A 144,179-nucleotide genomic window follows, 5' to 3' on the forward strand; every position below is an offset into this window, starting at 1 on the left:
GTGTCCAATAATGAGCGGACGAAAACCACGCATCACTGTCCAATACTGAGCGGACAAAAACCACGCAACAGTGTCCAATACTGTGCGGACAAAATATAAAGAAATAAAAGTAATTCCGATTCCATCAGAACTATGCTAAGCTGTATATAGAAATTAAGTGGGGGTTATATAACAAAAATCTTAACCTTATTATACATATCATCTCCAAATATTCTACAAATATTCTCCAATTGACCTAAATTATCTCCAAATATTCTCCAATTGACCTAAATTATCTCCAAATATTCTCCAATTGACCCAAATTTTCTACAAATATTCTCCAAATCTTTGTTTACAAAAATAAAACATATTAATCATATAAAAGTATTTACTATGTGACCTTAGAAAACATGCTATGTTAATTTCTAATAGAAGGATAACCATTTGACTCATGACTTTAACAGACGATAACCAAAACTTTGATATGACAAAATTAATTACAGTGGACGATAAAATGACGCTTGTACAATATGATGAAGACATAATCTTTCAATCAGTTTAATTGGGGTCTGGAGCTGGCATGTCAGTTAACTGCTTTATTTTCTTCTGTTACATTTTATGACATCAGACTCGGACTTCTCTTGAACTGATTTTTAACGTGGGTATTGTTATGGGTTTACTTTTTTACATTGGCTAGAGGTATAGGGGGAGGGTTGAGATCTCATAAACATGTTTTACCCTGCCGCAATTTTGCGCCTGTCCCAGGTGAGGAGCCTCTGGCCTTTGTTAGTCTTGTATTTTTTTTTTATTTTAGTTTCTTGTGTATAATTCGGAGTTAAGTATGACGTCCATTACCACTGTACTCGTATACATTTTATTTAAGGGGCCAACTATAGGACGCCTCCGGGTGCAGAAGTTTTTCGCTACATTGAAGACCCATTGGTGGCCTTCGGCTTTTGTCTGCTCTATGGTCGGGTTGTGGCTTTGACACATTCCCCATTTCCTTTCTCAATTTTATTATGAGTGTTTACGAATGGTACTATTCCATTTTCCTGTTCTCGATATTAAGTGACCCAGAGTTCAGTCAAGGGTGTATATATTGCACTTTTAATTCCTATATCAATGAGTTGTCCTGAATACTTCTATTCCGTTAGAAATTTTGAAGTTCTCCAAAATCCTCATCTGGTACTATTGTGCAAATGCGTCTTGCAAGACAGAAGGGAATATTGCGTTTCGTATGGTAAAATCCCGATATTGATGCGTGTCAGTTGTTTGGTAAAATATATCTGTTGAAATCTATTCTTTCACAAGTATATATAGAAATGATAGTATAGATACGTTGTGTTCTACAGTAAATTTGATGGATGGATGTATGCTGTTGAGAATAATATGAAATACATTTAAGGCTTCTAATGTTCTGTCCCGAATGACGGAGCAGTCATAGAAGAAGCGCTTCCTTTAGATGGAAAATGATGTATCAAATTTAATTTCCACCAATTTCCACCAGTTGATACATTTGCTTTTCAAGAAAGCCCATCACTTAAGTTGCGTATAAGTTGTGGCAAACCATCATTTGTACATATAAAAACTATAGTTAATATTCTTTACTAGAACGTTGAAATAATAGCCTTTTATCAAAGGGTAAATAAGTTTACATTTAAAACATTATCTTCGGAAAGTATCGTGTAATAACTGTTATTTTGTTATGATCGACTTATTAATTACCTAATGCAGAAATCATGATTTAAAAGATGCTTTATTAGTAAGGCTACCTTTTAACATTTTTAACATCACAGTTTAACAATACGTCAATTAGTGTTGTATAATTATATAAGTACTGCTAATATTACTAAAATAGTATCTTTAATTAAAGAGACCATACTTTCATAGATAGTCTCTATATATATCATAACAAAAACAAAGAAAAAGACTAGTATCTCAATTGTTTGTAAAACAATTGAAAGGTCTTTCCTGTAAAAGTGATGTTTTCGTAATGTACTTTGTATGACCTTTCGTTTGATATAAGGCAAGCATACCTTCTGAAACTATTCGCTTTTTACACTTAATGTACTCATCCACCTACATTTTCGAGATCGAAAGTATGATATATGTAAGATAGACTTGATGATCTTTCATTTGATATGTGACAACGCCATGTTCTAGAAAGTTTGATTTTTGCACTTAATAACCCCATCTAACTAATTTTGGAGGTCGGAAATATGATATTCGAAATGTACACATCATAACCTTTCATTTGATATACAACAACCCTATCTGAAAGAAAATTTATTTTCTGCACTCAATGACACCCCCCCCCCCCCCAGCCAAGTTTTTGGGGACGTCAATTAGAAATTTGAAATGTATGCTTGATGTTCTTTCATTTGATATGCGACAACCTTACCATCTGAGAAATTTAAATGTTTGCACTAAATGACCCCACCCTTCCACCTGGGAGGAAAAAGGGGTTTAAAATTTCCATTTTTAAGCAGAGTTTATTAAGACCTTCAATTTGATATATCAGATGACCCATTTTGACAAATAGCAAATAATGATGCAATATCAACTATATAAATAGAAGTTATGAAACTTAGAAAGTCAATGCAAAACTTGAAAATTTTAAATTGATTTTTTGGTGTTTTTTTCAATGGAAAGTTTTTGGTATTTGGTCAAACATATAACTATGTTAACTTCTTCAATTTCTAAAACATTTTAAGTGGTAAGCTGTTGTCAATTCTGAAATACATGCTCCCGCTCGCAAAATTTCAAACTGCATTATCTTCCAAACGACAATAGATATCTCAAATCTGTTAAATGATAAATGATCTACAGTTGAAGGACAACATTATAGAAAAGAATTGGGACAATTTAAAAGTTCACCAAGGTCACAATTAATCATCAAATATATGATGCAATACCAAACTTGAGAACCAGAAGTCGTAGAGACATGGGACTACCACCATTTAACTCAGGACCACTTGACCTTTCAAATATCACAAGGTCAAGGTCATAGTATACTTTGAAGGTCAAGGTGAAATTTAATCATGACCTTTCATTGATCTCAAATTGAAAGTCTTGACTTACTGATCATCTTTGCAGTTTATAGTACATTAAGATCTGTTACCTTTAAAAAGATATACACACAAACCTATACTTTTAAGAATCATCCCGTTGTAACTTTTAAACAGACGGTCGGACATTTTTGGGATTATTGTATAAAATGTAGAGCTCGTCGACAGAAACAATTTATACGCTGTATGTATGCAGCAAAGTCTAATCGTTTTCCTAATATGTAATCTTGAAATTACAGCATATTTTGTTTGCACTCAGTGACCTTTGACCTTGAGTGCAAATTAAAGGTCACATGAATTAAAGAATATTGGTGAAGGTCCCAAGTCTCTACGACTTCCGATTCTCGAAATAAAAAATTTCCAAAAATGTATATTTTTTCAAGGGGAATAACTCCTTATCAGGGTAAATAACCTACTAATCGTTTATGTTTATTAACATTGTCATCTGTTTCTGTACATGCTGCCATTTTCAATTCTATTCTATCTCTAATACTTTTTAAGAAAATTGCAAATAAAAAAATCCTTCAAGGGGATATAACTCTCAAAGGGGATGATGAAATCCTACACAGTCTCATCTGGTAATACGTCAGAATGAGATCTATATTTGGTCTTGATGACTTCAATAGAAACGGGGGGAGGGCATGTCAAAAAAAATATTGAAAGAAAAAAAAACATTAGAAAAACAATAAGGTATTTCCTCGCGGAGAGGAAAGACCTTAATAATGTTCAGCAAAGTATCAAAGGTACCAGGATTATAATTTAGTACGCCAGACAAACGTTTCGTCTACATAAGACTCATTAGTGACGTTCATATCAAAATATTTATTAAGCCAAACAAGTAAGATCTACAAATATACGACAACCTTACCATCTGAGAAATTTGAATTAATCATCAAATATATGATGCAATACCAAACTTGAGAACCGGAAGTCGTAGATACATGGGACTATCACCATTCAACTCAGGACCACTTGACCTTTCAATTATCACAAGGTCAAGGTCATAGTATAATGTGAAGGTCAAGTTGAAATGTCGACATGACCTTACATTGACCTCAAATTGAAGGTCTTGAACTACTGATCATCTTTGCAGTTTATAGTAGGTTGATATATGTTACCTTTAAAAAGATATACACAAAATACTAAACTTTTAAGAATCATCCCGTTGTAACTTTTGAACAGACGGTCGGACATTTTTGGGCTTATTATATAAAATATAGAGCTCGTCGAGAGGAACATTTTATACGCTGTATGTATGCAGCAAAGTCTTATCGTCCTAATATGTAAGCTTGAAATTGCGGCGTAATTTTATTTTGCACTCTGTGACCTTTAAACTTGGGTGCATATTAAAGGTCACATGAAATAAAGATTATTGGTGAAGGTCCCAAGACTTCCGGTTCTTGAAATACAATTTTTCTAAAATTGAACACATTTTTTCAAGGGGAATAACTCCTTATAAGGCTTAGTAACAAATTAATTGTTTATGTTAATAAACATTGCCATCTGTTCTTGTACATGCTGCATTTTCAAATCGATTCTATCTGGAATGATTTTTAAGAAAAATGCAAAAGAAAGAAATTGCTTCAAGGCGACATAACTCTCATAGGGAATGATGAAATCCTTAGCAGCCTCATATGGTAATACATCATGATGAGATCTAACTATTGTCCAAATAAGGTCATGATATCTTTTAAAACATTTAGGGGGGGGGGGGCATGTTGAAAAAAATCAATAAAAGGGAGATAACTTCTAAAGGGGATGATGAAATCCTACAAAAGTTCATCTGGTAAAAGTTCATGATGAGGTCTATCGATGGTTCAAATTTGGTATTGATAATTCTAATAGAAGCGGTAGGAGGGCGTGCCAAACAAATGCTGGAAGGAAAAAAAAAAGAAAAAAAAACATTAGAAAAACAATAAGGTCTTTCCTCGCAGAGAGGAAAGACCTTAAAAAAGTCCCGACCACTAAATGATATCTGTTAAAGAGATTTTTACACTTATTGAAACGAGTTTTAATAAGAAAATTGATATGATAATTGAAATAATTAGGCCCTATGTCATAACCATTTGACAATTAAGAACAAAAGATACACTAAGCATGGAAAGGGAGCTGAACACGATAACTATTTGATTAGGGTTTTTTTCTATCTTAAGAATGTTTTAGAAATAACATAATGATTAATAAGTCGTAAGAGTAGAGGAACACAACTGCAAACCTAGTAACGTTACTTCTGTTGATGTCTACATATTTGTCTCATATGAAAATACTTTTGAATAATTGTAAAGTGTTTGTATTTCAAGGATGATTCAACCGCATTGCATCTTGCTGCAAATAATGGGAACATAAAAATTGTCGATCTGCTTATTGGTAAAAGGATTGCAATTAATTCACAAGACAAGGTAAGTTGAAGTTATAATATATATCAAACTAAAACTAAAGTGACTTAAATGATCGGTCACATTTCGAATTCTTTCGGTGCAAATATTCAAGTCTTCATCAAACAACAACCTCGGCCTCTGCTAAATTCGACAGGGGAAAACATGTTGTACGCGTTTTATTTTAGATTCTGAAATTAAAAGTAAAAAAATTACCCTATTGTATCTCCTTTATATTCATTAATAGAACACATCTAAATGTCACATTACAATGTTTAAACTCTTCATTTTTTATGATCTTGCTGATTCTCTTAGTTAGTTAATTTAACACATTCATAATTCCAATATTTCCACTATTAATTATGTTAATGCTATTTCGTTTTCATTTTAAATTTTATTTGGTGTAAAGCAGACATTTTGATATTGACAAATTACTTGATAACTTATTGTTTATTGTTGATTAACGCCAGATTGACATGATATCAATAGTTGTAAATGACACCATTGAACAATTGACCCTTTACCAAAATGTTATAACTTATGCATTGTGGCATAGAAAATTTATAAGAAACCGCTTTGATTTAAAAGGCGTTTATTACTCACGTATAAGATAGCTCAAATCAGATTTCAAATAAAGCATATACTACATGTCAAAAGACAAAAGAAAATATTGTCGTTTAAACGTATACAGTATATCCTTTTGCCATTATCATATATATTAAATAGACCTTGGTCATTCCTAACATATGATGAATGTATTTATGATAAATGTTTGTGATTTATTGCTATTAAGTGTACCAAAAAACCATTAGTGTAGTATGTACTAATGATAACGTCTTATTGGCTGAATACAAGCTCAGTGCGACACTAAGTTCTTCCTTTGATGGTAAAGATTGCTTACTTTATAATATCATTCAATGTTTTATTGATATTTGTATGTGTTTTTTTCTCACCAGCATGGTAATTCTGCACTTCACCATGCTACATGGAACGGACATACACAAATCGTCAAATCTCTTATAGACGGTAAAATTGATGTCAACTTACAGGACAAGGTAAACAAAAGATAACTCATATTGAAATTTGTTTATCACATCTGTCAAAGTCGGACACGATTAATATCTATTTTATTGTATCCGATTACTAGTACGATCATTAAAATTTTTTAAGTTTATGAAAAAAAGTGTACTGTATTTACGAAAGGAAAAATTCACTAAGCAAAACGAAATGACTGACAAATACCATTTTTATCGCACCAGATGTGCATTTTGAAAACGAATATCTCTTCAGTGATGCTCGACTCAAACACATTATACACAATCTGAAGAGAAGTTACAATTACCAACAGCTGGATAAGGTAACAGAGCTTTGCATTAGGGAAATTTGAAAATTGTTTCCGAAATTTCAAAACACAAAAGAAGACGAAAACACAAAAATAAAAGATAAATTAACATTTCCTTGAGTCTGCTATATTTTCCTATGTTTAATAAAATTGCATCCGATCACACACTTCTATTCATTCCTTGTTCCCACTGACTTCTACGTTAGTAGATTTTTTGAATCAATATTTGCACAATGTAAACGTTTCCTTTTCATTAACAACACAAAAGTAATAACTACTAGGTTTGCCATTGCAAGCAATAGCGGATGGCACCCTTTCCCCATTGCCAGGCCAGCGGCAGCCATTTAGAATTTTTTTGCTGTTTCCGTGGCAACGGCGGCCATTTTGAAAATTCGAAACTCAAAAGTTAAGTCTACATAAGCTAGGCAACATTTGTTATAAGTTTCATTTAATTTAAAGCATTTTGAAGTTTTTCATAATTTTGCTGTTCCCATGGTAACCATGGTAACGGCGGCCATTTTGAATATTCCAAAGTCAAACCCCCGCTGCAATTTTTTCCCTCCATAATCATATATACCATCATATACCATTTAATGTCTCTAGAATAAATTTAACATTGATGTTCTGGAATGTTCTGTGAAAATTCAAAGTTTTGACCTTTTTGCATTGTTTCCATGGTAACAACAGATATTTTGTAAATTCCAACGCCAAATTTCACATTTTCCAATGTTGCTCATCGTTACTGTGAAGTTTATTAAGTTTTGAGCATTTTGATATTTTTGAAATGTTTGGTGTAGTTTCCATGGCAACACAGTAGTTCCAATGAGTGTCAAAATCATCCAATACCTGTATATAGTGGGCACCTTCATTGTATTAAAATATAATGTGTCTGAGTTCAAGTCTATCCAAACAGTTCGAGAAAACAAAAAACTGGATTTTTTCACATTTGTTTCGTTTCTATGGCAACGGCAGCCATCTTGATGGTGCCATACCCCACTGCACTATTTAATGTGGTGGTCTACATTATAAGTTATGTACGTTCATATCCGTATATATGGATATTTTAACACCCTGAAGTAGCCCAGTACACCATGAGGCGTAGCCGAAGGGTGTACAGGGTACTGAAGGGTGTTAAAATATTCATATCTACGGATATGAACGTAGATAACGAATTTATCCCCGGTCTTAGTCCGAATCGGGCAAGTTTTATGGAAATTTGGGTACAAAGTGTAACGTGAAAACAACGGTTTTTTTTCATTATCTAAATTTTTTTTATTGAAATTTGGAAATTTTACATATTTTTTACGGGCTGTAGGGTACTACCTTTGGTAGAATCCTACAGGTAGTCAAATATAAGACGTTTTTAATACGGAGACAGAGAAACTGGATTGAGTCAAATTTAGCGCTCAATGTTGTGAGAGTTACGTCATAGATGGTGTGACGTCAATGTGGGTCAATTGCATAGCTAGGTCAGTAGTCCCATTCCTTGACAATGTGGCAGTCAAGTGATGCAGTTAACGAAATGAGTGTAAATGATCGGCATAATAGGACAAAATCGTTAATGAATTAAATATTTAATTACAAACATCATGGATAATCTACAGAATTCAATATTTCACAAGGAGCAATCATGGAACTAAGGAAAACTTGCGTGAAGTTCCCCGGGATAATGGTTAGCAACGTCCGGGGATATGGATTAGCAACACCCAGGGGCTATGGGTTTTGTAACGACGTGCGTTAACCAATCAAAATCCTAGATATATACTAAGCCGGGGATAATATGGTATAGTTCCATCAATATTGTTCAAGCCAATTCTGAGAAATAGTATGGACAAAAAAGTGTGGAAGAATAAATATAATAAGACAAAAAGAAACGAACAATAACAATATATCAACCCAACTCCGTTGAGGGTGCCATAATAATGACATGCCAGTCGTAATTAACACACTACCACCGACACTCACGCACTCATGTATATACATACACACATATTTTCCCCTTTTATTAAGGTATACCAAAGTTTTATATTTCCTTATTTAGAATTATTGTAATTACATGCTTAAGTTTACTATACTTGAATCCCTTATGTATAATGGTATACATACGTCATAGCTAAAATGTTATTGTTCTAAGGAAAACGTCATCATTGTCCTTTGTGTAGCTACCATAATGTTGAGCTCCAGACTGCAATATATATGTGAATATTTCTTTGAAAATTGAGTACATGTCTGCATATAAACTTGCTAACATGAAGGTAAATGGATGAAATCATATTCCAAAATCGGAGCAAAGTCTGCAAAGAGATCATTGCGTCGGCAGAAATCATGCATGCATCACTAAGTGTGTAAATGCAGTTATAAGCTTTTTTAAATTTTATTGTATTGATCAAGAAGCTACTTTGTTTCTATCATCAAAACAAGAAGAAGAAAATATGGGTTTCCTAGAAGCATATGCAGGTATTGCCGTTTTTAAAAAATGTACAGTTATCCGAAGAGTGTTTACATTTGTAATAGATTTATTATACACAAGGGGTTTTCCAAGAAGCAGTTTTTTTGTAAGAAATGCGTAGTAAACTAGGTTTGAAACTAACATCTTGGTCTTAATTGTTTTTTTACAGATTGATCAATAAATTATCAGGTCATGATCGGTCAATTATATTAAAATATTAACATCTATTTTTATTTATTGTCTGTTTTTTCAAGGATGGAAATACTGCGCTGCATATAGCTTCTAGTGAATCTCGTCCTGAGTCGAGGTTTAAGCTAGTCACATATTTCTTCAACGGAAAATGTGATCCAAGCATACTAAATAATAAAGTAAGTACCAGTGTATCGTTTTATAAGGATATCACATAAAACTAATTTGTGCAATGATGCTTCAAGTAAAATTCCTCTCTGTATTATTTTCATATGGTTTAATATGCTGGTTCTAATAGTTTTAATATGTTAAATGATAAAACAAAAGGCCTTATCACTAATTTTATTTAGGGAAAACACATGACAGCCATGAACCAACACACACCACTGAATTAAAGGGATTGTCTTTTAAAAAATAATAGCCTAAATATCCGAACATGTTGAACTGTGGTTTTTATCATAACTTAAAAATTGCAATTTTCTACAAATGTTTCGATCAAGGGTAACCATGGTAACACTTTATACCACCTTTACCCAGTGACAGGGGCATATACAAATAAATCCCACTGTCTTTCATACTTTCTTTATATCTTAGCCTTTATATCAATTTTGCTGTAAACTATATCATTTCGGGAATACTGTTTATACTCAAATATAAAGCATATAAATATGCCAAAAAGATGTCAATTTGTACCTTGATGCAATATCTATTTCTATGTCACTGGCAATGGGGGCATGAAGTGTAACACTTGAACGTCCTATTGTCCGTCCCATTTTCGTTTCCCCTCTTACTGAAGTTTTCCTCGTCCATATTTTATGAAATTCATACACAATGCGAAGAACTACAACACCGTTACACACACACACAGATCAAAGTTAGGCAGCGAGTCATTTATCTTTTTGGAGTTATTAGATAGATAAAGGCAGATGTGGTGTGAGTGCCAATGAGACAACTCTCAATCCAAATAACAATTTAAAAAAGTAAACCATTATAGGTTAAAGTACGGCCTTCAACATGCTCCTTTTTGAATGTGAAAATTGCAAAGCTCGAGTTTTGAGATTATTTTATAATAAGTCATAATTTATCTCATGTGCACTATTAAAGAGTTTTTGTATGACTTTCAATGAGACTATCTTCCACACTGATCATTTACTAGCTATTCAACAGATTGATGTAAAGTTCAACTTAACTTAAAATTCATATATTTCAAAAATATATCAAGAATTAGGTGTGACGCTAAGTTCTTCAATAAAATTGTTTCTAATAGAGCCTTTGTAATTTGGATAAACGTTTTAGTATGTTATCGAGGAATAGCGAGAATATCAATCCTCTTGATTTAAAACTCATTAGATCGATACAAAGAAATTAATCTAAAAAAACAGTCCGGACGTGGTAGGATAGTTATACATACCCACAACAAAATATATTAGAGTACTTGCAGTTACTGACAGCTAGTTCAAAGCTAATAACAACTTATAAAAATATCATGCATCTTAGACTTAAATATCAATACCAAAGCTTTTTTAAAAATATGAAGAGCTTTTTATAAAACCCCCAAAAAATATATAGTTGGGCATGAAATCACAGTTTTGCATGAGGGAGATTTATATTCCTAAATTTATAATAATATCCAAAATTTTGTAACAGCAAATTTTAACAACACATGCCTGAACCGAAGTAATGGTTTCTGGGCTGGCACTACCCTCGGGGATTAACACTTCACTAGCAGAGGTGTACCAACCTAATGGTAGGAATAACATACACATTAGGTCAATAAGTTAAATAAACTGTTGAGCTTTGTGTTTGGTTAAATGGATACAACTGTATTCATTTGTGCTTTTATCTATTTGTAAAATGAATAAATTTTTCGGTCTGTAATTCAAATAGTTCTTCAAATAGATAATACACGGAAAATGAAAGCATAAATCAATATATTCCCATATATTTTACAAATACACATTTGTTGTGATTCAGGGAAAGAAGCCAATAGATGTAACCAGGGATGAGACAGTTAAACAGTTATTAAAGGTAATTTAAAAATATTCCTTCTATTAACTGGTTGCGAATATAAGAAATACAGATTAATAAATCATTTTTAACAAGTAAAACGATATCTTATTTAAATGAAATTATATTAAAAGATAGACGAAGTCAACTGTAAGACCGTTTTAGTTTCTTTAATGCTATGTTCATATTTAAGTTTGTTTTATAATTGTTGATAGATTAATAACAGACATTCATGTCTGAATTCTGTTTTACAGAATTATGAAAACAACACTCTTTTACATGGTGAGTAATTTTTAACTAAAGCTTAATAAATCTTATGAGATGATACGCGGAACTGAATATCGCGAATAAAAGCACATCATAAACAAGTCGCCCGCGAGATTATTGATACATTACTGATGTATCTGACCTACCTCACATATATTTATTGCGTTTGCATGGTTAAGTTATATGTTATGTGATTGATATTTTCTTGGAAAATGGAATGCAGAATATGTCCATTAGCCCATAACACGTGCATTTTAAGTCCGATACCTAAATAGATTGTTTTTAAATTGAGAGATAAAGTCAGCTGATAAAACTTTTTTTAGAAATATTTGTTCTCTAAGGCATAACAATTTTAGGGGGTTAAAGGTTGTCTTCTTTGAAGATACCACGATTTCTTTAGAACAAAATGCCCTTTAATAACACAATTTATTATATCAGAGCGTTCGATGCCAATTGTTTATCAATTTTTGTCCGATAAATCGTGATGACAAATACCCCTACTCTGACGTCTAACACTAATCTTAACGAGTACGACATTGGCTCTATTGTCCATTTTTAACATGCCAAATGTGATCTATCGTTTAGAATTATACGTTATATGAAAGGCATTTGTTGGATTTCAGTTCCAAACTCTCGAATGGCGCGAGTTTTTTAATAGTGTAGAGAAATAAGTTTTCAAATAATATTGGTCATTTTGTCCCTTTTCACGACAAACATCTTTCATAATAGTGTAATGTTTTTGGTAAATAAAAAGCAATTGGGTACAATTGATAACAACAAAAAAATTACCCAAGTTTAAACGTGAAATGGTCCATTTTTGTTAAATATATTATTAATAGTATTGTCTCGAACTGATATTGTTCGAAGAGACCAAACATTCATAAATCATTACCGCAAGTCTATAGATATTAAAAAAAGGCAACAGAAGACCAGCGATTTGCAAATATCGTAAATTGATTTAGGAAGAAACAAAGCTAACAAACAATAACTGTTAAATCGCATGAACTCCAAAAGGAGCTCGAGAGAGTGCGACGAAAGGGTAAATAAACAAATCAAAAGCTAATTTAGGTTAAAAAGGCCAATTAAAGAACGAAGTTGCAGAGCAATGAGTTCCTAAAATTCCATAAGTCTACGACTACTAATATGTATGTTGATAAGATTAAAAATCGACAATATTCTATAATCCCTAAAGATGAATACTTGTACCCTAATTGAAAGCACTATAAGTCTACAGTAACTAATAAATATGTTGATTATGGTTTCTTTTTTTCTTATTAATAATCCTACTGACCTGATAATTGAGTACTTTGTAAATTTCCTGATGAATTGTTAGGCATAATAGTGAAGATATTTAAATTTAAGATTGCAAAATTTGTTGACGCATAAAAAAAAGTGCCTATATTTTCCATTTTGTTAGCAAATTATACGAAGACATTAAACTTCTGTTATTTCGACCCCTAAGGATGAACCGTTTTACAGAAATTGAGTGCTCTATAAGCATGATAAGTCTACAGTAACTTATATTTATGTGGATATAATAATAAAAAGTGACAATGTTTCTTTTTTTCAATAATCTTGTACTAGCCTTATAACTAGGTACTGTTTATACCTCAGGATGATTTTTTGACATAGAAGTGAAGAAATTTAAGTTTAAAATTTCAAAATTTGTTGTCGCATTAAAAAAAGGTGTCAATATTTTCCAGTTTGTTGATTATTATTAAACAGCATTAAAATTAGTTTAGTTTTGTGCCTATGGATAAATAGATTTACACACATTGAGAGCTCTATTAGTCTACAGTTACTTATATTTATGTCGATAACAATGAAAAGTGACAATATTTCTTTTTTTTTTATTAATATTCTTGTACTGGCCTAATTGTTGAGTACTTTTTATACCTCGGGATTAATTGTCCGACATTAAAGTGAAGAATGTTAAGTTTGAAACTGCAAAATTTGTTGTAAAAACAAAAAATAATGCCATTTTTCCCCATTTTGCTAGATAATTATACAACGCCATTAAATTTCTGTTCATTTTGGTCCCTAAAGATGAATAGTTTAACACAAATTGAGAGTTCTATAAGTCTATGGTTACTATTTTATTTTCATTTTAACTGTTTATATAACTATCCTTTTAACTGATATTACAACAGCCTCAATAAAGTAAAGAAAGATTTACAGATTTTTACATCCATATAGATATATAGATAATCTAAACCTATCATTCAAAACATTTAACAAATCCGAAATCAAAAAACCTAATAATGATATAGATTGAAGTACTGTCGATAAATCGCTTACTGTGGATTCATTTATTCTTCGTTGGTATCAATTTTCGTGGATTAAGGAACTATTGTATTTTCGTGTATATTAAATTCCTGGTTTCACCAAAGTATGCATACAAGACTAAATAAAATAATTATATACTCCGTTGAACATTTAAATTCGTGGTTCCCCTTTACCCACGAAATCCACAAAAATTCGTATCCAACGAATAATAATGAATCCATATTACTCTTTTATTTACGTTTGGTTGCCTCTGTAGTTTGCTACTGTAGGGGGAATCATTTTGTGTTTTGTTCAGCAGAGCGGTGCTGATCACGCAAAAGATCTTCCATAACAGTTCGAAAAATCGGAAAACTGATAGCAGGAGAGATATGTAATGTCTTTCTCCTTTCTTTTTTTTTTATGAGAATGACGACTTTAATACTTTTATTTTATATAATTTGCATGGCTAATTCCTGCTTTAGTTGACCCATGTGTCGTCAATTGGTAGTACCGGGAGTGTAAGCTATAGTCTGTGTCATCAATTGGCATGCAAAATACAGAACGTAATGAAAAATAAGCATACTTCTAATTCGTCTATTTTCTTCAAAATTAGGAAAATAAATAAATAAATTGAGACTGTTGATCTCAACCAATAGATTAAAGTGGTACAAAAATAATTGTTTCAAAGAAACAATAAATATATTTAACAGTTTATTAAGGATGCAATCTTGGAAATTGACATTACGGCAGAAGTAGCGTCGTTGACGTTTTGGCCCTATCTATTTTAAATATATAAAAGGGATTCAATTAATTTAAACTTTTCATAATTTGCTTTTAGCATCAGAATTAATTGCCAATATTTTCTTGTTCACTAAAATATTGCGTACTGGCATTAACATTCTATTTATTTGGTACATCAGGATGAGAGTTATTTAAATCTTGCACTATTGAAACGTAAATCGACAACAATAAAACGTGCCAATAAATCGTCTTTCTTGCTATACTAATGTGTTTGTATCTCAATAAAGTACTTTTTACACCTCACTCTGTTTTTTTTACATAAAGTGGAAGCAATTTCAAGATGAAATTCTCAAACTTGTTGTCTGTCTCTTAATAAAGTGCGAACATTTTCTTTTTTTTCTTCAATATTACGATATAATTCATTCATCATAGAAACCAGGCTTAAAATAGTGTACGCCAGACTTATCAGTGACGCTCGAATCAAAAAAGGTAAAAGGCCACATAAACTAAGAAGATGAACAGAATTGTGGAACCGAAATTCCGAGATGTTTTGGAAAATACATCTACGGTAATCTATTCCTGGGATAGAAAATCCTTAGTTTTTCGAAAAAAACAGTTACCTTTCTAGTTATGGCCATCAATGATAATTCATGGATTGAGTTATACAAATTGAGAGCATTAACAGTCTACAGTTAGTTAAACTAATGTCGACAAGGATGAAAAGTGCAAATATGCCTTATTTAAAAAAATATATATCATGATCTGATCTGACACCAATACAAAATATTTTTTCTGTTTATGATATCCATGTACTGGATTGACAATTGAGTACTTTTTTTTATTCTTAAGATGGGTGGTATGACAAAAAAAAAGAGAAGCGGTTAAATTTTGTCGGTATCTTATTAAGATGGCTGTATTATTCATTGTACTTTAATATTATGAACCTGTATCAAAAATCAGTAATTTTGCTTCCTACGGATGCATTGTTTAAAAAAATTGAGAGCTATAGTGTTCAGTTAATTAAAATTATAACAATCATCAAAAGTGCAAATAGTTCTTTTTTTATGATATTTAATGTTTTGACCTGATAATTTAGTATTTGGCATACCTATGAATAGAATGACATGACAGGAAATCGATTTTAGTCTAAAATTGCAAAATATGTTGTCACCATAATAGTTCCATTATTTCCTAGGTTTTTTTTATAATATTTCTTGACGGCATTAACATTCTATTCTGTTGGTATAATGATGGATAATCTTACAAGAATTCAGAGCTAGTAAAGTCTATGGTTACTTAAATGTATGTCGAAATAATAAAAATAGACAATATGTCTTTAGTTTGACCGCGTTACCGTAATTTCCGTTAACGCGCGTTTAATAGAAAACTAGCAAGTTGGAGTAAACATACGAAGTTGACTTAACTTGTGTTGAGTTAATGTAGTGCATGGTCTTTACCAACAAACTGTATGTAAGCAAGTAATACGCTGCTCGTTCTCGAAAAAAAATTACGATTAAAATTCTTCGTATATGAAATATGACACGCAAATGTTCATGACTACCAATACTTTTTACCTTTAAGATTGTTTGTCTAAACGATTTCAGGGTTATTGTTGTCTTCCTTTTCAATTGTTTTAACGCTGCAAAACAAATAAAAACGGATATTTTCTATATAGTGGCATGGTCGTTAAATGTTATTTCCATAAAACATCATCAGAAGATACCAATATCTTGTTTATAAATTTTCTTCACAAATATTACACGATGGTCTTGAAGTATATATTCTAGATACTGACGTTATTTATCATCTTAATTACGTGTTACAGTGTTCTTTTATTTGTCTTTGTAAATTATTACTTTTACTCATGTTACTGTTTAGTCTATTTTTGGTAATATCTATTTGACATTGCTCGGTACTTATACAAGCCGTCATTGTTATACGACCGCAAACATTTTAATTTTTTGGTCGTATATTGCTATCACGTCGTCGTCGTCGTCGTCGTCGTCGTCGTCCGAATACTTTTAGTTTTCGCACTCTTACTTTAGTAAAAGTGAATAGAAATCAATGAAATTTTAACACAAGGTTTATGACCACAAAAGGAAGGTTGGGATTGATTTTGTGAGTTTTGGTCCCAACATTTTAGGAATTAGGGGCCAAAAAGGGCCCAAATAAGCATTTTCTTGGTTTTCGCACTATAACTTTAGTTTAAGTGAATAGAAATCTATGAAATTTAAACACAAGGTTTATGACCATAAAAGGAAGGTTGGGTTTGATTTTTGGAGTTTTGGTCCTAACAGTTTAGGAATAAGGGGCCCAAAGGGTCCAAAATTGAACTTTGTGTGATTTCATCAAAAATTGAATAATTGGGGTTCTTTGATATGCCGAATCTAACTATGTATGTAGATTCTTAATTTTTGGTCCCGTTTTCAAATTGGTCTACATTAAGGTCCAAAGGGTCCAAAATTAAACTTAGTTTGATTTTAACAAAAATTGAATCCTTGGGGTTCTTTGGTATGCTGAATTTAAAAATGTACTTAGATTTTTAATTATTGGCCTAGTTTTCAAGTTGGTCCAAATGGGGGTCCAAAATTAAACTTTGTTTGATTTCATCAAAAATTGAATAAATGGGTTCTTTGATATGCCAAATCTAACTGTGTATGTAGATTCTTAATTTTTGGTCCAGTTTTCAAATTGGTCTACATTAAGGTCCAAAGGGTCCAAAATTAAACTAAGTTTGATTTTAACAAAAATTAAATTCTTGGGCTTATTTGATATGCTTTATCTAAATATGTACTTTGATTTTTGATTATGGGCCCAGTTTTCAAGTTGGTCCAAATCAGGATTCCATATCAAGTATTGTGCAATAGCAAGAAATTTTCAATTGCACAGTATTGCACAATAGCAAGAAATATCTAATTGCACAATATTGTGCAATAGCAATTAATTTTCAATTGGAGTTATCTTTCTTTGTATAGAATAGTAGTTGATAATATATGTTGGAAATTTGCCAGACATGACTATGATGTCATTTTCTATTTTTATTTGCCAATAACTTTATGTAAATAACTTCATTGGAAATTTGCCAATATAAAATGTTGCTGATGAAGGTTTTTTTCCTTATCTTATCTAAAATGTTTTTAGATAATGTATGTTGGACATTTGCCAGACATGACTATGATATCATTTTCTATTTTTATTTGCCAATAACTTTATGTAAATAACTTCATTGGAAATTTGCCAATATAAAATGTTGCTGATGAAGTTTTTTTTTATTGTTTTATACAATAAACAATGTATATTCACTTTTACTACCAACCAATCTTTACCATTCAGTGATAACAAGCACTTTATTTTACATTTTAATATTTTATGATGTATTTAAAAGAGTAGTTATTGTTGCAAACTCCATTAGAAATTTGAATTGATATCAGTTTTGGAAAAAGGGAAACGGGGATGTGAAAAAAAGGGGGGGGGTTTAAATTTTTCTCATTTCAGATTTCATAAATAAAAAGAAAATTTCTTCAAACATTTTTTTGAGAGGATTAATATTCAACAGCATAGTGAATTGCTCAAAGGCAAAAAGAAACTTTTAAGTTCATTCGACCACATTCATTCTGTGTCAGAAACCTATGCTGTGTCAACTATTTAATTTTAGATTTAAAAAAGTTTGAAGAAGAAATCTTTAATTGATTTGTAAAATCTTGACATTTGTTTTGTGTAAAAAAAAAAACATGTAATGTCAAAAATTTGATCACAATCCAAATTCAGAGCTGTATCACGCTTGAATGTTTTGTCCATACTTGCCCAAACTGTTCAGGGTTCGACCTCTGCGGTCGTATAGAGCTGCGCCCTGCGGAGCACCTGGTGGTATTGTGCTATAGTAAATTTTGGTATTCTTGTCTTTCGTTTTTGCCAAGGTGCTTTGTCTATATGCCTTTTTGTTTTTCTTTGTTGACATATTTGTTTGTTTTTATAGTGATTAAGATTATAACACGATGTTGACTGCTGTACCCCTATTTTGACATTTTTACCTTTTATGTCTGTTTGTTTTGTTCACACATTGTTGTCAATAAAGTGGAATTTAATGCTACCGTCATACAAGTGAGAGGATTAGCTAGCTATAAAACCAGGTTTAATCCACCATTTTCTACATCAGAAAATGCATGTACCAAGTCAAGAATATGACAGTTGTTATCCATTCGTTTGATGTGTTTGAGCTCTTGATTTTGCAATTTGATAATGGACTTCCCGTTTTGAATTTTCCTTGGGGTTCGGTATTTTTGTTATTTTACTTTTTTCTTTTATCCCACCGATTATTTATGTATATTCTGTAATTACGATCACTGACAGAGTTACTAAAACTTTGATTGAATCCATTCATCGATATTATATGTCAACTTATTAAACAGATAATTAACGATGTTGTGGCTTTGCACTAAACACGTTTTAAGTTAATTTGTTGGAGTTCCTGTAATATAATACGTCCATGTTTTTGTATTATATAACATAATATAATTATATATGAAACTGCATCATCCGTTATCAAAAGGAAAATCGCTAACAATTCTGCATTCCGTAAATTTTATGGACACCATCACGAATTGGTGGATCCATACGATGTGTGTTTAACCAAACTAGCTAAGGACATTTTTACCACATGGTAGATTGTGGTTTGTCATTATGTCGTCTAATCTTTTAATTACCAAACGTGACTTATTCCCGATTGTGACTGTTTTGCTGAGTGTGAATTCGCATTACTATAAGACGTGTTACGGTACTTGTCTATCCCAAATTCATGTATTTAGTTTAAATGTTTAATGTTATATTTGTAATTCTCATCGGATTTTGTCAAATGTGTTGACGTCTTTTCTATTATATTTATGTGTTATGGAAACAAAAATTAATCACCGCCGTCATTTATTAGATTTAATTTTGGTCAACATAATCTGTACGATAATTTACGTTTGAAGTTGGATTCATAACAAACTGCACATATATATATTATAGTTAATTGCTATTAATAAGTATTGCAATATGCATTGTGTTTAAATGCAATATCAGTATTTAGTTCTATTTTAATCATTAATCAATCCTAATTCTATCTTACTTTTGAGATATAGTTTTTCATATGTGACGTAATTTTTTCTGCTGTTTCAGAAATTTCATATATTCAAATGTGACGTAATTCTTAATGCCTTTTCACCATCGTATGTGACGTAATTTTTAATGCCTTTTCACCATCGTATGTGACGTAATTTTCATAATTTACTGCGTTGAGGCCTGGACTGAGTCGGGTGTGTCTATTCTGTGTTGGTCATTCATTATGTATTCGTGTTTGTTTTATGTTTCAGTTTCATTATGTATATCTGTTATATTCATTTGATAAAATTTACTGTTTGCAATAGCATTAATTGTCCTTTATTTAGAGTATTCATTTTAAGCACGTGCTCGAATCTAATGAATGTTCTTGTCTCTCTTTCGCCGTAATGTACATGCATTGTTTTTCCTAAGAGAAACTGCAATTGTAGCAATTCAAATTTGTAATAAATAAAATGTATACAGTTTAAAATATTGCAGTTTGCAATTGCAAAACTCTTTGTTAATATATTCAAATAAAGTCGATGATAAATAATAATACAAATTAATTGATACAGAACATTATGACAATACTCATGATTTAAAATTTCATTTCGTAACAATCTTCAACACAATTACGTTTCGTCTGCAAAAGACTCATCAGTGACGGTCGAATAAGATTTAGAATAAAGTAGGTGGTTGAAGAGCATCGAGGACCCAACAATCAAACAAAATAAATGTGTACTATTTTAAATCTCAAACTAACCTTCTGATATTCGAAATTTAGGTCTTCCATTTGAAGTAAAAAAATTAGATAAGAAATCAGCGAAAGTGTTCTCTAAAATATTGGAAGAAGAAAGCTATCCCCACTTTGAGTCAAGAGTCATGTTAGCTGGCGAACAAGGTACAGGGAAGACAACCATAGCACGATATCTTGTTGGAAAACAGCCCACAAGATATAGGGTGTCAACCGATGGGATAGAGTTATATAGTGGTCTTTCGTATATGGACCGTGAAAAGAATGTATGGCTAGGCGGTAGGCAAGGTAAGACTTTTATCCAACCGAGTTAAAGAAATGTTACACGTCAGTCGCTGTTCCATTTCCTATTTACCTATGCAATTATTAATTCTCGGAAAATGACAATAATGTAACTATGTAAAAATATTAACTGTCCGTTACGTTGAATAAAATCTGTAAGACTGTAAGGTTTTTGTAGCAAACAGACAAGGTTAGATCCATTCACTACCACTATGATGAATAAGATCATTTTCTAGCAAAACAAATCGTTCCTGAAGGTTTTGTGCATTTTCAGTGATTAGTGGGTTATGCATGTGGATATGTCAATTCAGCATCGCCGTCTCCAAAATAATAATGTATACTATTTTTTTTCAACTAGAATTATTAGGAAAAACATATTTACACACGTGTACAATTTCAATAAATCTTGTAAAAACTTTGTATCTAAATCAGACAATACATTACACAATATCAGGCGATATATATATATATATATATATATATATATATATATGTATATAAACCAGAAGATATGATATGAATTTTAACGAGACAACACTGAACTAGATGCATTTTTTAATTTATTTTTTTTTAATTTTATTGAATCCAAAACAAAAGATTCATAAGACAATCAACAAAAGCAAATAGATACACTTCTTGCAATCCGTGTTCTTAAAATAAAAATGCCTTGGTCTTAATTTTTAATATCTCGTGAAACAATTTCTAATGTATTGGAAGATACAAGTCGGTTTGCAGGCGGTCCGACAAATTAGAAAATTGCCAAAACAGAACACGGTACCAGATAGTTTTCATGAATTCATATTTTTCATCTCCGTTATACATGTTATAACAAGTACGTTTTTCATAGCGCGGCTTTCGCCACAAATACTGATTATTATTTTGGCTGTTTATCAAAGAATATTAAAATAACAATTTAAAAATAGGTAAAATACACATTTTGGACCTCTGCAATTTCACGAAGTCTCCATTATGCATTTTACTTATTAAACTCAGTATATTAAGTAGTCGTAGCTTTAAGAAAATAATCAATGTACGAAAAACCTAAGGATGTCCAATGAGGAGAAAACTGAAATAATGTTGAATTGAAATATAGTTGTTACAAACTTTCTTCTATTCGGTCTTCTGAATTAGTTTGTAATGTTTATGTAAGCTAGCTTGGGTTTCGAATATACATATACGTCAATGTGACAGCTGTTAATGAAAATATCTTATTAGAACATGTCTCACAGTATATCATTATTATGAGGTAAACATATAGTTTGTAATAAACATTTTTAACTTTAAAGCAATGCACCAATAAAGCACTAAATCATCAGTAGTAAAACAAGTTAATATGTACATGAATACTCATTTCTTTTTTGTTTTTGTTGAAAAGATAAATGTATATTACTAGTACATTTGATCACGCGTCTTATGTATTTGGAAATCTTATCAAATATTCTCGTATAATAGATTTTTCCCTGGATGAAATCATCATTAGTAGATCTCTTCAACAAGAAGACAAAATAAAGAAAATTGTTATATCAAATGCAACACCAATCGATCAAGATGTATTAAACACACCAGAAGACGTGTCATTGTCAGTCGACAGAAGTAATCTTAAACATGAATCAATTGAACCGTCATCGTTTGATGTGACACCAGAAGGTTTGGACTCAGATGGAGTATTATTTACTGAAAGCGTCATGACAAAATATGAAAATGTTCATGGATTTGAAACCGCACCAGTTTATGATGGTAACTTGTCAGAACATTTGATCAAAAGACTACCAGATCATGTATCTAAACAGAAAACGAAAACACAAGACAAAGATGACAATTATCAGACAGGCTTACAAGACAAAATATCTAGTTTTGAAAGTCGACCAGGAAGATTAGTTTCTGACGGAAAGAGTTCAGATGACTTGATCAATTTGAATAAAAAAGTCGTACAAGATTATAACACTGGAAAAGAAAGTAATGAATCTTCAAATGACATAAAAATACGTGAAAGAGAAAAACAAATGAAAAAAACAGATGGTGCTTGTTTTGAGCCAGATTCCCCTGGTAACATTCACATACAAAATGTCACTAAACCTGGAGTTATCAGAAAACTAAAAAACTTTTTTGGGATTACCAAAAAAGTCAAAGAAGTCAAAGTGTCAATTACAAAAGAAACATTATTACAGAAGACATCTGAAGTTGGAAGGAAGAAGCTGCATGATAAAAACGTAGCACCTATAATCATCTGGGATTTTGGAGGACAGGATGTGTTCTATTCAACCCATCAGACATTTTTAACATATAGAGCTATTTACATAATTGTCTTGGATGGAAGTCGAAATCTTGATCATGTTGATGATCGTTTGTATATTGGAAATTACCTTCCAGGAAAGACGGGACAGAAAACAGCAAGAGGCATGTATATTCATACATTCATTTTCAATAGAAATGTGTAAAATATATTTTATAAATACAACATGTAAATGTATAGACCATCAAAGTTATGTATTTTATTAAAAGATTCGTTAATTATAATAACGACATTCCTAGTACATTTCTCTTCAATTAGTTACGCTGTAGGCATTATCGATTTTTATTACGTTTATTTTAACAGATTATCTGCTATTCTGGATTAACACAATTGTAACATACTGCAAAGGAAGTATTCATGGTTTTCCTAAAATTATGGTTGTTCTAACGCACAAAGACAAGGTTCCAGCTGTAAGTATATCATAGTGAAACAAATATCTTTTGCAATTTAAATGGTAACTATTTGGATTCGTAACAAAATGGCAGTGACTTAAACGAAAAAAAAAGAATAAAATTTGCTATTCACTTTCGATGCAAAAAGTTTTTGTTATTATCTAAATATTAATATCATTACTTACTATAGTAAAATGTAAATCTCGCTTTTGTTTTAAGTAATAACAAGTAGGATGTCTTCAGTGAGTTTACACTTTATATCGCGTATATCTCATTCTGCACAAACACTTGACATATGTCGTGAAAACACAACACAAGTACATGCACTATTGTCTACATCAGTGTGTGGCTTCAATATGTGTATCTGGCAAATGTAATTCTAGCTCGAAATTATACATACATATGTATGTGGGATGTAAATGATTACATTTCAATATTGTATTTATAGTTCAAAGCATTAAAACCTAATGAATCTGAACTTCTTATTAATGAAGGAACCATTGTATATTATTACGTATGTGTTATAGATCATGCATTTTTTAGAGTTTTTCTTGTCGTATAACATACTAAAAGGTTCGTTTATCTTCCGGAGCACCTGAAATCACCCCCAGTTTTTTTGTGGGGTTCGTGTTGCTCAATCTTTGTTTTCTATGTTGTGTCTTGTGTAGTACTGTTTGTTTGTTGGTCTTTTTTTTTCTTTTTTAGTAATGGCTTTGTCAATTAATTTTTTACCTATGAGTTTGAATGTCACTTTGGTATCTTTCGCCTCTCTTTTACAACCAGTGGACATCATCCGCTCAGTAGTTTAATATGAATGAATTTACGAAGATCGAAAAGGAAACTACCTCGGACGTCGCCCAGTATAAAAAGGTCCAAAACAGACATGACACATTCAGATCATCATACTTACGACAACAGCAATAATCTACGTATGCAGTGTTGAGTTCTTCTACAAAACATTTTTGAATTGTAATGGCTCTACACAACAATGTCACATTTTGAAATGTATAACCAAAAACTTCAAAATCTATAAAATGTTAATGACAATATTGCAAAATTCACTGAAACTAAACAGTCTTCTTTTACCAGAAGCTTCGAAGATCAGAATTGTAAATCAATAAATGTCGTCTACGGATTAAAGTGTAACCTTTGAGGATTGATATATGCAGGTGAAATGAAAAGAAGGCAAAATAAACGTATGTGCGGTCATATATATACCAGTGCTGAAAAACAATGCAAGCGACATTGTTTTTTAGCATTTTAACCAGTGTGATCATTCAATCCTTTCTATGCAAGTTTGTATCATCAAACATTTTTTTTACACAGGACTAACAATACTCATCTTGCAAAATATCTCCGTAGACTATTATATACGACAATTTGGAACTGTGATACCATATGGTTATAAATAATAAATAAATTTGGTGTATTTACTGTCTTCTGATTGGTTAAAAGTATTAGTTTTATTTTCAATGTTGTAAATTTTTATGGCGACACGCTCACTCTGACGTTGTGTATTCATACGCCACCATGTGTGTACGTTGTTTTTTTAAATATAAATAATATAGAAAGTTCTTTGAGCCTTTTTTTATAGAAATTTATTTATAATGAATGGCAATAATTTATTTTAAATTTATTGAGCCATAAAATTAATTTTTGACTCTCCACATTTTACATAATCCGCTTCGCGGATTATTCAATGTGAAGTGTCAAAAATTAATTTTATGGTTCAATAAATTCAAAATAAATAATAGCCATTCATTAAGCAATGACAAAATTGATGGTATAGGTTATATATCTAGTCCGTCCTGTAGCTCTGTGATATTTTTATCTCTACTCCTCGACGTAGACGCAGTCGTGGTCATCGTCATTATACCTCACCTACTCTCCATGATGTCTATTTTATTATTATTAGTTTCTTATTTATTATTTATAACTGTTGATGTTAATGTCTTTTGTTTTTACGAGTCTTTGTTTACTCCTTGGTTTTGATTATTATCGTCTTAATGACCTGCTGCCATTTATACAGAGGCGTTTAGGTATTCACTACATTCGCACGAAACTGTATTCATTAGCCCTTTCAAAACATCATTTTCTATACAACCTATATTTGGAAACCACTGTTACAAACCACCGCTCAAACTAATAGTAAGTCACAGACTTTTAAAACCTGTTTGCATTGGAAATGATGAAAAGGGGAAAAGCTCCTTTATTATTCGTTCCATTGCCATAAATGGGCAATGTTTTCATCATAAATCAGTTCACTCGAAAATACTTGCCTATTTTAAAGATCGGTCTGTATCTATCATGTCATATACCTATACCAAACCAATTGCAAATAAAATTTCAATTACAAATACGTGTTGCAGGATTTCAATATTGACGACTGCAAGTCTAAACCTCCTGTTTGCACCTGTGCTAGTTCACTATTCATAAAATAAACTAGCTGGCCACGTAATTACTAGTGACATAAACATTGTCACACACTCTTCTCTACAAAATATGTTATCCAAAGTCCTGAAGTATCATGAGCTTAAATCCATCAATTTTAAATACAACATCAAAATACAGATGGATTCAATCGAGGATAATTTCAGGCAATTGGTTAAACGCGAGTAAGAAGTTGTAGATACTCTTTCCGAATTGACTAAGGCTGTTTGGTCGTTGATACAAATCAGAAATGAATGTGTCTTTGAAGACCCATGCTACATCAATCTTCGAAGATCTTAATGTAACAGTTGCAAAACATCTTTACTACCTTCTTGACAGAAATGTCGTTGTCCCCGCAGATAAAGCCCTAAACAACATCGTTTTTGTGTGTAAATCACAATTCCCTTGGAAACTAATTATATAACCCAACAGCACTTACCAAGGAGAAAGTCCTGGATAGTAATAGGTCTGTTCCATGTTCCTTTGGAATTTCATCAAAGGATAAATAACTGGATCTTCCATCACAGTTTACGTGTTGGATACCCAAACTTCCCTAAGTATCCCTACAAACAACGGTATATTGATTGGTCTTCCAAGTGCTCCGCGAAACCTCTTTCTAACTTATCTACATAATTTTTTTCAAAGTCAATTTTCAAAGTTATCGTGAAACTACCTATTCTAGAGATGGCGTGAATCAGATGTGGATACTAAAAAAAACAATCTTTCACTATGCAAAAGTATTAAAACATTTGACTTTTCGACACTTTAAACAAGTATCCCCTATTATTTCCAAATTTAAAGACAAATATGAGGAGATTGTCCTTCTTTGTTTCATAAAAAAGAGAGCCAATGTAGATACAAGAATCTTGTCTTAGTGAGGGATAAATCGTACTTTGTAAAATAATCACTCTGATGCAAACAATAAATTCTCTGACACTAACATTATCAAGATGTTTGATTTCTTGATGGTTACGTTTGAAGGGTGTGTTTTTTCAACAAATAATCCACATTTTCATGGGAACCAACTGTGGTCCTATTTTGCCGATTTGTTCCATTGTTCATATGAGGCTGACTTCATACAGGAATTTCTTAGAAATAAACAAAAGAAGTTAGCAGTATCCTTTAACTCTACTTTCCGCTATATATATGATGTTCTCTCACTATATAACTCAACTCTTGGTGACTATGTTGAAAGCATCTATCTCATCCAACTTGAGATAAGGGATACAACATATACAGTTAAGTCTGCTTCATATCTTGACTTCTAGAAATAGACAAAGAGGTTCGATTGAAAACAAAACTTTACGACAAAAAGGGTGATTGCAGCTTACCAATTGTTAAACTTTCCATTTCTATGTAGCAACACTCTAGCAGGATTTGCATACATAGTAAACATCTCTTAGTTGATACGATATTCTAGTGCTGGTATTTCATATCATGATTTCCGTCCTCCTTTTCCCTAATGTGACCTACCGAATTAGACTTATAGCCGGGTTTGTACTAATATGACCAACTCGGTGGGTGCCACATGTGGAGCAGGATCTGCTTATCCTTCCTGACCACATAAAATCACCCCCAGTGTTTGGTGGGGTTCGTGTTGCTCAGTCTTATGTTTTCTATGTTGTGCTTTGTGCACTGTTGTTTTGTCTGTTGGTCTTTTCTTTTTTAGCCATGTCGTTGTCAGTTTATTTTTGACTAATGAGTTTGAATGTCCTATTGGTAGCTTTCTCCATTCTTTTAACATATGCCTTATCTGAATTATATACCGTTATAAATATTATTTTCTGCAAAGATTCGTAGGAAATTGGATGCCATTTTACTGATAAAAATAAAGTGGGATATTCTATTCTATTTCGATTAGATATAAGCACGCCCTACTGCTCAACTATAAGGTAAAATAATAATCATTTAACTGGATATAAACGTGAGTCATCACTGTCCCCTTACATTAAGTACTGCTACTGTAAATGCATAAGGCAACAAATGAATTGTTACGGTGATGTCATTAAAAATACAAGTCACTTGGTAAGTAATCTATTATGCTAACTTAAAAGTTTATAAAAGGGGTGCTATGTTTTTTTCTCTTGTTTTATGACCTTTTAACGAGAGAACAGTGGATTATTGTTTAACAATTTTATACGAATTATTCAGAATAATTGCTCTCTCCCTTTTGTCTGGTAATAGTATTTTTTTCTTAAGATATTGAGAATCAGGACAAAATAGTATATCTAACCCTTCAAATTAGATTATGAGACTGTTTGTCTTTAAACATGAAAATATTTGGTAATTTGGAAGTGTAAAAGAATAAGGTATGAAATGTTTCCGCCTAAAACCTTTAAAGACTAATAAAGATGGAAAACTAAATGGATTATGTATTTTGTTTTTTTTCCATGGATTTATGAGTTTTGAACAGCGGTATACTACTGTTGCCTTTATTTAACAAACTTCCGTTTGCATTTTAATCCGGGAAAAAAGTTACATTACACAGGTCATTACTTTATGCCTTGAAGCAGATTTCATCGAAACTATGTATCGTCCAGGTTGATTCAAAGAATGGCATATCGTTCTGAGAGAATCAAGTCTGTATTGGTATATAATGATATATCAACTATTCTGAAGTAAAAACTTCATGAGACTTGATATTTGTAAAGGCCAGACATGTGTGTTTGTCTAGAATAAGACTTGCTAGTGTGAACACAAGTGTTGTGTGTTTAAATAAAGAAACTCACTATCGTTAAATAATCCAATGATTCGTTACTGGTTTGGATCAAATGATATGTTCATGTAAATTTCAGTTAATTAATTATCTAACTGTTCTTTAACTTCGGTTGTAACTGCCTTCTGTCAAAACCTTACTTAGGCTTCGACTGTTCTTTTAATATATATGCTCTCAAACATTTTATAGTTTTGGGTATCCGAACACTTATCCCTCCAGAAACATATGTCATGAGATTGATAAGCGGAAACCTTCGGTATTTATTATTTTCCTCAACTCAGTGTTGGTCTTTATTTAATGTGTCTATATGATAATATTGGTATCATTTTCAACTGATACTTTTACTACTTTTATTTCAATACATTTAGTAATTTAAATTTTGATATTGGTGCAGTTTGATATGTTCTTACATGTTTATCATACAAGATTATTGGTTCATACTTTAAAATCAGAAATAGCAAGTTGGTGTTAAAAAATAGCATTATGCATCCTGATTACTGAATGATTATTCACACTTTATTATTGTTCCTTTACACATATTTTAGATATCATAAAGGCCTCCTTTTTGTTGTTTGATATTCCCATACACCTAATCGCTATTTATTCCATTCCGGATAAGTTCTAAAATTACACAACTTTTTAATCCAGTTGAAGCTATCTGGGACCCTGTTTAAACAATTCACCATGCATGATACTTTTTAAAGAGACCTGTTTAAACTACCGTAAATACTTCAAACAAAATATTTTTTTACTTCAATTTTAATTTCGAAAAAAGTGGATCATACTATATCAAAGTTTCTTGATGATCACTTTCTAAAGTTTTTTCTCCCTCAGCTCACTACTGATGACCTCCATTTTTCGGCCGGTGACCCAAACAGGAAGTTGTATAAATGACTGTTTTTCCCGGAATGGACTAAATAGCGATAAGGTGTAGTAGATACCTGTAACAGAGAGAAAAACAACAATAATAGTGAATGTAACAAAACATGTAACCCATACCGTGCTTACAAATATTGATCCCAGTTATCCCTTCTGGTCTGACAAATATCATTTACAGCAAATTAAAGGACGAAATTATGAACATCCCACAAGTTTTAGAGGTTTATTTTGGTGCCTTAACCCGTCAAATAATATCTTTACAAAACATTAAATACTAAAAAGCATGATACACCATTTATCGAGAAGGATGGTTCTCTATGGTAGCTGCATTGTACATGTTGTAAACATTTCGAGATTTACACATTAAAAAAGTCAAATGCAATTTACCTAGAATGCCTACACATATCTAATAATCTAATATCATCACGCTATTGTTTTTTAAGAATGAGGTTGACAGCAAAAGACAAGGACTTTTCGCAGAAATCAGTCAGATGTTTGCACAAACGCCATTAATGCAACATTTGGTGATTGATGATCAGATATTTGTAAACGCGAAAGATGAACATGACCCAGATATGGTAAAGATAAAAGATGTTATCATGAGTGAATCAAAAAAGCAGCCAACATGGGGTGAATCTCTACCGAAGTGTTTTATCCCTCTAGAATTGGAATTCGCATCGCTGATCCGACGCAACATTCCTCTGATTACTATAGAGCATCTAAAGAAAATAAACTCCAAGCAACCTATTAGATCTCTTTCGGAAACTGAGTTAAAGGTTTTTCTGAAATTTCAGCACTCAATTGGCAAGATTTTGTACTTTGATGAACACAAATTGGACAAACATATAATTTTGTCCCCCAAACTTCTCATTGATGCCTTTAAATCTATTGTTACTGATAGAAGCTTCTGTCAAGGAGACAAAGACAGAGAAGAGTTGTGGGATGATATGAACACGCAAGGAGTGGTATCAAAAAATGATATCCAAACAGTTTGGAAGAAAAATACTTTTTACAACGACAAAGATTATTTACTGGAAGTTATGACCCATCTGGATATATTGGTAGAACCAAAGAGATACGATTCAGACCAGAAACGTATACCTGTTGGTTTCTACTATATTCCAAGTATGGTACAAACCGAAGATGATTCTGGATACCTTCAGTCAGCTGGTTTCAAAAACCGGAGTATTGCCATAGCCTTTCGATCTTCATCAATAATGATACCTCCTGCATTATCCTTTAGATTTATTAGTTACTGTCTATATGTCTGGGCTGTGAAGACATACGGACAGACCAATAAGGAAATGCTGTTTCATAGGTCAGGGGTTTTCACTATTGACTCTTCATTGGATATGTGCATTACCTGCGAAGATAAGATGATTATTGCCCGTCTTGTTCATGCAAAATCAAACACACTTATTCTGAGGGATGTGGCTTCCAGCATCTATGAATGTCTATCATCAGCCTTAGAGAAAATAAGTAAGCTGTATATAAGAACAAGTAGCGACCAGACTCAAACCGGTGATGCATCCTTTATGACCAGGATATGTTGTAACTCACCAAATAACCCATGTGGCTTCCATGCCAATGTAGCTAACCAAGACATAGTTTGGATATGTCCTTCACATGGCATCGAACACAGCATACACACAATAACATCATGGATTGCAGGAAAGGTAAAAATATATGTTTCCTTTCAGTGTGGAATAGAGACAAATTACTAAATTAGATATATGCATTGTTCATTTCCACGTTAATTTTTACATCGGTAAACTGTCTTGTCCCTTAACATTGTATCAAATTGACTATACAGAACCGTCAAAAATGTACTGCCAGAGATGCAGTGATATTTTTTTCTAGTAAAAAATTGTAATAATAAATAATGCTGATGATTAACCTATGCATGTTTGATTCTTGTAAAATGTAAGTTTTTGTGTTATTCCTGTGTTCCATTATCTGTCACGCGGTTCAATAGCTACACATTTGAAAATGAAAAATTACAATGCATTTATGATATCAGATAGTGTAAAACAAAATTAAAAAAAAGATGTCAGAACGTATAAAAGTAGTAAAAAGGGAGAATTCGTCATTCAAAGTCGGTATTAAGGCTATTACAAAAACGGTTTTAAGATATTTTTTACATTCAATCCCAATAATTTGGCATTATAGCGACTGATAAGGTAAACTAAATTGATAGACACAAGGCAATAATTAATTTTCAATGTTATTTAGAATTAATTTTTTCTTTTCTCAGGATGAAGAAAAATGTAACCCAGGGTGCCCAGGTATAGTATTTCGATTTTTGAATTATGTATAATGCCATTTCTCGTTTTATCTCCTAGTCTCTTGTTTTAAATGAATATTAACTTATATATATAATATGATGAGAACCGCGTTCCTCTAATTATTTATATATTATTTTTTTTTTAGAATTAACACAACAAGTTAAATGCAACTACTATTTGTTGATGTACTGGAATGATGATTATTTAGCAATTAAAACACATCGATTCGTGCTGTTTTATGTGATAGCCTGAGAACCGCTCAACGAATCATTTTCAAATGTTAGAATTTTGTTTTTAATGACAAGAATAATCACACTTTTAATGTCGAGGAGCCTCACTTTAATTGTCTCAGGAGTATCTGCTTCGGTACTGCCACAACCCTGTCTTATATTCGCAGTAAATGCATTCAGTTATTCAGTTGAAATAAATTAAGGTTTCAAGGTCTTAACCCCGCCACATTCCATATGTATATTGAAAATGGAAATGGGAAATGTGTCAAATGACACAACCCGACCTAAGATCAGAAAACAGCCAAAGTCCACCATGGGTCTTCAACACAGCGAGAAAATCCCGCACCCGGATCCGGGCTTCAGCAGGTTCCTAAACTAAAATGTGTACTTGTTCAATGAAAATGGACGTCACACAATACTCCAAAACATATAAATGAACTAAATTTAGAAAACATACAAAACTAACAAGGCCAGAGGCTCCTTACTTGGGACAGGCGGAAAACTTCGACGGGGTTAATGTTCTGTGAGATACTAACCCTCCCCCTATACCTCTTTTCAATGTAGAATAAACAGACCCAGGGCAGTACGCACGGTAAAACTCCCAGTCCGATGTCAGAATAGGTAACAAAAGCAAAATGACAATGATACACAAATAGTAAAGGACTATTAGCATTTCCTGGCATGCCAGCTCAAGACCTCTGTCCCAAGTCAGTAGCATGTAGTGCAGTGGTTGTCGTTGGTTCATGTCTATCATATTTGTTGTTCGTAAAAAAATATTTTATTTTATTTATTTATCCTTTTTGTTACCATGGTATGTCATTTGTTCGGATACTCATGCATCCTTGGCCTGCAAATTCTTCAGTTTCAGTGTTTATAATGAAGGTAAATCTGACGCAGCAAATTTATCAGCTGTTTTAATGACTTTGGTTGTTCAGCAGGAGTTGTGTTCTTGGTTGGTTAAAACAAAATATGCTATATGTCGTCTTCATGTGATGTTTTATCAAGTACTTTTGACTAGAAACTAGAACTATAAACAACTGTTACACAAGTGGGAAGTTTAAGCTAGCTACAGACATAATTTAACCAACCATTTTCTTCGTAAAATGCCTGTACCCAGTCAGGAATATAAAGTTGTTTTTTCACTCGTACTGTTGGTTGATAACACATTATTGATCGAATTATGTGGTAAATCTTGAAAAGTATTATTCTCTCTCTCTCTCTCTCTCTCTCTCTCTCTCTCTCTCTCTCTCTCTCTCTCTCTCTCTCTCTCTTCTCTCTCTCTCTCTCTCTCTCTCTCTCTCTCTCTCTCTCTCTCTCTCTCTCTCTCTCTCTCTCTCTCTCTCTTTTTGCACAAAGGTGAACTGCACATTTCACTTGTCTTAGATAAACAACATAGCCAATGGTAAACGGCTAATGGCTAATGGACATCATTACATAATAAACTCGTTTATCCATGTTATCCATGAACATATGAGGCGTTACCTGAGGAGTGTTTAAAACATTACCGTAGACATATATTATATACTGCATACCTTTTTTTAATATCTGTTGGTCTTGATTTCTTACTTGTCGAAATTAATACTAAGAAATTTACGAAGCGCTTGTTTTTGCCTGAACGACATTGTCAAGAAACAAAAAAGGACATATATTGTACAAACAATGTTAAACATGTAAAACTGATAAATACAGCATTATTGCAAACTAAAACTAAATTTAAATGTTTTAGTTTTAGTTTGCAATAATGCTGTATTTATCAGTTTTACTTGTTTAACATTGTTTGTACAATATATGTCCTTGTTTGTTTCTTGACAATGTCGTTCGTATCACAGAAATATGTATATGATAATGCTTCAGAGAGTACTATTAAGATGTATCTCTTCTAACTGTTAAAATACTATTTTCATTTTATTTTAAATACAAATTATTTTGGTATTTGATACACGTGCAGTATTTTTGATACAGTTACTAACGAAGAGTTTCTGAAATTGACACCATCAGATCTACACCTACGTCGTCTGTCGTTATTGTACAGTACATTTGAAGCTAAAGAACTGGCAATAAACTTGGGATGGTCGAACAGGGCAGTTGATACCGTATTGGAAACTGAAGATCCACGGACATCAAGTTTTGAAATTTTGAGACAATGTCGGGATAGCAAGATGGTAAAATTTGAAGACATCAAAGAGGCATTGGAAAAAATTGGAAAAGAAAGTATCCACATACTTTGCAAGGTAAATGTATTTTGATGAATCACAACAAAAAGTAACACTGTTTGTTTAGTCTCTGCAGTTTTATTGTTTTCTGTTTTGTCTTCTTATTACATTTTTTACTAAACATATTCATTAACAACAAACACATCCACAAAAAAACTTGATATCACCTAAACCACGGGTAAACATGTAAATAAAATGAATGAAAGGTGAAAAAAACTATCGAAAAGCAACAACATGAAAGACGAATTATATTGTCAGAATAACATATATTGAATTCCTTAGGATAACTTGCATTTGAATTTCAATGTTGTTAGCCAATCAAATTGTTTATGTCAATTAACATGAAGTGTGTTTTCATAATACAAATAAAGACATTGCTAATTAATTAATACCATGAAAATTATCAAGAAATTTAAAGAATAGGACAAGCGTTTGTACTTATTCTCTTCCTTTTTCAGTTATATTTAGGCTTTCATATCAAACAAATTTTAACATTTGAATATTATGAGAACAGCTCTAGCACATGATAGCTAAAGGTAAATAGATATACACCAATGCATTGAAGATACGCATGGTGGTTAATAGCAACACATTACAGACCATACAAAAGCATAGAAATCGAAAACCTTATGTTGAAATTTTCTAAAGAACACATTCCTAAGAATTAAAAAAGCTATATCATTAATTAGACCAAACAATATAAATTGATAGGTAAATTGGCAAAAAATAATGTATGAATTGGAACACATCATTTTAAAGACATAATAACATTCATGAAAGCATACATAACAAAAGAAGGTGTTTATCTTTTTTTCCGACGAATGTGTCTTATTTGACTATTAATATGCTAATATCAAATTAAATTCGACTGTATTGTATATACATGTATATAAAGGGCTTAATCTTATGATGACGGCCGAGATTATAAATAATTAGTTTTTGATTTTTTTACAGCTTGTGAAAGGCAAATCTATTAGTTTTGGTAAGTAATGTGATTCTAGAGTTTTTTCTAGGCCTGTAGAAAACTCGCTTGAATAATTCCATAAGATATTTGTCTTCACATAAATTTAGCAATCGAATTATACCTCGCACTTTAATCAGTAATCCACTTACGTAGAAATTTCTGTTGTACAGTCTACATTCGAAAATTCATGCAATAAAGTTGGTTACCTGAACACTCCACATTATTATCAAGTAGTCAACAACAAACTTAACAAAGGCACACATACAGATAAAAGCAATCCTAAATTTTACAAAAATTAATTTGGAGCAGACTTGTTGACTTAAGAAAGAAAACAAGCAAGTTAATTTCATCGGTGGTATCCCAGACCTTGTTCTGCCTTTTTATGACTGCTGCAGACCTATTGACAAGTCTGCTCAATACTCAAGACTAGACCTGTGAACAAGTCTGATATTGACCAGTCCTGATGACATGTCTGCCCAACAGCAGACCTGTATAATTAATTATTTGAAGAAACGAAGATATTTAAAAATGTGTTATTAATCGATGTTGAGCGGTCCTGGTCATAAGTTAACTTAATGTTGAGCAGACCAGCCTGGTTTAATTTTAGATCAGGTTTGGTTCAATGGGAGTTGTCAAAATCGAGTTTTACCTATTCAAGGACTGGTTTAGAAGTTAACTTACGTAGCGGTCTTATCTTAAGTCAACTTTTTCTGCAGTCATGAAAACAATCATAGAACCAAGTCTGTGTTTCAAGTAAACTTGTTTGTGGTCCTAGGACTGATAAGAGCAGTCCTAGGACTGATAAGAGCAGTCCTAAAACATGTAAAACCTGAACACTGATTAATTTTGACTGTTAAGCAAGTTAACTTGATGTTCAGGTTAGTACTGAACACAACTGTGTGTCTTCGTGGTTTAATTGTTTGAATTTCAACGGTAATTCAAAGACAATAACTACTTTTGTAATGACATTGTAAGTTTATTTCGACTCATAAGTTTCGATATGTCTTTGGTATCTTTCGCCTGTCTTTTAATATGATATGTGAAGCATTTATGTGTCTTTTGCATCGATAAGAATTAAACATGAATCCATACCGGCCTCCGTTTTGACTGTGTTTGGATATGAAGTAAAAACAACAAAGACACCACACTTGCTTTTAATGGTCCATTTAATTATGTCGACAGTTAAGATTTTTCTACTCTCTACACTACATTTCCACACAATCTGATCAAGAAAAAGTTTAATTAAATGGTCTTTTGAAAAATCTCATTCAAATTGGAAATTTATTTGCTGTAACTCGTGTAAAGCCGTGTTCTATAACGAAAAGGAATTGTGCTAAATACATTTACTGATAGTGAAGATGTGATTGAAGCAGTTACTTTTCTCCTGGACAACATATATGTACGTTTCTGCGTTAAAGTATATCGACAGGTAGTAGGTATTCCTATTTGCACTTATTGCAACCCTTTCATAGCAGATTTATTCCTGTATTGCTGTTTATCACACTTTATGGCCAGAGACACGTCATTGTTGCGTTTCGTTGACACATTCAACAAAACTTAATGTTTTCTTGATGATATTTTTTCGTTATATAGAATTGTATAAATATACTACCAAATTTACCCAAAGGAAATAACTTTAGATAAATCTAACATTAACTGCAGCAGTTGTCCTTTACTAGATTTAGACATTTCAATTTCTAAAGGAAAACTCCATAATACAATTTACGACAAAAGAGACGATTTTCATTCCTTATTGTTCATTTTCTTTTTTTAGACGGCGATGTTCCTTTGGCTCCATCATACGGTGTTTATATATCCCAACTCGTTTGTTATGCCCGTGTGTGTAGTGCTGTCATATATTTTAACGAACGTAATCAATGCATCACTTATAAATTATTAAGTCAGGGATTCGTTACCATAAATCTATTAAAATATTTACTTAATTCTTTCATAGATACAAAGATTGGATAAGTGAATTTGTCTGTACCTGTAGAAAACTTATTAAAAACGGTATTTCACTAAATTTTACGATTATATTGTACTACAAGAGCGGAAATCACTATGTGTTCCTTGTAAACTCATCGACCCTTTAAACAAACTTATTAATAAAGGTTATCTTATTGATATTGTAATAAGATCTCTGAATATTGTTAACATTGACACTAACATTGATTTTGTCATCAACAAATTAAAGCATAACTAACTTTGTATTCTTTTCGAATGGTTGTTGGGATGTCTAAATACACATTCACGTTTATTTTCTATTTAGATATTGCTTTATCTATAAATTACATGATACATATTTGTTGTATGGTTATATCCTAATGATCCTTCTACCTTTTGATACTTTTATTTTGGCATTGCACAAGTCATGTCTTCTTTGACTGTCCATTGCGTTAAAACACTAAATCCGTGGGATGTGTTTTAATTGATTTTAGTCTCTGATGCTAGATTTTTTTTTATTGTTAATGGTATTTGGCTTTTAACTAGCTTTCAGTAGCTGCGAGTACTCTCAAATCGTACGTTCGCGTTAAGTTGACCTGTTGACACAATTTGTAATGCATTTCTTTAATTCAATGTTTACTTATTTTGTGTTATATCTCGTCTTACTATTTTTAATATGTACCACCTTTTATAAGTATTTAGTATGACGATAAATTTTCACTTCCGTACTAGCATCTTGAACAACAAATTTATTATTTTTGTAAAATATTTCGTACTCCTCACAACAAAATTATTATATTTAAATTTACCTGTGTACGTTGTTTTATTCAACGCCATTTTGTGCCAGGTTAGAATTGACTTATTGACGCTCTTACTGCATCTTTTTTTTTTTATTAATACCTGTAACATCTAAGTTATATAGGTAATTACGTTTTATTATAATGTATTCATATTGTGTAATAGATCAAACTTATTTGTTCAGTGTATGTTTACTTGTTTTTGTTTTAATGTCATTTTGATGAGTTAAGCCATTTCAATTGATATTTTTATGATGTTATGTTACACTACTCTCTCATGTATGAGTAAAAGTTTGCGCCTGCTAAAACCCGCTGCATTTTTATGCACCTGTCCTAAGTCAGGAGCCTGTTGTTCATTGGTTGTCGTTTGTTGGTGTGATTCATAGGTGTTTCTCGATTCCTCGTTTTTTATAAAGATTGGATCATTTGTTTTCATGTTTTAATTGTTTAACACTAGTCATTTTTGGGCCCTTTAAAGCTTGCTGTTCAATGTGAGCAAAGGTTCCGTCGTGTTGTAGACCGTAATTTGACCTATAATTATTGACTTTTTATACATTGTGACTTTGATGGCGAGTTGTCTCATTGTCACTCATACCACGTCTTCTTATTGATATTGATATAATTATTGCGATTCCCTAAATAAGATTGATACCCTATATATGTGTTAACTCTGATTATATTTTAAGAATTACAAAATTACGTTTTACTTTACTTTTTTGAATATCTCTACTTGTTGTATTTCCTATATATATTATCTTTGACAACACAGATATGGAACCTGAGAAATGGGACCTGGTACCTACAGAAGAACACATTGACAGATTGGCCCCATTGGTAGGAAAAAACTCCCTCCCGTTCCTGATCGAGCTTGACATGGATTTTCATACCTGGGAGCAGATAAGCCACAGGCAAAATGACAGAGATTTAGTAAGACTGAACAAGGATATTTTAGAAGAATGGAGATTCAAGTTTTGCAGAATGCACAGTCTGAAACCAACTTTACGAAAAATAGCACATGCTTTCAGTAACATTGGCAAAAATATAAAAATCGTTGACAACACATTATCAGATTTGTTTTAATTTTACTTAATTCAAGAATGAGTTTCTCTTGTACTCTTCGGGTGCAATTTCATTGCGATATTATATAGAAACCATTTGATAAAGGACAAGATGATACATGAAGACAATTCATAGAAATATAATGTATTAACACAGATATCTATTTACCTTTGAACGAGGAAGCCTACATTTAATCTTTGTTTTAGGTAGAACATATTATCAAAGTGTATAGCATGTTGAGGTATATTCATGAGTTACTTCTTGTTTCTTTTTCAAATATACTACTTAGTGTTTTAATTATCATCCAACAGGTATATTTGATTGTACACTTTGTTTTTCCGATTTTGGTGATACATTTGTAGTATTGCAAATTCATTAATTGTCTTCAAGTTATTCTGCAAATAATTGTTTATAATTAAAAAGGCCTGAAAATGTTATACATGATTTATTATTATAACCGAATGTGTTTTCCATTGAAGCCTGGTATAAGTATTTATATATATTTTTATAACAAATGGGATTATATATCAGCAATATTATATTATATGTTAATATTTAAAAGCTACCTGTATATAGAAAAAGCACTGTCCCACAAATATAAAATATAAATTGCTTTTGATACTGTGCACCAAGATCGCATGTGTTGCTTTGTATTGCCTCATTATATCAAATATAAACTGATTCAGATACTCTGCATCAAGATCGGATGTATTCCTGTGTACTGTCCCACAATATCAAATATACACTACTCCAGATACTCTCCACCAAGATCGTATGTATTGCTTTCTACTGTCCCACAATGTCAAAAATATTTATTTCTCCAGATACTTTGCACCAAGTTCGCATGTTTTGCTTTGTACTGTCCCTCAATATCAAATATATACTACTCCAGATACTCTGTTCCAAGATCGCATGTATTGCGTTGTACTGTCCCACAATGTCAAATATATATATTTCTCCAGATACTCTGCAGCAAAATCGCATGTATTGCTTTGTACTGTCCCACAATATCAAATATATACTACTCCAGATACTCTGCACCAACATCACATGTGTTGATTTGCACTCCCCCACAATATAAGATAAAAACTGCCTCCGATATTCTGCTACTGCGTGCATCAGACACCCTCTACTCGATCCGATACTCTGGTACAAAGACCGTATGTGTTGATTTGTACACTCAACGGATATATTTTTAATTAATAATACGTAAAGCACTGGGTCTGAATTAAAGATTTCGAATGTTTAGGACGCACTCAAATTATCAAGAACTTATTTCATTAAAAATTATATTCTCTTTTCTCAAACATGTAGTTTTAAAATTGTATTTTCTCATAAATTAATATTGATCTTTGTGCAGATGCTTTTTGTCATAAAATTGCTGCCAAATTGTATAACCGAGAGGCTAATGAAAAATGATACACACTTCTACTAACAATGTAAAATTGAGCATTTGAGAATATATTGTCTTAATAAGCTTAGACACTCATCACAGAGGACGAGAAGTACCGTATACTGCTAATATTCAAAGTTAGTAATTGATCTGTTTGGAATTATTAGTTTTTTTTCTATGCAGAAAATAGATGTCTGAAATAAATCTGATTAATACACGATTGTGCAAAAAAAAATGAATAATACACACCTGTTTTATTTACACTTTGTGTAATGCTGGTTTTATTGAGTACCTGAGGCAAAATATCTAATGTGAATAAGATTATATATGATTCAATATACATGCATTATCTGTTTAATCATTTTTGTAAAAGAAAACTGCCTTTTCTTGTAAAAATAACTTTTTATCTAACAATATGCATTGGAAAACATAATACGTTGAGATAAATTTGAATCAGATGATTGTAAACGTTATACATTGAATACAAAAAGATTTAAACAATTCTTTAACATTTTTTTTTAAATCACTTATTCTTCTGTGGAAATATCAAATAAAATAAGTATCGCTTTTACAAATAGTTAAAGAAATTAAAAAGGAGAAAACAATGTTAATAATTAGTTCTTCAAAACTTTGATCCAATGCAAGTTTCTTCTAAAGTAAATACAATAATTAAAACATATGCGAACATGTTTAGTTTACAACAATAGTATTTGTAAATAACAAGGCTACCAGAGGAGTTATCAGTATTATGTCATGACAACGCATCTGTCTCACTCCCGTGCGATTTCATACGATTTTCCCATTTTTTTCAATTTTTCAATTTTTGTTATCTTATTTGTCATGTTTGTCTATTTAAACGATTTATCAGATATGAGATCTTGATTTGGGCACCTTTAAAAATTTAAAATAATCCAGCAAAAAAATATAGAATTGTGATATAAATATACAAGCATAAACAATATCAAATGCATACCTTGTTGTTACAAACTATATACATGTATGTCCTTTACAAAAATAATATTTACCTAAGATGCGCAAATTATGAATATACAGATCAAACATGAAAGAATAGAAATATAATACTTCAGAAATAATAATCAACTGAAAAATAAACAGTGAAATATGAAAACTTGATTGGGCACAGCTTCCCACACATTGTTAACACCGTTGCAACAACAACAAAAAATACTTTCATTGACATTACATCACGTTCAACCAAATTATGAGAGCGATATGATACCCCTTTGATTCTTAAAATGAAAAACAAACATAATTGTACAGTAATACTCAAAACTGTGCCCAGTAATTTTAAGACGTACATTTAAACTTATCAACACCGTAGATGTGTACCGATGAGCAAATCATATGCTTCAAGAGAGCAGTTCTGTTGTTTAACAATAGATTACTATTGCATGCTATAAGATTTAATAACTATGTATTTATTATATCGGATTGGAGATCATGACTACACAATTTAGTATTAGATAAAATTATTCTATATATGTAGATTAGTTATTAGATAATTGTTAATCAATTGAAACATTTTTCATTGTATTATAGTGTATTTTGTAACCCATCGAATGATTAGGTTTTTTAAACTGCTTTTTTTCTGATTCTGTCGAAATATTCAGAAATTTAACCAATTACATTGATTGTTGAATTGTATCATTTGGATGGTTATATTGATATAGCTTTTGTGATATCTATCCATGCGTATATGCTTTCTAATAAACACATACAAAAAAATATTGGTATTGATTAGAATGTGTGACAGCATTCATTGGTTTTTCATTTTCCTTATTTTGAACGGAAATATCAGGGTTGTTTTGATAAGGCATAGGCACTCCACATAGCAAAAAGTCAATTGGAGGTGGCCGCCATATTTTCCAGACGTTAATAAACATGACGTCACCAGCTATGTGTCATTTTGACGAGTAAAATCGCGCCAAATACAAGCAAAAAAAGTTATTCCCGAACAGTTAGTTAATACGAGACCATCAATGAGGTCGGTAGTATAGAATATTATACCAAAAAAAAAAACTGCTAGTAGTCTGTTGTTATTTATGTATTATTGTCATTTTGTTTATTTTCTTTGGATACATCTTCTGACATCAGACTCGGACTTCTCTTGAACTGAATTTTAATGTGCGTATTGTTATGCGTTTACTTTTCTACAGTGGCTAGAGGTATAGGGGGAGAGTTGAGATCTCACAAACATGTTTAACCCCACCGCATTTTTGCGCCTGTCCCAAGTCAGGAGCCTCTGGCCTTTGTTAGTCTTGTATTATTTTAATTTTAGTTTCTTGTGTACAATTTGGAAATTAGTATGGCGTTCATTATCACTGAACTAGTATATATTTGTTTAGGGGCCAGTCGAAGGACGCCTCCGGGTGCGGAAATTTCTCGCTACATTGAAGAACTGTTGGTGACCTTCTGCTGTTGTTTTTTTCTATGGTCGGGTTGTTGTCTCTTTGGCACATTCCCCATTTCCATTCTCAATTTTAATATTACTAAATGATCAAAAATCTTACCCCTATATTCAGTTATATTATCTTTTCATGCTATCATCTCGTGGTACTGGTTTTCACATTTTATTTTTATCATTTCGAACTCCTCTCGAAGACATTTCATAAAGTCTGTGAACTGTGATTTTAATTCACTAACAAACTCTGTATATTTCTTTTCATCAACTGATTTTGTATTCTGTGATCTCTAACATATTCCGAAATCGTTAATTTCAGGTTTTCTAGTTGTCGATCTAGATTGTCAAATGAATTTTGAACTTCTTTTTCAAAAATAAAGTTACTGCTGTTAAATTGTAATGAGTAATGATTTTGTATTTGTGAGTTAAACTCGTCCCATTTTTTTTTTCTATGCCTGTGATATGGTGCCTGTGATTATGATCGATTATGTTATGTTACACGGTGGGTATGGTTGTCCTGCGAGAGAATGTTCTGTGCTGGTGATTCGGTCCTGACGGGTGCTGGTGATCAATGAAAAAATGTAAACAAAGACAAAAATGATGATTTTTGACGTTTTCACTCATAAAAAATAGAAGAAAACAGTTGAGATTTTTCAATTTTGTTTCTTATGGGTTCATATGTAAACCATTAAAAAGTTAACCCTCTAAACTGATTCAGTAAGCGTAACACAAAAATGCTCATTTTCAGAAAATCTCGAACTGAAAAAATAAAACAAAAATGCTCATAGAGTCCGCTTTCTATACCGCAATCCACACGACAAAACTATTTTGTGAAAAAACATTGCAATTTATTAAAATTTAGCATTTTTTCAATTTATTCATGTCCTGATACTGTGCAGGTGGGTCCTGTCATTGTGCTGGTGGGTCCTGATACGGTGCTGGTGATTTTGGATAAGAAGTTGCTCATATTTGAAACAAATGTTACAAAATCAATAAAATTGGGCAGATAATTATTGTCAATAGGATCTATGACTCCTATTTTAGCTCTTGTGCATCCATTTGGCTGTTAATATGTGTTTTCAAATGATCGTTACTTGTATTACACAATTACATAACAGGGCTCTTTCGTCCAATATCAGATAACAATATAAACTATCTGAAATAAAAATAGTTTTATTAAGATATTAAATGCCCCTTACATTGATGCTTCAACAATGATCAAAGCCCATGCTGCATAGACATGTTTGTTAGCGCTCTGCATACCCCTCCCCACTTACTCAACCAACCAACCCCCCACCCAACCCCCCCCCCCCCCCAACCCCCCAACCCCCCATTTCCTCCTTCATTGTTACAGTGGTGTAGCAACACAACAATTTATCACAAAAATAATAACACAAAGACACACATTATTGAACAACAAATGCTCACAGGTACTGAAAGCTAGTTCAAAGCCGCATTTTCAACTAACAGATAAACCATGTTCTCATATGCAAAAATCCCAATCGTGTCGATTAAAAAAGTCTCAAAACTTAAGTTCACATTTTAATGTTTGATTAAGCAGAACTTTAATTAAAAGTGTGCAGTGAATCTTGTGCTCACAATAGTTATTGTCATGATTATGTTTACATAAGACTTATAAAGGAATTAAGAAGGTACCAAGAAATATTTTACACTTCAATTTAATGATCATGAATGGAAGGAAATGGTACGGAAGTTTAGATAGGACAAAAAGAAATTGATAGTATTTTTTGGCGAAAGACTTAAACGCTTCTTTGCATTATATAGTAAAACTCTTCTTTAAAAGCATGCAAAAAATAACTTTGATTGACTTGCTTGCTATGTTTGCTCCAAAGATATTTTCAAACAATAGGTAGGCGGAGTTTCAATACATACTGGGATTTGATTGGACAAATACAAACTGACAGGAATTGAAGTTAATGTTTATTGTCCAAACAAATTCTAGTATATAGTAAACATACTTACCTGTCGTTTACAACCATCCAAACAATCATAGCAAGGAATTTAATCAAGGTTTGCTTTGCATGTATTTATAGAAGAGCTGTAAATTCTAAAAAAAAAATCTTGTTGTCGTAGATGGTTAAATCCTCAACAAAATATCATTAACTCTGTTGGAACGAATAAAGGTTTTATATCAAATTTTCGTGGACTTTTTAGCTTCCACCCTGACGAGGCATGTTAGCTGTTCGTATGTTGTTGCACCTGACGCACTGAAACTTTCACATTTCCATCTTCTTTTCTGAAATATTTTACCCTGCTCATACTTGACAGGATTTTTATTCTAGTAAAAGGTGTAACCAATGAATTGAACACAAGTTAAAAATTCCACAATACTATATAATTCATTTTATGTGTCAATTTGTTCGAAAAAAATCGAAAAGAAGAGAGTTTTTTAATGTCATGGTTATCTGTCGCTATCTAGATATATGCTTAGCATTTATTTCAGATGACATGGACTCCTCACCCAGGTGACCCTGCTGCCTTTCATAACTTTATCCGTATACAATTATTTTAAAATAGATAACCAAAGGCTGCAACTCGTATTTTTGTATTTAAATGATTCGTTGTAACGAGAATATTTGTGGTGAATGGAAACTGTGAGGGTCAAAATCTTAAATTGCTTATAAATGTTGCTGGAGCCAGATTCGTTATCTGATCTAAATTTTCTAAAATGTGCAAGGTAGATAGACATTTTGATTTTTTTTACTCGGTAAGTTTGCCCCAATCGCTTGAACTTTTGCAATATTACAGCCAATTTCAATGAGTGTGTAGACAAAGGGATTACTTTGGTTATCTTGCTTGCTGAACAGAAAAATCATTGTAAGTTATGTACACTACCCTACTTTAAGAGTAGACTAGTCCGACAAATGACACATCTTTCTGTCTGTAGGACCAGGCTACTTCGAAAGGAGGGTACTTTACCTTACCTAACAATGACCTCACGGTTTAGCTAACAAGCTATTTTGGAATTTTGAAATGAAAAAGCTAAGAAATCTTAGTTTTGTTAGTGTGTACTAGGTTTTCGAAAAAAAATACCTGATAACCCTTCAGACAAAACAAAATGTTGAAAATATCTTACAGATACAGCAAGTGATTCTTAATAGCTATAAGATACATTTTTCTTTTAAAATACAACTTTTAAATCTTACGGGAAACTATTCCAAGCTTAAAACTTTCACTGTAACCTCGCTTTAACTTATCCCCCATCCCCCCCCCCCCCCCCCCCGAAAAAAACCAAAACAAGCAAACCCGCAATACTATTGTCATTCTTATAGTCATCACTCAATTGTTCACAAATAAATGTGTTTAAAGCTGCTAAAGACATATGATTCAAACGCTCAGTAAGTCCTTTGTTCTATATTTTTGCTCTCCATTTTTATGCAAAACCTTTTACATTTTTATTTTATCGGTTATTGTTGAAGGTCGTACGATGACGTATGGTTGTTAACACATACTTTCTGTGTTTTTTTATGGAAATTTTTCCATTGACAACAAACATACCACATCATCTGCATTATATAAGTATTGTATAAATTACAACGTATTTTGGTAATCTTGCAAAATGATCGTAATCCCGTTAACATATTTTCAAGAAAGCAGACAACAGTTAATTAGTCAATAACAATGCAGCATCAATGATCTTGAATATATGCTTCTTTTAATCTTTTAACTAAAATATAAAGGCACAAAACCAGGACATTGGAGCACAGTACCAGGACCGTTTTTCTTATCACCAGGACAGCGTCAGGACAATTCCGTTTAACGAACTTGTACGACTTTTGCAATATAAAATTGTTGTAATATACTTTGCATAGTACTTATGACGCATCAGAGAAAAATTAAGCAACAAAACAGTCGTTTTATTGCCGTTCTGGTACAATGTAAACAAACCCACCAGCACAGAATCAGGACCCACCAGCACCTGACAGGACCAAATCACCAGCACAGTACGTTCTCTCGCAGGACAACCATACCCACCGTGTTTTATGTAAGATTCGGACGGAATGTCAGGTTGCCTAAATTTGTGGAACCTGTCCAAAATGTGATAAAATTTCATTCATGATCATTATGTGTAAAACATATTTGTCTAATTCTTCCCTGATTTATCATTTTTTTTACCTGTTCATTATTAAGTCTTTCCACTTTTCTGTGGAAAGACTTATTGTTTTTCTTCTGATTATTATTAATTTTTTTTCCGCCAAATTTTATTCTTGCGATAAATGTTTGTTTCGCAATATGTCGCTTAGATATTTCTCATATGGTATCGTATAAATAATGCGCTTTTAAATTTCACCCTGCTAAGGCGAACCATTTTCTTTGTTAGAGTTATCTTCCTATTCACTGTTTATCATCTGTGTGCATCTCCTTCGTAACAAAAAAAGATAGCGACAAAATTCTTTTTACAAATTGTTCGTTACATCCTAAGTAATTTTTGGCGTATTTGGATCGAAGCGATTCGATGAAATTTTATAGGAGTTATCTATCTTTACGGAATAAATTTGTCGGTATGTTTTTTTTAACTCCTAAACCGTTAACCGTATAACCCTGGAATGTTTTTAATTGAGTCCCCTAGGTCCTTACTTAGAAAATGAGGTCAAGGTCAAAGGTCAAGGTCAAGTTCTCAATTGTGACTTTTGCTTGTTTTTGCATTTTCTCTGACACTTTGAGAGATACATATTAAAGAACAAGTGCAAAATGTCAGCTTTATTGTATTGAAGATATGCTACATTTAGTCTTATACAATTAAATGGCATCTTATAGGAGTTGATGCCCCTGAAATGTCTTGATATGAGGTTATTTGATAATAACTTCAATTAAGTTCATTATAAAGACATTTGACCTTATACAAAAGGTTACGTGACAAATGACCTTGAAAAATGGCTACCGGAAGTGACCTTGGGAAAACCGGAAGTAGCTTTTTTTGCAATTTTTTCACATAAAAGTACTCAGAATCCATATATTTTGTCATAAAGATACATGAACAGATAACTGAAGACTAAAAATGACTTCCAACAAACCGGAAGTGGCCAATTATCTCCCATTCTACATTCAAAAGTATATATAAACTATATATTTTTGGAATCAGTGTGAAAGAAGCTATCATATGAGACCGGATGTGACATTCATTTCACCGGAAGTAGCATATTATCTCCCTTATATCACTGAAAAAGATAATCAAACCATTATTTATCGCATCAGTATGAAGAAACTACCTTCTTATTCAAATTTCTTTGGTGTGGAAAGACTTTCAATTGTTCTCTGAACAATTGGTTTTTAATTTTTATTATATCAGTTCTTTTTTGGTCGAAATTTGATTACTAGTATGACGTCAAATTTTCTTGTTTTCCACTGAAATTCCTATTGTGACGTCATGAAAAAAGGGCGACCATACCTAATGACGTCACATAGTAAGAACACATTTAAGCAGATCGATCGAAAAGAAGGATTACGTTTGTCTGAATGTCGTCCACAAAGTATTAGAGAAACAGATTCCACCACCAAACCTCGTGCAATACGATATATATCCACTCTCGACAGTTAAATTTCAAATTTTTAAAACGTGTTTTAAAATTTAGAATTTAACTGTCTCGAGTAGATAAATATTGTATCACACTCGATGCAGTGGAAGAATCAATATATGAGAATACAGGAAGTTGAAGAGCGACGGATAAGCATGCAAAAATAAAGAGACAACTATTCACCCGAGAACAACGTGTATGTAAGCAACTATATATCAACTATATGCCACCGTCCGTGCTTTTGTATTAAACAAAACCTATGAACAAAACCTATGAACAAAACCCATACCATATAGTCAAGGCAGTTGATATTTGTCCGGCCAATACAATGCGCATGTCTGTGTGCGTGAAATATTATCTTTAGCAGCACCAGAGGGTTGCAAATTACATATAGGGACAACTAAAAAGCAAGGTTTTGCAATCTTAAATTGTAAGGCCACCATCTTGTTACTGGTAATTGAAATTGTTGTTTTCTTCATATATAGTCCAATGTGGACAATGTATAATGTATAAACAAATTCATATATAGTCCATATTTATTTCTTTATCAATGGCTTCACATTGTAAGAAGAAGGAAGACATTATTTGTAAAACAAACTTGGGTCGTGATTGACTCGTGCATTCTAAGTTAACGTAATGATTTGGTCTAGTTGAAAAAGGTATAAAATTATTATAGATATGAGAAGATGAGACAACTCTCCATCCAAGTCACAAGTTGTAAAAGTAAACCATTATTAAAAGCACGGTCTTCAGCAGGTAGCCTTGGCTCACACCGAACAGCAAGCTATAAAGGGTCCCCAAAAATGACTAGTATTAAACCATTCAAACGGGAAAACCAACGGTCTAATCAGTATGAAAAACGAAAATTTATCACAAATATTGATATCGCCGTTTTCAGCCATGATCTCAAAGTTGAAAATCAGTGATAGGATTACAAGAGACCCCCTGGTGCTGCTGAAGATAATATTACACACACTTCCGTACGCAAATAAATTGACATGCGCATGGCAATGGTCCCAGCACTATTCGTCCGGTTAGCCGAATTGACCAAATTTTAACTATGTTGTTACGGCTTTTCTCATTGTTGAAGTCCGTACGGTGACCTATTGTTGTTAATATCGGTGTCATTTGGTTTCTCGTGGAGAGGAGTCTCATTCCACATCTTTCTGTCACCTCTGCGACTAAAACGACTTAAGACATAAAAAACGAGACAGCCATCCTATACATGATTGCGTCTTCGATGGCGGCGTCCACATATATTCACTCTGTGGTTAATTTTTTTGATATTGTTACCAAACTTGGATAGAAGCTGTAAAAATATTTCTTCATTTCCGTATATTGCTTATAAATGGACTTATAGTTTTCTTCCAGTTAACATAACAGTCTGCAGGTAAAGATTTTAAAACATCTATTGGATTCACAAAACATCCTGGATTTTTACCACACTTGGACATATTGTAAACCAAATTATTTTCGCGACTTTCGCGAGTAAAAAAATAACGCGAATTTAAATCGTCGCGAATATGTAAAGACAGGATATTTCCTTTTTAAACTTCATCAAGTCAATCAGAAAATCGCGAAATTAAATAGCCGCGAAGTTGTCATGAAAGGGTAAAACGCGAAAAAAAGTATCCGCGAAAATAATTGGTTTACAGTAATCAAAAGACAATAACAATCAAAACCAAGGAGTAGACAAAGACTCACAAAAACCAAAGGAAATTTACATCAACAGTTATAAATAATAATTAAGAAACAACACGAACTCCACTAAAAACTGGGAGTGAAATAATGTGCTCCGGAAGGGTACGCATTTCCCGCACCGTATACGGCACCCGTCGTGTTATTTCTTTGTTCAGTCCGGTAATGATGGAAGGTTATTATGACTGGGGAAGAATATCAGATATGATTTCTGATACACTTTTGTCATAATGGCCAACTTAGCAACTTTCAGAAAGCAGTATTCCTCGTTCAACAAAATCAGCGTACTTTGAGCTAGCTCTAGAGTAACGTATCAATTGAGACACATATACTCCATATGCTGGTGCCGCTGGGATGTTGCTACACAGAAATGGAAAATTGACTATAGGAAAATTAAAATCATCGCGTTTGTCATAAATTTTGGTATTCAACCTACCATCAGTAGTCATTTCGAGGAAAAAAAGGTCTAAATATTAAGCAGATTTATCTGTGTCGGTAGTATCTTTAATTTCAAGTTCACTTGGATATATTAAATGTAAGTGATCACTGAATCTACCATTATAAAGAAACAGTACATCATCAATATACCGAAAGGAGAAATTAAAAGACTTGGCTAAATCTGCAAGTAGAGGAGCGCAGTTGGTACCAATTGGGATTACAATAGTCTGTTGGAAGACCAAACCTCCAAATTTTACAAATATGTTGTCAATTAAAAAGTCCAGCATGGCAGTGATATCCTCGTCGGTATATTTGTTCCTTGACTCTGTATAATTTTTCACAAAACTAGATATTTAAAACGTCTAGTGCCCTTTTTGCTAAAGAAACATAATCTGACGAGTTCTTTCAGTCGAGCTTTAAGTTTAGTATGTGGAATAGTGGTATAAAGAGTTGAAAAATCAAAGCTTTAATGTTGGTACAATGTTTTAATGATTGAGATTGTAAATTCACCAATAAATCTTTTGAATTTTTCAGTATCCACATCTGATTAACACCACTTCTTGAATAAGCCTCTTTGGAATATTTCTAAAGTCCTTCTTTGACTGCAGTGAGTATGGCAGTAAAAACTTTAGAAAGGGGTTTAGTGGAACACTTGGAAGAACCTGCAATATACCTTTCCTTATAAGGATTCTTGTGAAGCTTAAGAATCCAATATAAGGATGGAAGATTGTGGTCTTCATCCTTTGGATTAACACCAAAGGAGATTAGAACCGATTTGTGGTTTTCCAGGATCTCCTGCTTCGTAAGCGTACTTAGTGTATATGTAGGATTTCTAAGTGTATTATTTATCCCCAGTTTCTTAATCAGGCAGTTAATGGAGGGTTTCTTGCAAACAAAAACAATATTGTTTGAGGCTTTGTCAGCTGGAACGACAACATATTTGTCATGGAGGCAAGATAACTCTTCTATGACCTGAGGGTCTTTAAAGACGGAAGGAGCTTTGGTGCTCATTGACCCTTTAAGCTTACTTACTCTTATCTGAATCAATGACCTCACTGATTTTACCCACTCCGAAAGAGTGTCAACCTCAACTTTTTCCCTTTTTGCCCAGTCTTTTGCATAACCCTCAACAGAATCCATTAGTAGTTTGAAGTTCTGCTTCCAATTGATTGGGTGTGGCTCTCTGTATTTCGAACCCTTCAACAAAAGTTGTCTGAACTTGTAGTTATTAACAATGTTTAGGTCTCCAGAAATTACATGGCCAGCAGGATTATACACGAAATGGGAATGTGAACAGGCACAATCAGGTGTTTTAGTTTTGAAGTCATCAATATTTAGATCCTGCAACACTTTTTTGTGATTAAATTTTTTAGATGCTACAGGGTTGGTGTAGGAATACGATACTATAGGAGAAGATTGATCCTTAAAGTAAGAAGGAATGTTGCTTTTTACTCTTTTATGGTAAAGAATATTACTTATATATATAGCATCAATACCCTTGTTTGTGAACTTCAAGTTGAAGAATGAACGTTTTTGTAGTTCCTCCGAATGTTCAAAAACGGGTCTGAATAATCTATGGTTAGCAATATCCATCACCATGATATGTTTATAGATTTCCTTACTTTTTTAGCTCTTTCGCCACACTTATGCAAATTTTCCATAAAGGTTAAACTGAATAAAACGGTGTTTTTAGGGGCAAACAATTTTTATATTTAACTTATATTGGCCGTTTCATTCATTTGAAGACATTGTCTTACTGATCGTTATTGTTCGTTTAGTGCATATTCAGAACTACAACATCTAAAAAATGTGATAAGAATATTAACCCTGCGTTGTACTAGACCGACACAGTGAGCCGTATTTGATGTACGTTTTGGTTCACAAGGTAGTAATTCGCAAGACGAAAAGTCGCCTTACCCGGACACATTATTCTTATTACGAGCCGACCAGTCTTTACACTTACTCATGAATGCCGCGTGCTTAGTATTGTAACAACAAATACTATTTGAACGTCTTTGTTTTTTATTCGATCGGGTTTCAAACCTACGACCTCTCGCACACGACGAGAACACGCTCTCACGAGACCACCAAGGGGGTCGATTGTATAGAATATCATATATATTTTCTATTATTAAATTATCAAAAATCTTACCCCTATGTTCAGTCATAATATCCTTCCATGCCATCATCTCGTGGTACTGGTTTTCACTTTTAGTTTTTATCATATCAAATTCTTCTCGAAGACCTTTTGAAAAGTCTGCGAATTGTGATTTCAAGTCACTTACAAACTCTGCATATTTCTTTTCATAAACAGATTTTGTAGTCTGAAGATCTCTAACATATTCCGAAAACATAGATAACTTCAAGTTTGCTAGCTGTTGGTCTACATTGTCGAAAGAACTTTGAACTTCCTTTTCAAACATATATTTACTGTTGTTTAATTGTAATGAGTAATTTTGAATTTGTAAGATCAATCCATCCTGTTTTTGTTCTATGCCTGTGATAATGTTATGCATTTGTTTATTATATATAGTCTTTGTCTCATTCAGATTCCTTTCATAATGACTCAACATCGACGTCTGCAACAGGTCTTGCTTTGAATCGACAACGTCTTCGATTTTGTGACTAAATGTATAGTTAATGCTGTCGTCGATATATTCCTTTAGTTGTTGGTTCATCGATGATACGTCTAAATCAGCAATCAACGGAGCCTTTAAGTTGTTGGACAAAAGCGGCATTCGAACTTCCAGACAGTTCTTCACTGAACATGATGGTCTAGCAGCTATAATATGTTGTATGGCAAACAAAATTGACAAGATATGGACTATTATAGAATACATACTGTTTCACTGTATACAATAGACTCAAGTGAAATTTTATTCCAACAGTTTAAGATAATTGCGATGATTCGTTATAGGGTGAAATGTGCATGAAAAAGTTTTGAGATTGTACCTATTATATGAGTAAAACATTATTAAAAAACAGTCATTATTCAAAGCTTTGGTAATGGTGCGATACATTAAGGGGAAAGTATGGCTGCACAATTGATATGTTTAATTTGGAATATACAAACATTCCCGTCGTGATTAATGAGAGAAAATCTTTGAAAACAAGATTTGGCAAGAATCATTGAACATCAATTCACTTAATTGCAAAACAAGTTAAGAATTCCAAACGTCTTTAAATACGTATTTTAGTTATAAGTAATACTAAATTATTTTTAAACAGAAAACATGAGGAAGGATAATTATTTGTTTCGTTCAAAATGTAATAAATTAACAATTTAGATTTGCTAAAACTCTTTTACTTCAAAATCCAGAATATGTTTCGTTATTTATTTAACACTAATAAATTGGATAACTTATAACAAGTGGCGCAATTCTCCACTATTTGAAAACACAACTGTGAGGAATGATAATTATTCGTTGCTTACAATGTGCAATATATCAAACGTATACATCAATAACAAGTTCTTCAAGATATTTTGCTTAAACAACATGAACAAGGAAAAAGAAAGAAGAAATCATTTTTGATTCGAGCATCACTAATGAGTCTATTGCAGACGAAACGCGTATATTTCAAATTTCAATCCTGGTATCTATGATGAGTTTATGTATACACCAAAAATATCAGACCTATATTAATAGCAATATTATCTTAGTCCTACTGACCAAATTTATCACAACATCTAGCCTATTTGTTGACTTATTTCATGTCAATCATTAAGGTCGGTGTTATCATTGTGAGATAAGGAAGTGTGAATGGAAAGACAATGTTTACTTTAATTAAAGCTCCTTTGATTGCACTATTTCTGGTAAATTATGGTAAGATGTTATTTTTTATACTGCCATTTTTTTCTCGCATATTCGGTTTTTACAGCAGCAATTTCAATGGATGAATTTGTCAATACAGACATGTATCGTCGATAAATCTTTAAACTCCGTCGATATCTTTGGTAAAATATTGAGACAGCTTAAATAGATACTTAAAGTGAGGTGTTTATCTTCAGTGAAAATGTTTGATGTATATATCGTCATGAATACGCATGAAATGGTTGGCACTTGACGTTAACATGGTTAAGTAAGAGACTGTTGAAAAATCAATGTATATATATACAAACATAAGCCAAAGATTTACAAACACTGAAGGAGGTGTTTTATATCTATATTTTTGCCCGACGATTGGCTCTCTCCACCCCAAGATTTAACTATTCCATAAGAATTATGAAGTAACTACATTTATTCTGCATTTTTATTTAGAATTAACTGTTGATGTATTTGACTAATCAACTAAAGAGCAGTTATATTGATATTTTTCTACTGAATGTGTGTGTCTTCGACAGAAGAGGACAACTAGAAGTTATAAGCAAACAATACTATCAACTGGCAGTAATAGGCGAACAACACTCTAAAAAGAAATTATAAGCAAATAACAACTATTAACTAAAAGTAAAAAGCAAACAACATTATCAACTAAAAGTTATAGGCAAACAACATCATCAATCGGCAGTTATAGGCAAATAACACTATCATCTAAAAAGTATAAGCAAACAACATAATGAACTGGCAGTGATAGGCAAACGACACTATCAAATTAAAGTCATAAGCAATAACAACTATTAACTAAAAGTCATAAGCAAGCAACACAACCAACTGGCAGTTATAGGAAAGCAACACAACCAACTGGCAGTTATAGGAAAGCAACACAACCAACTGGCAGTTATAGGAAAGCAACACAACCAACTGGCAGTTATAGGAAAGCAACACAACCAACTGGCAGTTATAGGAAAGCAACACAACCAACTGGCAGTTATAGGAAAGCAACACAACCAACTGGCAGTTATAGGAAAGCAATACAACCAACTGGCAGTTATAGGAAAGCAACGCAACCAACTGGCAGTTATAGGAAAGCAACACAATCAACTGGCAGTTATAGGAAAGCAACACAATCAACTGGCAGTTATCGGAAAACAACAACATCAACTGGCAGTTATAGGAAAACAACACCATCAACTGGCAGTTATCGGAAAACAACAACATCAACTGGCAGTTATAGGAAAGCAACACAATCAACTGGCAGTTATAGGAATGCAACACAATCAAATGGCAGTTATAGGAAAGCAACACAATCAACTGGCAGTTATCGGAAAACAACAACATCAACTGGCAGTTATAGGAAAACAACACCATCAACTGGCAGTTATAGGAAAACAACACCATCAACTGGCAGTTATAGGAAAATAACACCATCAACTGGCTGTTATCGGAAAATAACACCATCAACTGGCAGTTATAGGAAAGCAACACCATCAATTGGCAGTTATCGGAAAACAACAACATCAACTGGCAGTTATAGGAAAACAACACCATCAACTGGCAGTTATAGGAAAATAACACCATCAATTGTCAGTTATAGGAAAACAACAACATCAACTGGCAGTTATAGGAAAATAACACCATCAACTGGCAGTTATAGGAAAATAACACCATCAACTGGCAGTTATCGGAAAATAACACCATCAACTGGCAATAATAGGAAAACAACAACATCAACTGGCAGTTATAGGAAAACAACACAATCAACTGGCAGTTATAGGAAAACAACAACATCAACTGGCAGTTATAGGAAAACAACACCATCAACTGGCAGTTATAGGAAAATAACACCATCAACTGGCAGTTATAGGAAAATAACACCGTCAAGTAGTATTTTAAGCAAACAACACTCTCAATTTAAATGTACTGACAAACAACACTCTAAGTGAAAATTTAAAGGTACTGACAAACAACACTCTCAAATAGAAATTATAGTTATATTCTCCCTCACTACGTTCGTCCGAATATAAAGTAATTAATATTCTATGGCCTTAACAAAGAACAAACGACATAAAGTAGGTTTGCTACTCGCTATAACCTTTAATTCTATATAATACAACAATGTATGTACCACATACAAACATAATAACAATAATATCATAATTCCAATTACAAATTCACATTAAATCAACCGTGAATACACGTGTCTACTTTAGGCTATATCGAGAGTCGATGGTCAGAAAGATGACCGCACGGGTTTTAAGTGCGGACAAATGGTCACATGTCATGAATATTCATGAACTACTTACGTACGACGAACTAAATTTTATGTAAACAACACTAGGAACTTGAATGTATAAACATGCAACACTTATTTCATTAATTGTTCCATTATTGCTTTCGTCAGTTTGTTAATATATTTTTAGCATATTGTCTATGTCCAAATGGTTACCTGAAACATGACGAGTCTTGTTACAAAATGATAAGAACATTTGCGACATGGGCTGAAGCAACCGTGAGTAACGAATATATGAGTAACAAATATATGAGTAACTAAAATCTAATTTAAGCTGTAGAAACACCATATTCCATGTATAATTAGAGTGATAGAAGTTCAATTGATTTTTTTTACTAAGTTTGGAAAACAAGATGGACACACTTTTTTGCATTAACTTTTTTTAATAAAATGTTTATTTGATCAAGTGATAAGTAAACTTCTCTTTAAATTTAAATGCCGTTTGAGATCACGTACATCAACGTTTAATTAATGACAAGCGTAATATAATTGAGCGACTTACACTTTCAATACCCTAGAATTTATCATGTTTGTTTAAATTATAATAGATATATTGCCGAGCAATGGGATCAGAACTGGCGAATTTAGAGACAGCGGTAGAGGATCATTTCGTACATGGAATGTTACAAAACCTTGGAGGTAAGAAGATGCATTAAAACAAGCTGCCAAAAAAAAGGTGAAAGATACAAGAGTGATATAAAAACTCATAAGTCGAAAATAAACCATGGCTAAAAAAAAAAGACTGAGCGACACGGTCCCTCCCAAAAACTTGGATGATCTCAGGTGTTAAGGAATGGTAACGGTCACTGTGGTATTATGCTATAAAACCAAGTAGGTAGACACAAACATACCATCAGCATATGGAAACACACAGAAACCTTTGTAAAAATGTATCAATGTAAGCTGTTGAATATCCTGTCATTCCGTCCATGTTAAGAAATCAAAGAATTTAATAGAAAACTATCTAGATCATTCATGTAAAAAATAAACAAAAAGGATGATGATATCGCACATTGTTATAACTTGCAGGTAGTTATGATCCGCCGAAGTTTTGGCTTGGTGGAAACGATATAGTAACTGAGAGTGAATGGATGTGGGCTAAAACTCATACCAAATTTACCTACACAAACTGGGCACCAGGTCAACCTGACAAGGGACAAGGAGAAAATTGCTTAGAACTTTCCAAGAATGTGGGTTGGAACTGGAATGATGAAACCTGTGAACACAGAAAATATTTTATCTGTGAAAGACCGTAAGTACAAAACGGCTATATAGTATCAGTATCCATACATCAATTACATATAACGATAAGAAAACAATATATATTTCAAAAAGAAGGACTGGTGTGGTTCCAGCCATTCGAAGGAAAATGTGTAATATTCTCAAACTTTCTAAATTATTTATTCAATAAAATAACAATGCGTAGGTTGATATAATAAAAACACTATGATATCCAAAATATGTCCACATAGTTTTTGAAAACAATAGATATACGCCAAGGTGTTATCTTCATTTGAGACTTTTATAACACACTTACATTATTTTACTCACGTGTTTTAGTAGTATAGAAGTCGCAGTCTTGATATACTAAGTTCTAAGCTATGTGCAAGTATTGAAATTCTATGTTGACTTTAAACGTACACAAACTTTGAAGTTTCTGCTAATAAAATACTCTAGTTTGGAATCTGTAGGTGTTGAGCAGATAGGAATGCACTATTTATCAAACAACTAATTGCATCCAGTTCATTTGAACTTCGGTGGATAGCTGTATCACAGGCAACCATACCACATCTCCTTATATTTTTATTAGTAGTTTACCATAAAAGAGGGGCGAAAGATACCAAAGGGACAGTCAAACTCATAGATCGAAAATAAACTGACATCACCATGGCTAAAAACGAAAAAGACAAATAGACACATAATAGTACACAAGACACGACATATAAACTAAGCAGCACGAACCCCTCATAACTTCAAGGGACATTTCATGTTGCCTGTATTCAGGATTGGTCAAAGTTCAACAATTTTTCATTGATGGAAATCTAAAGAAACCCCAAATCATGATAGCATGCATATGATCATCGTTATTATATGTACTGAAACCATGTGTAATATTATGCATTTTTAAATTTAAAACTGAAAAAGGGGTACCCAATGTGGGATGGAAGGATAGATTCACAAATTGACAATTAGACGGTATGACTTCATACACCGTGCTTTTTTTTTTTTAATTGTGATGTCAATACCTTTAAGTTGAACGACATAAATTCTTGAACTATTTTTTTGTTTGCAGATCTGAAGAAATAGACGGTGGTGAAATCATTGGATAAATGACAAATTACATCAAATAACAAATACATCCTAAATAAATTTTCAGAACTGTGAACAGTTATATAATTTGTTCAAATGATTTTTATATTATATGTTATAGATCATGTTTTGTTATCTTTAATATTGTTATTTTTAGTAAGAGTTCTTTTATGCACTGGGTTTTATTTTATATAAATTAAGGAGATGGGGTAAGATTACGAATGAGACATTTAACATCTAAATATCAAATGACGTGAATGTAAGTAACAATAGGTCAACGTGTGGCCATGTTCTAATATGCACTTTTGTTTAAATGATACTTTGAATGGTTTCAAATATATAGAACCAATGAGTTTACTCAGCCCCATTTTCATGTACCTGTACCATGTCAGGAACTTCCTAAATAGTAGTTGTTCCGTTTCAGGAACTTCCTAAATAGTAGTTGTTCCGTTTCAGGAACTTCCTAAATAGTAGTTGTTCCGTTTCAGGAACTTCCTAAATATTATCTGTCCCAAGATTGAAACCTCCAAAATAGTATCTTTCACAAGTAAAGAACCTCGTAAATAGTGTCTGTCCCAAGTCATGAAACTTCTAAATAGTATCTGTCCCAAGTCAGAAACCTCCTAAATAGTATCTGTCTTAAGTTACGAAACTCCTAAATAGTATCTGTGCCAAGTCAGGAACCTCCTAAAAGGTACGTGTCCCAAGTCAGAAACCTCCTAAACAGTATCTGTCTTAAGTTACGAAACTCCTAAATAGAATCTGTGCCAAGTCAGGAACCTCCTAAAAGGTACGTGTCCCAAGTCAGAAACCTCCTAAACAGTATCTGTCTTAAGTTACGAAACTCCTAAATAGTATCTGTGCCAAGTCAGGAACCTCCTAAAAGGTACGTGTCCCAAGTCAGAAACCTCCTAAACAGTATCTGTCTTAAGTTACGAAACTCCTAAATAGTATCTGTGCCAAGTCAGGAACCTCCTAAAAGGTACGTGTCCCAAGTCAGAATCCTCCTAAACAGTATCTGTCTTAAGTTACGAAACTCCTAAATAGTATATGTGCCAAGTCAGGAACCTCCTAAAAGGTACGTGTCCCAAGTCAGAAACCTCCTAAACAGTATCTGTCTTAAGTTACGAAACTCCTAAATAGTATCTGTGTCAAGTCAGGAACCTCCTTAAAGGTACGTGTCCTAAGTCAGAAACCTCATAAACAGTATCTGTCTTAAGTTACGAAACTCCTAAATAGTATATGTGCCACGCTAGGAACATCGTAAATAGTATCAGTTCCATTTCAGCAACTTCAAGAAAAAGTCAAGACGAAAAACCCGCATCCTGACCTGGTAAAGGCATTTCCGTAAGTAGAAAATGGTGGATTAAACCTGGTTTTATAGCTACATGTAGCTAATCCTCTCACTTCTATCACAGTGGAATAAAATTCCATTATATGGACAACAATGTGTAAACAATTGAAATAAACAGACATAATAGTAAAGATGTCAAAAATAGGGGTACAGGAAGATCTTTGATGCCTTCTGTGAAATCTATTTATAACTTTTATAGACCAAAATCTGGTGTTCTAGACATTTCACATAAATACTCTGGTAACTTCTTACAATCCTTGGCTTTCAAATGTTCAGCTTTGAGCGTTCCTGGAGAAGGTAAATGCGCTTGGACAGTCGACCGCATAGAATTTATAATATGTTGTTGTTATCATTCAAATTTGTAAGTCTCGTGTAGAAATACATTGACCCCGATATATTATCTGATAGACATTTCACATTATAACCCTAGTAACGTAAAACCAAATAAAATTTTCAGTTCAACAAACTGTCTTCGACAAACGACATGCATGTGTCAATATATCATAATGATATTTTGATGAAAATTGCCTTGACATAAATTATACGGTTGGTTTTCTCGTTTGAATTGTTTAACATTGTAATTCCGGGGCCTTCTTTATAGCTGATTATGCGGTATGTGCTTTGTTCATTGTTGAAAGCCGTACGGTGACCTTTAGTTGTTAAATGTGTAATTTGGTCTCTTGTGGAGAGTTGTCTCATTGGCAATCATACCACATCTTCTTTTTTATTTTTAGTAAGAAAAAAGTTGTGAATCAATGAAATGCAAAAAGTTAAATCACAAAAATACTAAACTGAGGTAAATTCAAAACGGAAAATCCTAAATCAAATGGCAAAATTAAATGATAAAACACATCAAACGAATGAACAACTCACAACTGTCATATTCCTGACTTGGTATAGGCATTTTTAAATGTAGAAAATTGTGGATTGAACCTGGTTAAAAAAGTGTAAAATGAGACCAGCAATGATTGAGTTTTATGCTGATATGGGTTTTTTAAAAGAAAGAGGCATGACTACAAATACCATATAAACTTAATATTATCAACGAACCGATGAAATGAAGACAATGCACAATGAACCCTTTAGCTATCAAACAGACTTTATAAATTACAATAATTGTATATGAAGAAAAAAAAATGAGTTTTATAGTATCTAAAACAATCTTACTAATGAAATTAAGCATTGGTCAATAAAGCACGAGTTTTGCTAACTGAACCTTATTACTTTACGATGGAAATGAAGACAATACATTCTGTGTATGCCTGATCCAAGGCTGGTGCCTTCACAGTCTCCCATTGCACTGATCCGAAATTAATTTTAGGACGATAGACTTCAAACACAAGGCCTTACTACAAATATAAAGTGAATTTATTTACCATGGTCATGAAGACAAAACTTCTATGTGTTGTTGCACCACTGGCCCACGTTAATGTAAATTAAGGGAGACCAATAACAAGTTTAACCCCGCCATATTCTGTATGTGCATATCTCAAGTCGTGTTTGGCCTGTTGTAGGTCGCTATACGGTATGGTCTAACTAATTGTTAAAATGGTGGATTAAACCTGGTTTTATAGCTACATGTAGTTAATCCTCTCACTTCTATGACAGTCGAATAAAATTCCATTATATTGACAACTATGTGTAACCAATTGAAATAAACAGACATAATAGTAAAAATGTCAAAAATAGGGTTACAGGAAGATCTTTGATGTCTTTTGTGAAATCTGATTATAACTTTTATAGACCAAAGTGGTACAAATTGAAAAATTGTTAATCATATTTAATATATAGATTGATGTCTCCTGTAGACATACAATGACCAAGATCTGTTCTTCTAGACATTTCACATAAATACACTAGTAACTTCCTACAATCCTTGTCTTTCAAATGTTCAGCTTTGAGCGTTCTTGCAGAAGGTAAATGGGCTTCAGTCGACCGCATAAAATTTATAATGTGTTGTTATCATTCATATTTTGTAAGTCTCGTGTAGAAATACATTGACCCCGATATATTATCTTATTGACATTTCACATTATAACCCTAGTAACTTAAAACAAATACAATGTTCAGTTCAACATACTGTCTTCGACAAACGACATGCATGTGTCAATATATATCATATCATGATGAAAATTGCCTTTACATAAATTAGGCGGTTGGTTTTCTCGTTTGCATTATTTAACATTGTCATTCCGGGACCTTTTATAGCTGACTATGCGGTATGTGTTTTGTTCATTGTTGAAAGCCGTACGGTGACCTTTAGTTGTAAAATGTGTAATTTGGTCTCTTGTGAAGAGTTGTCTCATTGGCAATCATACCACATCTTCTTTTTATGTTTAGTGAATCAATGAAATGCAAAAAGTAAAATCACAAAGATACTGACCTGAGGTAAATTCAAAACGGAAAGTCATAAATCAAATGGCAAAATTAAATGATAAAACACATCAAACGAATGAACAACAACTGTTATATTTTCGACTTGGTATAGGCATTTTTAAATGTAGAAAATTGTGGATTGAACCTGGTTAAAAACGTGTAAAATGAGACCAGCAATGATTGAGTTTTATGCTGATATGTTTTTTTTAAAGAAAGAGGCATTACTACAAATACCATATAAACTTAATATTATCAACGAACCAATGAAATGAAGACAATGCACAATGAACCCTTTAGCTATCAAACAGACTTTATAAATTACAATAATTGTATATGAAGAAAAAAAATGAGCTTTATAGTATCTAAAACAATCTTACTAATGAAATTCAGCATTGGTCAATAAAGCACGAGTTTTGCTAACTGAACCTTATTACTTTACGATGGAAATGAAGACAATACATTCTGTGTATGCCTGATCCAAGGCTGGTGCCTTCACAGTCTCCCATTGCACTGATCCGAAATTAATTTTAGGACGATAGTCTTCAAACACAAGGCCTTAATACAAATATAAAGTGAATCTTATTTACCATGGTCATGAAGACAAAACTTCTATGTGTTGTTGCACCATTGGCCCACGTTAATGGAAATTAAGGGAGACCAATAACAAGTTTAACCCCGCCATATTCTGTATGTGCATATCTCAAGTCGTGTTTGGCCTGTTGTAGGTCGCTATACGGTATGGTCTCACTAATTGTTGAAAACAGTTGGGTGACCTTTAGTTTCTTACTTCAGCGTCATTTGGTGGACAGTTGTTTCATTCGCAGCGATACCGTTTATCTTTATTTTTTTCTAATTCTTTCGAGATTTTTAGCTTAAACTCGGTTCTTGCATGCACTATAAATTACAAAATTTGTTAAAACAAAAATTTTATAAAATCGCTGAGATGGAAAACAATATTGTGAAGTATCATTATCGCATATATTTGGAATATACCAGACTAATATAGTGATGAAGTCCTACTGACCAATTTAAACACAAAGTGAATCCAAAGTCTATTTTTTGACACAAATCAAGGTTGATCTTATCTCTCTGATGATCTAATAGTGTTGATGGAAGGACAATGTTAACTATAATTAAAGCTGCTTTGTTTGCACTGTTTCTGATTAATTATGGTAAGATTATATATTTTACAGACATTTTCTTATTTGAAAACACAATCTCCCTGAATACATATGTTGAAATCGTCAAACACATGATGTCGAATGTACACAAAGTGGGGTGAATATCTTCAAACTCTATATATTTATCTTTATGGATGTGCATGAAATGGATTTGCATGAAATAATTTCTACTGCAGTTGAGCAGTAAAAAATCAATTAATCAATGTACATAAAAATATTGTGCAAGTTTAAAACTCAGGTTGGACACTAAAGTGGGGCTTGAATATCGTTTTTATTTACTGGAAGCCTTATCGCTATGCCGACCGACAAACTAAATTAAATAATCTACACGACCTGTTTATACCAAAATCTGTGTACTTTTACTCTCTTATGCAGCTATAAAATAACACTTTGTAAAGTGTTTCGACTGATCCGATTAAGAGTTTCGGTTGATCCACTCAAAGTGTTTAACTAGCTTACCAATGTCTTTAGACTTATTTATTTAAGAGTTTGACTGATTCAATAATGTATGAACGATGCACTTAGTGTTTTGATTTATCTACGAAAAGGTTCTTTTCAAAAATAATGTCCCACGTGAATTATTCATGTCATTCTACCAAGCCAAGTAGGTTGTTAGCGTCCGTCAGTCTGTTACTCCTTTTCTCTGACTGACCATCTGTTCTAAAGTATATTAAAGTTTTGATTTAAGATTTTCTACATAGGTTGCAATGTGGTGATATTAACTTGAAATTTCGTGCACATTGTTGTACCAAAGAACGCTGCGCGTCTGTTTTAAAATATAAGTGAAATCTTGTCTTGATTGGAAGGCTAGTTTCGATGAAAATATTTGGAATAAGAAGTTATTAACAACACTATGTCATCTATTTTCCAGCATATTGCCTATGTCCGAATGGTTATGTGACAGCGGAAATTCACGTTTCACTTCTTGTTTCAGATTTTCATGTTTTATTGTATATATTTATATGTTTTAATAAAGATTCTTATTTTCATGATTTTTATAATAAAAGTTCATTTCTAAGTTTTATAACTTTACAGATATCTGATTTCACATGGAAAAATATAGTTTCGTAACTTTTAATCTTCATAGCATTGTTTGGTAAAATTAAGTTACATAAAGAATTTACAAGTCAATTAACAAAGACTTTTTCACAATAGATAGCAAATAAAGGATTACATAATTTAGTACAATTTCCTTCTCAATAATTTAGATAATCCGTCCCTTAGTGACATATGTGAGTCACATGATTCACAGCGTTACCTTAAGTAACCTTGAGGTACCCCACAGGATTATTTAATGTTTTTCCTTTGTTAATCAAAAGAAATTTCCCTAATTAACCTCGCCTGGAAACCAAGCTTGATACCTGGACAAACGTTTCTGGTCACTTGCATTCGTGACCAGCAAAGAATAAACATCTATTTTTATACAAGCTTGTTCTTATTCCAGTATCCTAAGTTCCAGTTCAGTGCAGTTCCAGCACACGTTCATACAAGCAGTACACGGTCACTCACACTACATAAACAAACACCAGCAAGTCCAGTAACTCTGTATTACCCTACCCAAACAAAGTTCACAGATTGGTGGAGCGTCAAAAGATAACGGTACCTATGCCAAAATCCGGACCAGAACAGAAAGGAGCCACTCCATTGAATTCCATCCATCCTGCTACAAGATCCTTCTCAAAACAGATAACAGAAGAAGAACCAATCCAAAATCTTATTCAACAAGATATAGGTTTGATACTGTTAGATAACAACAGTGATACAACAACCGTTTCATTTAACACTGATTCAGGCGAAGAATCAGACATTGAAGATAATATTTCAGAAATTTCCAACAATTCAATTTCTTTCAACTTAAATTTAGATTCAGAAATGGCTTCAGGTCCATCTTTACAAAAATTCAGTGATGAAAGCTGTTGTGTGCCAGCAATATGGTGGAATCTTTTCGAATCATATAGAGCGTTACATAATGTTGACAATAATAAGGCATTGTGGGTTTTGCCTTTACAACTTACAGGGCATGCCTCTCTGTGGTTTCATAACCTTGATGCAAACACTAAAGGCGATATTGGTAATTTGAAAGCAGCCTTTTTAGCCCGATTTTCAAACACAAAAACTAATCAACAGATCTACAAACTACAGCAGACAAATACAGAAAGTAGTCAAGCATATTTGGCTAGAGTTCAACAATTAGCCATGGGAGCTGAAAATTTAGGGGAAGCAGTAATTGTTGACATTGCCGTCAATGGTTTAAAACCTAGTTTAAAGCAAACCGTCATCCAAAAATCACCTAAGACTTTTGAACAATTGAGAAATTCTTTAGAAATAGCTACTAATGTGGCTGAATGTGCTAGTTCTAGCACACCATGTACATCACAAGACATTAATGCTATGTTTTCTTCTTTTTTAGAAACTATGAAATCTGCTGTAAAGCGGGAAGTGACTGAAGTGATGGCTGTCACGCCACATTCTATGCCAACTCAGAATTTTCGAGAAAGACAAGTTCCAACACAATACAGACAAGACTATGTGTGCTTTGGTTGTGGTAAGTCTTGCACTAATAGGAGATTATGTCCTGCTTTTAATGTTAAGTGCTTTAAATGTGACAGAGTAGGTCACTTCAAAGAGGTGTGTGGTTTAAACCTAAGAAGTTATCCTAGGAGCAACAATAGGCAACCCCATCCTTCTCAGAGTAGGAACTTTAATTCACGCCATCCTAACTCTACAGCATAGGGACACGGGCCTATCCAGTCCCTGGGTAGGCACTCTTCAAAGAGACAGAAGAGACAAGCCCAGACACCTCCTTCTTCTATAAAAACTTCTACTTCTTTTCGCAAAAACAAATATAAGCAGCAAAATAAAATTCCAGAAATTGCACAGTTAATGAATTTATCAGGGAACAAAATGCAAATTGAAGTTTGTGGCAAACATGTCACAAGTTTAGTTGACACAGGTGCGCAAATGAGTTGTTGTTCTGTACAATTGCTACAATTCTTAGGGATAAGTAAGGATAAAATAGAAATTTCAAAAATTAAAAGTGCTATGGGTGTTGGAGGTGAAGTTCATTCTGTACTTGGGTCAGTTTCTCTTCCTCTTATTTTAGGCAATGTTGCCATGAGGTATAATTTTCATGTTTTTGACAAATTACACCAGCAAATGATTCTTGGTTTTGACTTTCTTCATGATGTTAAGGCTCATATTATATGTGATAGTGAGACTATTTTCATTCCTGATTCATGTTCGAATACTCTAAATGCTTTAGAGTTGAATTCAGGTCTTGCTAGGACAATGAGTGGTACTTTCATTCCTCCTTTTCATCAGGCTAATATTCCAATTAGCGTTTCTTCTATCAAGAATCAGATTGCTTTACTAGAGCCTTTGCCATCTTTACCAAAACTGTCTCTTGCTGGTGCAAAATGTTGTGTTTCTTTAGATGATTCAAATCAGTCATGCTTAAGAATAATGAATCCGACTAAAGACAAAATTTTCCTTCCTGCAAATTATGTTGTTGCTGCAGTTACTCCTGTTAATTCAGAAGATATAATTTCAATGTCCGAGGACAATGATAAAGTCCAGAATTCTGACAATTCAAAGTCAAAAGTACACACTGAAAAAGACCAAAATGTCCTTCAATTTGACTTGAGCAATTCTGATCTTACTGATCAACAAAAAGACTTACTTACAGCATTTCTTCACAAAAATAGAAAAGTCTTTGCTGAAAACCTGAGTGAACTTGGACGCACTCACATGTATGAGCATGTAATTGAAACAGATGAAGCCCCTCCTGTTAGAAAGAGATTTTATAGGCAAACTCCTCAAGTTTTCGATGAAATGAACCGTCAAATCGAACAAATGCTGAAATATGACATTATTGAAGAGTCTAATAGTGAATGGCAAAGTCCAGTGGTTATGTGTAAGAAAAAATCAGGGGAGATGAGGTTTTGTGTAGACTATAGGTTATTGAACAAAGTTACACGTCCAAAATTTTTTCCTCTACCCAGGCTAGAAGATGTGTTCGATGCACTTGGTAAAGCCCAAGCTTCTATTTTCAGTACTTTAGATCTTCTATCTGGATATTGGCAGTGTGGCCTTGACCCCAAAACTGCACACAAAGCAGCTTTTGTAACTCCTAGTGGTGTCTACCAATGGAAGAGGTTACCATTTGGTTTGGCATCTGCACCTTCCTCTTTTCAGCATTTGCTTACACAAGTCCTCAGATCTCTGAATTACAAAATAGCTCTGGTTTATGTCGATGACATCCTTGTTTTCAGCAAATCCTTCGAAGAACATCTCAATCACCTTCAGTTAGTCTTTGACAAACTTATTTCTGCTGGGTTAACTTTGAAACCAGGAAAATGTCTTTTTGCTAGGAAGGAAGTGATTTATTTAGGTCATACAATTTCAAAAGAGGGTGTCAAGGTAGACACATCAAAGGTAGATGCTGTAAGTACTTTTCCTGTTCCTAAAAACCAAAAACAAATTCGTTCTTTTCTTGGTTTGACAAATTACTACAGAAAATTCATTGAAGGCTACAGTCACATCGCTACACCTCTCAACCACCTTCTGAAAAATGATGTTCCTTTTGAATGGTCAGAAAAGTGCCAAAAGGCATTTGATCTGCTCAAAAAGGCTCTTTGTTCTGCGCCTATTCTTGCTTATCCTAATATGTCCAAACCTTTCATTCTTACTACTGATGCCAGCGGCACAGCTATTGGGTACATATTAGGTCAGTTAGATTCTAAAGGTCAGGAAAAGGTCATTGCTTATGGAGGTCGGTCATTGACACAAGGTGAAAGAGCCTGGGGTGTCAGTGAATTGGAATGTCTTGCAGTTTTAGAAGGTATCAAGTCATATCATGTTTACTTAGCAAACAGTCATTTCAAGGTTTACACAGATCATCAAGCTCTTAAGTGGTTAACGAACATTAAGCAGTCCACAGGTCGTTTAGCAAGATGGTCAGTACTTCTTCAGGGATATAGTTTTGACATTTGTTTTCGTCCAGGGAAGAAAAATGGGAATGCTGATTGCCTCTCAAGAAGAGAGTATTCTGATTTTCAATCTAGTTCAGAACCTGAAGATGTCATTCCTTCTGTAAATCTTACTTCTATCAGTTCACAAGAAAGTTCAGAGCCTTTACAGGTAAATTTTGTTTACACTCCTTCAAATTCTTTCATTCCTTCTGTTATGGCAGTTGATGCTGAAGTTTCAGATAATCCAGTGATAGAAACAGACCCTAAGCCAACACAAATACAAGAAACTCACACTGAAGTTATGACAGAAAACATAGGTCCTTTGCAAAAAGAATGTTTTGACTTTAAACATATCTATGCGTACCTTGAAAATGGCACACTTCCTGATGAATCTAGACTGTCAAAGAAAATTTGTTTAGAAGCAAGTCAGTATGCATTGTTAGACGGGATCTTGTACCATTTTTATCAGCCAAGGACACGAGGTAGAAAGAAAGATCTTTTTGTAAAACAACTTGCTTGTCCACGTCAATTTCGAAATGACCTTCTCAGATCCTATCATGAAATAGGGCACTTTGGTTTTGACAGAACCTATCTAGCTATCAAAAATAAGTACTTCTTTCCTGGAATGTACCAAGCAGTGGCAGATTACATTAGAGGCTGTGATGCTTGTCAAAGAGCTAAACCACATGTTCATGCAAAAAGAGTTCCTTTAACTCCAATGCCTATTACAGACACTTTTGCAAGATGGCACATTGATCTCATAGGTCCTTTCAAGGAAACAAAATTAGGTTATCGTCATATTCTTATAGTAGTATGTGCATTCAGCAAATGGACAGAGGCTTTTCCAGTGAGATCTGAAACAGCTGCAGAAATTGCGGATGTTCTTCACAAAGAGGTATTCTCCCGTTACGGAAGTCCCACTAGCCTTGTTTCAGATCGTGGTCAAGGGTTTATGAGTAAGCTTGTTGCTGCTGTAACTCAGATTTATAATGTGAAACACTATTTCACAAGTTCCTACCATCCTCAGACTAATTCAGTTGCAGAGCGAACAAACAAGACTGTCATACAATGTCTGAGAACCATTGTAGATGAAAATCAATCAAATTGGGTAGAACTCCTTCCAGGTATACTTATGGCTTTTCGCATGTCTCCATCAGCATCTTCTGAGTTTTCTCCATATCATTTACTTTTTGGTAAAGAAATGAACCTTCCTGTTGACACCACTCTGCTTCCAAAAACAGACATTAACAAAAATCTGAAGGTTCATATTGAAAACATCATGGATTGTCTAAAAATAGCCAAAAGGTGTGCAACTGACAACTTGAAATATGCACAGGAAAAACAAAAGAAGCATTACGACAAAAATACTGCTTTGCCAAAATTCGAAATCCAAGATTTAGTTCTTATATATAATCCTAAAGTGCCAGTTGGGTTAGCTTCAAAATTACACAGAAAACAAGATGGTCCATTCTACATAGTTGCCAAAGGACTGAATCATACATACAAATTGAGAAGGTGTGAAAACAACAAGATGCTAAAAAGCATGATCAATGCAAACAGGTTGAAAATATACACTCCCCCAGATCATCGTCCAGATCAAAATGCACCTCCTCCTGATGTTCCACGTCCAGACCCAAGGAGGGAAGAACAACCAAATTTCCAAAATCCAGTCCCTCCACTGAATCCAGACAATGATGAAATTATTCCGAATCAAGATGCTGATACTTCAGATACTGATGAACCTATAGATGATGGTTCAAAACAATTTTATGATGTTGAAAAACTTGTCCAAAGTAAAAAGATCAATGGTGAACAACAATTTCTGGTAAAATGGGTCGGATACAGGGAAAAGACCTGGGAACCAGAACAAAATCTGCCAATTCAAATGGTGCGTCAATACCTTGCAACAAAAACACAAAAAGGGACCAAACGAAAGAAAAGAAAACGAAATGATATTTTTCATTAAGTTGCATAAATTAAGCATTTATGACTGATGCTTTTCATATTTTTCTATGCTTTCATATTTTTCATTGTTCTAGTATTTCATAGTGTCCTAGTATTTCATAGTGTCCTAGTATTTCCATTGTTCTGTACATTTGTATTTCATATTGTTCTAGTATTTCATAGTGTTCTAGTATTTCATAGTGTTCTAGTATTTCATAGTGTTCTAGTATTTCATATTGTCCTATTGTTTCAAATTCCATGCAATCATATTCTATTCAAAGGTTAGTGAAAATCAGTGTTCGCAGTTTCAGTTCTTTGTTCTATTCGAAAGGAGATTTCTAGTTCATTATTCCTTCCTTAATATATTGGTTCATTCGTAAGTTCAGTTCATTTAGTTCAAAATGTGTGCATGTTCATGTGCAGTACAAACACATTTTTTTTGACAAAGTGCTCAATAATAATTGTTTTACCTTGATCTTACATTCAGAATATTCATGTTGACTTTGGCAAAACATTGATGTCCAACTATGCTTAATTTCTTATAACTTTGTTTTCTGTGTATTGATGTCACAATTATGAGGAAACTCATGTTCATAGTGCTAAAAGGGAGTTATAAACCCTAAACCGACATTCAGTGCACACTCTAACACCTTCTACCTTTCTTTTCTCTAGGAACCTTAAGTTTTGCCACAGTCTTAGTATGGATGCTTCTGCTGAATGTTTTAGCTGTGAATGCAGAAAAGGAAAAACTTGTGCAACGCACAAATTATGGAGTTACTTTTGTCAAAGAGGCGGATATAGTCTTTGGAAGCGAACACTGGTTTCACACATTCGAGATTTCTATTCCACATAAGATTCATAAATTCTCCTATCCATCATGTGAAATTATTCATCAAAACTGCTTCATTCTCAATCAAGTTATTTCGCATTTGTCTGCATTGAAAACAGACGTTGCTTCAAATGTTAATAGTACTGTGGAGATAATTCATAAGCTTATTCCAAAAGCGTATTTCAAAATTAATACAACAAGTACACAAAGTAGGAGTAAAAGAGGATTATTCAATTTCATCGGATCCATTTCCAGATCTCTATTCGGCACAGCAACAGTGAAAGACGTTCAAAAGTTAGCCAGACATGTTAACATTCTGATAAACAGAAATAATAAATTTGCTAAAGCAATGACAGAACATGATCAGTTGCTGTCATCCTTCATGTCAAAAACTGATGAAAGATTTCAAAATATTGTTTTAGGTGTTCAGCAAAATCATGACATCATGGAGAACCTTACTTCAGAAACTTCAAAATTTGTTGCACACTTTGAAGAAGTCAGTGTAAAACTGTCAAATTTACTTATTGATCAGATGAATTTATCATCATCTGTTAACAAATATTTAGAAGAATTGAAAATAGGGATACATGAAATGGTAAAGGGAAATTTATCACCTTTTCTCATTTCTCCAAATATTTTGAAAAATACACTCAAGCATGTCCAGCTTATTCTAAATGAAAAGTTCAAAGGATTCTACTTGTTAAATACTGATCCTGCATATTATTATTCATCTTCACAATTGTTGTATGCCAGAAATCATTCTACTTTATATGTTACTTTGAAATTTCCAATTTCTACGTTTTCAACGCCTCTTGCATTATATAGAGTAAACTCATTTCCAGTACCTATCAATTCGTCAAGCAATCATGGCACCAAAATTATGGACCTTCCTGAATATTTCGTTGTTACAAGTAATAATCAATATTACAATCATATCTCTTATTCTAGAATCAGTTCTTGTACAGGAAAAACAACATTATATTGTTCCTATAGTTTACCACTTGTGTCAACAGTTTCAAAAACTTGCATTTCTTCTCTGTATTTTAATTCAAAACAAGATGTTCATGAACATTGTGATTTTAGATTCCTCATGAATGTTATCAAACCTACAGTTGAAGAAATTTATGACAATACTTTACTAGTGTATAAAATGAACACTCTTGCATTTGAGTGTCCAAGCAAACATAAAATAGTTGAAGGCTGCAATTTTTGTTTTATCCAAATACCTTGTATGTGTTCACTGTCCACAGATTCTTTGTATATTCCAAAGAAAATAGAAAAATGTACAAATTATAAAGACACAGTTACTGTTCTCCATCCAATTAACTTAGCATTAATTCAGCATTTCTTTGATTCTGACACTTATTCATCCATTCTAGGAGATACTACCTTCACCAAACAAATTAATATTCAAATACCTGCAATTAATATTTTTAACCATTCTTTTTCTAATATTATTGCACAAGACCATAACCTTCACCTAAGTTTAAAACGCATCGCACAAGCTACCCTTAAACAAAAAACTGTCTTCAAATCACTCTCTGAACCTCTAATTAATGGTGATATTTCTATGGATGACTCATGGCTTGATCTTAATACCATTCTAATTATTTCTTCTCTATGTGTGTCAGGTCTACTTGTCATTGCATGTATAGTACTTTTTAACAAAATTCGCATTCTAACAGCCACACTTCTATTGCTTCAAAAGATTCCTCGTTCACATAGTTTATCCAATCCTTCTCCCTTACCATCCTTTATTTACAAGCACCTTGCAACAACTACTGAATCCTCGCATGTTCAAAGCATTTTTAATACACAATGTAATCCTTGGCCTTTTGTTGCTCTGTCTTTTACCATGACTTTGGCCTTAGTTATTGTTTCGATTTATTTCTTCAAAAAGTTCAACAACAGAAACCATACAAAAGTAGTACTGGAGATCACAAATGGGTTATCATGTATAACAATACCCATCATTACCCTATCACTTTGTCCATCAGATTGGGATATTACTGCCCCAAACTGTATTCAAAATATGAGAATATCTGGAACATTTTGTACAAGACTACATGCAGATTTTGATAACTTTTCTATTGTTAATATAAATACTAAACATGAAATTCCCATTCCTGAAGATATTTCAGTAAATCCCTATACCGCCAGTAGACTTAAAAAGATGTTTGGTACTCCCTTCTTCTGCCATGTTTTAATCACACACCACAATTACTTTACAAGAATAAAGTAATAATTTATTCATATACTACTATATTTTTATTGATGGACATATTCTTATACTTGTGCATGACTTGGTACAATCTTAGTCTTCTTGTTTTTATTGTTGATCTTAGTCAAGAAATTCAAATTTTGCTTAATTGGACAAAACCATCCAAAATTTTTTTAAACTTTTCGAATAAATTTTCAGTTCAATATTCATGATGGTAAATTTCATTCTTTGCGGACAAAGAATTTTTCAGCGGTGAGGGAATATGTGACAGCGGAAATTCACGTTTCACTTCTTGTTTCAGATTTTCATGTTTTATTGTATATATTTATATGTTTTAATAAAGATTCTTATTTTCATGATTTTTATAATAAAAGTTCATTTCTAAGTTTTATAACTTTACAGATATCTGATTTCACATGGAAAAATATAGTTTCGTAACTTTTAATCTTCATAGCATTGTTTGGTAAAATTAAGTTACATAAAGAATTTACAAGTCAATTAACAAAGACTTTTTCACAATAGATAGCAAATAAAGGATTACATAATTTAGTACAATTTCCTTCTCAATAATTTAGATAATCCGTCCCTTAGTGACATATGTGAGTCACATGATTCACAGCGTTACCTTAAGTAACCTTGAGGTACCCCACAGGATTATTTAATGTTTTTCCTTTGTTAATCAAAAGAAATTTCCCTAATTAACCTCGCCTGGAAACCAAGCTTGATACCTGGACAAACGTTTCTGGTCACTTGCATTCGTGACCAGCAAAGAATAAACATCTATTTTTATACAAGCTTGTTCTTATTCCAGTATCCTAAGTTCCAGTTCAGTGCAGTTCCAGCACACGTTCATACAAGCAGTACACGGTCACTCACACTACATAAACAAACACCAGCAAGTCCAGTAACTCTGTATTACCCTACCCAAACAAAGTTCACAGTTATCTCAAACATGACCAGTCTTGTTACAAAATGATACGAACTTTAGCGACATGGGCTGAAGCAACCGTGAGTATTAATGCATATATGAGTTCCTAAATTATACCTTAAACTGATAATTAACACCGTCTTTCATTAATTTTAATAATAAAACAGGTTTAGATCAGGGAGAATTTTACAGCGAGGTAAAGTCTTGTGTTTGCATATAAACTCTCATCATATATACCAGTAGTGAAAGTTAATATTTGCGCCAGACGCGCGCGCTTCGTCTACAAAAAACTCATCAGTGACGTTTAAATCAATTTAAGAAAAAAAGTCAAGTGAAAGTAAGTCTTCTATACAAGCTGGACTGTGAAACTTTATTTGCATGCATAAAGTGTTGGTTTTGTAATGTGACATAACTCCTTTTTAAATTCAAATTACAATAGTGTTATATATGCAACAATCATAATAAACGTATTCAACAAAGTTGATGTCATGAATTGGCCGAAACTCTCATTTAATAAACATGCATGAATTTACACAAATTCTCAGGGGTGGATTCAGCTGATGGCGTGGCGGGCGTGTGGCCCTCTCAATTTAAAAAAGCATTCCTCAGCTTAATAAAGAATACTTCGATAATTTATACTTAAAAAAATTTAAGTTTGAGCTCCCCAAACCTAATATCCTGGATTCAGGGCCTACAAAAATATTGAGTATGAATACACGTTTATAGATTAACCTGCTGTGGTAGTATTTGTTCTCTATTCATTTATATTTTTGGCGCATTATGTATTCTTTTTATTTGAGCACTCCATTCTTCTCTTGGAATTTTTTTTTGGCCCATTTTTTTCTTTTCTTTAAATTTTTGCCGATTATTCTCTATCCTGTAAACCCCATTCAGATCCCTCATATTTTTCTGCTTGTTTTTATCATAGATATACTGTCGAGCAATGGGGTCACAACTGGCAAACTTAGAGACAGCGACAGAGGACCATTTCGTACATGGAATGATACAAAACCTGGGAGGTAAGAAGATTACATAAAACAAAAAGTGGTACTATGCTGTAAAACCAAGGAGTTTTAAAATACAATACTATCAGCATTAGATTAGTTTTGATTTTTAGTTTTGGTGTTTAACGCCACTTTTAGGCACCGCATTTAGGCTTTTACGTGGCGGTGAGTGTTTACTGGTGGTGGAAGCCGGAGTGCCCAGAGAAAACCTCCGACCTTTGATAGAAAAACTGACAATCTTAGTTAATTAATTCGAGTGCATCTGCATTAGTAATTGTTTTGTTAAAATGTAATATATATAAGCCGTTAAACAGCCCTGTCATTCATTCTATGCTAAGAACACAATAGGATTGAATGATACTTCAGCAAGATCATTTATGAAAATTCTAAACAAAAGAGATGACAATATCGATCCTTGTTATGAATTTCCAGGTAGTTATGATCCACCGAAGTTTTGGCTGGGTGGAAACGATATTGTAACTGAGGGTGAATGGATGTGGGCTAAAACTCATACCAAATTAACCTACACAAACTGGGGACCAGGTCAACCTGACAACAGTCATAAAGGACTTGGAGAAAACTGTTTGGAACTTTCAAAGAATCAGGCTTGGAACTGGAATGATGATTACTGTGAACACAGGATATATTTTATCTGTGAAAGACCGTAAGTATAAATGTTAAGCAGTGTCAGCAGCTACACATGAGTTGCATATAGCCATATGAAACTATAATTACTTGAATGCAAGTGCATAGTAAGAGCCATTATATGGACTCTAAAATTCATTGTCTTTTAATCCAATCGTATTTTAGCAGCTGTAGTGTCAAATGTGCTACAATTATGATAACACAGTATGCTGGAATACTGACAAACCATCATGTATCCAATGTGAGAGGGATGGATGAACAAATTGACAGACATAGGTATAAATCAATACACTCTAAACCTCATTGTTTTTGTTATGATTTCACAACCTATAAGTTGACCTACAAAGTGATGTACAAAATTATTTTTTTGCAGATCTGAAGAAGTGGATAGTGGAGAAATTGTTGGATAAATGAATAATCACAAATGATAAAAAAATAAATGGGTAAATACATGAACATTCAGGTTGAGCATTTTTACAGTTTAGATAAAATTTATTGTATTTTACATGGCCATATAAGCGGGATGTTTGGGTAGCTATCAAAACAGGTTCAACCTACCATTTTTCTTTAAACGTCCTGTACCAAGTCAGGAATCCAGTAGTTGTTATTTTGCAGTCTGTTTCTATGTATGTTGGCATTTGTTTTTGTTTTTGTTGTGTTTTTGTTGTTCACTTGTTTTCCTCTTATAGTTAATGTGATTGCATGAGTTTTATATAAAATAGAGGATGTGATATGATTGCCAATGAGACAACTCTCTACAAGAGACCAAATAATACAGAAATTAACTATAGGTCACTGTACGGCCTTCAACAATGAGCAAAGCCCATACTGCATAGTCAGCTATAAAATGCCCTGAAATGACCTTGTACGGATTAACAGGATTTTTGTTTTACAAAATTGACTACTGGATACTATCTTATAATCATTAACAAGATTCTGCCCAAGTTAGATATAAATCCAGGATAGTTTAAGAAAGTTATTAAAATATCAAAACTTTTACCACAGAGTGAATATTTGTGGACACTGCAGCCGCCGCTGATGGAATGTAGGATAACTTTGTAATGATTGTGTTGCAGGCCTGATAGAAAAAAATTAAGAATGAATCAGTTTGTAATTTATATATTTCACAATTAACAATAAATAATTTGTCTTCATATTAACATAATATACATATATAGCGTTGTGAAGCTAAACAATGATAACAATTATACACAACACTATCACAATAAAGGCTGCTGATATTTATTTATAAATTTGTAAATAAGTACATTTGCAGTGTTAAATGGGAAAACAGATTTGCAAATATAAAATTATATAAACTATTAACACAGAGATATGTCTCACCTTTTTGTTATTTTGATAGTAAAATGCAAATATTGCAAAAAAATCAATACTTGATTAACATTAAGTTATGCGAAATATGGAGTCAATGACTAAAGGTATAGGACCAAATAATCTCCATGGAAATGTGGTGTGCCAGTGGTAAGGCGCCTGCATATCAAATATTATTTATTTTGAACTCATATAAACTCAAACTAACATAAAGTTGATGCAGTCGTCGCTATAAACAGAATACCTATGTCTCACTTTTTTACTCTGTCACACAATACACCATATAAAAATTTAAAGCACTTAATGTATTACATGATATACTATATAGCTTGAGTGGGGTCTATTCATGCTAGTGCCTAATCTATTGGAGGGACATATCATTTTCTATCTTCATGATCTTGCATCATAAATTGATAAATTGACTTAGACAAAAAAGATTTTTTTCTAATTGAATATTTTTTTCTCAGAATACCTACATAATTTTTGAGGGGACAGTAGCATGTAAGGGTGAAATTACATAATCCACCAAACATTGAAATGAGATGTTTTTTATCCACCATAAAAAAAGTTTTTTTAATGAGTGGTTACAAATAGTTTAATTTTCTGTGTGCGTTCATGAAATGCATATATTTATTATAATTATGTCTTCATCCCTGTGCAATAAAAAGAATAAATAATATTTTGTATTTAAATACATGTATACAGATAATTGATTACTCTAAGAATTGTTTTTTTATACAGCAATCTCTTTTCTTAATTTAAATTTTCCAGGTTCTAAATTCAATTACATGATTTTTATCGTATTATATAAACCAATATTGTCCTAACTGATACGCCCGAAATGATATGTTTTATAAAGTTAAAAAGAATATTACCAAAACAGATTAACAATTACACATGGAAATTTACTAACGTTCCACAGCTGGGCCAAACCGGCCACAAAATAAAACAAAAAAAATATGGATGTTTTCAAATATTAGGTGCAAAACCCCACAATTTAGTAAATTGGTCCACTGGCTCATATTAATGTGGTTTACTGATTTTAATAAATACATTATAATTTAGCATTTTAAAAATAAAATGTCAAATTTAGACGATAGAAATGTTGTTAAAACATAGTGTGATTCCCCTCATTCCACCCAACATTTCTTTCTAAATTTCAAGTGTCATATACATGTACTGTAAATTTAGAAATCATTGCGATGTTTTTATTATTGCAAAAAAATGCAACAGGATTATAATAGCCATTATTTGAATTCTAATTTTTTTTTTTATATATATAAACAATATTTTCGCAATATCGGAAAAATAATAAACGTATTTCAGCCTAAAATGACAAAATCGCAATAATAAATGTGTGCAATAATATCTGATTATACCAGTAGTTTGGTAAGTTAACAGCTCAACCATATATCCAATAAAAATCAAAACAATTTTTTTATTTTTGGTGAATGATAATTCAATCAATAGAATCAAACTCAGAGTAACTGTAACATTGAAACGCACCTTATTCACTGGACTGTTGTTTATTCTGATGGACTTTATATACAAATAATTATAACGGGTCATGAACCCCATATGAAACTTACTAACCCCATACGGTCTCATAAGGGGTAATCATGTGACGACATTCAACCAATCACAACGTTATAATCATCTGTGGTCCGATAAATACAAATAATTAATGACAAAAAAACAACAGATCATATAATTCACAGTATAATGCCCTCTGATTATGTATATATGCTTTCAACTAAAAATCATCAATGTGTACTTTGCTAGTTTAAATAAGTGGCCCATCAATTCTTTACTTTTCATACTGAGAATCCCCTCCCCCTTCCCTGTTCACAGAATAATATGTCTATATGCTTCATTTCTTTACATCCCAAAAAATCATCCCACATTTTGTTCCATTGTTAAAAAAATGCATTACAATAAAATTTAAATACATGCAAAAGTGTTTAAAGTTACAGTACATTTGCCATCAATAAATAATTTTGCCAAACATTGAATTATGTATATTGTCAATGAGAATAAAAATCTAATTACTTTTATTACAATCATAAAAGTCTATTGAATATTATTCCGTCATACATTTCAAGGGCCCTGCAACCTTAAATTAGGGGGACAAATTAGATAAGACCTGGTTTGATGCAAATTAAAGTTTAAGCAAGAATAAGATGTTCAGGCATAATAATTGTTGCCTTGTTTCTTGAATATTCCTTATAAAGATTGTTTATCAAAATAAAGTTATCTGTTATCTTTATAAACTTGCAAGATATCTATCAAAAATATAAGCTTGTTGGTACAGTTACATGCATGTTCTTACTTCAACTGAATGTCCCACAAAAAAATGTCCTGTGAAATTTTATTCAAAACTAGTAAAAAATAATTAAAAAAACGGTCCATAAATGTGCAAAGACTGTCCAGAAACCTTTGCAAACTCTGACTAAACTCTGATTAGACCGTTGCTTTTCCCGTTTGAATGGTTTTACACTAGTAATTTTGGGGCCCTTTATAGCTTGTTGTTCGGTGTGAGCCAAGGCTCCGTGTTGAAGGGCGTACTTTAACCTATAATGGTTTACTTTTTAAATTGTTCTTTGGATGGAGAGTTGTCTCATTGGCACTCACACCACATCTTCCTATATCTATGTGCATTCTTTTCTACATTCTTAATATAATGCATGATATTCATCTTATAAATATTATGCCTTCTTAAAAACAAACTTCATAATAACAATTAAAGCCCAAAAATACATCTCCAAAGCACAATATTCTTATCACAAAATATGATAAAGTCTAAACATTTGATCAGAAAAATACAACAATTGCACACAAGCAAAAAGATATCTGTCATATTTCAAATGTTACTTTAAGTCCACATGCAAGCCTTTAGTAAATTCCTACTTTGGTGAACATTAATTTGGTTCACCTAAAACATACATAGTTTTACACTCAGTTAAAATCATATCAATATTCAAACACTTATAACCTGAAAAAGAGTTCAAATAGGACATTTTGTGCATAAAATCAAAAATGAGAGAAGTAGACAGGCAGTCGATTGCAATTTGATGATCCTAACATAATGTAAAGTGTACTTTATTGCAAAAGCCTCAAGAAATGAAAGAAATATATTGATACTGTATCACATACTACAAAAAATAATATAAAAAACATATAAATATTAATTATTTTTTCATCGTCCAAAGTGGATCTATTGAACTAAAGGGATCATCATTGTCCAAATTATCACTTAAACCTGAAGTTTTATCCAGAAAACTTGCTTTTGTTATTTTCTTCTTTCCTCCATCAGCTCCAAGTGTAAATGAACTTGGGTTCTGTAAATCCATCAATGACTGCATTTTCGGTGATCCCTCATGTGATCCATGTAGAGAACTTGGCTTCGGTGAACCATCTCTGGACCTTATCTTATGTATTGGTGAACCTGTTATCTTTTCTGATTCTGATCCAACACTTAAAAGTGATGCATTAGAGCCAGACAGGGACCCAGTCAACTTTTGGTCATTATCACCACTCTGTCTAGCCGCATCTGTTCGTTGAACAACATCAGGTAAACTGCTCATTAGAGTTCCTTCCATTTTATGATCTTCTGTCTTTGAAGGTAAAAAATGTTTCTGTTGTTTATCCACCTCCTCACTGGAGAGCTCCTGTTTGGGAATAACAGTTTTCTTTGGACTAGAATGTTTGTTTGATATTCCTAAATGTAATCCAAGTTTTTCTACATTGCTCTTAAGATCATTTATACTGCATGCTCCAAATATCACATCTTCTGCTGGTGTCCACTGGTACGACTTCTCTCCAGGGTGAGGAAGCTTGTCTCCAAAAGATGCTTTATGGACCAATATCCCCTCTGTAAAATAGATAAGAAAATAAAATCAATAAAATACATTTCAAATACTGTGAATTCATATAGTATGGAGGACAAATAATTCAACAACAAATTTCTTTCGTATCATACAATTTGATTGTTTCACATTTGTCATTTTTGTGCCTTTATAGCTTGTTTTTCAGTATGGGTTTGGTTCATTGTTGAAGGGCCACATTGTGATGTATAGTTGCAAATGTCTTAGTCATTTGGTCTCTGGTGAAGTTGTCTCATCAGCACTCATAAGACACCTTATTAATTTTATAACAACTAATTTCTTACAATTGCTCAACTTGAAGAGACGAAAGAGGGAGGCAGTGATTGTAAAATTACAGAATACTATAAATAAATTAAACATTGTTCAGGAGGACTTTGTATCAGTATGTATCGGTTTCTTTTCAACATGTTGCTTTTATCATCTAATATTTAAAAACAATTTTCTGTATTTATCTATAAAACAGAACAAGTAAATGGATTCTTCATTGTAAATTTACAGCTAGGGCTTAGGCTAGAGATTGGTCTAAGTGAGGTATGGGTTAAGAGTTAAGTTTATGATTAGAACTAGTTTGGTATGGCTATTAAACACCCTAAATCAAAAGGCTGAAACATGTTTTCTAAAATTTCCAACTCACGTTTTGCCAATATATCCTGTGCATGGTACAAGATAGCTCCGTAACAGAATTTGAGTTGACTTTTCTCTCTGATGACATATCTACGTTGTTGTAACATCTTTTTACCAACTGCTTGTACGTTGATGATACCATTACCATGATCTATCTCTTGCATTCCAGTATAAATCATTAAAAAGGTACCAGTTCTACCTATACCATTACTGAAATTGTAAATATTAATATTCAGTGTATACAATTCATAAAAGTTACTGTAAATTCAGAAACTATGTGTGGTTTTTTTTTTTAATCAAAAGTGAATAATGTGACTTGGTGAGTATTTAAATAATAACTAGCATTCTGATAACATAAAATTGGACCAGTGTGCACTTTTGTTTGCAAGAGTAATTATAAAACTCTCATATTTGTTCATTATTGATAAATGGCAATAATTCATTCTAGCATTATCTAATTATTATAAAGTATTATTGAGTCCTTTGTCAAATCTGTGATTGCTGCAGTCAGTGTAAAAGATTTATATTGACTGCCGAAAAATTCATAAAATCACCTTGATTTCATCAATGGTAACAAGCAAAGTACAGGTTATTATAAAGTTTTCTGATTTTTTTTAATTGCTACAAGACAGTTAATATTTTGAAAGAGACAACTGAATGTGACTTGGTAACAAGCAAAGGACAGGATATGTAACCTGAAGACATAAGATTTTGAAATGTTATATTAAGATATATTACAAAGGCAAGTAATCCTTATATAAAATGATAATCTCCCCCTATAAAACATTTTTTGTCTCAGGTTCAAGTTCAAAGTCCAAGTTTAAAAGCTTTATTTATAGACGAGATCATTATACAGAAAACATGTGCATACACTGACTTTTCCTTATTCTAATACCTGTATGCAGTATTTGACTGATTATTTTATTGCTGAAACAAGAATGTGTCCACAGTACACGGATGCCCCACTCGCACTATCATTTTCTATGTTTAGTGGACCGTGAAATTGGAATAAATTCTCTAATTTGGCATTAAAATTAGAATGATCTTATCAAAGGGAACATGCATACTAAGTTTCAAGTTGATTGGACTTCAACTTCATCAAAAACTACCTTGACCAAAAACTTTAACCTGAAGCGGGACAGACAGACAAACGAACAGACGGACGAACTAATAGACAGACAAATGGACACACAGACCAGAAAAACATAATGCCCCTCTACTATCGTAGGTGGGGCATAAAATTAATAATGAAGTAATTGTATGAAATTTCTAACCCTTATGCTTCAATGATTAGTAAATAATTATTTTTTTTATTTCTATATCTGCAGTGAGCCACGACAGGGTTTAGTATTCTATTTTTATTTCTATACCTGCAGTGAACCATGACAGGTTTTTGTAAACTTCTCTGCTGTCTGTAGAAGTTATGGACTTCATTGATGAACTGTAACACACTAGGGACCTTCTCTGGAAACCCACTGTAATTAAAAAAGGAAATGAAATAGTTTTTTAAAAGCCTTCGAATTACAAACCACAATAAACCTATAATTAAATTCAGTTGTTATAACTTCTATAGTCTACATGGTCCTTACACAATTGATAATTTTAATTTCAATGCAAAAATGTGCAGAAGAAATTGCAAACAGACTGTAAATATCCGCACAGCCAAACTTGTAAGGCTAGTTTTTGTAGTGTGCATGTAACATATCCCTACATCTTTTTGGAAGGTCAGTTTGTGTATTGAAGATGTTAACACATCCCCACCTGTAATACTAGTTTGTGTACATGATCATGTAACAGATTCACATCTGCATGGTCAGATACTGTATTGTAAATGTAACATACACAATGAAACATATATTCAAAGTTGAGAGAATAGTTAGTGTAGTGTACATGAAACATGATCATTGAAAGCCACTGATAGGCCAGTATACTGTAGATATCACATTTGTCATTGGTATACTGTAGATATCACATTTGTATACTGTAGATATCATATTTGCTTACCTGACAGGCCAGTTTTTTATACTCTAGATGTACCTAGTCCTGACCTGACAGGCCAGTTTTTATACTGTAGATGTACTATAGTCCCTACCTGACAGACCAGTTTTTATACTGTAGATGTACTCTAGTCCCTACCTGACAGGCCAGTTTTTATACTGTAGATGTACTATAGTCCCTACCTGACAGGCCATTTTTTATACTCTAGATATTACATTTGCCTACCTGACAGGCCAGTTTTTATACTGTTGATGTACTAAGACCTACCTGACAGACCAGTTTTTATACTGTAGATGTACTATAGTCCCTACCTGACAGACCAGTTTTTATACTGTAGATGTACTATAGTCCCTACCTGACAGGCCAGTTTTTATACTGTAGATGTACTATAGTCCCTACCTGACAGGCCAGTTTTTATACTGTAGATGTACTATAGTTCCTACCTGACAGGCCAGTTTTTATACTGTAGATGTACTATAGTCCCTACCTGACAGGCCAGTTTTTATACTGTAGATGTACTATAGTTCCTACCTGACAGGCCAGTTTTTATACTGTAGATGTACTATAGTCCCTACCTGACAGGCCAGTTTTTATACTGTAGATGTACTATAGTCCCTATCTGACAGGCCAGTTTTTATACTGTAGATGTACTATAGTCCTTACCTGACAGGCCAGTTTTTATACTGTAGATGTACTATAGTCCCTACCTGACAGGCCAGTTTTTATACTGTAGATGTACTATAGTCCCTACCTGACAGGCCAGTTTTTATACTGTAGATGTACTATAGTCCCTACCTGACAGGCCAGTTTTTATACTGTAGATGTACTATAGTTCCTACCTGACAGGCCAGTTTTTATACTGTAGATGTACTATAGTCCCTACCTGACAGGCCAGTTTTTATACTGTAGATGTACTATAGTCCCTACCTGACAGGCCAGTTTTTATACTGTAGATGTACTATAGTCCCTACCTGACAGGCCAGTTTTTATACTGTAGATGTACTATAGTCCCTACCTGACAGGCCAGTTTTTATACTGTAGATGTACTATAGTCCCTACCTGACAGGCCAGTTTTTATACTGTAGATGTACTATAGTCCCTACCTGACAGGCCAGTTTTTATACTGTAGATGTACTATAGTCCCTACCTGACAGGCCAGTTTTTATACTGTAAATGTACTATAGTCCCTACCTGACAGGCCAGTTTTTATACTGTAGATGTACTATAGTCCTTACCCGACAGGCCAGTTTTTATACTGTAGATGTACTATAGTCCCTATCTGACAGGCCAGTTTTTATACTGTAGATGTACTATAGTCCCTACCTGACAGGCCAGTTTTTATACTGTAGATGTACTATAGTCCCTACCTGACAGGCCAGTTTTTATACTGTAGATGTACTATAGTCCCTACCTGACAGGCCAGTTTTTATACTGTAGATGTACTATAGTCCCTACCTGACAGGCCAGTTTTTATACTGTTGATGTACTATAGTCCCTACCTGACAGGCCAGTTTTTATACTGTAGATGTACTATAGTTCTGCCAGTCTTTGTTTGTTGGTGTTGAAGGTAGATAATTCTCTCTGTCCACAGTTGTGTCTCCTTTAAGCTCTGTAGTGTTAATGTGATAGGACCATGGTGGGTTAATTTGCCTTTCTCTGGTGGCCAATATTCAGGAAATTTCTAAAACAATTCAATACATAAGATTTTTTATCTTGCACAGAAAAGAACAATTTTCTGCTGCTTAAATGAAAGACAATTGTGAGTTATAAAACATCTTTATATAAATGTAACACCATTAAATTGTGTTACAAATTATCAACCACCTCTTGATTAAGTTCTGGTGTTCTTAGGTTTATGTCTCTTCAACATATTCCCTTATACTCCTGAACACCCAAAATCACTCCTGATCTTAAATGGGGTTTTGTTGCCCTGTCTTTACTTTAAATGGTATTTTTTATAGACTTTTGTCATTTTTCATTTTTTTTCCATAGCCTTGTCAGGTTGTCATGTGTGTAGTCTTTTATTCAAAGTTAAATACCATAACAGATTTTGTTGGTCCCTTATGAGCAGTGTCAGAGAGAAATCGACTTCAGTATGAACATGTGTTCTATATTGATTGACTTTGGAATGTTCAAATACAAAATAAAAGATGAATTTTTGTCATCTTTGAAGGGCTCTTATATGTTATCTACTCAATTTCAAAACATTTACAGAATTTGCAAAGAAATTCTTTTCAACCTGATATAAGTTAACAGATGTAATGATATTCATTTTGCATATGGTAGCTGTCTTTTAATGCAGCTTGTATGTTTAATATGCTTTTAAAACAATTAAAGCAAGAAATTAGAAAACAAGTTAAATGTTTGTCGTTTTTTCTTTGTAAAACATCAATATCAGGAAATTACTTATTTCAGCTTATAAACCATTGGAAAAATATGCTTTTGTATTTTCTGATAAATGTCAATACTGTATTATATTCCTTTAAAAAGTATAAATCAATCAATAACATACCTTTGTGTCTTTATTTTCTGTTTCACTAGACAGCATAACAATAACCTCTGACCCTTGTTCATATACAATTAACCAGAAGTCAAACATAGTTGAGTGTAATGGAGCTTGCGTGGCTATAAATTTGGGACATGATTCTGCTAAATCCTGAAAATAAGCAAATTTTAGGCAGGGTATGAATTCTGAAAATAAAAGTATTCAATCATGAAACATGAACTAACAAAAATGTGTCCATAGTACACGGATGCCCCACTCGCACTATCATTTTACATGTTCAGTAGACTATGAAATTGGGGTCAATACTTGAATTTGAAAATTAGAAAGATCATATCATAGGGAACATGTGTACAAAGTTTCAAGTTGATTGGACTTCAACTTCATCAAAAACTACCTTGACCACGACTGGACGAACAGAGGCACAGACCAGAAAACATAACGCCCCTCTACTATCGTAGGTGGGGCATAAAAATAATATATTCTTTTCTTAAACCCAAACATCCTAGTCAGTTTTGCTCTTGGACCTGAGAGAGAGGGGTTTAAACTGTATGTTTGGGAATATTCTTTTTTACTTTCCTTTGCCTTCGCCATACCAACCACTCAGCTTGTTTAATTGGGCATTAGCTGTCTAATTCATGTTCATTTCATCTAAAGCATATTTTATTCTTTTAGAAATATTATCATTTTTAGTTTGAATATAACAAGTTCTTAAGACTATGACTTACATTTATCCAGCTAGCGTTTATATAATCATCTTTATGTGACGTCAGTAACACTCTGGATACATCATCTGGGGAAAATATTGTATGCTAAATTAACTTCTGTACAGCATTTCATTATACTGAATAGTACAGGAAAGATTGATGTAAAATATTGTAGCTAAAAGGTCTTTGTAAATTTTATGTTAATTGAATGATGCCAACTATGATTATAACTGTTTTGCAAATTTTGCAAAAAGTGGATTTGGTCATATCGATTATTTATTTATTTTTTTTTATCTCAGAGACATTTATTATTGAATTCTATATAGTGTTTTGAAGACTTAATAAATCATTACAAATAATGCCTTGAAAAGTTTACTGCACTTGTTTCAACAAAAATCTATATTCAGAGGGTATAATAAAACAATAAACAAGAATGTGTCTGTAATACACAGATGCCCCAATCGCACAATCATTTTTTATGTTCAGTGGACCATGAAATTGGGGTAAAATACATTCAAAAAGTTAGAACACTTACAAGGTAAAACATCCTGATCTCTGTTTTTCATTGGATAACATCGACCAATCGCCATTGAGTTCTTCTTACCATGGATATCATAGTCTTCTATCACCTCCTAAAACATATATTTTATATTCATAGTTTTATTAATTTCTTATTTCATTACTTTATCATAAAAAGAATATTCAAGAATATCAACACTGATTATTAAACTCATAATTTAACTGATACTTTTCTTTATATCCTGTTAGTCTGAACTTGATTTACAATATTTGCACTTCAGAATTTAATTTTTAAAAACAATCCCCAAAGACCCACTTCTTTTCCTCTAACAAATCCTGTCATTAGGAGAGAAGTTTGAGTTATAGCAGATTGCAATATAAAAGAAAGAAACTTTTATTATTCCCCCTTTAACAGGTAGGACAGGGATAACATTCTTTAATGACATGTTCATTTAGTGTTCTACAACTGTTTAAAATATCATCCATATCTGTTAAATCATTACCTTCCAAGCTATATCTAAATGTGAGGGTCCAGAACACGTAGCTTTATCTAAACTTTCAACAAACTTGGCCAATTTTTCAGTCTCTGCAACAAACTTGTCCATTTTAGATGAATCAGGATAAGGATCTTTAGAAAACTGTCTTCCCAGGGTTCCTTTCAAAATAGCATCCTCTTTCTGTTGTGCTATTTCCTGTGCTGTTAGAACCTTGGGTGTTAGAACTGAATCAGGTGGTTCATGGGTGGAGTCTACTGGACTTGATGATAATATGTCATCCAGAGATGAACCAATCGAAGAACAGGAATGTTTCCTTGAAGGCAACTTGAATTCTGATTGGCTGGTGTTAGAATTGGATCTGGAATGTGACTTTTCAGGCTACAATGATATATTCAAATTCATTTCAATGTTGAATCATACACCAATCATGGACAAATTACAGAAAAAAGTATTTTAACTGAAAACTAAGATCATAAAGATATTTTTTTCTAATTATAAAACAAATGAACCCACTCAATTTTTGTCAATGTGTGTAGGAACTAATAATTTGATATAATGAATGGGTTTAAAAAAAGTGCTGCTTTTCATAGATGTAGAATAAATTTGTGCAAATTTTTTTCCAACTGCATATGAAAATTTCCAAGGTATACCTACAGATAAAGTGCTTGTTATCTAAACAAACTGGTTTATTTTATCATTTCACTTCATGGCTTTACATATAGTATAAGGTATAGTAGTACACCTCTTACAAATAAATCTTAGACAAAATTTCCTGTTTCCACACAATATACCTGTTTTCTTTTTACTATTGGAGATTCTCTAGCTCTTGTATGAAATTCCATCTTTGATGTAGTTTCTAGTTCTGTGACATCTTGTATAGATGGCGTTTTTGACTCCATAGTAACTTCATGTAGGGATGACTGGATCTCTGTTACTGGTTTCATTGGGCTTGGTAGGATAGGTTGTGGTAGGATATCTGGTGGAGATAGTGGGTTCATTTGCTGTACTGTTGATGAATAACTAGGCTGTGGTGTAACTAAGATAAAGGAGAATTCATTTCAATGATAAAATTAAGATTATCAAAAAAAAATTAATGACATTTATGTATTAATTGAATACTTTTTTTGTACAAAATCAGTACTATAACATTTTTGTACTACACTACAAGAACATTTTAAACATTTTTAAACAAGCTGACAAACAACAATATTTTGTAAAATTGAATACTAGAATGAGTAGATATTACAACTGAAATTAAAACAATAGGCTCTAAAACATGTTAAAAGCCTGGATCACTCACTTACCTATATTTTGCTGTTTATAGTTTCTACCTTGTGTGGCATTTTTATTTTTTTTAATCAAGCAACACTTATGAAGCTTTTGCAGATAAATTGTCTATTTCTTGCACTCACCTTTCTGAGGTAATGGCTGTGACATTTGTGACTGTCCAGATAGAGGTCTCTACAATAAATCAAATAGATTTTAATATAACAGCTGCATGTAAATATCACTCACAAAGTCCAGAGATATTGTTTAATCAATAAGTTCAACAGTTTTATATTTTCAAAATGCATATCAAAAGAGCTATCTAGTTTTATTCACACTAAAGAGCAAAGTATCAAAGTATCACTCTTACAAAATCTGAAAATTTGCATAAATCTTGGATAGTTTGAAAAAAAGCTACGTGATCACTATTTTTTTTTTTATGTGTTAGGAAATGATAATTGACATAAACCTTTTTTTGACACGGAAAGCTGGGGTTTATTCATATATAAACCTGGTATAATTCCCATATTATAATAATAATGTCCCTGTACCAAGACAGGCTATATGGACAATGTGTAGTTCTTTCTTACTGTTAGATTTTTCGTAAATGTATATTTTTTTAGGATTTCTGATGTTGGTGGGTTGTATCTGGTGTTGCAATGTTTAAGTTTATTGCTATACTCTTATCTTTATAACATGTTACTGTGGATTCATTTATTTTTGTGGGTACTAATTTTTGTAATAAACAGCTGCGCCATGAGCGCATGATACGCCCGACATCTTGTGTGGAAGTTTTATGCAATAATCATAAATAGTTTCTGAGAAAGTTTTAAGCAATAACCATATATTGTTTTTGAGACACGGCGGGACATGTGAAACCCCCAACCCTGTTTTTTTTTTTCAAAAAACTAAATATCACTAAAATAACATTTTGAATCAAAACCAAAAAGTATACAGATCTTTAGATTAATATAACAAAGAAGAGTGTAAAGTTTTAAGCAATAATCATAAATTATTTTTGAGATACGGCGCGATATATAAAAAAAAACTCCCGTTTAACAAACTACTCAATAACTCCAAAATAAAGTTTTGAATCATCACCAAAAAGTATACAGATCTTGAGATTAATATAACAAAGAAGTGTGTAAAGTTTTAAGCAATAATCATAAATTGTTTTTGAGATACGGCACAACATGTAAAAAAAACCTCCCCCTCTTTAACAAAATACTCCAAACCTCAAAAATGAAATTATGAATCATCACCAAAAAGTATACAGATCTTCAGATTAATATAACAAAGACATGTGTAAAGTTTTAAGCAATAATCATAAATCGTTTTTGAGATATGGTGTGACATGTAAAAAAAACCTCCCCCCTTTTTACAAAATACTCAATAACTCAAAATTAAAATTTTGAATCATCACCAAAAAGTATACAGATATTAAGATTAATATAACTAAGAAGTGTTTAGAGTTTTAAGTCATAATCAAGAATCGTTTTTGAGATACAGTGCGACATGTGAAATAAAACACACCCCTGTTTTAGTTACAAAGTGCCGTAACTCAAAAAGTTTTAATCTTATTTTCAGCAAAAAGTATACAGATCATTTGACCATCATAAGAAACAACTATGTTAAGTTTCATGAAATTTGGATAAGTCGTTCTCAAGTTACGGTGCGACATGTTTACGCCGGACAGACATACAGACGGACGGACTGACGGACAGACGGATAGACAGACACCGGACATTTGTATACCATAATACGTCCCGTCAAAATTTTGACGGCGTATAAAAATAGTCTTTTCACATGTTTCATGTAAAGGAGTAGGTCCAGTAAGAGCCCTTTTTGGCCTCAAAATATAGCAGTTTTTCAAAATTGATAAAATGTAAACTTTTAGTTATTTATTAGAGTAGAGTGCTTCTGCTACATAAATATGGGCTATTGTTTACTATACAACGAACATATCTCGGGTACTGGCACCTTAAAGTCATGCTAAATTACTGAATTCTTCAAGATTCTAGCATTTTAGTTAAATTTTAGACGGTTTTCGTGTAAAACGAAAGTGGCCGCATTCGTGTTAATCCTTAATATTGAAATGGAAGTTTTATTTTATGATAATACATAACATATATAAAGTTTGAGGATGAACACTGATGCGGCCACTTTCATTTTTGACAAAAACCATCCAAAAAGTGTAATTTTTCGGCATATTTGGTTGACTTTTCATAGTTGACCTTGAATCGGATCGTTTTTAATCACTAAATCAGTTCAAATCTTTCACATAAACTAATTGATTCAAATGAAATAGACACTAAAGTGTTTAAAAAGTGGTCACAATCTTTTGTCAGATGAACCTGAAATTTGAGGCCAAAATCGGTCCTTACCGGACCTACTCCTTTGATTTCATGGTTTTGTAGAGTTTGTACACAATCCTATAGCAAATTTGTACTTTATAAATTTGTGGTTCAACTTTACTGACAAAATCCACTAAAAATTGGTATCTCATGAATAATAATGAATATGCATTGAAAGAGCAAACTCAGCATATTTAACTTTGATTTCAATAATGTATTTTAAATGTCTTTATATAAATACCTGTATCTGTTGATTATTTGTCTGTTGCTGTACTGTAGGGTAACCATGGTGCTGGGAAGTCATGGATACCGATGGCTGTACATTACTAGGCGGTGGCACTGGTGATTGATATCGTTGTTGTGGCACCTGTGTCTGTCCTTGTTGTTGGCTACTCCCAATAGGTGGTTGACCAGACTGTGCCACTGTTGGCATGGACTGACCTTGTTGCTGAACGCCTCCTTTATTTTGTGGCATCGTATTTGCCATTGTAGTCATATTTTGCACTTGTTGTACATATCCACCCTGTTGTGGCATTCCTGGTGGAATTGCCTGCATTTGTTGAGGGCCTTGTGGCAATGAACTTGATTGTTGGACCTGGGGCTGTTGGCCAAATCCAATAAAAGTTGATGAAGTCTGTGAGATTTGTGGCTGTGTACCATGCTGTAATTGTAGTCCAGGTTGTCTTGGTATTTGTTGTCCAGTTTGTGGAACTTGTTGTCCTGACAACTGATTTCCCTGTTGACTACCGAATCCTTGACCTGATGATGGCTGTTGTGTCTGTTGTCCTTGAACTGGCTGACCTTTTGAGTAACCTTGACTAGATTGATTGGATATATATGACATTTGACCTTGACCAGCCTGACTCATCTGTACAGGCCCATTACCAGATGTTGAAGTTTGCTGACTGCTCTGATGCTGACCACCATATCCATTATATGGTTGTTGCAAAGCCTGTTGTCTAAACTGTTGTGGTGTACTTTGTTGTTGGTTTGGTGGTTGTTGTCCAAACTGTTGTGGATTTCTTTGCTCCTGTGAGAACTGGGATGGCTGAGAAGATGATATCTTTGACTGTTGATGCGTTGTCTGAGAAGTTAATTGAGTATTTTGCCCTTGATTTTGTGGATACTGTGCTGAATGTTGTGGACCACCTTGACCTTGTTGATTACCAGGTTGCTGTCCATAATATTGAGGTTGCTGTTGACTTACATTTGGTTGTTGAATCGGCCTTGGTTGGGATGAATTCTGAGAGGTCAAGTGAGTATTTTGACCTTGATTTGGTGGATATTGCACTGAACTTTGAGGACCACCTTGACCTTGTTGATTATATGGTTGCTGTCCATAATATTGATTTTGATGTTGACTTACATTTGGTTGTTGAACCTGTGTCTGTGGGGATGGAGTCTGAGAGGTCACACGAATATTTTGCCCTTGATTACTTGGATATTGCACTGAACTTTGAGGACCACCTTGACCTTGTTGATTACCAGGTTGCTGGCCATAATATTGAGTTTGTTGTTGACTCACATTTGGTTGTTGAAATCTTTGTCCCTGTTGTTCTTGACTAATATTTGCTTGAGGAAACCTTTGGGGTGTCTGAAACGTTTGCTGTTGACCAACATTTGGCTGTTGAAATCTCTGTCCTGATGGCTGACCAGGGGTTTGTGGTTGACTAGCAATTGGCTGTTGAACTCTTTGATCCTGGGCTTGTTGAATAGGAGGTTGCTGTCCAGATTGGGTATATTGATTAGTTCCAGGAACTGCTGTTGGTAACCACTGTTGTTGACTCTGTTGATGTGGTAACTGACCTTGACTTTGAGGACTGAAACTACCTTGATAGTTTTGAGATTGCTGGTTTTGACCTTCACCCATCTGACCTTGCTGATACATTTGCCCTTGACTCTGACTTGGCTGAGAGTTCATTGTTTGTTGAGGCGTATACTTTGACTGTTCAGAAAGATTCTGTGGATTTGGTGAAATCCCACGTGTTGAATGAACTTCACCTTGTGATGACCTCTGTACAGAGGGTTGGTTGTATGTTGTTGTACTAGTCTAAAAATGTACAAGAAATATTTATGTGATAATTATCAAAATTTATCTCAAGTAACCTTTTTTTTTTATTTTCCTTTTTTATATGTTGCAGGTACATGTTGTATATACCTTTAATATGTTGTAAATGACTAAATTTTCAATATGAATTTGCCCTTATTACATGTACTTTTGTGCTTAACCTTTAGCATGACATAATTACACTAACACAAGTCATGTCTTTTTGTTTTCAGAGTCAAATCAGTATGAAATAAGATAATATTAACCAACTTATATATATATATCTTGCAAGAACTGCTGTTTACATATTTTTGAACTTTCAATCTTTTGTAGAAAATAACGATATTTTTTCAGGTTTAAAAAAACATATTCTAAGAAAATGGAGCATGAAAAAGTGGACATTTCAACCTCCATACAAAGAGTTAATAACTGAACCAAAACAATAACCAAAAGTTATAAGATATTAATGTATTTTTAAATTGTTTACCATGCCTCTCTAGCCATATGAAAATTATTCCTATGCCAAAAAAAAGAGGATAAAATTGGACAGAATGAAGAGTTGACAGATAGATGTCCCTTTCAATGTAATATATTGACAGTTTAAATTAATTTTTTGGAAATCAAAAACATACCTGTGCCATATAATTTTGTTGTGCAGATGATGGTATCTGATTCATTCTATCCTGCAATGCATTTCCATACCCTGGTGGAGCCATACCAGACTGTGCTGGGTGTCGTGAAGGAACATATTGTGCTCCTGGTGGGGGTGCACCACTAGTTGGGTCCTGCTGTCCTGTTGAAGACACCACATTTGTTTGAGGTACATGTTGACCTGTCTGAACCTGTCCCATATTTCCCATGGTATATCCCTGATTGGAAACTGCTTGCCCTTGTGCTTGTTGGTAGTTAGACTGGCTTGGTGCACCCTGACTAGAAAATGATTGATTTGAGCCTGGGGTCTGATGTCCTACTGATGTATTAGCTGGCATCTGGGGTAAATTATTAGTTAAAGGGTAACTGGCATTTGGACCAAAGCCACCTTGCATCTGTGGCATACCTGGTGGCATTCCTGATTGTGGCTGGCCCATATTATATCCTGCTGCAGACTGTGGCACATTTGGTTGGACCATTCTTTGTTGTGATTGTGGCATACCCTGAGGTCCAAGATTTTGCGTGTAACCAGATGGTTTGGTAGATCTATCAAATCTCACTGTACCAGTCATGCCGCCTTGTAAACTTGGAGATTGTGACGGTGATGGATAATTTACAGCTTGACCAGTTTCCCCTGCTGATGGATGCTGATAACCTTGGCCCCCTGGAGGCTGCTGGTATCCACCATTCCCATGTGGCTGTTGGTACCCACCAGCCCCTGGTGTCTGCTGGTACCCACCAACCCCTGATGGCTGCTGAGATGACCCAGTCACAGGAGGTAATGAATGAGCTCTTATCATAGCTAAAACTTTTGGGTCTGTGATTCCCAGTTTTCTAATATCTTCATCACTCATGCCATGTAATGGACTAGCTGGTAAACTATCTGGACCAGGAGGAAGATGAACTGGTGATGAAATTAAACTACTAGGCAGGGATCCAGTTGCCACTCTGCCTTTTCCAAATGTTTTAGGTTTCATAAAAGGGAGATAATCCTTTAATTTAGGTCCTTCAAAACCTGGCAGGGATGCATGCAAGTCTGGCATTGGGCCAATTGGACCAGATGGACTACCAGGCATGACTCCACCTGGACTATTCGAAAAGTTAGAAGGACCATATGGTAAGGCACTGCCTGGACCTTGGAGCATTGATGATGCATCTGCTGGTTTCTGAGTTACTGGTCTTACAGAAGGTTCTGAAAATATAATGATAACTATTGAATAGACTGTCTCTAATCATGATGATTTATATTAGGGTTTAACAAGAATGTGTCCTCAGTACACGAATGCCCCACTCGCACTTTCATTTTCTATGTTCAGTGGACCGTGACATTGGGATAAAGACTCTAATTTGGCATTAAAATTAGAAAGATCTTATCAAAGAGAACATGTATATTAAGTTTCAAGTTGATTGGACTTCAACTTCATCAAAAACTACCTTGACCAAAAACTTTAACCTGAAGCGGGACAGACCGACAAACTGACGGCAAACGAACGAACGGACGGACGAACGGACCCACAGACCAGAAAACATAAAACATTTCAATACACCTTTATGTATGCAGAGAAAAGTATTTTCTAATTAATTCTTGCATGAACTTTATATATCAATAATATCTGCTCATCTTGAAGAAATTTTTATACAAACAATATGAAGTTTACTCATTCCATTCCATTCCATTTGAATATTTAACAAGAGCCCTATACAAGTTTTACTCTTGGTTGAAGGTCCTACTGTGAGCCGAATTGTTCACTTCTTTATCTTCTAGTAGAATGGTAGACAGTTGCCTCATAAACTAAACATGTAGTGCATTCAAGCATAATCTAGTTACTGTAAATTCAGAAATTATTGCGAGGTTTTTATTATTGCGAAAAATGCGTCAGAGTTGTAAAGGCAATAATTTAAACTCTCATTTTGGATTGTTTTATATGAACTAAACAGGATTTTTCTCAAAATCGTTAAAATTAAAAATCGCATTTAAGTCTAAAAAAAATTGTAAGGGTTCCACGGAACCCAGTGTCTCGCCTACTATTGCTGTAAATCACAGGCTCAACAAAAATGAGGAAAATAATCAATAAAAATATTCCTCTTGATACTATCTTTTGATTGTAAGAAGCTTCTGTCCAAGTTTGGTAAAAATCTAGGATAGTTAATGAATCTAATAAATGTTTTGAAAACTTTAACTGCAGACTGTATGCAATGTTAACAGGAAGAAAATCTAAGTCCAAATTTACTTCTGGATACTATCTTATGATCATTATTAAGCTACTGTCCAAGTTTGGTACAAACCCAGGATAGTTTAAGAAAGTATACTTTAACCACAGAGTGAATGTAATGTTTCCCCGCAGAAAAACTAAGTCCATTTAAAAGTTAATACGGAAAAATGGATTTATTTTTTCACAAAATTTACTTCTGGATACTATCTTATGATCATAAGCAAGCTTCTGTCCAAGTTTTGTACAAACCCAGGATAGTTTAAGAAAGTTATCAAAATTCTTAAAACTTTAACCACAGAGTGAATGTAATGTTTCCCCGCAGAAAAAACTAAGTCCATTTATAAGTAAAATACGGAAAAAATGGAATTTCATTTTTTCAAAATTTACTTCTGGATACTATCTTATGATCATAAACAAGCTTCTGTCCAAGTTTGGTAGAAATCCAGTATAGTTTAAGAAAGTTATTAAAATTTCAAAAACTTTAACCACAGAGTGAATATTTGTGGACACCGCCGACGACGACAACGCCAACAACAGAAAGTAGGATCGCTTAGTCTCGCTTTTTCGACTAAAGTCAAAGGCTCGACAATGACAAAATCGCAATAATAAATGCACGCAATAATTTCTGAATTTACAGTACATGGTTTTAAGATTTCTCAAACATTGAATCTCCCTGGATGTCTGGGTTTTGACATATATCATGCAGATTAATATTTTTTTCTGATTCAACAATTTTTGTGCATTTACCACGAAATTAAATGTTTCATGAAGTTAAATTTTTTGTTGACTTGTATGGCAGATTTTTTCAACCTTTTCAATCAAATATCCATGAAAAACATGCTGCACATACTTATATACAAAGCATGAAAAAATGTATTATTTCTTACAGACAGAACTTTAAATTTTGTATCATATTTTTGGTAAAATCATAGATCCCATCCCTCACTATACATTGAAAACTGATTAAACCAAACCATGAATAAACTGGAAAACTCTCTAATCCAAACTTGTTCTGAGGACCAATCTTATCACATTTTATGCATTGTGAACCTGATGAAACCGAATACCTCCCAAAACCGAACAAAATCTCAAGTCCCGAAATGGTTCGGTTTTGTCAGGTTTTACTGTATAACATCATATTTATTTACCTTTAGGTTTGAGTCTGTCTATAACTTGTTGTCTTTCTTCTGATTGCTGTTTACAAATCCCTCTACATCGTTCTAGCAACCTGTTGATGTTGGTTTCAAGCTTCTTATAGAATTCCAAACCTTTCTGTGACTTAGCTAATAAATCTTCATAAACATCATATGAATTCTTTAGTCCCTCTATAGTGGCTTCTCTCCTGAAATAATTAATAGCTATTGTTTTATAATTTGGTACAAAAGTATAAGGAAAAGGACAAAAACTCACAAATAAAACAGAACACTTTCAAATTTTAACAATACTTTCTAGTGGTGTTCATGTCCTTATTTTGTCCTCTCATTTTCTTACTATGTACAATACACAAAAATATTATCTACAGACTTAAAATAAAATGGAGTTTTTAACCAATTTAAATAATTCAAACTCAATCTGTGTTTTTCCATAATAAGCATAGAGTATAAAAATGTATAAGTTTCATATAATGGTTGAGTCAAACTAAATAAGGGAATGGAAACCAACTTTGAGAGATACAGAATAGACACTGGTAAAATGTAATGCCCCCTCAGCCACAGAGGAGGCATAACCATCAAATCTAGCTAATACATTGTACACGTAGTTTTGTCTTTATTAGAATTGCTGCATGTATATTTAAGAATTGAATGCTTCTTTTTGTAACTTAATTGGGGTGTAAAAGGGTTGACCGAAGTACATTTTGTATGAAGTGCGGAAGCGCTTCATTCAAAAAATGTGTGCACGTTCAACGCTTTTACAACCCTATCAAGTTACAAAAAGAAGCATTCAATACTTATAATTACATTTTTTAGCTATGATCATGAAAAACATGAATTTTATAATTCATTTATTTAATTCACCTGTGCACTTTATTGTGGGACCACGTGTTATCATGAACGAAAAGTTTTATTGAGTGATGCAATTGCTTAAAGAAATAACATGTGATGTGCAGTTAGCCAATCAGAATAAAGAATGATAATGAAACATACATCTATTGTAATTATTTATTTATGTTATCTATAAACAAAAAGGACATCACATGTCAAAATTGTCATACCTGGTAATTGTATCTGCAGTGGCTCTCCTTGTTGTAGCATATCTAGCATTAACATCAGTCAAAGCTCTCAGTATGTTATCCTGGGCATCTAAGTTCTGATGGATGTAACCTATCTGTTTGTCATGTTTCTTAAGTTGTTCTTCGAACATTACCTTCAAATATGGAGAAAAAAAAATGGAAAAAATATACAACGCAAAATAATCATCAGTTTCAGTGTTTTATCTCCGGCAAATTCATGAATTAAATTTAGCATGGGGTAAAGCCATGTCCTTTTTCTTCTTAAAACTTGATGTCATGTGCCCTTTTGCAATATCAGGATCAATATCAGGTTGCGGTGTTGATTTTTGGCTGATCAAATCTTAACAAAGTTTTCAGAAATGTAAGTTATAGGTTGACACCTTGAAATTATGGCAAAAATTACAATGAACATTGATTAGAAAGTCTATTACGATGAAGTTCTAAAATTTACAGGAACTGACTACAATTTTTCAAGATAAAAAGAGAGATAACTCTTTTTTCTCCTTCATCCTTGAATTTCACATGACAAATTTTTGTTTCTTAACTAGTACTGTAATAATAAAAGCCACTATAGTAGTTACTATAATTGCAATTATTCCAGTATTTCAATCTGATTGGCTATTTCACCCATAAATTAAAGGGTCCCTGAAATGTACTAATGACTATTCACCATAGTATTACTTCCACCATCCTGTGCTACAATTTGATTGGTTATATCATCTTCTTTGACCTGTTTCCTAAACTGTTCCTCTAGCATGGCCCTCTGATTCTTCATTTCCTCCACTTTATCAAGTAATCTTTGTAGCTCTTTAACAACAGATTCTGATTCTGGATCTGTAATGAAATGTAACAAAAGATGTATATTACTGTGACCTTTTGCTTTCCACTTATTGCACTTCATTCAAATTTCTTACCCTATTGCAATTTGCTGTGGAATTTTACAGCAATTAGTTAAAATTCTAACCAGTCAAACAGTTAGGTAGATGAAATTAATTGCAATTTGGTCTGAATTTTAAATGAACAGCAAAAGGTTAAGAGCAACATTTACAGCCAAGTTGCAGCAACATTATATTATTTTCAAACTAAGGAAAACCTTCTCTTTTTTCAGTTCAAACATCAATAGTTTATAAATTAATAAACATATTTAGGTTATCTCTAGTAATCTTCATATGATAACATGCCACAAGCTAACATAACTATCTTGACCTACTAAAATGATTTAGATTTCAACTATTATATTATCTTAATTCAGAACTTTAAGAAAAGTTTTTCATTGATAAAATGTGACACCCAAAGGTTTCCCTGAAATGTTATTTGATAAATTCATATTGATCTACCCTTGTAGGCACCCTTTTCTGTCACTTTTACATGCATTTTTTTTTACTTCAGAATGTCAAAATAATTTGATATAGAAACAAACACAAGAAACAACAGACTGAGTATAAATATGAACTGCTATCCTGTCTTACCTCTGTCTCTTTCCAGTGATGGCAGGTGGTTCTTTATATCTTCTAAAGGACCAGCAAGAAGCTTTAGGTTGGTAATGTGTGTATTCATTGCTTTATGTAAATCAACATTGGACTGGTTCCCTTTTTTATGACCTTCCTGGAACCGGTCAGAGTCTTTCTTTATTTCAGGTAACATTGGGTTCTGGGATCTTTTTCCGAACTGTTTCTAAAAAGTAAAGATAATTGCAACTTAATAACATTTAACAAAATAATGTTAGCATTACAGTTGGGGATACAAACATTCAAAGAATGATGAAACTATAAAAACTGTGAGCAAAGCACTGATCCTTAACAAGTGGATAAACACACTACAAAACCCATTGAGATTATCACTATTTGGAATCCTGCAAAATATTTCATGACATTCAAACTAATGAAATCTTACAACATTCACTTTTACACTATGCTTTGACAGGCATTAGACATTTAATATTGTTACTGAACCTCTTTGATATACAGTTTAATAGAGCAGGAAAATAACTTTTAGTTTGCTGCATTAAACTCGTAAAATCTTTTTAAAATAAAATAGTGTCAACATTTTTGGCTTCAACATGTTCAATGTATATATATTTTGAATAAAATTGAATGAAATAAAAAAGGTCCCGTCTATCAAAAAGATTAGACTCTCATTCATATCCCTGAAACTCTTTATAATTTAAAATAGCCACTAATCATAATACCTGAAACTATTGGTATTATGAGACAGTCCCTTAATATGTTTGATTTATTGATTGATTTCTGTTTAACACTACTTTCATCACTATTGTTTTATTTCCTGACAGTCAGTTTTTATTGGTGGAGGGAGCCGGAGTGCAGAGAGAAATCCACTCACATTCAGTAGGAAAACAGACAATACCCTTTTAATTAAAACTTAAACTGATGTTATTTTGAGACAATCTAACTATGATACCAAAACCTTGAGGTATTTTGAGACAGCCCTTCTTAATATTACCTGAAACTCTTCATCTTCCTTTACATCATTTTCTATCAAATCATTAATTTCCTGTATGGCCAGCTCAACATCTGTAGCAGTGTTAGATACAGCTAAAATTAAAATATGTAAATTGATTACTGTGGATACATTTATTTTTCGTGGGTACCAATTTTCATAGATTATGAAAAACTTACACTTTTGTGGATATTTAATTTCATGGTTTTGGCGAAGACTGCATACAAGCATAAGGAAAATTTGTTATTTCTTTAACGTTTAATTTCGTGGTTAACATGTATCAAATGAAATCTACGAAAAATTAATATCAAATGAATAATAATGAATCCACAGTATGCATTTTCCTACTGAGAAATTATTTTTCATTGATGAATTTGATATTGATCATTGTTGATTTTATATCTTGTGTAAAAAAAAATTGCGAAGACTGCATACAAGCATAAGGAAAATTTGTTATTTCTTTAACGTTTAATTCCGTGGTTAACATGTATCAAATGAAATCTACGAAAAATTAATATCAAATGAATAATAATGAATCCACAGTATGCATTTTCCTACTGAGAAATTATTTTTCATTGATGAATTCGATATTGATCATTGTTGATTTTATATCTTGTGTAAAAAAAAAATCCATAGAATACAAAGTTTTGTACATGAGTATTCTAGAGACAGACAAATGGCATGACCTCATTCTCAAATAGAATCTCCATTAAGATGGGTGGTAATTACAGTTAAGAAATTGTCCTTTTTGGTTGTGGAAATTTGTTACGTGATTAGTTTTTTTCATCCATTTTTTTATCTGTGACTTGTGATAAGTGCATTATTTGTGTCTTGTTTTCAACATTCTCAGTGATGATGGTTTTAAATCGTCATTTTTTTTAACAGTGAAGAAGGTGTTAAACTGTTGTTTATCTAAAACAGTTTTGGTGTTTTTCCTGTGAACGATGATCAGCAAATTTAACATTTCATGAACCTTGATGAAAACCCCTAATTAATTAAAAAAAAATTGTTAAAAATAAATTGGTCACAAATACTAATTGGATTACAGTATGTTACCTCCCATTGCGTCCACCAGGTCTTTAATAGCATTTGGTCTAACACTAACAGCAGCACACTTCTCAAGTAAATCTTGTGGTAGTCTCTCAGGTTCAAAGTTCAGTTTAGAGGGGTCAAGGTTCAAAGAGGACATGAACTGCCTGTAAACAAAAAGATAAATAAAAAATTTGAAAAAAATGTGTGTTAAGTAAAGTTTTTAATCTGACAAGAGTGCTGTCTCTGTTAGAATGTTATCATTTTCTAAATAGAAGTATTAAACTGATCTTATAATTTTAAAATTATTTCAGTAGTTCAAATTCTAAACAATATAAAAAAGAAGATGTGGTATGATTGCCAATGAGACAACTGTCCACTATCCACAAAAGACCAAAATGACACAAACATTAACAATTATAGGTCACCGTACGGCCTTCAACAATTAGCAAAGCCCATACCACATATAGTCAGCTATAAAATGAATGTTTTTAAATCTTTATCATATCCTATCCCAACACCCCAACTCCATAGATGACATGGTGTTTCAAACATTTATTAAGGTGGATTAGAATATACTAATTGACCATGGCCATTTCCATTGTCAGGAGCCCAAGCCATTGCATGGTGAAAATCAATCTTAAAATTACTGTAATTTTAAAAAGGGGCACAGCACCTCATGATTTGTTTGACTTTGTTTCAATTCTTCTATAATATTTTCTTTCTTTCCATGTTTATCCATTCAACAAACATAGTATAGAATATTTTCACAATGTTGCAACAGTCAGTGGCAGATACAGAAATTTTCATAAGTGGGGGCCCACTGACTGCCTAAGAGAAGGCCCGCTCCAGTCATGCTTCAGTGATTCCCTATATAAGCAACCAATTTTTTTCCCAAAAAGAAGGGGCCTAGCCCCCTAAATCCGCCTCTGACAGTTGGATAGTAGGGTCATTGGCAATCATACATCTTCTTATTTTATATTTTAGGTATACTTACAATAAAGCCATATTTTTCCCCTCTATTTCTGCTCCAACTGTTCTCATTAACTTTGCCTTTTCTTCACTGTGGTAAAAAAAACAAATGTATCAACTTCATTATTTGTTGGATACTTTCTTGTGTGGATTTTGTGTGTACAGGGGAACAACAAATTGGAATGTTTTACAAATTTTCTATAGAAATAAATGCAGACTATGACAAAACCATGAAATTAAATATCAACGAAAATGCAAGTTTTCCTCAATCCACAAAAATTAGAACCCACGAAAATAAATGATATCAAAATTAATGTTTTAGCTAAAGATATTTTTTCAACAAGAATAAGTCCATAGTTCACACTTTGCCACTTGCTCTATCATTTCTTATCATGTTAAGTGGACCCTGAAGTTGGGGTCAAAATCTAATTTGGCATTAAAACCACCTTTCTTCTATCATGTCGACATAGAAAAATCTAAGAAATGAGTGAGGAAGGGAAAGACAAAAATTTACTGAAAAATATACTTTTATTAAAAGGAACTATATTCGCGGACAAAGAAAAGCCGGGTCATGAATAGTGGTCTTGGGCCAGGATGTTCTTATCCCAGGAATAGATTGCCTTAGCCGTATTTGGCAAAACCTTTTGTGAATTTTGGGACTTCAATGCTCTTCAACTGTGTACCCGTTTGGCTTTATAACTATTTTGATCTGAGCATCACTGATGAGTCTTATGTAGACAAAAAGCGCATCTGACGTATTAAATTATAATCCTAGTATCTTTGATAACTATTTGCCTACTACAAATTGACATAGTGTTTTTATGAACATGTTCCTTTTGGTAAACTCACCTGTACATAGACGATGCCTCATGAGCAGACATGGGAACCAGTTTCTGGAATATATCTGGTCCTGATACTTCAGGATCATTCCAGTTGAATGGTATACCTTTTACTAAAGATGCACCTAAAAATATAAATAATCATAAGGTATTATTGATTTTTATAATTTCTATCACTGGATCAAATTTTTTTTTAAATTCTATGAATTTTATTTTCTACAAAATACGACAACTGACATAAAGTTTCTTATAAAAGGACTGAACAAAGATAAAAATCACTTTGAATTGACAATTTTAAGGAAGTTTAAGGTAAAAGCTGTCTCTTTCAATGGTTAAAAAAGTAAAGGAAGAATATTTATAAATTTCTTTGTTAAAATCTAAAGGTGTATAGCAAGTTTCCAGGGTTATAAAAAAATTATAAAAACTTGGGCCATGTCCTTGAATTTTGAACTTACCTTTAACCTCTGGTAGTGTGTCTCCTGCTGGGATTTTTTCATGATATACATAGTCATTGTCTTTCTTTGCAGACTGGAACCTACAATATTACATGTTATTAAATAAAACACTCCATAAATATTAAAAAACTCCTGGCCTTGTGGTCATAAAACTTTCGAGCACAATTTTTGTACTCAGTCTCAAAACTCAACCAACCAAAATACCAGGCCTTTGGTCATAAAACTTTTGAGCACAATTTTTGTACTCAGACTCAAAAATCAACCAATCAAAATACCAGATTTCATGTTTCAAGCATGATTGTTGTTCTCTGAGCACTGAGCAAAGTTTTATAACTTCAACCCTTGATATGTGGACTTCAACCCATATTCAACCATACACATGTTTTTATTGAAATGAATATTTTCTCTGTTATTTCTGAAGCATTTATGAAGCTGAACTGGCCAAAGGTTCACACTGAAACACCGCAGCTTGCACATATAGGTATCATATGGCTTCATAGCATAGAAACTGACCTAATGAAAGTGATTGCATACATTTACAATATGTACATGTAAACACTTTGATTGATTTTAAAATATCTAAATACAAAATAAAAGATGATTTTTTGTCGCTTTTGAAGGATACTTATATCAACTTTAACATATTTAAGGAATGACTGTAATATTTTTTCTGTCTATGAAGAAATAACATAAACAATTTGGTGCACACTGAATAACACGCGTATCGGGTTATTTAACAGTGTACACCACATTTTTTTTATGTTATTTTGAATAGACAGAAAAAATATTACAGTCATTTCTTATAATTTAATTCTAAATTCAATTTTAAACCGTAGAAAACCATGGAAAAAACGTTGATAACGTCACAGTCACATGACTAAATTATGTCTATGGGCTCATAACAAAATAATGTCAGCCAATCAGAAGACATGTTACATCCAAAATTAAATTAGGTATTGATATTCATTTGCATAAGGCTGATTTCTATCAAATCCAGCCCATGGATAGATTGACATACTATTTGTATTCCTTTTCAGTAAATACTTACTTGCCACCCACAACATCATTTGTAAATCTCAAAGATTCTTGGATATCAGACGACTCACTCTAAAATATATATAATAGTTTAATATTTAGTAAGATCTGTGCAATTAAAACATATTTTTAGTAATATTTTATATATTAAGGTGGTACCCAAACACCTTGACTAAATCAATGTGAATGGGAAAAAATTCAATGGATATAAAGCAGTTTGACAAACCCCAAATTTTGATCATTTTGATTCAATATTTCCTTAACAATAGAATGTCATCAAAATGTTCAGTTGATTTTAACAGAGTTATCTCCCTGTAGTGTTATGTACCACCTTAATTTTTACTTTGTTTTCCGATCACTTTCATTTTAATTCACCGCTTTGTAAATCACAGTAAGAATGTCTATTTCATTTTGTTTATGTCATGTGACTTTTTTTTACTTATGTTTTGTAATGGTCTTTTATAGCTGGCAATATGGTATGGATTTTGCTCATTGTTGAAGGTGGTACAGTGACCTGTATTTGTTAATATTTATATCATTTCGATTCTAATAAATGTGTTGAATTTTATTTGCATAAATAATCAATGTTCTTTCAAGTCTGGCAAACTAAAACTGGCAGATTTATCACTTCTCTTTATATTTATACACTGTGAATATGATAATGACCCTACCTTAGCCATCTTAATAGCATCCTTCAGTTTATCATAGGACAATGTATAGTAAGCCACACATTCTCCAAACTTTTCCTGTTCTTCAGAGTTCCTCCCCATGTAATAATTTGTGATTACTTCATAAAATAAAATTTTCAGTTCTGCTCGCTTCTTCCAGTCCTAAAAAATAAAGTATTGTTTCTCATACTTTATAAAATATCATTTCCCAGCTTCTTTTATTTACATTTTGAGATCGGAAGTTATATTCACTTAGGTCAAATAAATGTATATGTGTGGTTCAAGTTACCTTACCTACCTTACATTTTAGTCTTTATGATTGCCTACCCTAAAGTTAGAATGTTGCTTCCATAAATTCAATGTAAATAAAAAACATAAAATTTAAAAAAATACTGTCCTACCCATCTTAACGTTTTCTAAGATATACATGATATATAACTGGAACCATACATACTATTTAATTTGGTCCTATTGCATAACTATGTAAAATTGTGTGTACAAATAGGCAAATTGATATGGGAGAGCATTGAAGTCATATGAAACGAGTGATTGTTGAAATTTTTTTTATCCAATTTTTAAACCAATGCGTGTATATATCATAAACTTAGTCTTCTGTGCACGATTTTATCATTTGTACGCAACCATATGGTATAATCGTCAATATTTTTCTCTCTCTGTCTGTTACGAAGTGAAAATATGGCAGCTACTTAAATATCGTGTTTGAAAGCTGAAGTTTACCGATTGACACCTTATAGTAAACAATCAACAATTAAACGTGGATACTGAGCATGTGTTTAACATGTACAATCAAATAATAGTTTAGTTTAAGGACAGATCCGTGTGTATTGAGATAACCGGATTTTTACGAGGATCATGTTAAGGTCACTTTGCATACGGAATATATAACCAGCAAGCAATTCAAATAAAGTAAACTTCTTCTAAATATGAACAAATCAAAAAAAAATCTTCAGAAAAAAGTGTATCTACATAAATTCTATAATGAAAACTATCAATTTAGTTATAAAAAACATATGCATTATTTTTTTTTAATTTCAGGTTTTATATGACTTTAAGTATTTCGATAAGCAAATATATTCATTAAATGTTCTCTCTTGATATTTTGGAAAGCCTTTATACAAGATCAGGAACATTTTCTTGTTATTTTTCAAGTATACTTTAACAGACTAATAAAAATTACTCTAGTAAGTCTGTATCGGTTGTCCAATGACATGATTTGTATGAATAAAACTACATCTACCCCAACATGCCCAAAGCAACAGTTTACATCGTACTACATGTACCTTATACTTTCGTGAGCCTAAGATGGCGTCCATATTTTCTGTCTGCAGTGATTTAATGACAGTTCTGTAGAATTCCACAACTTGTGCTGAGACTTTAGCAGTGATTGTGTTCTTTCTACTATCTATCATGGACTTCTCTAAAATACATTCCTGTGCTTGAGCCTATGTAAATAATATAACAATACACATAAAATCTTAATATTATTGCATTTATTTATCGAATATTTTCTATTATTTTTCGAATATTTTCTAATATGCATGTTACATAGTCATAGTGTCATGTTATGATATCAAAGACATTAACTATCTTTTCAAAATTGAGTTATGCTTTGTCTTCATAAATATTTTTTTTGAGCATTTCATACAAGTGAAGACCATATTTTAATTATAACCTGTTGTGTTGATGAGGTTGATGTTTCATTTATGTAGCTTTACACAGTAACACCCGCGATTTATAAGTGCATCATTTAGCTTAGTAGTTCTCACACATATCATTCCAGACAACAAAGGATGTGCACCCTGTTGCATACCATTAATAGGGGTCGAAAGTTATAGATACCTCTGTTTGCTAGCACTTGGATGTTTTTTTCAGGTATTTTTAGAATCAATCTTTTAACAAGTGGGTACACAAGTTCCCATTTTTTATCTTCATCAAAACGAAATTACAGATTTTTTTTAATGTTTTGGAATACACTGATTTTTTTGGTTGGCCTTATACTAAATCAGTAATAGGTTTAGAAAGTTGAGACTGTTCATATTTATAATATATAAGTACATGTATATGTTGGCAGTTTCACAAAAAATCATGTCATGAACAATTCAGTATACCTATGATCTCCTTCAGTCATAAGATTTTTTGGGAAACTAATCACTTAAATATGTAACTCTAAATTCAGTGACTATCACAACTTATACTAACCAGCATTAAATGTACTTGGAATGTTAAGACTTCATGTGACATATCTACGCTAAGATTAGACGATCCAAAATGATCACGTAAATATTCAAATGCCCAAGCAGCACACTGGAAGTGGGTACAGGATACCTTCATCCCCTGGAATGAAAAAAAAAACCATCCATGAAATATTATAATAACTTCATGTCAATAATGTCATCTATATTTATATATATATATAATTTAATTTTGGATGTAACATGTCTTCTGATTGGCTGATGTAATTTTGTTATGAGCCCATAGACATAATTTAGTCATGTGACCGTGACGTCATCAACGTTTTTTCATGGTTTTCTACGCTTTAAAATGGAATTTAGAATAAAATTATAAGAAATGACTGTAATACGCGCGTTATTCAATTTTCACCAAATTTTTTAAGTTATTTCGAATAGACAGAAAAAATATTACAGTCATTCCTTCAATAATACAAATGCTGGTGTCGAAATAAGATTGATTGATGGTGTTTAAAAAACAGTAAAATCACAAAAATACTGAACTCCAAGGAAAATTCAATGATAAAGTCCGTAATCACATGGCAAATTCAAGTGACAAAACACATCAAGTGACAAGCCACTAACATCACTCTTCTTTCTCTTGTCAATATATATCTAAATGGACAGTTTTTTTGGGTTGGCAGAGTACAAAGCAAGAACTGCTGACTTTCAGCATGAAACAAACCTGACAACTCGTGTCAAATAGGATAGATTTATTGTCAACAGGCTAATTATACTGTAGTTGAACTACATGTAGTACTGCCAAATTCATTTATATGACTGTCTGAAGTCAGGAGCCTTTAATTCAGGGGATGTTGTTGGTTCATCTATGCCAATCTTTTTTCCAATTGTACTGTTATAAATTAGGTAATTATTTTCCAGGTCTGAATTGTTTTACAAGCTGACTATACTGTATGTTTTTTGCCATTGTAATTGCTTATTTCCACATCATTTGAACCTGGTAGATAGTTGTCTCATTGGCAACCATTCCATGTCTCCCTAATTCTATATAGCTATAAATAGTAAATATATAACCTACATCTGCACTCTGTCTGGTTTCTATACTACCTAGTATAGAATGTAAAGCTCCTATGTTGTATAGAATACAGGCCTGTTCAAACTTTACATCAGGAATCGTAACTTCTCTTCCCAGGAAAACATCCTCCCTGAAACAACACAAGCATATACAACTGTTGCCATTATATGTAAAAAAGAAGTTGTCATATAAACTTGAAAGAATCTGTTTATTTTTTTCCTTTTTTTTACAATATCTAGAGGTGTTTCACTGTCAGTGTGTAAAACACATCATCCATTTTGTTTTTGAGATTGTGGTAAGAAGTATGTAGAAAATAATTAGGATTGTTTTTCTGAATAAGTTTTTTTTGAAATAATTGAAAGGGATTAAACAGCTTATTTATGTGTATGTTTTGTCAATGTTCTCTGCTTCAAATAATATGTTCAATATTTCTTCAGTATTTACTATTCTAATGGCAGTCAAATCCTTTTATATCAATGAACTGATCGATCATGCATGATATGCAGAAAATCATGGCCTAATCTAAATATAATATTAATACATGTATATTTGTTTAGTCTGGTAAGCAAAGTGTAAATTCAAATTCATATTAATGTACTTACCAGGTAAAATTGATCCCACATTCTCCTTCCTCCCCCATGGGGAACCTCCCTTGTAAGAATTGTAACTGGGCATAGTACTTCTTCAATGTACTACATCCCATGAAATCATGTGACACATGGACAGCACTCTGAAAAATAAAGGTAATTTAAAATATAGCAAAATGTTCATGTATCTTTTCTGTATCTCAAATTCCATACTTCAACATATCAGATATCTGCATCTTCAATTATGTTCTTTATTGATTTAAAATTTCTTCCTGTTTAACCAAATAAAAATGCAGTTCCTGTAATCATGGTAATCAAGAATTGAAACTTGTAATGAATGTCCAGCTTCTTCAAACATGGCAAAGAAAAGAACACATAAAATTGAAAAGCCTTCATGAAACATTGAAAAGTAATCAGCTTTCAAGAGCCTCACACTTAAATCCCAATCTCTTGCAATATATTTTGATTTTATGAACAGCTTCTTTTCGTAAGCATATTATGTTCAGTGTAATTAGACACGTCACTGTATTCTAGACTACATCATTACCTGTCTCAGCTGTTCTAGATCACTACAAGCTTTGTTATAATGAGCAGGATCTTCTCCATAATGGTTCTTGATGTACTAAAATTGAAAGAAAATTATTTACACATACATACTGTATGCATTGTACTAGCATGACTAAAGTGTCTGGTTTGAACAAATTCTCTATTTTGAACTACATGTACAAATGTATATAACGTTTCTATATTTCTTTTAACTACATGCACATGTACTTTAAATGTGTAGTTAACCATGTTAACCTATACTTTCTACATACCTTCAACACTATGTAATACTAACCATACTAACATGACTAACAATGATTCTTAACATTTGAAAGGTTAAAATTATAAGCTGATAAGAATTAAATATGAAGAGTAAGAATGAACATGTATTTGTTTAGGGGCCAGCTGAAGGACGCCTCCGGGTGCGGGAATTTCTCGCTACATTGAAGACCTGTTGGTGACCTTCTGCTGTTGTTTTTTTATTTGGTCGGGTTGTTGTCTCTTTGACACATTCCCCATTTCCATTCTCAATTTTATATATATATATATATAAAAGAATTGCTTACATACATAGTGTAAGCGGGATACAGGAATCTGACAAAACAGTAAGCGGAATCTGGAATCGGAACCCCCCCCCCCCCCAAATGAGACCCCCTTGTATCTTAACATAAACTGAATGTGCTGTTATTGTTATTAATGTAAGCAAGAACTTCTAGCCAATCTTCTTCTCCCATAAACTGCCCACATTCAACTTTCTGAATATTCCGGCAAATTGGTTCTGCATGGTTAAAAAACAGGATAAAAAGAAATGTTCATCTTTATTATGATGTTTAAAGTGGCTCATGTAAATTACCCTTAACAAAATGTTCTATTCTACAGATTGTTAGATAAAAAGTTGGTAAAATGCTGCATCAAGTATAAAAAAACAAGTATTACATGTACATTATAAGTTATATAAAAGGTTTTTTTTTTAATCCTATGAGTATGATGAGTCATTGGCATGTGCTGTTGTTTACAATTATGTTACTAAAAATAACCTGTATCGATCAGGTAGCTTCTGTAAATCAAAATTTTATATAAGAAAATTTCAGCGAAATCGGTAATCATCTTTTCCTAAAAACCTTTTAATATATAAATTTTCGGTATTTTTTTTTCATTCTGACAGTTGTTACACGAAAAATTGTATCTCGAATAATCACCTCTAAATGCATGAATATATTCTAAAATATACAATCAACAGAGTAAACAATAACTCCAAGCTTTGGATAAACTAACCTGCTTCAAGACTGGACCAAAATCAACATATTCTGGACACTGTTTAAGTTCAAAAGACAGCATCGGCATCCGAGGCACAGCCTCCATTTTTCTTGTTTTTGCTTTTACTAAAGAGTACTTTCAAGGGAGGTAATAACTTTTTTATAACGGAAAAGCAACACGTGAACCCGGAATACCTGTATTTATAATTTACTACAGAAAATGAAATACGAAATATATATATATATATTCATGAGATAAAAAAAAAAATTAAAAATTTCAAAATTAGAGTTCATAAGATAGAAATATTCCATATCGGGAACCCTTCCTCTTGCTCCCTCTATTTTCATCCCTTGAATGATTGTCTTTCATGGATGACCAACAAATAAACTGTGACAAAGTATGTACTGTGATTTCATCTACACTATGTTTACTAAATCGATTGAAGCATTATATTTCACAAATATATATGATTATTGCTATACATTATGGACTGAAACAAGTAATCTAAATATGGAAAAATGTCAGTAAAACTACAAAAAAAGGGCAGCCACAATCATTCTTAACAAAGCATATAGGACACACCGTCAAAAACTTTATTCAAAGGATGGTTAACGTTTCAAACAAGAATCACATATTATTACAAAGGAGTATTAATGTATAAGTGTGTTGATAGTCTTGTACCTGATTATCTTTGTCAATTATTTAACAATAACCAAAATGTTAATACGAGATATTCTTAGCGTTCATCCGGCGGACAATAATAGTCTTTTCATAGTACGTCCGAGAACAAGTTTTAGGAAAACAAACCATTTCAATATTCCGGTACAGTTCTTTGGAACAGTACTAGTATTCCAGTTGAAATAAAAAAAAAGTTAGAAACGATAGAACAGTTAAAAGCAAAGCTTTTATAATTTCTTGTTTCTATACTAAAAATGTAATTATCAGATGAAATTTATCTATTATATAAAAGTCCATATATTTGTCTTGTAGGCCTATATCTGACATTAACAAAATATGTTCATGAACCGATTATGTATATAATATATATTATATATGTGTTTCGCCTTTTGTTTTGCAATAATAAAAAGTAAGTATCATGTATAAATGTCATATATGTTATTGTATATTTTGAATTATTCAGAGTCCATCAGGGGAGATAAGTATTCTTGATTTCACCCTCTTTAAATAAAGTATTTATTATTATATTATCATCGGCTTTCCAATTTATAATTAATTAAAATTTAAACCTTGCTTTCTAACCGATATATTTGTGTACAGTACTGGCAACTCTTTTAATTGATTAAAATAAAAATATCTACAGTGCCGTTAAACACATGCATGTTGCGGCTTGCGGTCCCCGTCTGAAAAGAAAGAAATAGCCCAACTCGAAGAAAATATATCCCTGCATCATGTGATTAGTTTAAACATATTTATTTATAGTGGATTGGGAAACAAGTTTTGCAACTTATATTAATCCCTTTCCACTTTGCGGGTGCGAGTGCTGCCTTGTAGCGGCATTAGCCTACTCTTTTTCGATATCTACAAGGGTGTCTTTAACGTGCAAGAGATATGGCTCTCTCTTAACACGGGCCAGCCATTTATCGTCCCCGTCCGACGGACTATCATCGTTTCCTCGAGACCATACTCGCAAATGGTGTCAAGTGAGAGCCGAAAATCATGTGATTGTTACCACTCATCAGTGTGGGGCCAACATTACTAAATAAATACAGAATAAAGAAAGTGAAACTACAGTTCAAAATATTAAGTACGAGAGCACATATGGAAGAAAAAGAATATTTTTTTTGCAAAGAGTGACGGCGGTACCTCTCTGTGTTCAAAATATGCATGAAATATTTGCCACTGCACCTATTTTTGTGTGTGAATTCTTATCCTGAGTTTTCTATCTGTTCCAGCCAAGAATTTCATCCAGGGTCGGATTCAAGTGGGGGCGTGGCGGGCGTGCACCCTCATTCAATTTGTAAAATATGTTTTTTCCTCAGCGTAACAAAAAATATTTCGATAATTGTACCTGAAATAAATTTTGCCCGCTCTGCTCGGTAAATATTTTAGTTTGAGACTCCCTTTCCTAAAATCCTGGATCTGCCCTTCACATATGTATCACTATTCATATATTATACTCAGTCTTACGTGTTCTATGCAGGACTAGTGTCTTTGATTGTGTCGTTTTTTTTTTGTCGTTTTAAGCCATGACTTTATTAATATTCTTTGACTTAACTTTGATTTTTGAATATCTCATAGTTTCCACCGGCCAATGTTTTTTAAATAGCATACTAAGGATATGTACCAGAAAATAATACAAGTTTTCAAATATGCTCTCGTTGTGTTAAGATTCATCATGACCTATGAATGACCAATTGCAACAAGTGCGAGACAAACAGTTTTGTCCCAACATATTTTTGGCAGTCAACATTGCTTTTTCTACATTACAGCTTAGCAGATGTGACATTATTTTGTATCGTTTAAAGTTGTTCCAAAATCATGAACATCTATAAAATAGTTGCCATACACTGGACATGACAAGCAATTAAAATTAAATGCAACCAAACTGCATATACATACATGAGATATTCTAGTACTTTTCACTTGTATTCCTTTTCAGTGAACAATTGCAAAAAACCGACAATCAAATTCAAAGAGATAATATCCAAAATGAATAGTTTCTGGCTTTGTTTCAGCTTCTCCCCATGTCATTCAAGCTCCTTCGTATTTTTTGTTAAACTAGTATTCACGTATTTGTCTTGGAGCTAACTGAAGCTTGCCTCGGGGTGGGGATTGTCTCGCTGTGTTGAAAATCCATGGGGGAACTTGGGCTGGTTTTTTTTTTTGCTCTTTTGTCGGGCTGATATATCTCTTTGACACATCTTCCGTTTTTATTCTCAATTTGATTCGCAGGGAAGTTTTGTGGTTGATGAAACATGTTTTTTTCAAGTTATCTCACTTTGAATAGAAGTATAATTTCTCGAAAAGCCACGATGGAAGTATATTTTAGTAGTACAAACAAAAAAACAACATCCCAATGTTTTTGATTTAACCTTCATTTATGTGTATAAGTTTAGAAACTGATTCCAGTAAATAAACTCATCTAAAGATATAAGAAGATACGGCTTTATTACTTTGTGATGTAAATAAACTCATCGTAAATACCAGGATGGAAAACTTGCATTTCCCCCAGACGCGTGTTTCGTCTACAAAAGACCCATCAGTGATGCTCGAACCAAAGTTAAAAAGGTCAAATGAAGTACAAAGTTGAAGAGTATTGAGAACAACACAATCAGTCGTTTGTTTGTTAAAGGAGTTTTACACTCTTTATTAAGTCAGTATTATGGCCGCGGATGCTTTAGCTGTTTTGCCATCTCGATATGAAAAAATCGCAGATATAGTATGAGGCTCCTCATGGGGGGGGGGGGGGGGGGGGGGGGGGGTGGGGGGGGGGGGTCCTAGTAATCACATAATCACCATTTTTTGCCAATATAATCACATAATCATTAAATATTTGCTTATCTTTAGTAATCAAATAATCATAAACTAAAAATACAGTCCTAAGTAATCAAATAATCATGAAATATTTGGCTTAATAATCAAATAATCATTAAAAAAACGGCCAAGTAATCACATAATCAAAAACCCCATGAGGGCCCTCTAGTATGTAATTGTCCTATTTTTAACCTTTTTTTTTTTTACTGTTACTGAATATACTAGTACATAAATCACGAAGAAACATTAAAATAGATATAGGAAGATGTGGTATGGTTGCCAATGAGACAACTTTCCATCCAAGTAACAATTTATAAAAGTAAACCATTATAGGTCAAGGTAGGGCCTTCGACATTGGCTCACACCGAGCAACAAGCTATTAAGGCCCTACACATTACTTGTATTCGAATGGGAAAACCAACGGTCTAATATATGTAAAAACGTGAAACGAGAAACACTTATGTACTACAAAAATAGACGGCAACCACTGTACATCATTTATATGATATATATATATATATTAAGTATTACTTCTAAAGAAAAGGTAAACGGAAATTTTAAATAGGATATACACATCACATGCACATACAAGAATAACATAGGGCGCAAAAATGGTTTGATAAAAGCGTTTAACATGGTTCGGTTCACAAGTGGTTCGGTTAAGTGTCTAGCAATTCGTCATTGTTTTGTATGGAACGCCACGACTGCCTTATGTTAATAATCAGCATTATACGCAGTGTTCACAGCATTATATGAAGTGATCGTTTTGATCAAGTTTGTCATAGTTTGATACAAAATAATATAATTATATGTTTCAGCTCATTTGATAGTATGTTTGTAATCGCTTGTAATCAAACAAAGTTAGACAATTTAAAACTGACTATAAGAAAAAGAAAAAAACAACAACTTTGAAACAAAATTTGGAGGGTGTAATCGACAAAGCGTACATTAAACCATTTTTACTTTTCGTGTCTTTTCTTTGTATGCAAATCGTACCATTACAAGTGTAGTGTAAAATAATTTGGAATAAATGAACACTCATGTGATCCCACATACAAAACATCATTTGACAAGGATGATATTTTTGCGAATCATAAGTCCTTCATTGCTTTATTGAACATTACATTAAGCAGTAAATCGGCGGACTTAACTTGTTTGTATTGGAATTTAAGCTTCACAAAATTGCATACAAACAACAATACTTTGCCGACTAATCTGCATGTTCGACGGAAGAATATTGTCCTTTAGATTGACAAAGATTCTTTCCGCAGCGCAAGAGAGTCTTCAGAAATACCTGAAACTGTTTACTCGAATTGATACCATTTTTTTAAATCTCGATCTTTCTCTGAATTTAGTTATACGAAGAATATAGACAGATTTTCAACCCCGTAAACCACCATTTCCAATGTGAAATTGAAAAATCGTCTAAAAGAAATAATCCACAATGCTTTGTCAATACAAACATGGTAGCATACAGTATTACTTTAGGATACCATACTGCATATTTTTATTAATAGTAAACAAAAAGTAAAACCTGGTACATTGATGAATAAGTGATCACTATGCTTCAGTTATATTGACAACATATTTGTTGATTTTTTCAACAAACTGGCCGCATTCCTATGGAAACGAGCTGTTCGACTCTCCTTGTAGATATCTTCTTATTTTCATATTAGTCGAATTTTATTCAGACAGTTGTCAAAGGCAAGCAGTTCAAAGAAGCCATATCAATTAATTTCACATTCACATAAATTGATGATATTCTTTCCATTAACAATCCAAAACGTTTCTGATTGGACTCCATTAATATATCCTCAGAACTAGAAAGTTAAGAAATTACAGAAACGACATCCTCTGTCACGTTTGTAGACTTATACCTCGAATTTGACATAAGCTGTCATCTCAGTACCAGAATTTATGATAAACGAGACCGTTTTTAAAAATTTTAAAATTACCAATTCTCCCAACTTACATGTAGTAGCAATATAACAACTGCACCTGCATATGTGACATACATTCCCAACTTATTCGATGCTCAAGAGATTGCAGCTGCTCCTCAGACTTTGTTAAACGTCATCAGTGTGTCTGAGCAGAGATTTGAAGAACCAGGTTAATGTAAAAAAAAGGTCTCGTATGTTTAAAAAAATATATATACTAAGACCGACTGTTAATAAATATTCCGTATCAACTTCACAAATAATAAATGTACATAATGGTCTTGATGTATACATTCTGCGTACTGATGTTGTTTATCATCTTAGCAACGTGTTATATTGTTCCTTCATTTGTCTTTGTTATGTAATTAATATAACTTTTTCTGTAGGATTGTTTTATGTGATATCCATTTAACGTGGCTCGGTACGTAAACATCCCGTCAATGTGTTTGTATTATCTTTCCTTTTTTACTGGTGTGTTTTGTATAAATGAGACTTTTTGTGTTTCTTTGGTTCTTATAACGTGACCCTGTACTTTAGAATATCTCGTCAGTATGTTATTGTTATATGTTATTCTTTTATATTTCTGTTATGAATTAGAAAATACGTTGAACCACGAACGTCAAAATTATTCAATCGCGTAGTGGAATGAACTATTTGTGGATTCTTAGATTCCATAGAAATTTTGAACTATTTTAAATATCGGTCTATTTCTGAAATTAATTCTTACATACCTTTGATTTTTTAACACTTTATGCTAACAATGCCCATGTTAAATTTTAAAATTGTTTGTATAAACATTGAACGACAAAAATATGTGACGTATATAAAATTTTCTGACGTCAGACACGCGAATCGATGAATGTGTTTGTAAGATAGATGTTTTTGTGTTCTGTTAAATTGTTCCTTTTGAAATTGTTACACGATGATGACTGCTGTGGCCTTATTTTGACTATTTTATTTATTATGTCTGTTTAAGTCAAGCATCATTGTTAATATAACGATATTTGATGAGACTGTCAACAAAGTGAAAGGTTTATACTTTAGCGCTATAAAATCAGGTTTATTACCCCATTTATCTACATTTGAGAATGCCTGTACCAAGTCAGGAATATGCCAGTTCTTGTCCATTTGTTTTTGATGTGTTTTGTCGTTTGATTTTGCCATGTGATTATAGACTTTCCGATTGGATTTTCCTCTGAGTTCAGTATTTTTGTGAGTTTACTTTTTAATGTATTCTAACAATTATAATAGAAGATATATGAACAATCTACATATATAACTACTTTTTGCATTATCACTACAGTTAAAATTCATTAACATATTGTTATTCATTCTTTCTACAATATCTAAGTTTAGCTTTCCGTCCGCTGTTCGATGCTCAGCATAATTCTATGAATTTATTTACAGAACACATGCACAGTTTTATAAAGATCTATCTAACTTGACCTGTATATTTCCCAACTAATGCGGCATTCAAGAGCTTGCAGCTGCAACTGAGACTTTGTAAAACGCGACCAGTGTCTAAGTCGTACGGTGAAATTAAAAACACAAAAATACTTAACTCCGAGGAAAATTCAAAAAGGAAAATCAAAAATCAAAAGGCAAAATCAAAAGTCCAAACACATCAAACGAATGGATACCAACTGTCATATTCCTGACTTGGTACAGACATTTTCTAATGTAGAAAATGGTGGATTGAACCTGGTTTTATAGCTAGCTAAACCTCTCACTTTTATGACAGTCGCATCATATTCCATTACATTGTCAACGATGAATGAACAAAACAAACATACTCAAAGAGTAAAAATGTCAAAAATAGGGGTACAACGGTCAATAATGTGTTATCATCTTAATATCACTGTAAAAACATCAAACGAACAAAGAAGCACAAAAAGGCATACATCAAATTTAACATACTTATTTTGTTTTTCTAATACAACTTAATTTATGTATGTAAAGTCTTCCCGTAAAGGATAGAAGGTTTTCAGTCCTGGTATAAAATTGCGCGCTTGAAATTCGCACAGGTAGACATAAAAATAATTTTGACTTATAGTTGTTAATTTCTGTGTCATTTGGTCTCTTGTGGAGAGTTGTCTCATTGGCAATTATACCCAATCTTCCTTTTCATATATTCGGTATGAATGATTCTGACAACTATAATACGAGTTCACTGAACAATCTACATATAGATCTACTTTTTTCATTATCATAAATCCCTTGCGTATTGTAATTTACTCTTTATTCACTATTTTGTTTTAAAAGACTTTCTGTCATATTCAGCATTAATCATAATTAGCACCTAAAGTTTAGGAAGCAAAGTTAAGATTCATTGTCGATAATTACGAAATATCTTGTATATCCATTGAAATATTATGTAACACAGGTTCAATCACCGTAGTATTCCAAAGATCTGATTTTCTTTAGCAAGGATAAGTTTTATTCACACATTTTTAATTTTAGTTTCTGTGTATAATTCGGAGTTTAGTATGAAGTCCATACACTGAACTACTATAGATATTTGTTTGTGGGCCTGCTGAAGGAAGCCACCGGGTGCGGGAGGCTCTCGCTGCATTGAAGACCTATTGGTGACCTTCTGTTGTTGTCTGTTCTATGGTCGGGTTGTTGTCTCTTTGACATTCCCCATTTCCATTCTCAATTTTATGTATTGTATTAAAAAGGATGTTGATATTGCCGTAATGGAACACGGTCTGCTTACTGTTCTTTCCCTCAAACTATCATCAGAAGAATTGAGTGAGAGTTGGTTCTTGATAAAATTGAGAATGGAAATAGGAAATGTGTCAAGCAGACAACAACCCGACCATAGAACAGACTACATCAGAAGATCACCAGGTCTTGATGTTTACATGATGGTGTATGACATTGCTGTCGACTTATATACGGGCCTGGCGTTCTTGTCGTTGTAGAGGCAGGACGGGGTCGATCGACTGGCACCTATAAGTTTCAAAATTCAACTGGCACCTATAAGTTTCAAAATTCAAATGGCACCTATAAGTTTCAAAACTCAACTGGCACCTATAAGTTTCAAAATACAAGTTTTGATGTCTCAAAGCAGCGTTTTCACTTTTATATATAGCAACCAAGCAATCATTTCATTGATGGTATGCCAATATCATTGCCTTTATCAGCATTAAGAATTACCAACAATTGTTATTGTGTGAAATAGGGTCAAAGTATGAAGTAAATATCCCCACTATAATAGAGAGGTCACTTTAACCATGACGATGTTAATAAAGTTAACTTGATCGGAAAAATATTTGAAGTCATGGTATACATAGTGATACTTAAAATATTAAACTATCTTACTAAGTAAACATAAAATTGAATCGATAATTGTTATGTAATTTATATTCAAAATGTATTTTAAATATCTGTCACAGATATCTAGGAAACGGATTTATATAACAGTTTGTAAAAGTAAACCAGTATAGGTCAACGTACAGTCAACACGGAATCTTGGTTCTAACCGAACAATAAGCTATAAAGGGCTCTCAAAACAGCTTATGTAAAACTATATAAAAAATGGAAAACCAACGGTATATAGATATAGGAAGATGCGGTGTGAGTGCCAATGAGACAACTCTCCATCCAAATAACAATTTAAAAAAAAAGTAAACCATTATAGGTCAATGTACGGTCTTCAACACGGAGCCTTGTCTTACACCGAACAACAAGCTATAAAGGGCTTCCAAAACGACTAATGTACAACCATTAAAAAAAAATGGAAAACAAATGGTATAATCTATATATGAAAAACGAGAAACGAAAAACACTAATGAATCACACCAAAAAACTACTGAACATCAGATTAATGCACTATTGTGTAATTTATTTAACTTGAATTTATTTCATAAAATAGGTTTACACTAATATCTGTCATATTACATGAAACAAAATCAATAAATGCAGAAATTTAGATGTACGTTGACCTACAATTGCCTTCGTCAGCGTTTTATGTTTCTTGAGGATAGTTGGCAATCATACCATGTATATCTCGTTATTTTCTTATTACAGTGTCTCCGCTTTCATTGCCGTTATGTATATTTTTATATTTGTCATTTTACTGGTTGTTCACCTCAAAATAGAGAAGGAATGATAAACAATCAAGATACATCCCTATAAAATCCGTCTTATGGCTTCTATTCATCAAATTTAAACATGATAGTTCAATGTTTGATGGTAGAGGATTTCAAATGTTTGGCTTTGCGCGTTCCTGATGAAGATAAATCCAGAAAAGCGCTTCGGACGCAAGAAATTATTCACGTGTTGTTTTTAGCACTTATTGTAAATGATAACGTATTCTTGAGATAAACTGAACAGAAAAAAGTCAAAAAATAACAAAACTATCGAACTCCGAGGAAAATTCCGAGGATTATTTTTGGTTGTTTTTATTTTTTTTTAAATTGGCATTTTAAGTGGAGGTAACTCTAGAAGACTGCATTTTCTGAAGGATTCTACATTGAATTTTCCTATTTTTCATTTTAACCGAAAAAAACGTACGGTGATCCTATCTTTTCTTTAGATATTCTCAAAGCATTGTCTGAAAGCTATCTTTTCCTTAAGTATTTAACAATTCTATCATTTTGTTAAGTTTCTTATCACAAAATGGTGTTTTTTCCTGTATAATCCATACAAAATGTGTCATTTTGTCACATCCTGTAACTTGATAAAATTAGCGGTGACCTATCACTTTTTATTATATTTTTCAACATATATCAATAGATACTCAGTTTTGGCAAAGTATGAACAAATTCTATCATTTTTATTTTAGACTCCCATACCACCTTAAAATCAAGACTCAAACACTTCAATCGAATAGAAAGTAACTGTCATATGACTTTGTACAGGCATTTTCGTATGTAGGAAATAGTGGGTTTAACATGGTTGATTGAACCTCTCACTTGTATGACATCCGCATACATTCCATTATGTTGACAACGACGTGTGAACAAAACTAACATACAAAAAAAGGTAAAAATTTCAAAAATAAGATATGGTTTATTCATTTATGAAACAAAATCCATATACACACAAAGCAAATTTTGGATGTATGGTGACTTACGGTTGCTTCATTTCGCGTTATTTGTTTCTAGGAGATAGTTTGCAATCATACCACGCACATCTCGTTATTTTTATATTATAACTATGGAAACGCCACTTAATTGCTGTTATGTACATTTATGTTTTTCCTCTTACTGATTGTTCACCTCAAGACACAAAAGAAGTAATAAACAATTAAGATACATCCTTAGAAAATCCGTGGTATGGCTTCTAAAACTCGAATATAAACTTAATTCTATGTTTGTTGGAAGAGACGCACCATCTATTACAATTACTGTGTATAATAACAAATATAAAAGATATTCTCAACAAACATATCATTTTCATGAGGGGTCCTGGCACGAATTCCCGTTATGAAAATGCAACAGCTGTTTAATCACACTTCATATCAAAATATTAGATGGTAGAATTTCACATTTGAAATAAACTCTATCTTTCATTCGCAACCTAGACGTAAACAAAAACAGCTGTATTCAATAAAGTGCACACGTTATGACTGTCTCCGCTAAGGGAAAACAAAGGCATTGTATGTTTAGACAAGGACTAAAAGGATATCAAAATTGTCTTTATGCATATACACAAGTTGTAGTAAAATGAAAACGGAACACATTTCTAATGCACATTAACTAACCATGCATATTGTATAATGTAGGTGGGACAAACTTTAGACCGTCACTCGATGCAGAGGGTATATTAGATAGAAAGGTTGAAATGTTGATATGCAAAAGGTCACATATGGTCTCACAAAATATTTACTACTGTATGCTCATATAACAGTTCAAATGGACGTTCATTATCAGAGATTTTATGCGACTGTCATATACAAATGAGAGGTTTAGCTAGTAATAAAACCAGGTTTAATACACCACGAATATGCTGTACCATAATCATCCATTCGTTTGATGTATTTTAGCTTTTGATTTTGACATTTGATTGGAGACTTTTCCGTTTTGATTTGTCCTTGGAGTTAAGTATTTTTGTTATTTTTATTTTAACCACCATATTGTGATGGTCAATTAGCTAGACCATCAGATTTGTTTCTCCTAGTCAAACTTTAAGAAAGAGTCAGCATATTGATTATAATTAGTTGGTAAATAATACCCGTGTTATTACATGTATTAGGGAATAATTTAATAATGAAATAACTGCTAACAACTTGAGACCACTCGTACTTAAACATTTTTTGTGATGTATGTCGGAATATATTGACATTACCACGAGCAAATGAAATAGAAAAAAGCCAATTTTACTTTAATGTTGTTTGTTCTATTAAGAAAATGACTTAATTCAGATTTTAGAAAAAGCTCATATCAATATTATTTAACGACTTTATAACGACATTGTTATTGGTTTGGACATCATGAAAGGGGAATGTATTTGTGTTGCCATCAACGCAATAGCAAAAACCATTGTTAACGTAGTAAAAAAGTAAAATAGCAAACATAAATACCGAACTGCATAGAAAATTTAAAGAGGAAAGTCCCTTGACAGATCCCTTCAAGCACATACAACGAATAGCAATTCCTTATTAATAACAATTGTTGTATAGCTAGCTAAATTTCTCACTTGAACGACAGTGTCATAAAATTCCATTGTATTGACAGAATGTGTGAAAAAAAGAAGATTTTTTTTTTAGATATACTGACTAACTTGGTAGAAGTGTCAAATATTGGGTCACAAAAGTTAACATTGTCTCTTTATCATAATAAAATCAAACAATTGATATACTAAGTCTAAGTTCATGATTTTTCTCCATGCAAAAAGAATATAACAAAATTGTAATATTATCCAAAGTACGTATATCACCCCGTTAGGACCGGTTGTTAGCCATCGATTATAAATAAGTGAAAGATGACAGTCTTATAACACGGAGCATTGACCGTTTATATATCATCAATTGTGCACTTTTTACCATTAGTACGGATAAGTCAGATGGTTTGTCTTAATATTCTGGGGAACGTGGTCACATGACACTCTGGGTGTTGTTCGTGTAGACAGAGAATTCACTGGGAGAGATAATGAGGAAGAATGTGATGTGTGTGTGAACGAGTGACGAACTGTGTGAAAATCAGTGAAAATGCATTGCATGTGTGAACGAGTGACGAATTGTGTGAAAATGGGTGGAAATGCATAGCATGTATGAACGAGTGACGAATTGTGTGAAAATGAGGGGAAATGCATGGCATGTGTGAACGATTGACGAATTGTGTGAAAATGAGTGGAAATGCATTTTCGATCGAGTGATGTATGTGTGAATGGTTGATGTGTGTGTGTGTCTGCACCAATAAGAATGAACATGATACAATGTTTCTATGAACGAAAAAAAAACTTTAACTAATATGCAAATGAGTGATTATATGTGTGTTTAAAATTAGTGTTAGAACGAATAAGAACGAGAGAATGAGTGTTCGAAAGTGAGATGTGTGTGAAAATTAGTGTGTTTATGAACGAGTGAAAATAGAATTTGAGAATGAATATGTGAGAATGAATGTGTAAACGAATGAGAATGGATATGAACTAGCAAAATTTAGTGAGTGATCAAGTCGGCGAAAATAAAATCGTGATAATAACTGTGTGAACTAGTGAACACGTGTTTCTTTATCGAGAGAGAATAAGTTAGAATAATGTGTAAACGACTTAAAATATGTGTGTTCATGAATGCGAATGAGTGGGTAAAAAGGTAAGAATGAACGACTAAAAGAGATGTTTGAGTGAACATTAAACTATGATTATTTGAGTGAACGCCAACATGTTTGAGTGATCATGAGATTATGATTATTTGAGTGAAGGCCAACATGTTTGAGTGATCATGAGATTATGATTATTTGAGTGAACGCCAACATGTTTGAGTGATCATGAGATTATGATTATTTGAGTGAAGGCCAACATGTTTGAGTGATCATGAGATTATGATTATTTGAGTGAACGCCAACATGTTTGAGTGATCATGAGATTATGATTATTTGAGTGAACGCCAACATGTTTGAGTGATCATGAGATTATGATTATTTGAGTGAACGCCAACATGTTTGAGTGATCATGAGATTATGATTATTTGAGTGAACGCCAACATGTTTGAGTGAACGAGAGGGATGGAAGTAGTGACAGATCACGTGAACTGGTTAACATGCTATTGAGCGAAATAACGTATGCGGAAGCGAGAGATGTTTTAGTATACGAGTATTATTAAATAATTGATAATGAGTAAGTAATACCGAGTTAGAAAGCGCGTGAAAAAACAGATGCCAGAATGAAAAAAATTAGCAAACCAAGACAGACATCTAATTTTTTTTGGGGAAAATCAGGACGAACAAGAATCAATACATTGCAACGAATCCAATTTAGTTCTACTAGATTGTATTAAAAGGAGATGTGGTATGATTGTTAATGAGACATCTCTTCACAAGAGATCAAATAAAATAGAAACTAACAACTGTATATCACCGTAAGGCCTTTAACAATGAGTATTATTTTTTATACTTGGAACGATATATAATTATGTAGTTTTATGATCAATATTACAAATGTGTTGACCGATGCTGTGTATCTTTTTCTAACTCGGAATAAAAGATAAATTAACACATTTGTTCTCTCAGACCAGTTTTCCCTAGTTTTTTTTCTCTCATTCGGGCTCGTTTTAAAACTAGTTCATCACATTTTCAGGTTATGCTAATGAGTGAGGAGTACTCTTTACCATGCTTGCTTTAATTTACATATTTAACACATCTGTCACAAAGGCTTTTGTGACAGATAATCTTTTGAACCTTTGAATCGTCTTTAAATTGATTTGGTGTTAATAACCAGTTAGAATTTTACGCTCGCTATTTTTCCTGTAGGGTTTATATTTTGTCATTGTCTTTGAACTGAACATAACAGAATTGAAGGAAACGCAAATCTATTTTGAATAAGTTGCCCTGAAAGAATTAATTTTTTGAATCTTCATTTTGAAGTTCATCGTATTCCTATGATGTAATAATCTGAGTGATTAGAAATAAGTCATTGTGTCAGATACGCGGAATCAGTTGTGCTGTTATATCATGCTTTCAATAATGAATGGAGAACTATATGACAATGGCCCTTGTGTGAAATAAATAAATAGGAAATCAATCCTAACTTTGGTAAATCTGTTTTTGAATTTTGCATCGAAGTTTTGTAATGAAGATGGATTATTTGTATCCGAAGTACAATACTGTGGATGCATTTATATTCGTTGGATACCAATTTTCGTGGAATTCGTTGGTAAAGTGTAACCATGAATTTAAATATTCAAAGCATTACAATTTTCTAAAGGAATGACTTTGCCAAAACCACGAAATTAAATATTAGCCAAAATTATTAAGTTTTCCTCAAACCACGAAAATTGGTACCCACAAAAATCAATGAATCCGCATTCAGTATATAAATGTATAGATGTATTTCAAACTTTGGTTATGGTTATACATGTATAGACGTATTTCAAACTTTGGTAATGGTTACATATATCAATTTTTTTTTCACAAATTTTTTGTTTTGTTTTGGTAACATTGCAATAATATCAAAAGGTAATGCAGCAGTACTCTTTTTCTTCTTTTATGATTATTTAATTACTTGTGTATCCATCAGTTTAGCACGGAAATGTTGTTTTCTTGGTTTGTAGCTGTTAATGTTTTAGCTGTCCAATCAGGGGCTGTTTTTTGTGGTCATATTTAAGTTTATTTTCATGTGAAAGCTTCACTTTCCAACCGTTGTTGACCAAGTAAATTCCCTAATTTGGAACGATGTTTCGATATATCTATTGTTAGAAAAACATTTGTTTTGCTTTTGTACATTTTTTATTCTAACGAGCATAGATTCGGTTAAAAAGGTTTCTACAATGAGTTTTTTCCTGGTCGGTCTTGGCTATATCAATGAAGGGTATTTTATCAAACGAACAGATGCCAATAATTTGCCGTATTCCTACATAAGTTAGGCAAAAAATGCCATTTTATCTGTTTAAAAGAATTGAACGTTTCTCATAAAGAAGTAGGTCCTGTAAGGACCGATTTTGGCATAAAACTTTAGTTTCATCTGATGACAGATTATGGACACCTTTTAAACACTTCAGTGTTTACTTCATTTAATTCAATCAGTTTATGTAGAAGAGTTGAAGTTGTTTAGTCATTAAATACATCAAATTAAAGCTTACATAGGAAAAATCCATCAAATATGCCATGATATGTCACTTTTCGGATGATTTTGGTCAAACAAGAATGTGGCCATATCCGTGTTCACTCTCAACCTTTATTTATGTTATGCATTATCATCAAAACAACTTACATTTTAATATTAAGAAGGAACACAACTTCGGCAATTTCCATTTAAGACGACGAATACCGTCTAAAATTACAATCAAATGCTAAAACGTGACGATTTCAGTAATTTAGCTTGGCCTCATGATGCTAGTACCAATATATGTGCATTGTATTGTCAAAAACTTTTCTTATTTATATTTTAAACAGCAGTATTTTACTCTCCAATAAACAGCGATTTTGTAAAACTGCTATATGTTTGGGCCACACAGGGGTCTTACTTGACCTACTCCTACTTAAAGATATGTTTTATTGCCCTTAATCTCCCTCTTTCTGTCCTCTTTTTCTCACTGCGATTAAGACTGTTTTACATTCTATTTTAAATACGTTTATTTAAAAAAAAAAATGCGTTTTAAGAAAAAAATGTATTGATTAGATAAAAATAAAATATTTTTCTATTACATTTGTATATAATGGAAGTTACGAATAATAGACAAGTATAATACAAAAAAAATACTCATTTATGACGTCTTTAACCGATTTTTGTTTGTTTCTGTGACGTTACTGCTAAATCAAAATAAAATCATTTAGTGAATTTTTTAATCTACAATTGATGTGTTTTCCTGTGCAGCTGCTCCTGGCGTTTGAAAAGTAGTGTATGTGACATGTAAGCAAGTGACGGCAATATAATTAGAGACTACAAATGAAAAATTAAAATGACAATTGAATGGATGATAAGAACTCCTACAATAATAAATGTCTGTTTACTATGTGCAAGTATAATGTTGTGTTTTAAAGTTATATGTTTATAAAGAACTTCAGTTTTGTTATCAGTTAAAATTTTAAAGCGTTTCATGATACTATTTACCAGAAGAGATATTTGAATATTATCACTATTACTTAGGGAGATATTGACACATTAGGGTGTATGACTTTTAAACTGTGCGATTATTTCCTATTTTATTTCCCATTAACTCGTAAACATCGACCGTATATTTAAATTAATACTAGTTTGATATTCTCCGAATCCAAACAAAAACAAATGGATTTTTGAGTGCCTCTAAATACATACAGAAGTATTATTCATTTTTTCTTTCAGAATCGGAAACAGTATTTTTCGAAAGCATACACCAAAACGTTCTGATTGACTGATAATATCACAAACAAAGGGAAGGTCAACTAATATTGTGAATTTGTGTTCATTTCGGGTTTACTAACATTGCATAACTCACAGTCATTTAATTCTAAAACGGCAAAGGACAAATTGTTTCGTATATTTTCTTTCCTGACCATGGCTAGTTGCTATGTGATTTACAAATCTGTAACACGACCTATATTGTGTTCAGAATCTAAAAAGGAGTAGGCCCAGTTAGACCCATCTTTTAAGTTCTTAAATTGTTAACTTTTACTTAAATAATGGACATTAGAATGCATTGTTACATAACTATGGGCTGTTTTTGATAATAAAATGGATATGCATCAGGTACTAGCATAAGTATTTCATGCAGAAATACTGATATCTTCACAATTTAAACATAAGTGCTAATTTTAGGACGGTTTTTGTCTAAAATGGACGTGTCTGCACTTGTGTTCATTCTATTCTTAATATTTAATCCATATGCTGTATCTAATGATATAACGTACATACAATATAATTATAAATGTTGATGGTGATTACGAATACAGCCACTTTCATTTTAGACAAAAGCATCAGATGTACAGAATGTTTGGCCGTTAACAACTATTTCATTACCTGTTTATTTTAATCCACCACGACAAACACAGCTGCTTCTTAAATATGATTTTATCATTTAATAATGATTTCAATCTAAAATCAACAAATGTCCAAAATTTATTTAAACTAAAAATTTTGCATTTCTGTAAATATATATAATGCAATAAATCCGTAAGAACTTCTTTAACGGCTTACACGGTGCCACTTAAACAATGAATCTTTTGTGGAACATGTGGAAAGTTGTATGTCTCATTTGCAATCATACCTCATTTTCTTATTTTTCTTTCATTTATACAACAAAAATTAACCAGAATTATAAACAATATTAATTATTATAAATGTTGTCAAATCGTACACTTTTGCCTAATTAACCGGTTAATAGGATAATCGTCTACCGATTAACCGGTTAACCGGTAGTTTGAGTTGGTGCTTGCAAGCCTTATCAATCGTGCCCTACACATATATATATATAAGACGTTGTTTGTGTGTCAATATGACAAACTTTCATCAAAGTCATAAATTTACGCTTTTAGAATTGAAGTTTGTCCTCTGGAATTATCAGGCTTGTCTGTGAGGATTCCTAGCGAAGTTTGACTTTTAATAATCAACTACACCGTATCAACTATAGCGTTTGTACCAACTTCAGATTGAAAAATAAAATAAAAAACTTCTTGATCTCGTAGAATTGAACAAGTCTGTTTCCTTTTCACTTGTTGTCTCCGAAAATGATGTAGAGTGTTTCATTTAGAGCGATTAATTATAAAAAAAGAAGATAAGGTATGATTACCAATGAGACAATTTTCCCCAAGAGATCAAAATGACACAGAAATTAACAACTATAGGTCATCGTACGACCTGTTTCTTTACTTTGTTTGCATGTTACTCGTACTATTACGTATACATTGAGCACATTCACATTGGTTTGCATTTCACAATTTTTGAGTAAGCATTTCGTTTAAAGTAAGACTAAGCCTTGCACGATGGAGGTTGCATATTTAGATGTAGGTTTACACAATATTAGATCAGAAACGAAATAATGAAGTAAATCGTAAAATGTAATCCCATGACTGATTTAGAGTTACTGTTAAAAGAACATGTATAAATATTATGTTTCTTTAAGATCCTGCCCCGAGCTGAGAGACAAGTTCTAATTAATTTTTATGTTTATAGGATTAACTATAGCAATCAATTCACTGGACAACTGATCTGTCAAATTAATAACCACGACGATTTTTTAAAATAAAACCTAACTTTTTAATGATTTCAATACAAATTTATATAAAATCTATCAAAATTGAAAAAAAGTCCGGTTAATCGGTTAGCGTTTTGGGTATTCGGTATTTGGTCGTTCAATCGGTTTACCGTTGACAACACTAATTATTATTCAACTTTTCAGTCAATTTTGACATGATAAACAAAGTTGCAGGTGTAATATTAATCTTGATTGACATGAGCCGTGTATTGATGTATTAATAATAAAAACATCACCTATTGCTAATTTGTAAGTTTTACAACATTGAATGGAATATTACGTTCCGTGGACATTATAATTAAAACCATATCTTATGTCAACCAAATTTTTGGTGCATATTAACAGAATCTGTGCAAATCAGTCTGCTTATTTGTACGTAATACAAAATTGAATGGCATGTTACGTCCTGTTGACATTAGACAGTAACTATTACATCTTGTGTCAACCAAATTTTTGGTACATATAAACAGTATCCGTGCAAATCAATCTGATTATTTTTACGTAATACAAAATTGAATGGCATGTAACGTCCCGTGGACAAAAATCATTAAAAATCATATCTTGTGTCCACCAATTTCTGGTGCATATTAGAAAAATTCGTGCACATCAATTTATATCAATTTGCATGTTAAAGATAAACAACCTACTACAACATTTGCACATTACTTTAAAAATTGTCATTGATCTAATTATATATTCTGTCAATCTTTTTTTTGTCGCATATTAGAAGAATCCGTGCACATCAATTTATATCAATTTGCATGTTAAAAGTAAACAACCTACAACAACATTTGCACATTATTTTAAAAATTTTCGTCGGATTAATAATATACATGATATATTCTGTCAACCTTTTTTTAGTGTATATAAACTCATCATAGATACCAGGACTAAATTGATATTAGAAGAATCCGTGTACATCAATTTATATCAAATGCATGTTAAAAGTGAACAACCTACTACAACATTTGCACATTATTTTAAAAATAGTCATCGGACTAATTATATATTCTGTCAACCTTTTTTTGGTGTATACTAAAAGAATCCGTGCGCATCAATTTATATCAATTTGCATGTTAAAAGTAAACAACCTACTACAACATTTGCACATTATTTTAAAAATTGTCATTGGACTAATTATATATTATGTCAATTTTTTTAAGCATATTAGAAGAATCCGTGCACATCAATTTGCATGTTAAAAGTAAACAACCTACTACAACATTTGCACATTACTTTAAAATTTGTCATCGGATTAATCATATATTCTGTCAACCTTTTTTTTGTTGCATATTAGAAGAATCCGTGCACATCAATATATATCAATTTGCATGTTAAAAGTAAACAACCTACTACAACATTTGCACATTACTTTAAAGATTGTCATCGGACTAATCATATATTCTGTCAACCTTTTTTTTTATTGCATATTAGAAGAATCCGTGCCCATCAATTTGCATGTTAAAAGTAAACAACCTACTTCAACATTTGCACATTACTTTAAAATTGTCATTGATCTAATTATATATTCTGCATATTAAGAGAATCCGTGCACATCAATTTATATCAATTTGCATGTTAAAGGTAAACAACCTACTACAACATTTGCACATTATTTAAAAAAACTTTCATCGGACTAATTATATATTCTGTCAACCTTTTTTTTTGTTGCATATTAGAAGAATCCGTGCACATCAATATATATCAATTTGCATGTTAAAAGTAAACAACCTACTACAACATTTGCACATTATTTTAAAAATTGTCATTGATCTAATTATATATTCTGTCAACCTTTTTTTTTGTGTATACTAAAAGAATCCGTGCACATCAATATATATCAATTTGCATGTTAAAAGTAAACAGCCTACAACAACATTTGCACATTATTTTAAAAATTGTCGTCGGATTAATTATATATTCCGTCAACCTTTTTTTAGTGTATATAAACTCATCATAGATACCAGGACTAAATTTATATTAGAAGAATCCGTGTACATCAATTTATATCAATTTGCATGTTAAAAGTAAACAACCTACTACAACATTTGCACGTTATTTAAAGATTGTCATTGGATTAACGCTATGATTGACGTATTTTTCGATATTGATTTTTCATATTGTATCCTAAGCACTACCATCTGTCAAAGTTAAAGACTATTCGAACAGCAGAAGCGGAGAAATAACAAACCAAATAAACTTGCATGGAAATATACCATTAGCCAAAAAATGTCAGAATTTGATGAAGTTCTTAATTTATACAATTTTAGTGAAAACCTTACAAATACGGAATTACAATATTTGGAATCATGGCGTAATTTATCCGGTCAAAAAGGGATATTTCCCGTATCGACAGGCGTACTTACAATTCTCGCTTTACTATATGGTTCTATATCTCTAATTGCTATTGTTGGCAATGGCCTTGTTATATTTGTTGTAGCAAGCAGACGAAAAATGCAAACTGTGACAAATGTTTTTCTTGCGAATTTAGCAGTAGCAGATGTTGTAATTGGTATATTTTCCACCCCTTTTCAGTTTCATTCCGCACTGCTACAAAGATGGGTGGTAGCGAGGTTCATGTGTAAAACAGCTACATTTGTGAAAAATCTATCCGTGATTATTAGCATATTGACGCTGACGCTTATTGCCATTGATCGATATGTTGCTGTGATGTATCCTTTGCGAGCTGGTTTCAGGAAGAAAATTGCTAATAAAAAAAAACTAATAGTGTGAATGTGTGTTCATTTCGGGTTTACTAACATTGCATAACTCACAGTCATTTAATTCTAAAACGGCAAAAGGACAAATTGTTTCGTATATTTTCTTTCCTGACCATGTCTAGTTGCTATGTGATTTACAAATCTGTAACACGACCTATATTGTGTTCAGAATCTAAAAAGGAGTAGGCCCAGTTAGACCCATCTTTTAAGTTCTTAAATTGTTAACTTTTACTTAAATAATGGACATTAGAATGCCTTGTTACATAAATATGGGCTGTTTTTGATAATAAAATGGATATGCATCAGGTACTAGCATAAGTATTTCATGCAGAAATACTGATATCTTCACAATTTAAACATAAGTGCTAATTTTAGGACGGTTTTTGTCTAAAATGGACGTGTCTGCACTTGTGTTCATTCTATTCTTAATATTTAATCCATATGCTGTATCTAATGATATAACGTACATACAATATAATTATAAATGTTGATGGTGATTACGAATACAGCCACTTTCATTTTAGACAAAAGCATCAGATGTACAGAATGTTTGGCCGTTAACAACTATTTCATTACCTGTTTATTTTAATCCACCACGACAAACACAGCTGCTTCTTAAATATGATTTTATCATTTAATAATGATTTCAATCTAAAATCAACAAATGCCCAAAATTTATTTAAACTAAAAATTTTGCATTTCTGTAAATATATATAATGCAATAAATCCGTAAGAACTTCTTTAACGGCTTACACGGTGCCACTTAAACAATGAATCTTTTGTGGAACATGTGGAAAGTTGTATGTCTCATTTGCAATCATACCTCATTTTCTTATTTTTCTTTCATTTATACAACAAAAATTAACCAGAATTATAAACAATATTAATTATTATAAGTGTTGTCAAATCGTACACTTTTGCCTAATTAACCGGTTAATAGGATAATCGTCTACCGATTAACCGGTTAACCGGTAGTTTGAGTTGGTGCTTGCAAGCCTTATCAATCGTGCCCTACACATATATATATAAGACGTTGTTTGAGTGTCAATATGACAAACTTTCATCAAAGTCATAAATTTACGCTTTTAGAATTGAAGTTTGTCCTCTGGCATTATCAGGCTTGTCTGTGAGGATTCCTAGCGAAGTTTGACTTTTAATAATCAACTACACCGTATCAACTATAGCGTTTGTACCAACTTCAGATTGAAAAATAAAATAAAAAACTTCCTGATCTCGTAGAATTGAACAAGTCTGTTTCCTTTTCACTTGTTGTCTCCGAAAATGATGTAGAGTGTTTCATTTAGAGCGATTAATTATAAAAAAAAAAGATAAGGTATGATTACCAATGAGACAATTCTCCCCAAGAGATCAAAATGACACAGAAATTAACAACTATAGGTCATCGTTCGACCTGTTTCTTTACTTTGTTTGCATGTTACTCGTACTATTACGTATACATTGAGCACATTCACATTGGTTTGCATTTCACAATTTTTGAGTAAGCATTTCGTTTAAAGTAAGACTAAGCCTTGCACGATGGAGGTTGCACATTTAGATGTAGGCTTACACAATATTAGATCAGAAACGAAATAATGAAGTAAATCGTAAAATGTAATCCCATGACTGATTTAGAGTTACTGTTAACAGAACATGTATAAATATTATGTTTCTTTAAGATCCTGCCCCGAGCTGAGAGACAAGTTCTAATTAATTTTTATGTTTATAGGATTAACTATAGCAATCAATTCACTGGACAACTGATCTGTCAAATTAATAACCACGACGATATTTTTAAAATAAAACCTAACTTTTTAATGATTTCAATACAAATTTATATAAAATCTATCAAAATTGAAAAAAGTCCGGATAATCGGTTAGCGTTTTGGATATTCGGTATTTGGTCGTTCAATCGGTTTACCGTTGACAACACTAATTATTATTCAACTTTTCAGTCAATTTTGACATGATAAACAAAGTTGCAGGTGTAATATTAATCTTGATTGACATGAGCCGTGTATTGATGTATTAATAATAAAAACATCACCTATTGCTAATTTGTAAGTTTTACAACATTGAATGGAATATTACGTTCCGTGGACATTATAATTAAAACCATATCTTATGTCAACCAAATTTTTGGTGCATATTAACAGAATCTGTGCAAATCAGTCTGCTTATTTGTACGTAATACAAAATTGAATGGCATGTTACGTCCTGTTGACATTAGACAGTAACTATTACATCTTGTGTCAACCAAATTTTTGGTACATATAAACAGTATCCGTGCAAATCAATCTGATTATTTTTACGTAATACAAAATTGAATGGCATGTAACGTCCCGTGGACAAAAATCATTAAAAATCATATCTTGTGTCCACCAATTTCTGGTGCATATTAGAAAAATTCGTGCACATCAATTTATATCAATTTGCATGTTAAAGATAAACAACCTACTACAACATTTGCACATTATTTTAAAAATTTTCGTCGGATTAATAATATACATGATATATTCTGTCAACCTTTTTTTAGTGTATATAAACTCATCATAGATACCAGGACTAAATTTATATTAGAAGAATCCGTGTACATCAATTTATATCAATTTGCATGTTAAAAGTAAACAACCTACTACAACATTTGCACATTACTTTAAAAATAGTCATCGGACTAATTATATATTCTGTCAACCTAGTTTTGTTGCATATTAGAATCCGTGCATATCAATTTATATCAATTTGCATGTTAAAAGTAAACAACCTACTACAACATTTGCACATTATTTAAAAAATTGTCGTCGGATTAATTATATATTCCGTCAACCTTTTTTTAGTGTATATAAACTCATCATAGATACCAGGACTAAATTTATATTAGAAGAATCCGTGTACATCAATTTATATCAATTTGCATGTTAAAAGTAAACAACCTACTATAACATTTGCACATTATTTTAAAAATTGTCATTGGACTAATTATATATTCTGTCAACCTTTTTTTGTTGCATATTAGAATCCGTGCATATCAATTTATATCAATTTGCATGTTAAAAGTAAACAACCTACTACAACATTTGCACATTACTTTAAAGATTGTCATCGGACTAATCATATATTCTGTCAATCTTTTTTTTTGCATATTATAAGAATCCGTGCACATCAATTTATATCAATTTGCATGTTAAAAGTAAACAACCTACTACAACATTTGCACATTATTTTAAAAATAGCCATCGGACTAATTATATATTCTGTCAACCTTTTTTGTTGCATATTAGAATCCGTGCATATCAATTTATATCAATTTGCATGTTAAAGATAAACAACCTACTACAACATTTGCACATTACTTTAAAAAATGTCATCGGACTAAATATATATTCTGTCAACCTTTTTTTTTGTTGCATATTAGAAGAATCCGTGTACATCAATTTTTATCAATTTGCATGTTAAAAGTAAACAACCTACAACAACATTTGCACATTATTTTAAAAATTTTCGTCGGATTAATAATATACATGATATATTCTGTCAAACTTATTTTAGTGTATATAAACTCATCATAGATACCAGGACTAAATTTATATTAGAATAATCCGTGTACATCAATTTATATCAATTTGCATGTTAAAAGTAAACAACCTACTACAACATTTGCACATTATTTTAAAAATAGTCATCGGACTAATTATATATTCTTTCAACCTATTTTTGTTGCATATTAGAATCCGTGCATATCAATTTATATCAATTTGCATGTTAAAAGTAAACAAACCTACTACAACATTTGCACATTATTTTAAAAATTTTCGTCGGATTAATAATATACATGATATATTCTGTCAACCTTATTTTAGTGTATATAAACTCATCATAGATACCAGGACTAAATTTATATTAGAATAATCCGTGTACATCAATTTATATCAATTTGCATGTTAAAAGTAAACAACCTACTACAACATTTGCACATTATTTTAAAAATAGTCATCGGACTAATTATATATTCTTTCAACCTATTTTTGTTGCATATTAGAATCCGTGCATATCAATTTATATCAATTTGCATGTTAAAAGTAAACAACCTACTACAACATTTGCACATTATTTTTAAAAATTGTCGTCGGATTAATTATATATTCCGTCAACCTTTTTTTAGTGTATATAAACTCATCATAGATACCAGGACTAAATTTATATTAGAAGAATCCGTGTACATAAATTTATATCAATTTGCATGTTAAAAGTAAACAACCTACTATAACATTTGCACATTATTTTAAAAATTGTCATTGGACTTATTATATATTCCGTCAACCTTTTTTTAGTGTATATAAACTCATCATAGATACCAGGACTAAATTTATATTAGAATAATCCGTGTACATCAATTTATATCAATTTGCATGTTAAAAGTAAACAACCTACTATAACATTTGCACATTATTTTAAAAATAGTCATCGGACTAATTATATATTCTTTCAACCTATTTTTGTTGCATATTAGAATCCGTGCATATCAATTTATATCAATTTGCATGTTAAAAGTAAACAACCTACTACAACATTTGCACATTATTTTTAAAAATTGTCGTCGGATTAATTATATATTCCGTCAACCTTTTTTTAGTGTATATAAACTCATCATAGATACCAGGACTAAATTTATATTAGAAGAATCCGTGCGCATCAATTTAAATCAATTTGCATGTTAAAAGTAAACAACCTACTACAACATTTGCACATTATTTTAAAAAATTGTCATTGGACTAATTATATATTATGTCAATTTTTTTAAGCATATTAGAAGAATCCGTGCACATCAATTTGCATGTTAAAAGTAAACAACCTACTACAACATTTGCACATTACTTTAAAGATTGTCATCGGACTAATCATATATTCTGTCAACCTTTTTTTTGTTGCATATTAGAAGAATCCGTGCACATCAATTTGCATGTTAAAAGTAAACAACCTACTTCAACATTTGCACATTACTTTAAAATTGTCATTGATCTAATTATATATTCTGCATATTAAGAGAATCCGTGCACATCAACTTATATCAATTTGCATGTTAAAGGTAAACAACCTACTACAACATTTGCACATTATTTAAAAAAAACTTTCATCGGACTAATTATATATTCTGTCAACCTTTTTTTTGTTGCATATTAGAAGAATCCGTGCACATCAATATATATCAATTTGCATGTTAAAAGTAAACAATCTACTACAACATTTGCACATTACTTTAAAAATTGTCATCGGACTAATCATGTATTCTGTCAACCTTTTTTTGGTGCATATTAGAAAAATTTGTGAACATCAATTTATATCAATTTGCATGTTAAAAGTAAACAACCTACTACAACATTTGCACATTACTTTAAAAATTGTCATCGGACTTATCATATATTCTGTCAACCTTTTTTTTGTTGCATATTAGAAGAATCCGTGCACATCAATATATATCAATTTGCATGTTAAAAGTAAACAACCTACTACAACATTTGCACATTACTTTAAAAATTGTCATCGGACTAATCATATATTCTGTCAACTTTTTTTTTGTTGCATATTAGAAGAATCCGTGCACATCAATTTGCATGTTAAAAGTAAACAACCTACTACAACATTTGCACATTACTTTAAAAATTGTCATCGGACTAATCATATATTCTGTCAACCTTTTTTTGGTGCATATTAGAAAAATTTGGGAACATCAATTTATATCAATTTGCATGTTAAAAGTAAACAACCTACTACAACATTTGCACATTACTTTAAAAATTGTCATCGGACTAATTATATATTCGGTCAACATTTTTTTGGTGCATATTAGAAGAATCCGTGCACATCAATTTATATCAATTTGCATGTTAAAAGTAAACAACCTACTACAACATTTGCACATTATTTAAAAAATTGTCATTGATCTAATTATATATTCTGTCAACCTTTTTTTTGGTGTATACTAACATAATCCGTGCACATCAGTATATATCAATTTGCATTTTAAAAATAAACAACCTACTTCAACATTTGCACATTATTTTAAAAATTGTCATCGGACTAATCATATATTCTGTCAACCTTTTTTTGGTGCATATTAGAAAAATTTGTGAACATCAATTTATATCAATTTGCATGTTAAAAGTAAACAACCTACTACAACATTTGCACATTACTTTAAAAATTGTCATCGGACTAATTATATATTCTGTCAACCTTTTTTTTTGTGTATACTTAAAGAATCCGTGCACATCAATATATATCAATTTGCATGTTAAAAGTAAACAACCTACAACAACATTTGCACATTATTTTAAATTGTCGTCGGATTAATTATATATTCTGTCAACCTTTTTTTAGTGTATATAAACTCATCATAGATACCAGGACTAAATTTATATTAGAAGAATCCGTGTACATCAATTTATATCAATTTGCATGTTAAAAGTAAACAACCTACTACAACATTTGCACGTTATTTAAAGATTGTCATTGGATTAACGCTATGATTGACGTATTTTTCGATATTGATTTTTCATATTGTATCCTAAGCACTACCATCTGTCAAAGTTAAAGACTATTCGAACAGCAGAAGCGGAGAAATAACAAACCAAATAAACTTGCATGGAAATATACCATTAGCCAAAAAATGTCAGAATTTGATGAAGTTCTTAATTTATACAATTTTAGTGAAAACCTTACAAATACGGAATTACAATATTTGGAATCATGGCGTAATTTATCCGGTCAAAAAGGGATATTTCCCGTATCGACAGGCGTACTTACAATTCTCGCTTTACTATATGGTTCTATATCTCTAATTGCTATTGTTGGCAATGGCCTTGTTATATTTGTTGTAGCAAGCAGACGAAAAATGCAAACTGTGACAAATGTTTTTCTTGCGAATTTAGCAGTAGCAGATGTTGTAATTGGTATATTTTCCACCCCTTTTCAGTTTCATTCCGCACTGCTACAAAGATGGGTGGTAGCGAGGTTCATGTGTAAAACAGCTACATTTGTGAAAAATCTATCCGTGATTATTAGCATATTGACGCTGACGCTTATTGCCATTGATCGATATGTTGCTGTGATGTATCCTTTGCGAGCTGGTTTCAGGAAGAAAATTGCTATCATTGTATTATTTATGATCTGGACAATAGGTACCGTGTCGAGTGTGCCTGACTTAGTATTTTACAACGTAGAAACAATATTTGACCTTAAGTATTGGACTAAGAAACCAATTTGTAGAGTAGAATGGCCTTCAAAGGAATTTTCTCGTTTTTACTTCACATATTTACTTTTGTTGCAGTACGTCGTGCCTTTATCTATTATAAGTGTTGTTTACATTCGCGTAGCTCACAGAATATGGGGTAGCAACGTTCCGGGGAATGAAACGGATCAAAACGACATCCGAGCTGTGAACAAGAAAAAGGTAAGCCAAATTATCTTGATATTTATATAATTGTCTTTATCTGAAAACCTATATTGATATTAAGTTAAGTTCTGTATGTTGTTTCGGATTATTTTACAAGCACCATTTGTAATCATTCATAACGTATTATACCTTGTAATATTTTCTGTCAGAATATAGATTTGCATGTTTACATGTTTTTTCCAACGATAAGATAAGTAAGTTTTACATATTCTAAGTATGGTACTTTTGGGATTGTTTGAACTGAAATAAACCGATTGCACTTATAAATCTCCTGGAAACGCTCTTTCTACGATCATACGAGGTCGTGAATTCAAACTCCAGCCGCCTGAAACGCCAAACCTAATTGAGAATTGGTATGTGCTGATTCTACCATCTGCATGAGACGCTTAAGAGCAAGATCCAAGACTGATTGCTCCGGAATCAGAATGATGTGTTCGAATGGGTTAAATGTCTCCCTGTGGACTGGTACCTTCTCAACTAGGTAGCACGTTAAAATCCAGCTCAGTTGTTTGTCTTAGTTATCACAGTGTTTATAGGCATATTAAATAATCATGTTCTCGTCCTGAAAATGCATTTTATTTGCCACTATTACACAATTATGTAATGCAAAACTAAAGACTGTTACCATGTGAACTATCACGTTAATCAACCCAGTAACAGGACGTAAAACAGTAATTAATCATTTAATAATTTTTGTAAGAATTGGGTTAAAAGTAAGCCGGTTCTATCAGAATGTTACATAAATAAATCTTAATTATAATCTAGTCGACAGTAAATAGGCTTAACTACTAATTTTGATAGCAAGAACTCTCAAAACTCCAAACAAATAATGCAAATTAAACTTTTATGGAAATTGCTGAACGATAAAATAAAATCCTTAAACTAAATATGAAAAATCTGCACTAAAACCTCGTTATTCACAGCTATTTTTTGCATCAATTTGGTACTATTTCTTTACTAAAAATATGTGATGCAGGAAATATTCAGTACTATTTTGTTACGTTTAAATTTTTGTAATATTTTGGTGCCTGTATTTTAAAATACTTGATTTGTACTAGAAATTTAAGTACTTCAGATTTTTGGCTACATAATTTAATTTCCAGCGTTTTAAAAGTTTGTCGATTTCAAATCTCTTAGAATTATGATTTTCATAGAAGGATTATTGTGATCACTGTTGTTATTATTTCTGTACCAAAAATGTGCAGTACTAATCAAGCACTATAAAGACAGATACCTAATTATTGCAATAATCTTAAGGTGAAGAAATAGTACTTTATATAAGAAGTAAATTTCCGTACTACAGATTTTTAGTACAGAAATAGTACATATTCAAAACTAACAGTATATAGATTATGTTTTTGGATGAACACATTACTTTACGCGACTGTCATTCAATTGAGAGGCTTTGCTAGCTGTAACACCAGGTTTAATCAATCATTTTTGACAAAAGGAAATGGCTGTACTAAGTAGATACAGGAAGATGTAGCATGAGTGCCAATGAGACAACTCTCCATTCAAGTAACGATAAATAAAAGTAAACATTCATATGTCGATATACGCCCTTTAACACGGATCCGAACAGCAAGCTACAAAGGGCCCCAAAAATTACTAATGTAAAACCATTCAAACGAAAAAACCAACAGTCCAATCTGTATAAAAACGAGACACGAGAAATACTTATGAACCACATAAACACATTACAACCACTGACCATCAGATTCCTGACATATGCCATGTACAATATGACAGTTGTCGTCATTTCTATTGATGCGTTTTTGCTTTTGATAGTGACGTTTGATAAAGGAATTTCCGTTTTTAATTTTCCTTGGAAGTACAGTTTTTAGTTATTTCACTGTTTACAGCATGTGCAGTGACATCATGCTTATGTAGTTATTTTTAAAACGACCCTTAGCATAGCTTGCAGGTTTTAATCTAGATAAATCGCAAAATCGCTGACCACCAACATGAGCAATGTACAACGACAACGTACACATGCATTAATATGTGAATTATGTAATTTGTTATGAGCTTGTACTGGAGATTAATAGAATTCGATTGTGACTATACTTTATGGACTTCACATTTCTAAATTTGCATTAGAGTTTGTTATTTTTTGTTTATTGAAAAATTAAAGAAAATTAAAACAATGTGTTATAAATTTCATGCGTCCGAAGTGTTTTACCTTCATAAAAAACGCTCACAACTGACTATTTGGGAGCCAAGGGTGTATAACATTCTTTTGGGTTGGTGGTTTAGATAACCAAAAAGGACCAATTAATCCTTCTAAGCTTAACTTTTTCTGAGGTAATTAAAACATTAGTTTCTAATAATTTCGAAACTTATTGAAGGACAATTTAAGTTTTTTTTATAAGTCATGCTAGAACCGTAGTACTAGCTTCTGATCTTATCATACCCCTTGGATTAATAGTCCAAAAAGCAGAGATATCGACCCAGTGCTGTAAAATCACATTTTTGAAGTACTGTAGATTTATTGATATTCTTCGGATATCAATGTTCTCGTGGACTCAGAAGAATCTCGAAATTAAATGTTTAACGAATAACAATTATCTAAAGGAAGGTAAGCAGACTTTACCAAAACCCCAAAATTTAATTTAAATCCACGAATATGCAAGTTTTCTTCAAACCACGAAAATAGGTACCAACGAAAATAAATGAATCCACAGTATATAAAATATTTTTTGACGAAGGACGTATAATTGGAATGAGTTTAAGTCACAATTAGCTTACTTGAATATTTGAAACGCTATATCACAAAAGGTATGAACTTAAACAAAAGCAAAAGCCAATAGTGATAATGATACAACATCGAAACAGAGAACACATTATATTTACTGTGGATTCTTTAGTTTTCGTGGGTTTCAATTTTCGTGGATTCAGTTTTGATTGCATTATCGTGGAAATTTAATTT

At 32.5% G+C, this 144,179-nt stretch overlaps 4 protein-coding genes across 4 annotated transcripts; 3 read left to right on the top strand and 1 right to left on the bottom strand.

The window, feature by feature from the left end:
- The first annotated feature begins 54,219 nt into the window (after window positions 1-54,219).
- On the top strand, window positions 54,220-58,995 carry LOC134699798 (perlucin-like). Its single transcript, XM_063561213.1, has 5 exons — window positions 54,220-54,311; window positions 56,729-56,817; window positions 57,147-57,237; window positions 57,628-57,850; window positions 58,892-58,995. Exons 1-5 carry the CDS (start codon window positions 54,260-54,262, stop codon window positions 58,926-58,928), a joined length of 492 nt encoding a protein of 163 aa, XP_063417283.1. The 5' UTR covers window positions 54,220-54,259; the 3' UTR covers window positions 58,929-58,995.
- A 5,738-nt stretch (window positions 58,996-64,733) lies between these two features.
- LOC134699813 (uncharacterized) lies at window positions 64,734-74,139 on the top strand. The gene is made up of 2 exons (XM_063561227.1): window positions 64,734-66,364; window positions 71,406-74,139. Exons 1-2 carry the CDS (start codon window positions 65,425-65,427, stop codon window positions 73,802-73,804), a joined length of 3,339 nt encoding a protein of 1,112 aa, XP_063417297.1. The 5' UTR covers window positions 64,734-65,424; the 3' UTR covers window positions 73,805-74,139.
- A 590-nt stretch (window positions 74,140-74,729) lies between these two features.
- Window positions 74,730-76,800, top strand: LOC134699814 (perlucin-like). Its single transcript, XM_063561228.1, has 4 exons — window positions 74,730-74,791; window positions 75,640-75,730; window positions 76,148-76,379; window positions 76,734-76,800. The coding sequence occupies exons 1-4, from the start codon at window positions 74,756-74,758 to the stop codon at window positions 76,768-76,770; spliced, it is 396 nt and encodes a 131-aa protein (XP_063417298.1). The 5' UTR covers window positions 74,730-74,755; the 3' UTR covers window positions 76,771-76,800.
- A 663-nt stretch (window positions 76,801-77,463) lies between these two features.
- LOC134699862 (tyrosine-protein phosphatase non-receptor type 23-like) lies at window positions 77,464-112,445 on the bottom strand. The gene is made up of 29 exons (XM_063561268.1): window positions 112,334-112,445; window positions 111,060-111,134; window positions 110,528-110,655; window positions 109,929-110,055; window positions 108,861-108,995; window positions 107,942-108,103; window positions 106,644-106,802; window positions 105,986-106,044; window positions 104,938-105,017; window positions 104,493-104,607; window positions 103,669-103,734; window positions 102,699-102,838; window positions 101,646-101,737; window positions 100,655-100,859; window positions 99,856-100,019; window positions 99,168-99,319; window positions 98,104-98,297; window positions 94,724-95,934; window positions 92,286-94,094; window positions 89,837-89,885; window positions 89,216-89,460; window positions 88,431-88,802; window positions 87,944-88,040; window positions 87,430-87,494; window positions 86,711-86,854; window positions 85,698-85,879; window positions 83,571-83,675; window positions 82,211-82,410; window positions 77,464-81,563 (listed from the first exon to the last, which is right to left on the bottom strand). The coding sequence occupies exons 1-29, from the start codon at window positions 112,418-112,420 to the stop codon at window positions 80,881-80,883; spliced, it is 7,302 nt and encodes a 2,433-aa protein (XP_063417338.1). The 5' UTR covers window positions 112,421-112,445; the 3' UTR covers window positions 77,464-80,880.
- Between the last annotated feature and the right edge of the window lie 31,734 nt (window positions 112,446-144,179).

Source organism: Mytilus trossulus, unplaced genomic scaffold, assembly GCF_036588685.1.
Source record: "Mytilus trossulus isolate FHL-02 unplaced genomic scaffold, PNRI_Mtr1.1.1.hap1 h1tg000085l___fragment_1__unscaffolded, whole genome shotgun sequence".
NCBI classification, from domain to species: Eukaryota; Metazoa; Mollusca; class Bivalvia; order Mytilida; family Mytilidae; genus Mytilus; species Mytilus trossulus.

What these genes read in the sequence shown, in the direction of transcription:
- LOC134699798 (XM_063561213.1), top strand. Translation starts at nt 54,260, where the DNA reads ATGTTTACTTTAATTAAAGCTCCTTTGATTGCACTATTTCTGGTAAAT. An exon ending in ACTATTTCTGGTAAATTATG is followed by an intron (nt 54,312 to 56,728) that starts GTAAGATGTTAT and finishes ATATATTTTTAG; the next exon opens with CATATTGTCTATGTCCAAAT. An exon ending in CGACATGGGCTGAAGCAACC is followed by an intron (nt 56,818 to 57,146) that starts GTGAGTAACGAA and finishes AAATTATAATAG; the next exon opens with ATATATTGCCGAGCAATGGG.
- LOC134699813 (XM_063561227.1), top strand. Translation starts at nt 65,425, where the DNA reads ATGCCAAAATCCGGACCAGAACAGAAAGGAGCCACTCCATTGAATTCC. An exon ending in CTATGTGTGCTTTGGTTGTG is followed by an intron (nt 66,365 to 71,405) that starts GTAAGTCTTGCA and finishes TCTTTTCTCTAG; the next exon opens with GAACCTTAAGTTTTGCCACA.
- LOC134699814 (XM_063561228.1), top strand. Translation starts at nt 74,756, where the DNA reads ATGATACGAACTTTAGCGACATGGGCTGAAGCAACC. An exon ending in CGACATGGGCTGAAGCAACC is followed by an intron (nt 74,792 to 75,639) that starts GTGAGTATTAAT and finishes TTTTTATCATAG; the next exon opens with ATATACTGTCGAGCAATGGG. An exon ending in TATTTTATCTGTGAAAGACC is followed by an intron (nt 76,380 to 76,733) that starts GTAAGTATAAAT and finishes ATTTTTTTGCAG; the next exon opens with ATCTGAAGAAGTGGATAGTG.
- LOC134699862 (XM_063561268.1), bottom strand. Translation starts at nt 112,420, where the DNA reads ATGGAGGCTGTGCCTCGGATGCCGATGCTGTCTTTTGAACTTAAACAG. An exon ending in AGATCAGGATGTTTTACCTT is followed by an intron (nt 87,495 to 87,943) that starts GTAAGTGTTCTA and finishes TATTTTCCCCAG; the next exon opens with ATGATGTATCCAGAGTGTTA. An exon ending in TATAAAAACTGGCCTGTCAG is followed by an intron (nt 83,676 to 85,697) that starts GTAGGGACTATA and finishes TTTTAATTACAG; the next exon opens with TGGGTTTCCAGAGAAGGTCC.